Source organism: Euprymna scolopes, chromosome 25 (assembly GCF_053919585.1).
Source record: "Euprymna scolopes isolate OS-2025 chromosome 25, ASM5391958v1, whole genome shotgun sequence".
NCBI classification, from domain to species: Eukaryota; Metazoa; Mollusca; class Cephalopoda; order Sepiida; family Sepiolidae; genus Euprymna; species Euprymna scolopes.
Window position 1 is genome coordinate 47,674,622 of NC_136506.1, and position 144,179 is coordinate 47,818,800.

Sequence of the window (144,179 nt, forward strand, 5' to 3'; positions counted from 1 at the left end):
CCGTATATAAGATACATAGATACTGAAGTAATTCGTTAATATTCTCAAATACTGATGCAGTTAAGAGTTAAGAAATAATCATTTCACTCTTTCCAATTGACCAGTTTACTATGGTTTACTATATATTTCTATATATTTCTACATATGTTTTTGTCTTAGCGGATTCTATAACGAAGGTTGAGTTAGTCTGATGGAAAGACAAGGTTAGTGTTATTGCGCGGGAAAACGTCACATGTAGAAGGTGCACCATTTTTTGTATGAACCAACCTGTGGCTATAGCAAGGGGATGTGAATAATATTATTTTTGGTCAGTGTTTACTTGTAGAAGAATTATTTCCATGGCAGGTAGCTTTAACAAACCTGTTTTTATATAGAGGCCTTTGGACATCCGAAGCTGGTGACTAGTAGACAAACAAAATGTCTACTGTATAGCAGTATGCTGTGTATAACACAGTATTAAGTGTCTCCCCTTATGAACCTGCCGTGGCACATCTATGACAGCTAGTATTTCTTTAATAATTTTTAGTAAAACTTCTTTGCTTCGAAATATAAAGCGAACTCGGTTTCTTTAAATAAAGTTAGAATTTGACATATTAAACAACAATTCAGGAAAACGAAAACATATTCAGCAAACTTTTAAATAAATGAATAATGATAATTTGACAAGCATTCGAATGCTATGAAAAAGATTAGCGTCTCCTAAGCAACCACAAAATTTTATTTTGAATTTGTTTATTGAAGCGAAGATATCTCCGAGTCATAGATGTAAGAATGTAAACCGTATTCATGTACAAGCGCACACAGTAATACAGATTAAGACGAATAAATACACATCCACATTTGTATTGATGCATATGTATTGATGTCAATTGTATGTATGGATCACATAAATATACACATCGGTTTATCTAGTTCTTACACATGTGTATATTTATATATGAGAAATTCTCGCATATATGAAAATAATTTAATATATACAAGAATTTCGAGAACATTGGAGAATTTGTTTTACTTTCTGTTACTCAGAGTTTCATAAAATTATAAAATGCAACGCATTCCTCTTCCTGTGTAGAATTGATGACTCGGACAGTTATAGAACATAAGCCATTAGAACGCAAGGTATTTGTGAAAACAATAGTTTGCATTATGCTGGTTTGTGTCGAGTTTAAAAATCTAAATGCATTTCAGTGGTTCTAAAGATTTACGATATTAACATATACATATACTTAGCCTTATATATATATATATATATATATATATATATTGTATGACAGGTCATATTATATGCTACAAGGTACCATGTAACCCAATACTACCTGCCTCATGGTCGGGTCACCGGTGACTAAACTGATTCCCCCACGAGACTTATTTGGTGATTAGGGTGGCTAGTCTCCCTGAAGGATTAAAAACAAGACCTTACAAAGGACGAATGAACCCTTTTTCGTGGTCAACGGCCAACTAGCACCGTGTGTGTTTTTGTGTATGTATATGTGTGTTGGAGAGGGGGCTCCCGTAAGCCGTGGTGAAGGCAACCTTTCTAGGAGAAGCAAATCTCTGATTTAAAAAACCATAAAGCGGGAGACCAGTACCCATATTAAGCTGGTCTGCAGTTTAACTTGTTGCTAGTTATCTTGCTCTTGCTTGTTGCTGGATCTCAATATTTTATCCGGGACAGAGACTTAGCTGTCGTACAAATCTAAGATTCTGTAACATCATCTGCGTGCATATACTCCCTCAGGCATTTGTCTATTAAAATGGTCCTGTGATGATGGAAGTCATTTTTGGCTCATGGAGTTTAAGTGTCTGAGGAAGTAGCACTCGTCTGACAAGACGTTGCAATCATATATATATATATATATATATATATATATAAACCCTCCCTCCCCTGTTCCAAAGTAATTTAGAAAATCCCTCTCTGCCAATAAATAGTATCTCCCGACAGAGGGAGCAAGAGAGAATAGCGACGAAATATTATGGACTAAAATCAAACCAATTCCCTAAAGCTAATGAACATTTAGAAGAATTTGAAAACGGACTAATTAATCTAATCAAGAAAATGAAATTTAAACAACCTAATAAGCATCCACACCCAATAGTTAATAAAATAAACGGTTTAGCACACAAAGTTAAGAATGGGACATAAGAGCTTAGGAAACCATATAAGGAAGTACCGCAAAACTCAACACATACGATCAACAACCAAGCTAAGAACCTACTCACTAGCATGAACCTGAGTAACCACACAGAAATCTTCACTCCGGCTACCCCAAGGTTCACCCTAAAGGACCATAAACCTAACTTCAACAGAATCCCCTGTATCAGGCTAATCTGCCCCGCTAAATCAGACCTAGGAAGAATAAGAAAAAACATATTAGATAGAATAATAACAAGTATAAAAAAGAAAATTAGCTTCACCCTTTGGCAATCATCGAACAATGTTATAGATTGGTTCATTAACCTCAAAGACAAATCAAGACTAAATTCATAACATTTGACATTGACAACTTCTACCAATCTATATCCCCTAACCTTTTAAACAAAGGGCTGATCTTAGCTAAAAAATAACTCCGACCTCTCCGACTCAGAAATTAGTCTAATCCTACTAGCAAGAAAAACTTTAATACAATTTGATAATAAATTGTGGACTAGAAAAGAAACCCCTGATCAATTCGACATACTGATGGGCGCGGCAGACTCTGCACAAGTAATGGATTTGGTAGGAATCTACCTATTAAATAAACTTAAACACAGATTCAGCAACAGTGACCTACAAGGAGGCTTGTATAGGGACTACGCTCTATTAGTAACTGAGGCCAGGCTCAGAATGTATAATAGGGCCATAATCAAACTAAGAGAATTTTTTAAAAGTTTCGGCCTTAGTATAACAGTAGAAAATGAAACAAACACCTTAAACATCTTAGACGTAACATTAAACCTAAAGGAAGAAACATACTACCCCTACCATAAACCAAATTTGTCGCTACACTATGTCCATAAATTCTCCAATCCCCCCAGATCCGTCATTAAGTCAATCCCTTCCTCGGTGTCCAAAAAAATATCTAACCTCTTTGCAAACCATAAAATTTTCAACGAAAGCGCCACCTTTTATAAAAACGCACTATCAAACTCTGGATACAAAGACGCAATTAAATATGACACGAATAATGCTGAAAAAATATCCAGTCCCTTAGGCATAGTGACCCACAACATGACTAAACGCAAGTCTAGGCAAAAATATAAGGCAAATTCGAATACAAGTATCATATGCCAAATACTCCTTACAATAAAAAGCTCATACAAGCTGAACAAACATCCCCCAAAAACGGATCAGAAGACAGTCCACTTTTTGGTTCAACCCCCCCATATTATAACGTCCAAACTAACATCCCAAAAGAATTCTTTAAATTAGTAGAAGATTCTTTCAAGTATCCTCACATATACAGCACGATCCTAAATAAAAACTCTATAAAACTATCCTACTCAACTATGCCTAATGTAGCACAAACTATTATAAGTACTAACAATAAGAAAATAGAATCAGCGCAGAAAATAATTAATAGCAATCCTAGTCTAGCCCAACCAAACGGTAATTGTAACGACCCAACTAGCTGCTCACTGGAGAATGATTGTGTACACTCAGACGTCATATATTCATGTACAGTAATACAACTCCCACCTAATACGACAACTAATAATCCGACAGCCCAAAACCTATAGTACCAGTTACACGGGACAGAATCAACATAACCCAATAAGCAATAGTACACAATCTGAATAACTGACCACAGAGCAGATAGGTATAAACTCCACAAAACTTGACCATAGAAACTCAGGCCATCCCCAGATAAATGAAGAACCTCTAGACAGACCACGCACAAGCCCTAAAATAGATACCTACATAGGATTATCCTCCTTCCCGATAAAGGCCAGAATTGCAAAATCATCTACAATCATTCTCAAAGGAAAACGCCAAAACAAAAATTACCCTATCTAACCTAGTTAGAAACCTGAAACAAAACAAAATAGGCTTTACATTAAAATGAAAAATACTAAGAAAATCCAAGTGTCATTCAGCCCAGGATCTAAATACTGCATCCTATGAAATGCAGAGGCGACCGAGATTATGACGGCGCCTAAAAAATTAAACATCCTCAATTCAAAACAAGAGATAATTTGCAGTTGCAAGTACAAGAGAAAATTCAAATACGTAAATGCAATTAACCCCACTGAAAAGCACCACCGGACAGGAACTAGATTATTACGCTTCAAATGCTACAATATCAATCACTAACCGTTTCCCATAGTATAGAACTATTGGGCAACATCCAAAACTATTTTTTAAACCACCTATAATCTCCCACAATCTGAAAATATCGGCATAAAAAACTTCAAACTCATATAAAATCTAAGCACATCCTCTGATCACACAAACTTTACATAATTTTAAATAAATTTCCAACCTAGAATAGCCTGCATCTTGGCAATGCCTGATTAACAATATATCAGCCTCAACCATAAACCGATAAACAACTTTATCTAACAAACACTACCTCTGTTTACATGTACGCTTAATACCACCTGCTAAACTGCAATCAAATCACCAATTAGAACTAGATGCAACCAGAATATAACCTAAACAATATAAAAATGCAGGCCCAATGAAAATATAGCTTAGAAACCCCCTCACAGGGCTAAAGACTTAAAATCTAAATTTAGAACTATCTAACCACCACCCCTACACCCCACTGGCGAGCCCCCCACCCCCAATAAGAAATTATTTAAAAATCAGCGTATTAGATTTACACTAAACCCTCCACCCATCCAACGAATTAAGACAGTTTGACCTTTAAATTTTTTCAATTATTATAATGGCTTCCAGAAATTTATTTTCAAATATTTTATTGCTACCCGTGTTTTATAACATATTTAGGTTGATCAAGCTTTCTTAATAATATAAGGGGAGCTCTTTTCTTCAATATCAGCTTATGGTATGCCAATTGAATTTACTGTCTGGTCATATGGTAATTCGTCCAATTAAAGATCTCTATTCAATGTTATTGAAACGAAAAAATAATTTGAGAAGAGTGCTACCGACTGATCAGCAAATAAAAGTGTCATCATAATAATATTCTCAAGACTTAAAACCAAAAATGTGGTTACCACGCAGTATTACGAAGTGCCAGATTTTTAGATTACATTTTAAATGGAAAGAAATAATTAGGGACTGAGTCAACCATTCAGTTCTCGAGTAAAGCAGCCTTTCCTTGGATATATAAACTAATTATTGCAGACTATACGATTTTGTTAAATCTATATTTTTGAACCAGTCTAAGGGAAGCTTATAGTAATTTCATGATTAAATATTAATATTAAAATGACCTGGTGAAAGATGATTTTGGAATATGATGTAAAAAGAAAAGAATCATACTTACAATATTGTAATGGCTTGACAACTGCAGCGTGATACTTCTACCGGCGTGGGGTGAATGAACATTAACTTTATAAAATATATTGTTTTTGAGAAAATAAAAATTTCGTGAATTTAGTTTAAAAATAATGGGCAAGAAAACTTCTGTCTATGTTTGAATGATTGTTTTCGCCTTCATTAGATTCTTATCAGTCTCATAGCGGCTTTTGAATTGTAAATGTCGACTTTCATAGGTTTCCGGGTGTGCTTAAAAGGAATATCACAGTTGAATTTGGGGCTGATGAGTCGTTTACCAGGTATGAAAATATATGGTATTCAACGTAAAATCAAATGTAATACATGGCAGCCATTTTGTCTTCACAATCGAGTAGTTAATAACGCAACTGCGTGGTACTGAAGCAGACAGCGAACGCAAATAATGGCCCCGCACAATAGAAAAAGATCAGGTGTTTATTTCAAAAGCTGCACTTAACATGGGGAATGTGAGTGTGTTTATTTCGAAAGCCGTTTTTAGCATTAAACGATTGAAGGTTAATCACAAAACCGTGATGCATGCGCATTACTAATTCCTCGGTTGTTAAAAAAAATGACAGCTAGTGATTGCATTAGCTTTTATTAAAATACGTTGTATAACAAATGTATTCATACATAGTAAACTACTTATCAGCCCTAAATTTAATTGTAGTATCCGTTGTCAGCATACTCGAACACTTTTAAATTTTAACAGTTAGTTGTAGTTAATGTAAAAATACCGAAAATGTGTATTTTTGTCAGAGAAACTAATTATTTAAAAAAATATCATTGAAATTAATATTTGTTTTCTCCAAATGGTGTGATTATTTTTATTTTATTAGTTACGAAAATTTCTATGTTGTATTTAAATAAGCCTCTATTTTAGTTGTCATAATTTACTGTAAAATATCTGAATTCAGTAAATGTGTAAGAAAACTTTCTGAAATAATACAACACACACATCCGAAAATTTCAGAATATTGGTTGGAAATTATTTTTTTTTTTACCTAATCGATGAGTGAATAAAAATAAAAGATGTAAACAAAATGCAAAGGAAAGATTATTTTAAAAAAGGAAAAGAAACACGTATTTAAAGTAAGGAAAAAGCTATTTAGAGAAAAAAAACATTATAAAAGGAACAGGAGTAATAATTTAATTTTAAGAAAAATAACAATATTATAGTTTGGCTATACTATAAATATTTTCAATTTAAGAATCTCGTGTATTATTTACGTATTACTTGGGAAAAAGGAAGAATGAAGAAAAGAAAAAAAGGAACCAGATATTAGCCCAGGCAAGCTTTTCTATCATAACTGTAATTAGAATTTCTTCCCTATTGTGAAAGATTTACTAAAGAAAAGTATGATTTTTTTCCTTGGATGTTGTCTTCGTTGCGAAGGATTACTGGCAAAAAATGTAATTGCCAAAACATATTCACCGTCTTAAAAGACTGCAAGTAATTAATACACATAGAATTATTTTCTAAGCATGTAAATAAATATGCTACTTCTGCTGGCCGTAAAATACATTTAAATATATATAAAATTATACAAATATTCGCATTTATTTATACAAAGACATGGTAAAAGTTAAAAAATATGATGCCTTAGCGCCATCAGCTAGGATCGAATCCAAAACATTTAGCTTGCAAGCCACGTGCTCTATCGACGTTGGTTTTGTAGAGAAACATAGTAGAAGTCTAAATCTTAAAAGACATGAACAAATGCATTTCATGTGAGTATGCGCAGAAAGAAGTAAACACATGTGAGAATTTAGAAAGAAGTATATATATGAACATTTCGGATACTAAATATGTGGGCACGCGTTATTTATCAGCCCAGGCAAATATTTCACTCATTATGAATCATCATTGGTGTATAATTACTGTTATGAGACCAGTGAAGTTTCATTCACACTGACATTTGTATTAAAAGCCTACTCTTTCAATTCTAAATTATTCAAACGAACTTTAATATATAGTCAGTCATGTACACAGGAGCGACTAGATCAATATTTACTAATTTGCATATTATTTTGTGAAACGAGCGTTAATTGATTACTTATTCATTTTTATGACTTCTCATTGATTGATTGGTTTCATTTCATTATGATTAATTCTACTTATACATAGTTCTACATTCTGCATAATTGCGTAAAATTTTAAAGGGAAACGTTCTAGCACACGAAAATATCTGGTTGACAAGAAAATTATTGTAGTTTTTAACTTAAAGATTAAGCTCAAATATTTATTGATTGAAATAAGCGCTCAAATAACAATGTATTGGCCGTAATTTTTTTACATAGGCATCACCACTTATCAATGCCGAAAGGCCACTCAAGGATAAGGGTTAAAGAGTGTACAGTAGTCAATTGGACAATATAGTAATCGATTGTAATGGAAATTCGGTAAATTTAACTTAACATAACGGCTCATCAAAAACTTGTTTACGTTGGACTTGAAGACAACCATACTGTAGTCAGCTTAAAAGCAGGAGAACGGAAGAGTTCCACAGGCGGGCACTTCTAAGAAAGGAACTTTGTTCATGGAATCTACGTTTAGGTTTAGGCACGGATAAAGAGTGGGGGAAATTATTGATAGTGTTTTCAGCTAGACGAGTGTTTCTTGTGAGCGTATGGCGAGGGGGGACCATAGATTGAAGCGCAGTCGAGCCATTGCCATGGCGATAAAGCAAAAAAAAAATCTCGCAACATATGTGAGAAAGAGGTTGCAGGTAAGAGAAAAGGACATCTCCTCCAGGGCTATGAAGCCTATTTGTAACTCTATCAAGGCAGGGCAAGTCCTTTCCAGCAGCTCCTGCCGAGATGTGACAGCAGTACTCCTTGGGCGTACCTGGCTCTTATATAGATAGAGAATTGCATCAGCAGTAAGATATCTACTGGATCGATGGAACGATCCCACCACTTTTCCTGCGGTCTTGGCAAGGGAATTGATGTATGTGTTCCATTTCAGGTTAGGATTAAGTCCAAGCCCAGAAGCTTGTCAAAACATGGAGCCTCCACAGACGAGAGCTATTCATTTCAATTGAGGCCAGATGCGTATAAGAGTGTTGATGATTTAAAGATAGAAGCTTGGTTTTGGATGCATTGAAACTAACCAGCCAGTCCTTCCCCCATTGTACAACGTGCCCAAGATAAGAGGAAAGAGAATCGGAAAGAACTTGGTTGTTTACAATCTTAGATGTGCTACCATAGGTGGTAGTGTCATCAGCATAAATATCTACGAATGATGTAATAATTTGAGTTGGAACAACATTAATGGAGATCAGGAAGATAGTTGGGCGCAGGATGGCCCCTGAGTGTCTCACGCATAAATATTGTGAACTTCTGATTTCTGTCCATTAACTACTACTCTTATAGACTTATCAGACATAAATGATTTAATAATTGAGAAGACATTTCCAACTATATCATAGCTGGAGATCTTGTGAAGTAAAGCTTTATGCCATACACTATCAAAGGCCATTGATATGTCAAGAGCAATTGCCCTAGAAAGGTTGCCTCCGTCGAAAGATTCACTAATCCTATGAGATATAACTGTAAGCACATTTGCTGTAGATCTGACAGAATGGAATCCATATATTGTGTCACTGGCAATTCTGGTTTCTGATTGGTTGGTAGCAGAACGTGAATTAATTCGATTCGTCAGTTCCTAGCAGAATCGTTTATAAATAGAATTATCCGACTGTGTGGGATCATACCGTATTATATGTCCAAAATATTGCAACAGTTGCCTCCGTCGAAGGATTTACTAATCCTATGAGATATAACTTTAAGCAAATCTGCTGTAGATCTAGCAGAAGGGAACCCACATTTTGTGTCACTAAGAACGTTGTTTTTGCTGAGATGGTTAATTACTTCTCTATTTAACACAGAATCCAGCAACTTACTCATGACTCACAGGAGACTTATTAGCCTATCCTAAGAGGGAGATGATCGATCACCTAAATTCTTAAATACAGGGCATACTAATGAGATTTTCTAGAGTGATGGGAAGCAATTCTCCTTGAGAAAACGTTTAAACAGTTTTGTTAGTATTGGTGCTAGTTCTGGTTGAAGTTTTTTGATTAGTATAATTGGAATACCTTCAGGGCCGGTTGCTTTACTGGAATCAAGGTTTTTGATTAGCTTGGAGACATCAGGTACATATATTTGTATATCACATGTCGTGCTTTCTGATACAGGGGGGAAATATTAGTGGCTGGCGGCCTTGGTCGCATAGGGTAGAATTAGCTGCAAAGTCCTTCGCAAAGAATGTGGCTTTGATGCTGACGAGATTACCTCAGGTCCATTGATGATAGTTCTGATAGAGCACACGCTTCTCTTCAGGATTTTGTTTGCTATTTGCCAAAAGTGGAGGCAACCAAGCAGCTACTCAGCTACTTTGGACTTGACATTATCCATTGTGTTCTTTATTACTTTAAGTAATAATAATAACAAGTGTCATCATAATCAACACTCTTATGCACAAAAAAAAAACAAGTATATGTTTGCCAGTAACGAAAACAGTATTGAGTTCTGGTGAGGGATTAAATAGCTTAAGGCGTTTTTTGATATTGCTTAGATTTTTAAAGCATTTCTTATGCAGAAAGCATTGTCGTGGAGAAGAATGCGGTCTTTTCTCTTGATTAATGCTGGATATTAGTGTAAGTTCCTGAAGGAACAGTACTTCTTCGCCGTATTTTTTTGCGAGCATTCAACAAATTGTAATAGATAAGACCGGTCCCAGACTACGAAACAGTCAGCATGAACTCGTTTTTATGCAACTCTGGTTTGGGAAGTGTCGTGGAGCTTCGTCGGCGTCTACATACTCAGCCGAGCGTCGCCGGCTGTCGTAAAAAAGCCATTGCAAGTACAACCCGGTCGAGAAACGGGCCGTTCTTACTACGTAATCGAACGGGAGTTACAATTAATAACAAAGTTTTCTTGTTTGTCGTTCAGTTAGCGAGGCACACGTTTATCAGTTTGTTGTCTTTCTAATACCCCCATGTGGTTGGAAATCGTAGTATAGTTTACGTCTAATTAAGAGCAATTTCTCAAACAGTTGTGCATAGATTGACTTCGACTAAGACTAAAACTCTTAATTGACAGTTGTCAACATCTGATTGCCGACCACTGGACTCATCATCTTAAAGACCCCCCTCTCTACTATGAAATTTCTTACCTCACGAATGTGTTGTGTGATGAGCGACGGTTCCTGTGCCAAATGCTTCGTTTATATCGCGAGCTGTTTCAGTAGGTTTTTTGGCTAAGCTTGAATTGAAATAATAAAAATTTGCGAATTTGCTTTTTTCCATCATTTATTTAACATTCTGAAAAGAAGAAATAATTGTTTTAAAATTAATGTAATATAAACGATTATACATAGCGATAGACGCCCTTAAACATGATGTATAAAGTAAAGATATTATAACGACAACTCATTGCAAATACATCATTCAAGACCAAAATTTTAAACATTTCTGGAACAATCTTCTTTACCTAGTATACGAGGGAAGATCTAACATTTTCTCCGTTTTTTTGCTGTTTTATTATTTTTGCCTATTTTAAAAACGCAAAACTCGAAAACAATGTATACTTTTTCTAAATATTCTCCACCCATTACGATGCAATTATTCCAGTGATCTACAAGTGTATAAATGCCATGGGATAATTTTTTTTTGTCACACAACTATTTGTGCACCGCATTTTGCGCTGCTTCATCAGAAAAAAATACGATCTCCTAATTAATCTTAGAGTGGAGCAAATTGATGATAGTCAAAACGTTCTTTGACGGTAATCCTCGGTTTGGTTTTAATTACAGGCTTCAGTATTTCCCTTTTACAGCAAACCTTTTGTTACATGTAGGTCAGCACTTATCAAGGGGTCGGGCCACTCGGGGATAAGGGTTAATGGGTATACATTTGTCATTGTAATTTTAGCGTAGTAAATATTAATGGGAATTTTATAACGGATTACTTGGGGGGGGATGGTTCACTAAGAACTTGTTCAGGTTGGACTTGAAGACAATCAGATTGTAGTCAGGTGGAAAGCAGGCAAACGGAATAGAGTTCCACGGGCGAGCAGTTCTAAGAAAGAACCTCTGTTCATGGAATCTACGTTTAGGTGTAGGCACAGATAAAGAGTGTGAGAAATTGTTGATAGTGGTTCTGGCTAGACGAGTGTTTTTCGTGAAAGGATAGGCTGCTTCTAGCAGTTCCTTCCGTGATGTTGCAACAATACTCCATCCTTGGCCGAACCTGGCTTTTATATAGGTAGAGAATTGCATCTGGAGTGAGATATGTACTGGATCAGTAGAAGAATCCAACCATTTTTCCAGCGACTTTTGCAATGGATTTGATATACGTGTTTAATTTCAGATTGGGAGTAAAGGTCAAGCCCAGAAGTTTGTCAAAGCATGAAACCTTCCCAAGACGAGAGCCATTCATTTCGATTAATGGCAACTGGGTAGCAGAACATTGATGATGTAAGCATAGAAGCTTGGTTTTAGACGCATTAAAAGTAACCAGTCACTTCTTCTCAATTGTACCACGATTCCAAGATCAGGGGAGAGAGAGTCAGAGAAAACTTTGTCGTTTACGGTGTTCGAAGTGCTACCGTAGATGGTAGTGTCGTCAGAATAAATGTCTACGAATGATCTAAGGATGTGGTTTGAAAGATCATTGATGTAGATCAGGAAGAGAGTTGGACCCAGGATGGACCCCTGATAGGCTCTAGCATTAATACTGAGAGCGTCTGATTTCCAAAAATAAAGCCCTTTTGGATTTTCACAAGGTTGTTAGCATGACCTTTCTAGTAGAAAGTTGATTTTTAATTTTTTATTTACTGGGGAGGACGAACGTTTCCAATCCAAGATTTGCTTGTTCGCTTCCGGGCTGTAGTGATGAATCCATGATTAATCTCCAGTGAATAATCGATTAATAAATTTTTCACCTTAAGTAAAGTTTGGAAGATCTCAACACGTGTACGCTAGTGCTCTTCTTTAAGCCGTTTTTGGCAGCCACCTTGAAGAAACTGTATTGTACTCAAGGATTTCATTACTGATTTATTAGGCGGAGCGAAAACTGATTTACAAATACTGTGCTATCTCATCAATGGGATTGCACCGGTTTTCCAATAAAATTTGTTGAGCCTGCACAACCTTCTCTTCACTGGTGGGGGTTAATAGGCTACTGCTCCTTCTGTATGTTTAACACTGTTCAGGCCAGTTTTAAACTTCTTAATCCACTCAAGTATCGTTCTTTACAATAGTGTATTGTCTCCATATTGTGTTAATAGTCTCTTATGAATTTCTGCCCTCGGTAAATCTTCTAAGGACAAAGATAGAAGCACAGCACGTTGTTCTCCTCTGCAGTATTGCGCAATTTGAATGTCCTTTTTATCAACTGAAAGTAACACGTGTTAAAACTGAACGAACAATTAAATTAGTTGATCGTGATTACGTAATAGATAAGGCGACTCGTGTTAAAACTTGTAAAAAAGCTAAGCAGGTGCGCGATACAGTGCCATGTGCGGAAAATTTGGGATTTACTCTTGTTTATGTATATATATATATATATATATATATATATATATATATATATATATATATATATGAATGGAAATGCATAAAAAGGAATACAAAAAGTATAAAAACTTATAACTTTTCTTTATTCGTTTTCAGTTGGTGACGTGTAGGAATACAAAATAATATTATGAAAAAACAAGCACATAATTTTCGACCGATCCTTCAGTCTTCATCGGTGTAGTGAAAGTCACACACACACACACACACACACACACACACACACATATATATATATATATATATATATATATATGTGTATATATATATATATAAAGGAAAGTGGTTGCCTGTCGGTGTGTATGTCTGTACATTTCCCTACAGAATAACTGTGTCAATTTTTAGTCTACAGACTCGATACTTGATATACCGAGTACTGAGATTTAAGGAAATCTTCACAATCCATTTTTGGCCAGAAATTTGGCGGTTAAGGAGTCAAAGTTCAACGAGTGGACGTTTAAGAATTCTATCAAAGTCATCCGCCAATTTTGGGTATAAACACTTGAAATTTTAGATATAGGTTCCTTGGACAGTGATAATTTAATAACTTTTTTGTGCCTAAAACAATAAATGTTAATGGGTCATAATAGGGGTCAAATTTAAAAAAAAACATTACCGCTTCGGTCTTTACCAAATTACTCAAACAATTTCAGGTCTAAACTTTTGAAATTTTACATAAAGAGTATTCAGAGATAGAGCAAGCTTTTTAATCGGGTTGGGTCGTAAATTTTCAGTTACCAATATATAAATGTATGTATGTATGCATGTATCCATGTCTGCGTAAAACTTTCGATAGAGGCGACGGATTTTCACAAGATCAGTATCTTTTTGAAGTTCGACCTTTCATACGACAAATACTGAAAAATTGACTAAAAACATTAATACCTTTACCCTTAACTGGGCACTTTTCTACAGGAAGGGGTCGCTTTTTTCTCCGAAATTTTCGGAAGTCATACTCTCCTTTCGATTGTCTAGCCTTAATAAAAAACTACTTCACTTCCGCTTTGGTGGTGGTCGTAACAGGAAAGACGTTATGTTCTTCCCGAACTTTTCCTCCTTCGCCGTATGGGTTCGAGCCTGTCTTCCTACTACCACTTTTTTCACAGCACACACCTCCAACCACCCGGAAAACGCCGGGCAATCATGCTAGTATATATATGTATATATATATATATATATATATATATATATATATATATATATATATATAGTGGTTTAAAGGTTATGAGGGTTTTTTGAAGCAAGGAAAACGATGTTACTTTTTGTATTTAATAGTCCTATTGTTATTTTTTTTATATTTCAAGCGAACCTCCGCTCTTGCTCACAAAAGAGTATCGAAATCATATAATATATATATATGCACACACATATATATATATATATTTAAAGTGATGAGTGTGTAGTTCCAACGAGAGAACAATGTATATTTAAAAGAGTGTAGCCATCAACTATTGTGGGTTTTTCAGCCTCTTTTCATATTTTTAGTTTAAAATATTTTATAATGCGTTTCAAGCTTTGTTTAGCTGTCTTCAGATATTTTCGTAATTTTTTTTTTTTTAATGAGAGTTTGAAATCTTGTTTTTACATCTGCTGATACTAAATGTTTTTTCATTCTGTTAGAGACAGAATGTATAAGACAACATCACTCTGGAAAACACATTTAGTATCAGCAGATGTAAAAATAATATTTCAATAAAATAGATAGACCCCATAATTTATTATACCATACCTGTTTACACTGAAACACTTATCACAATATTCTGTGGATTTATATTAAAAAAAAAACTTGTTAAACTTTGTGATATATTTCCATTCTATGGAGGTCAAGTGCGAACGAACACCCTTTAATTTTATTATACCATATTTCTTCAAACTGGAGCATAATTATCAAAGTATACTCACGCAGATAGATATGAATAGTCTTTATTAAAGTGTGTGCCTATTTCCATTCTATGGAGGCTAGGCGCGAACGCAGACCCAACAATTTTATTATAGCATCCCTATTTAAGTTAAAACACACTTATCAAAGTAGTCTTATGTACATCTATATCAAAAACACTTGTAAACGTTTTTTTTTAATTTTAATTTTTTTTTATTTCCATACTTTGTGGACCAGGCGCGAACGCAGACCCACAATTTTAATGAACCACCGTTCTGCCAGATCAAACATACTCATTCCTGTGTCTCGTTACATCTTCTATCATTATATGTAATCAGTTTTTTTTTAAATAGTCAATCATATAGGAGCCTATTCGTGACCAAAAACACACACACACACTCACACACACACACATTCAGCTATATATATATATGCTAAAATGCTCCCATCTTGGGTTGAGCATATTGGGAAGTGATATGCAAACTAACTGCACTGATGAGTTGTGAAACAGCGAAACAGTACTGAAGAGTACTGTATGTGGATGACTATGTATATATATATATATATATATATATATATATATATATATATATATATATATATATATACGAGTGTTTGTGTGTCTGACCTTATATGTGTGTGTGAATATTCTCTAACATCTCTGAATAAAAAGTTTAAATGTGATATACAATGTATTCGGCTCTGTATCAAACTTTCGATTTGGTTTGCTAGATTGCTGCTAAGGGGGTCAAACTTCAAAACAATTGACCTTAGTAGTCTATGTCGAATTTAACATTACTTATACGTTTACATTTGTGAATCGCATATGTAAACATTCAAATCGCAAAGTCGCTTACATTTAATCTCACGTATCCAACTGTAAGTACTTAAGAAGGCAACGAGTTTGGAGATATAAATAACGACAAAGGCTAAATGTTCTAATTTCCATTCTAGCGATTGTTATATATTGTAATAGCTTTTGAAACAATATCTAAGCGATACAGAATTTTCTCTATAATCTAATATATAAAAGACGCTGTCTTTTTGTCTATTCCTCTATTTACAAACTTTATCTTTACCGAAACGAACAGTAGTATAGCGGGGCTAGGAAACTCATATGATTGATTTTTTATTGACCCCTTGCTCATGCGTCTTTAGCTGGTTAAAATAGTTTTTAAAGTGTCAAAAAGAGGTCAAAATTTTAAAAATTGTGGTTTATTTTGTACAAACTTTGTAATCAGTTCAAATTCGTGTCACTTTGGTACAGTGGTAACGTCACCAGCTTTAATGCTACAATTTTGCTTTTGGTTAAGATTTTAGCTGATGCCACTCAAATACTTTTTTAAATCTTTAATCACGATACTATAATAATATTTACAAAATCTGGACAAATGAAGAGATGATATTTCAGCGTGTTTTACGATCGGGCAAAACCGCCACCCCGCTTATATATATATATATATATATATATATATATATATATATATATATATATATACTGAAAAGATGAGGAAAATATATGCATCAGCGTGTTCAAATCATAAAAGAGGAAAGCTATGAATGGCAGCATTTACCATACCTTCTTTAACTCCTTGTATATATATATATATATATATATATATATATATATATAGAGAGAGAGAGAGAGAGAGAGAGAGATATGTATATACATATTTATAAATATACATATATCTATATATATATATATCTATCTATATATATATATATATATATATATATATATATATATATATGCCTGTATATACTCTTTATTTTTCTTTTACATAAGCAGTAATATGTTTCTAAACATTCATGAACATGTTATGGTCGGCTAGTTACCAGGAACTAGAGACCTCTTCACGCGATACAGCTTGTACGAAAGCACAGTTTACAATGAAAATACCAGGTCTTCCATCGTCACTATAAGTTAATATCAGGAGGTTTTATTAAATGTTATGAAAAATAAATTTGATTGTATTTTTATAAGGCCCAATAAGCGTACGGATTTTAGCTTGTGTTTAGACATAAGAATAGATGGAAAGGTTGGGGTTAAATGTCGAGATCGAGGTAATGGAAGACTATAAAGAAAGGTATCTGGATACGTGTATGATAGCCGCCCTAAATCTTTAACATAATAGTGTGTATAAGTACTCCTAATTGGGCAAAAAATACCACTTTTTTTATAAATAATCATTTGTAATAACTAGATGACAACTTATAAGATAAAGTTTAGTATAATAACAGGCACTAAATGTTTCTCCTAGTTTAATCTTTACTCACAATCAATAATGGCATAGTATTAGTTAAGCACATTAGTTTAATTTAATTTGATTTTAAATTCTAACTTGAATTGGAAGAAAACCGAAGCAAGTGACATAATAAACTAATTCGAAAATAGTTGTCAAAATAATCCAACTCTCCAAAATAATAAAGATCTTTCCTAATGAAAGAAATGTTGAATGTCAAATAAATGCAATTGTATTTGAATCTCAGATTCTGTCTTGCTGGTTTCATACATAGCTATACATTAACTCAAATCACTCATTATTCATTCATGTATATAAACTACATCTCAATAACTTTTCATATACTTTTATTTCAGTCTTTGTCGTTTATTATTATATTAATAAACAGCACACATACAGTCCACGAATTACACATACACACAATTTTGGGAACAATAATATTTAAACCATGTAAAAAATATATTTTAATACAGTCATAAAGAATATGATAAATGTTTAATCGCTAATCGAAGTGTTAAAACACGGAAACTTCTCAACAAAACATTAAAAGTTACGTGTTTAAATCTTGCTTTCCACTCTGCAAATTTGCAAATGGCCATTTCGATCTGATTTTGTTATCATTAATGGGAAAAAGAAGCGACTCAAAACTGCAATAAAATAACTATTATTTTCTTCGCGTATCTTCTCCATAGAAACAGCCTCACTGCAACATATCGCCATCGTTTAATAAATGTCACTTTGACTTATGTCACCACTGAAGCAGCAGCTCTCCTACAGGAAGCGGCATACCGCCTAGACACCCTTACCAACAACGAGGCAGTGGCTCTACAAGAGGGAAGGCCCCACCAGGAGAGAATCCAGGGAAATTAATGACGGGACTTCAAAAACCAAGAGGGGGCACCCCCAAAAGTATCAGAAAAGAGAGATGCTCACAAAAATGAAAGTTCCCCAGAAAGGAGAGCATAACCCAAATATGAAAAGGACATACCGCTCAGATAAAGAGGCAAGAAATCGGAGAGGCTCCCAAAAAGGGTAGCTCTCCCAAAAAACGATCCAAACCTAATAATGAAAAGGTATACTACCCAGACAACTGATGAAAAGAGACGGCTATATCAAAAGACATGGTAAATGGAAACGCTCCCCCAAAAGGTAGCCCCGAGAAAGACTCCTGTTTCGAATGAGCCCACCAAGAAACCTAGCCACGCCTTACTAGCAGAAGGGTCTGCGTGAGGAAACCCTTTCTGGAAAAAACTCCATCGGAGGAGTACAAAACCCTCTACATAAACAGATATAAGCATATAAACGGATGCCGGACCCCTGGAGGCCACAGCTCGTAGTGTGCTGTCCATGATGACTTCAAACATTAGGGAAAAAGCTTCATAGGACTGGACAAAGAGGATGTGGGAGATATTCAATAAAAACTGAACATCCCTCACAAATTCGTCAGTGTAGCTATGCCATTTGAGATATCCTCCTCCTCAACAAGGAAGAAGCCGAACAATACTCAAAAAGGAGATGAAATGCGACAAATTCAAGCTCCTCACGGATGGAGAAGAACAGAGCTGGACGTTGAATACGGGGGCGTCTATCTCGGCTATGTTAGGGGACGTGGAACAGATGGACCTTGTAAGATTACGTAATAGAATTACTATGGCTGACGACGTGGTGGCCATGAAACTAACCTAGGAATCTTTTCAGACAATACCAGCAGTGCTGGTGCACAATGAATGGAACATGACGGTGGTCGTGAAAGGTCGCCTTCCGCACTTTAAGTTTTGTCAGAAACAGGGACACATAGCCATGACTTCCCCACAAACGTTAGTCGACAGCTGATAGCGACTAAAGCTGTCTTACCACAAGCCACTAAAGATGCAGACGCTCCCCACCAAAATCGACACTCACACCAACTCCGCCGACGATCAAACCCGAAGAGGGGGAGTCAAAGAGGGTGGAGCACGGTAGTGGGCAGAAAGCGATAAAATGCAAACTCTACTGCTGTAAGTCGACCTTCAACTGAACAGGAACAGCAGCAGCAACAAAAACGATAACAGCAGCAGCAACAAAAATGACAACAGCAGCAGCAACCACAACAACAGCTGCAACAACAACAACAACAACAACAGTGGTAAAAACCACAGCAGCAGCTGCAACAACAACAACAACAGCTGCAACAACAACAACAGCAGCTGCAACAACAACAGCTGCAACAACATCAGCCAAAACCTCAGCGGCTGCAGACGCAGCAGGAGCCGAAGCAACAACCGCAGCAGAAGGTACGGCAGACAAAGCCACCGTAGTATCATCTGAAGCAGCTGTAGATGTAGCACCAGCAACAACCGCAGCAGCAGCAGATGAAAAAATCAGACGTCCCAACGCTAAATAAAGAGGAGGGAGAAAGCGAGAGGGAGACCAAAACTACGTCCCATCTCTCTGGTCCCCCCAAAACCGAAAAACAAGTGTAAAAAATGAGGTCGTGTATGTTATCACTACAGACTGTGTGCATGTACCCTCCCAAAAACCCAAGATACACCATCAAAACCCACTCCCAAACACCCAAAATACACACATACCACAAGCTCTCGTCTCACCACCAGCACCGGTACCCAAATTCGTCCCCACAATGCACCCAAATCGGACCCCGGCACCAACTACAGACCACGCCTCTCCAAGCGGAAAGAACTAGGGAAGAGGAGACACAAATCATCATCATCCTCTCCTCATACGAAAACAGACAATAAAGACCTTCTCCTTTCTCGTTTGCCGCAAACCCCCGATTTGGCAAATGGTGGAGTCCTCTAGCAACGGAATTAGTTAGAGACAATGACTTTTTTTCCTGGAAGACCTTTCAACCCAATGCAAGGTAAGGATTCTTATCTTGGTACACCCGTAACTATATCGGGCCTTCAAACTAATCTACCCTATGGACATCTCCGGCATAGCGCGCTGCGGTCAAATTACCTGGGAATTGACAACCCTGAGCATAACGCATTGGGTCAGTGTCTTCTCACTAGAAGACTTTGTATCGTGGACAACATTGCGTGAGATAAGTAAGCACCATAGCTCTTAACTTGGCAAGTTGAAAGGCGAGAGGCCCGAGATCTTCAGACCGGGCGGCTCCCGTCCGGAGAGATCTGTTACTGTAAGTTGATATGGCTGCACTGTAGGAGGCGTCTTTGTTTTGTTTGTAGATTCACAAGAGCTAGCGAGAGATCACAATATGTTTTTAGCATATTAAAATCAGTAGGGGAAGAGCGTCTTCCTATTGGCGAAACGCACCCTGTCAGCGATGATAAAGATTGTCGTCAAAAAATGCGTGTTTTGAGATGTTGCGTTTCAAGCATCACTCGAATAAGGGTATCCTTCTTCCGCGATATTGACGCTTTTATCGCGGGGTTGGAGCGTGTAATTCTAACGGGGTATTGAAACACTATAGTTGACCCTAGAATAGATAAGTTAGGAAGTTAAGAGGGACGGAGAGGTACAAAACCTTTTTGGCTGATCTGATGATTAAATGCGATCTGATCGACAGGTTTCACGTCGAGCACCCAGAGTGGGAAATGTAAACGTAGATTAATAGCGTATACTCCTATCCAAACACCTATCTGGATAGAATGCTAGTTTAAAAGGGGGATATAGAGCTCCTAGAGTGTCATATATTCCACTGGCTATGTTCAACTAGTTACGGCTCGCAGGAATCTGTTGAATAGACACAAACTAAGAGAGTAGTAGCAGTTTAATATCTCCCTACTTGAGTTAAAGACTTCCAGGTAAATCTAGCTAGGCTCATTCAAGAGGCTTTAGTGGGGCGGTTACAGGGAGTAGGTTGTGAGTTAAGATAAAAGCTAAGATTAGGAACTTCTCCGTCATGTACACCTAGCGCTCCCAGCAGATTCCAAGATGAAGAAGCAGATAGAGGAAAAGTTAACTAGGACGCTGGCTTTAAGTGATACAATCGGTCAAGAACTAGCTAGTCAGGACCTCTGACGTGAGGTTAACGAGTGTTACAAGGGCCAAGGAGACTTAGGAAAGTAGCGATCGAAACGATGAATCCTGATGCAGACGTACGTAAGGAGGTCTCCATGCGTGACTCAGACAATTATATAACTAGCGTCAAGCACTCGGACGAAGTACACTGATGTCGACTGCATAGATCTGCGAGGGATTCAAGGGCATTTATAAAAGAGTTTCACGCAACAGCCCGATCTCTCCGTCCACGAATTTGGCGACTATATTGCCCTCTCCCCGACTTGGCTATTTCCGAGGGTAGTGTAATTATACTGATTATACTGAAGCAGGTTGGTGAAACAGATTGCGTTGACTCAATGGTTTGCCTTACGAATTGTATTTGAGGTTGTTGTTCATGTCGATACCGATTCTGACGGACGTGTATAACTATGGTTCCATCCCGGGTGAAGTCACCAACAAAGTGGTCACATTACTGAGGAAAACAGATAGGCAGAATAGAGAAAAATTAAACGATTACACGCCCATAATTCTGCTAAACACAGAGCCTAATATTGTGGCTAAGATTCTATCGAATCGGCTGCAGGTCGGTATCGGCGAATTGATCGAACCAGAGCAAAGCTATACCGTAAAGGCGAACTCGATTAAAAACAACTTGCACCTGAACCGTACGATCTTAGAACGAGGGATAGATGACGACACAGAAATCGCAGTGACCAATTTAGATCAGTCCAATGCTGTCAATAAAGTCGACTATCGCTTTCTGGCATCTGTTCTTAAGGCCGCCGGTTCCAATCTGGCTTCCATAAATGGATATCCATAGTGTACCGCGCGCCGACGGCAGTGGTACAGGTAAACGGTAAAGCGTTCGACGTTCCCCGTTATCTCCCGGTCCCTGCGCCAGGGTTGCCCGTTGTTTTACCTGTTTTTATGTCCTTACGTGTGAGCCACTACTTCGCAAATTGAAGCGCCTGGATGCAAGTCCGGTCCTGCGCGGGATCACACTGCATGGCGTATTGAGAGCCAGAGTTTCCGCATTTGCCGATGACATCAGCATTGTGTCGAGCTTACGAGGCATCGAGGCGGTGACACATGCGCCATACAGTACGAAAAGACCACGAGGGCTAAAATCAACCGCATAAGTCGATCAGTCTGCGATAAAGGGACTCGAGAGGCACCGACTAATTTCCCGCTCTTTCTAGTTGAATGGACGGCTCAGTTCGGATCCTCAGAGTGTGGTTCGGATCGGGTCTCCTCCAGCTCGAAGAGAATTGGTTGCAGGTAAACTCAAAGGTCGAAGCCGCGATAGACTCGTTGGTTCTAAAGAAACTATCTTTGAATGGCAGAGCGAAGGCTTGCGCCACATAGTCTTTCCGCTCATCCTTTACCGACTAGCTGTACTTTCCCTGCATGAAGACTATCTAAAATACCTGCAAAAGCAAGCTATTCTCTCTTCTTTGGGACAAAGGAAAACATTGGGTTCGGTGAAAAATCCGTGTTCAACGCTCTTGTAAGAATCCTTGGGAATGCCCGAGTTGACGTGTCATAGAGACTCCGAGCCGAACCTTGACAGAAGAGACTGCGTGAATTACTACGGTCAAGGCCGCCTTTCTCGAAAGCTGTGGAGCGACACGCAGTTCTTAAGAGAGTATAGGGCCGCGCTAAGAACCTTCCAAGATCCAGCGATCCTTTACGGCTCACGATAAAGGAACGTTATAAGGAATTAGTGAAAAACGTAGCCTACGACTCGCTCGTCAAGTGTCTGGGATTGTCGAAGGAGGAGATTTGCTCCCGGTAGAGCTGGACGCTGTGTTCGAGATCCTTGACATGGCAATTGGCCTGAAACACGTTGCCCCTCAACGCCATACTGAAAAGTGCCTGACCAGTAAGGTCGTCCGAGTGTCCCCGTTATAGGAGCCCAGCCAAGGAAACGCGAGGACATGCGGTCTTCGAATGCAACGGACAGCCGGTAATGTTCGTATGTCGAGGGGTGACGGCTTGCATCGAACCTGAGTAAGTTCGCCCGCTTGATCTGCCCATCGTCCTCTATATCGCCGAGCCGCGGTGTGATTGAGAGAGATAAATGGTATTTATTGCGATTCTAGCCGCCGCAAGAATGGTGATATAGACGTCCAGAGTGCAAGAAAAGCGCGGGGTTGAATCTTTTGCTGATCAGGATCTACTCCCCTTCTTCAAGCATCAGTTGAAGGTAAAGATCAGATGTGATAGAAATAGATAATATCCCGCGGACTGTGACCGAGGATGAATCAAGATAGCGAGTCTGTGCATGCGTAGAGGTGTACAGTTTTTGATACTTCCGAACTCCAGACCTCTAAATCAAGTGCTTAGACTATGTTCATAGCTAGACGAGGGAATGCTTGCCTCCATCCCCTATAGGGAACCCCCAAGATTCCCACAAAATAATTTTCTTTCTCGTTCTCGACCACCTCATAAGTGATCTTAGAGAAACTTAATATACAACAACGAACCCCAGTTTCCTTGATCCTGCCTAGAATTCAGCCCCATGTAGAGAGCAATATGCTCGTTTTCGGCCAGAGCCAAGCCGGGAAACAGTGAGCGGTCTACTGCATAGAGAGGGTGGGAAGACTCTTACTTACATTTTGGTTAAATTTTTAAACTTTTTTCCTCATCCCAAAGCTAATTAAAAATAACGACTTTTTTATATAATTCTGTATTTAGAATATGATTTGGAAATCTAATGAAGGACGAACCCGATGTGCTGGAGATATTGTGGTGAATAAACTAGGATGACCACAGATACTCTCTACCCAATTTTTGAGTGACATTGAGCCTATTTTGTTTTTTGATTTTCTGTAAACATTTCCAAAGAAAAAAATTGTATAAATCAATTTGCGATTTCTTGAAGATTCTTGAGATGTACGGAAAAATATAAAATACTAATAGAATTAATCTATCTATATATAAAAGTGAAAGTGTATGTGTGTGTGTCTGTGAGCTGTGCATCTGTGTGTCTGTGTACATTTCCCTACGTAATAACTCTGTCAATTTTTAGTCTACAGACTCGGAATTAGATATACAGGGTACTGAGATTTGGGAAAATCTATGTGATCGGTTTTCGGGTAGGGATGTGGCTGTTAAGGAGGTAAAGTTCAACGATTTGACCTTTGAGAACTCTATCAAACTCCTCCGACAATTTTAGGTCTACGCACTTGACATTTTTGATATAGGTTCCTTGGACATTGATCTAACTAAATAAATTGATTTGAGCCCAAAACAATAAATTTTAAGGGGGCATAGTTTAAAAAAAATGACCTCTGCGGTCTCTTCCAAATGACTCAAACAATTTCTCGTCTAAATATTTCAAATTTGACATAAAGGGTATTCAAAGATAGGGCAAGCTTTTTCATCAGTTTGGGTCGAAAATTTTAAGCTACCAATATATAAATGTATGTATGTATGTATGTATGTTTGCATGTCTGCCTTAAACTTTAAATACAGGCGGCGGATTTTACCAAGATCAGTATCGTTTTAAAGTTCGATCTTTTATACGACAAATATCGAAAAATTGGCTAAAAACATAAATATCTTCCCCTTCAACTAGGCACTTTTCTATAGGGGGGGTCACTTTTTTCGCCGATATTTTGGAAAGTTATCCTATCCTTTAGATTGTCTAGCCTTAATTTTATAAAATGTCGCTTCCGGTTTGGCGGTGGTCATAAGAGCATAAACGTTAGGTTTCATCCCGTTCTTTTCCTCCTTTGCAGTACGGGTTCGAGCCTGCTTTCCTACTACCAATTTTGTTTTTTTTTTTTTGCTCAAAATACATATCCAAACACCCGGGCAACGCCGGGCGCCCATGCTAGTTTATAATAAAATTAAAGAAGGGGTCAAATTATTTTCATAATTCTAATATATGTATTTGTATCAAAATTGCATACACTAATATACATGCATATTTACATCCACACAGTAAACTATATATATATATATATATATATATATATATATATATATATATATATATATATATATATATATATATATATATATATATATGGGGGGTTTATGTATATGTGTATATATATAATATATACCATGGGAACGAATATTGCAAAATAAATATGTGAAACTGAATAAAAATGTTTCGAATTTATAAGAGACATATGTTAAAGTCGTAATAATGTGCATACAAAAATTAAAATAATTTAAAACACTGCTTTTTTTCTCAATAAAAATATTGTTTGAGCGAACATTATTTATATATATGTCTGTGTGTCTTATAAATAATCATATATATATATATATATATATATATATATATATATATAAAATGAAAGTTACAATTGAATTTACCAAAATGATCTAAGATGGTAAAATTAAAGTAAATTATAAATATTAAATAATTAATATTTATAAAATTATCTCAGCCAGATATAAAAGCTCGATAAAACCAAATAGGAAATAGAGCTTATAATATGAGCAAACAGTTAATAAAATATGTTACAAAACACTATGAAATAAGTTAAAAACATATTTAATCTGAAAAGGAAACACTAGATAAATGGATAGTCCTTAATCCGCGTAGTTCCGAAGAAATACTTTCCTTAGCAAAATGCGGGATCGGATTTTGCATGCAGAAGTATTTGATGAAACAACAAGTAAGTCAAAGTTCAACGATTTGACCTTTGAGAACTCTACCAAACTCCTCCGACAATTTTGGATCTAAACACTTGAGATTTTAGATATAGGTTCCTTGACCATGGATCAAACCTAATAAATTAATTTGAGCCTCCCCCCCCCAAACAAATGTTAAGGGGTCATAATAGGGGCCAAAGTTAAAAAAAACATACACCTTAAAAAACCCGGGCAACGCCGGGCACCCATGATAGTATATCTATAAAGGTGACCGTGTCTGTGTGTCCGTCTGTCTGTGTGTCTTGTACATTTTCCTTCGTAATACCACTGTCAATTTTCAGTCTACAGACTCGAAATTTGATATACAGGGTACTGAGATTTGGGAAAATCTATGTGATCGGTTTTCGGTTAGGGATGTGGCTGTTAAGGGGGTAAAGTTCAACGATTTGACCTGTGAGAACTCTACCAAACTCCTCAGACAATTTGGGGCCCAAACTCTTGATATTGTAGATATAGGTTTCTTTGGACATGGATCAAACTTTATGACTCGATTTGAGCCCAAAAGAATAAATGTTAACGGGTAATAATAGGGGTCAAATTAAAAAAAAAATTAACCGTTTTTTTTTTTTTTTGCTCAGCACACACCTCCAAACACCCGGGCAACGCCGGGCCGAAATGCTAGTATATATATATACACTAGAATTTCAGCCCGGCGTAGCCGGGTGTTTGGATGTTGAGCAAAAAAAAATGGTAGTAGGAAGCCAGGCTCGAACTCGTACCGCGAATGAGGAAAAGAACTTGGGAAAAACCTGACGTCTTTGCGGTAACGACAACGTCCAAACCTGAAGTGACTTATGTTTAAATTAAAGCTAGAAAATCGATAGGAGAGGATAACTCTCAAGCCTATCGGAGAAAAAAGCGACCCGTTCGTACAAAGTGTCTAGTTAAAGATGAAGCTATTATTAATGTTTAAAACCAATTTTTCGATACTTTCGGACTTAAAAACGATACTGGTCTTGGTAAAAGCCGCCGCTTCTGTCGAAAGTTTTAAGCAGACATGCAAACAGACATACATACATTTCTATATTCGTAGCTATAAATTTTCGACTCAACCAGATGAAAAAGCTTGCCCTATTTCTGAATACCCTTTATGTAAAATTTCAAATGTTTAGACCAGAAATCGTCTGAGTAATTTGGTAGAGACGCAGAGTTCATTTTTTTAAAATCTGACCCCTATTATTGCTCCTTAAGATTTATTGTTTGGAGCTCAAATCAAGTTATTAAGTTAGATCCATGTACAAGAAACCTTTATCTAAAATCTCAAGTGTTTACACACAAAATTGTCGGAGGAGTTTGGTAGAGTTCTGAAAAGTCAAATCGTTGAACGTTGACCCCGTAGGAATTAGTACGCAGACACACAGACAGACGGACACATTTACTTTTATAGCATGGATGCCGGCGTTGCCCTGGTGTTTGGAGGTGTATGTTAAGCTAAAAAAAAAACACGGTCAATCTTTTAAAATTTGACACCTATTATGACCCCTTAACATTTATTCTTTTGGGCTCACATTAAGGTATTAAGTTAGATCCATGTCCAAGGAACCTATATCTAAAATTTCAATTGTTTAGACCCAAAATTGCGGAGGAGTTTGGTAGCGTTCTGAAAGGTCAAATCGTTGAACTTTAACCCCTTAACAACCAAATTTCTGGCCGAAAACGAATCACAAATCTCAGTACGCTGTATATTAAATCTCGAGTCTCTAGACTTAAAATTGACAGAGTTATAGCGTAGGGAAATGTACATTGACACACAGACACATACACAGACACACAGATACACAGACACGTTCACTTTTATAGATATACTAGCGTTTCAGCCCGGCGTTGCCCTGGTGTTGGAAGGTGTGTTGAGCAAAAAAAAAAAAAAGAAAAGTGGTAGTGGGAAGCCAGGCTAAAACCCGTACCGCGAATTTTTGACACAAACCGATTAAAAAGCTTGGCACATCTCCGAATAATTTTTATGTTAAACGAGCACTTCAGCCCGGCGTTGCCGGGTGTTTGGAGGTGTATGTTGAGCAAAAAAAAAAAAAAAAAAGAAAAAAAGAAGCGGTCAATTTTTAAAATTTTACCCCTATTATGACAACCTTAACATTTATTGTTTATGGCTCCAATCAAGTTATTAAGTAAGATCCATGTACAAAGAACCTATATCTAAAATTTCAAGTGTTTAGACACAAAATTGTTGGAAGAGTTTGTAGAGTTCTCCAAAGTTAAATTGTTGAACTTTATGTAAAATATCAAATGTTTAGACCAGAAATTACCTGAGTAATTTGGTAGAAACCGCATAAAATCTCAAGTGTTTTTACTCAAAATTGGCAGAGGAGTTTGGTAGAGTTCTTAAAGGTCAAATCGCTGAACTTTTACTTTTTAAGAGTAAAATTTCTGGTCGACTACTAATTACAAATACTTTCCTAAAACTCAGTACCTTGTATATCAAATTTCAAGTCTGTAGACTTAAAATTGACATATTGACATAGGGAAATGTAAACAGACTGACACACAGATATACAAAAACTTTCACTTTTATAGATATACTAGCATTTCTGCCAGGTGTTGCCCGGGTGTTTGGATGAGTATGTTAAGCAAAAAAAAAGTGGTAGTAGAAAGGAAGGCTGAAACCCCTACCGCAAAGGAGAAAAAGGACGGGGGAAAAACCTGACGTCTATGCTGTTACGACCACGGCCAAACCGGAAGTGACATTTTTTTTAAATTAGACAATCGAAAAGAGAGGATGATTTTTAAAAGTACCGGCGCAAAAACGCCTCCCTGTAGAAAAGTTCCCAGTGTAAGGTGAAGATATTAATGTTTTTTTATCCAATTTTTCGATATTTGTCGTTTGAAAGGTCTAACTTCAAAACGATACTGATCTTGGTAAAATCCGTTGGCTCTGTGAAAAGTGTTGGGCAGACATACAAGCATATATACATTTATACATTGGTAACTAACACTTTCTTACCCAAACCGATAAAAAGCTTGCCGTATTTCTGAATATCCTTTATGTGAAATAGGTAGAGACCGCAGAGGTCATTTTTTTTCTTACTATGCCCCTTAAAATTTATTGTTTTGGGCTCAAATCAAGTTATTAATAAAGATCCATGTCCATGGAACCTATATCTAAATTTTTAAGTGTTTAGACCCAAAATTGTCGGACGAGTTTGGTAGACTTCTCAAAGGACAATTCGTTGAACTTAGACCCCTTAATCGCCAAATTTTTGGCCGGAAACTGATCACATCGATTTTCCTAAATCTCAATACCTTGTATATCGAATTTCGAGTGTGTAGACTTTGACAGATTTATTGCGTATGGAAATGTACACACACGCAGACACACAGACAGATAACCAAACACGTTCACTTTTATAGATATATAGATAATGAATTTTATTTTTTTATAATTGTGAATTACGTATCGATAGATTATATTTTTTAAAGACTTTAACTTGTTTCAGAGTTCTTGTGTAGCTGGTTACCGTAATATATATAAAATGGTTGAGAATTTTCTTGTTGATATTATTAGTTGTATTCCAGTTGTTGACAGTTGCATTTGTTTACCTATATATGAGCTAACGAGCTTAATCCACACACACACACACACATATATATATATGTGTCTGTGTGTATTAAGAAAATTATTTATAAGACAAAGTTAGATAAATTCATTTGCGTTGATAAATTTATTTGCGTTGATAAATTTATTTTTCAGTTCAGATTAAGGCGGAACATCAATATGACGAGGTTTATAGATGCCATTTATAATAATGCATTTTGAAGTTAAGCCTTTTGTCTTGATAAGTCTCTATGTACAGAACTCTTTGTTATGCCTTTATCACCTTACACACACACACCCGCACACACACATACACACACATATATATATATATATATATATATATATAATGTGTTTTATATGCATTGTGTTCACCTTATTTGTGGCGCAAAATCAATAATAATAGTAATCAAATTATTGTTGTACAAAAGAAATGTTTGTTATAACAATTGGAATCTGACTTAATAATATTTCTTGAGTTGTTAACGTCAACGAATATCGATGAGGTCTTATCAGTAGATCGATAAAGCAATCAGTATAGTCTAGACAACAGAAATTTCATTCATCACCGGTGAAAAAATAAAAATAATCTTTCGCCATCTTATCTTGAACGTTGCTTGCCACCTTTGAGAGTCCGAATGAATCTTGGGTTACTTGGCTCTTCGTGTTAGCTTGCTTCCCTCCGGGTAAAAAAAAAACAAAAAACAAAACGAAACAAACTATAATTTTTTGTTTTCAAACTCTAAAGACAACATTGACCTTTGGCCCACTTAACGTGGTGATAAAAAAAAAAGGCCGGTCGAAATAAAAAATACACCTATTTCCATGTGACTGTAGTTTTATATGCGCAGCGAAAACAACAATTTGTTAGCTGCCTTCAATAAAAATGTTTCTTGGTTGACAGGCACGAATGACCTTTTTTGTCCATTAACAACAACAGACGTTTAAATACTGTGAGGTTACCGGAATATAAAAAGCGTTGATAATTTAAAAACAAATAAAAGTTATTATAAAGCATGGAACAACAAATCTGCAGGTGGCAATGTTAAATTAACACAGTAAACACATTTCATTTATAAATGCTTTACATGTGCAAAAATCAACGTGCTATAGAGAAAACAACTGAATGTTATAGATATACACGCACATACGCACTCACGCAGGCAAACACACACACACACATATATATATATATATATATGTTATTATTATTTACTATAAGAATTATTAAATACCTACAGACAGTAGTGTTTTATCTTTTTGGGAATCATCAGTGCAGGGTGTCACGATTAACACAGGTCGATAAGCCGAACCCTGTAACAGAAGCCATCTCTGGCTCCATTGGAAAGGACCTAATCCATTCGTCAACCGTTAACAAATAGAAATACTGTTGAAATTTAAACATTTATTTTTTAAATATTTTTTAACGTCTCTCAGAGTGATTTACTCATTATATGAGGATCTTCGCCTAGAACTAAATTGACCGACTTTATTACAACTGAGTGCTCAACAGTAAGAAACGAGAGTCTTTAATGAGCTGACATAATTATTCACTATAATAATTATTAAATACCTACAGACATTTCGGGAATCATTCGTGCACTATGTCACGATTAATAGCTGTCGTGTGATCACAACACGGTAACAGAAGCTATCTTTGGTTCCATTAGCAAGGACTCAATCCATTCGGCCGCCGTTGACCGCGAGAAATACTGTTGAAATATATATATATATATATATATATATATATATATATATATATATATATATATATACATATAACTACTTCATTTACTCACATAAATTTAATATGCGAGAGAAAACCCGAATAACAAGAAATATTGCATAGGCATGACTTCCTTAGATTTTAAAACCCGATACTGTGACCACAAAAGTACCTTCAAAAATAAAAAAAACACCGTATAATAACAACACTAGCGAATAAATACTGGGAACTCAAAGAAAGCGGACATTCGCTGGTAGTCGAATGGAAAATAATGAGACAAGCTACCACATGCAGACACTTAGACGACCCATGCCTCCATGAAAAATTTGCTATCCTGTACTTTAAAGAACCTAAAAATCTATTAAACTGTAGACGAGAAATAGCAAACAACTGTGTTCACAAAATAAAACTCACTCTAGGATAGCGATACAAAATAGCTTTAAAACTAACAATAACAATAGAAAACAAACAAATAAATAAATTAAATAAACATGAATATACATAAACGATCACACATATATGTATATATATGCATATGTGTGTGCATGTGTGTGTACACATAGGTATATTCATATATATAAAAAAGAGGGAAAAGATCTACCTTAAACCACTAACCTAGTTCTAAAACAGATCCTTTGTTCGATAAAATGCAAGCCCATTGGCTGATAGGAGGGGGCGCGGTGGATTCTAGAAAGCTGATTGGCTAACTAGTAATCCTCAACATATATAAAAACAAGAAGTAACCACAAAATTCACGCATAAGCCTGACGAATCCTACAGTGGATGAAACGCAGAATATTCAGTGTAGCTTAGTCGCCATATATATTTTATAAATTACTAACTAGCTCTACCTACGTATTGAGCACTTTTGAAGTAAATACTTAAAGTTTACGCATAAATCTATACTTTCGTATATTAAATTTATGTGAGTAAATGAAGTAGTTATACTTAGCTCCTAAAACAGTCGAGCACTCTCAAAAGAATTTATTTCACCACATTAAAAATAGATATGGAAAGAGTTAATTTCGAAACATCGCTAAAAAACATCCCCACACCCAGCAAGCGTAGCTATATTATTAAATTAATCCAAAAAACAGATGAACTAATACGCCGAATGCGATGGCGAGCAAATTTCTTCCTTAAAAATGAAAACGTAAACAAAAAAGAATCTTATGGTTTTAAAACCCTTAAAAATGTGAAAACAGTAGACCTTTTGAAAAACTTTGAAAATGACCTTTTAAACGTAATTAAAAACCTAAAATTCCACAATCAACCTAACAATTTTCAACGGAAACTACACAAAATCGTTAGAAACATAAACAACTCTAATAAAATCTTTGTAAAAGCAGATAAACCAGAAACTTTTATAAAATAGATAAGCAAGAATATAACAAACTAATCACAGAAAACATTACAAAAAAATACAAAAAACTAGACAACAAACGAATGCGACTACATAGATATAATAAATACTGAAAGTAAACAAATTACCGATAAACTAAAAATTAGCGATAAAGTTGGCAAATTGAAACCTAGAGAGTCATACATTTTGCTTAAAGACCACAAATGGGACTTTAATAATAATCCTAGCACCCGCCTGATAAACCCAACTAAACCAGAAATAGGTAGAATTAGCAAAACTATACTTTCTCGAGTAAACAAACAAATCCTAGACCTAGAACTAAACCAGTGGGCAAATACTACCGAAGCAATCACCTGGTTTAAAAATATAGAAAACAAAGATAAATGTACGTTCATACAGTTTGACATCATAGACTTTTATCCCTCGATATCTGAAGAACTTTTTAACATTGCCCTAGAATTTGCCGAGGCATACACTTATATATCCTCAGAAGAAATCAACATCATTAAAAAATGTAGAAAATCAGTTCTAATAAATAACAATAACCAATGGATAAAAACTAAAATGAAAAAATCGTTCGATTTGGCGATGGGTGCCAGAGACTCTGCAGAGGCATCAGATCTTGTGGGATTATTCATTCTATATACCCTCACAAACATATTCGATACTACGGATATCGGCCTATATAGAGATGATGGACTAGCTATAATAAAAAACTCCAACAAAGTCAAGGGAGAAAACTTTAAGAAAATCATACACAAAGAAATGAAAAAATTAGGCCTAAAAGCGGACGTATCAGCTAACATAAGAGTAACAAACTTCCTGGACGTCACGTAAAACTTAGATAAAAACACATATGGGCCATACTTAAAAGATAACGCTACTCCAATTTACGTAAACCCTAAGTCCAACCACCCACCATCAACTATAAAACACATTCCTAACTCGATCGTAAGTAGACTCAGTAATAACTCAAGCGATGAAAATGCATTTAACAGGTCAACCAATATCTACGAAACAGCCCTAAAAAATAGTGGATACAAAAACATCGATATCAAATATAAGCAAAAAAACACCAACAACTATAATAAAAGTAAAAATAGAAGAAAAAGAACTATAATTTGGTATACGGCCCCATACAATCAAATGTTAAAAACAAAACTTGGCAAAAAATTTCTAGATCTTATTCAAAAACACTTTCCCGCAAGCAATCCCTTACACAAAATATTCAATAAAATTACCTTGAAGTTATCTTAGAGTTGTTCCGAAAATTTACAGATGATAATTAAAGCAAAAAATTTGCTATCCTGTACTTTAAAGAACCTCAAAATCTATTAAACAGTAGACGAGAAATAGCAAACAACTATGTTCACAAATAAAACTCACTCTAGGATAGCGATACAAAATAGCTTTAAAACTAACAATAACAATAGAAAACAAACAAATAAATAAATTAAATAAACATGAATATACATAAACGATCACACATATATGTATATATATATATATGCATATGTGTGTGCATGTGTGTGTGTACACATAGGTATATTCATATATATAAAAAAGAGGGAAAATATCTACCTTAAACCACTAACCTAGTTCTAAAACAGATCCTTTGTTCGATAAAATGCATGCCCATTGGCTGATAGGAGGGGGCGCGGTGGATACTAGAAAGCTGATTGGCTAACTAGTAATCCTCAACATATATAAAAACAAGAAGCAACCACAAACTTCGCGCATAAGCCTGACGAATCCTACAGTGGATGAAACGCAGAATATTCAGTGTAGCTTAGTCGCCATATATATTTTATAAATTACTATACATACATGTATATATATATACATACATACATATATATATGTAAAGTTATAAATATATATGGCGTCTAATATGCCGCGTTCAATTCCAGTTGACCCTTTCCTTTGTGTGTGCTATTTAGCCTAGATATCTAGTGTCTTGACGTGTTCTAAATGTAGGTAACTTTTTTATATGTTAATTTATATCATATATATATATATATGTATGTGTGTGTATGCATAATATATATGTGTGATAGTTTATGTATATGCATGTTTATTTATTTATGTATTTATTGTTTATTTTCTATTGTTTATGTTACTTTTAAAATTATTTTGTATCTTTATCATAGAGTAAATTTTATCCTGTGAACACAGTTGTTCGCTATTTCTCTCCTACAGTTTAATAGATGTTGGGGTTCCTTAAAGTATAGGATAGCAATTTTTTCATGAAACCATAATCTACATGGATCGTCTATGTCTCTACATGTGTTTGCTTGTCTTATTATTTTCCATTCGCCTACCGGCAAACGTCCGCTTTCCTTGAGTTCCCAGTATTTATTTGCTAGCGTTGTTTTCATACGATGTTTTTTATTATTGAATGTACTTTTGTGGTCGTAATATCGAGTTTTGAAATCTAAGGAAGTCATACCTACGTAATATTTCTTGTTATTCGGGTGTTCTCTCGCAAATATTGTGGCCTTATAACTACGCTTTTGGTTAGACATTAATTTTGAAGTGGGCAAAATGTGCGGTATCTACAATTGCATTTATCTTGTTCGTAATTAGTATTTTTATTTTTATTTCTAGTATGGTTGTGTATAATAATAATAATAATAATAATAATAATAATAATAATAATAATAATAATAATAATAATAATAAACCAACTCCGGACAACAACTCTTTATTCGTTAATTATTCATCCTTTTTTCCATTGCTTTAAATTGGTTCATTATTAATCCTTTTTCCTATAGGTATAAATTAATAGCTTCCTGAAATATTTATAATACTATTATTTTAACTCTGCAAACACTTCAGGATGTTTCTACTATTGCTAAAGTTTATTATTTTAATAGTTGTTTTTTTTTTAGATTTTATTAGTAATAATTAAGTAATCAAGTAACTGAAAATGTATAAACATTTTAACCCCTCCCTTCACTGACAAACTCACAAACAATTAAAAAGCAATCAATTTTGATGAAATGTTCAGTATTTATTAAATAATGATCACGCCATATAATGAACGAACTATTTTTATTTAAATATTAGGGGAATGTTTTATTTAGTTTAAACAAAAAATACCTTCACTAAAGTTATGGTTTTCAGTAGTAAACAAAAAAAGACACATGAATTTATTTTTACTTCTTTTAAATAAAGCATTGTAATTTGTAGCAATGAAAAAATAATTATTACAGGAACATTAAGAAAAAAGCTTCTAAAATCTATATTAAGTAACTCGGTATAGCTTGAAGAAAAATTAATTTCTCGAACTACCAATATTATCATTGAATTAAACATTGTTTATTAAATATTTTGACACCAAAATATAACTGGAAAAATATGTCTATGTTTTTACGGTTACATTTTCAATGTAATCTTTATATGTAAGATTCTAATATTTTCATTGCACACATGAACGTAAGATTATGTTCATATAATCTTGGAAAATTACGTAAAAAATATTAAATTGAAAAACAGGAACATAGAAAAATAATTTAATTAAAAATGGTAAAAATTATACGGACGTTCCATGTCGGTAAGTACGGATGCCCAGACCTGAAAAGTAAACCAGTCTGTTTTGCCCACCATTCTCCTCTATCCATATTATTTTTAGTGTGTATTTTTTCAATAATTTGAAATTGTTTTGTTAACCAATTGTAATTCTGTATTAATATTAATAAATAATGGTGCTAACCTTTTCCAATGAATAAATTGTCAGTAGTGTAATTAATGAATTTAATTAACTTTTATGCAGGTTGTCTCTCAAGTTTACATTCTTTTTATTTTAAATAATAATAAATATTTTATTGTATCTGTGAATTTAATTGACTTTTCAATACTTACATGCACTTTATAAAAAATATCGACGCAGCAAAATCGGGGTAAACAAAACACAACAAATAAATATTACCAAAAGCAAGCTATCTTTCTGCATAACTAGATATGTTTTTATTTATGTGTTTTAACTTATTTTTAAGTGTTTAGTGGAAGGCCGACAGAGTTAGAATGAAGGATAATGTATCTTTACTACCATAGTGTATCGTCAATAATCACTTAAAAAATCGAATAAAAAACATTGATCGAAACATAACTAATAAATGTTAGCAATCTTGCGAGAATCTAATGTACTACAAGTATATGGTTTCATTTTAGAGTTTAAACCAATTATCGAGGTCCGACTATGGCTCTAATGATTACTGATACATATCAATCCGAGAGGGAGGAAGAATGAAATAATAATGAAATAACGCCCCAAACAACCCTTTTTAGGGCCACCAAAGATTAATGATATTTTTCAATTACACATGCAAAATTAATGTTTGGTGAAAATGTGTAAAATAAAACAATGTTTAAATATAAGATAAAAATGAGAACGAAATTATTTTTGGTCTTCCTAATCGTCAATTTAATAAAGTTCAAAAATAAATTAATTAAGGTAAAATAATGATTCAATTTCTAAAATCTATTACAAATCCATATCTTCGATCTAAAAAAGGAGCATTACATCATATCGGGCGATGTTTTGGAGTTGCATAGCTATTCGACTGCAAAGCAGAGTCGGTCAATATTCTGGAACAACATAATGCGTTCATTATAATCTGTATTAATTAATAAATACTGTCATTTTCATTAAATTTGGTTGATTTCCTGAATTTTTAAGTGAAGAAAGTGGGTCTGCGATTCTAAAAATGTCCCTCGGTATGCCGGAATAAGGCTAAATAAAGAAATAAATTATGCCTGTTTTGTCCTTCCATATATATTTGAATGTTTTGTCCTTCCATATATATTTGAATGTTTTGTCCTTCCATATATATTTGAATGTTGCCGCCATCTTTTTTTAACGATAAACAAATCTCGTTCCTATCATTGTCACATTTTTGGATTTTGCAAAAGGTAAGTACATTTTTTGTAGTAACTCATTAACTTAAGAGTTTAACTTGATACTAAACGTGGAAATAATTCCAGAAAACATATTTTACTTGTCAGAAAAAATGTAAACACAATGAATGGCATGATGAATTCTTACGTGACATGTAGGATTTTTTAGATTTGATATAAAATTATTCCATGTATTGTGGTATTGTTTTAGTTACTTTTTCTTCTTATGGAAATTTACTTTAAACTATAATGGATCAAGCATTATAAAAAAAGTAATTGAAAATTTCAAAAATTATTATGATTAGCCGGCGTTCAAAACACTGTCCCATATCGAATCAGCCATTAAATTGCACGTATTTATATAGATAAAGGATTGTGTTTACTATACGCTTTTTACGCAAATATAATGCAAGTAAAAATCATGTAGAATATCGCACGAATATAATTACACGTAATAATTAATTAAAGATGATCATCTCATAAGAAAACCGAAAAAGTAATAAGCAATTAATTAAAATTAATGTTTAAAAATATAAAAATTAGCAAGAACATTTTCCAGTGAATACAATTCCACCACTCGTATATAACAACGCTCTGTTTTCTTTTTAAATAAATAGAAAATATGGTTTTTAATATGAATATCAATGCATAAAGAAAACAAATGTGTATATATATATATATATATATATATATACATACATATATATATATATATATCTATATATATATATATATAATCTTCAGAATGTGGGAGAATATATAATTATTTACACAACCAGACAACGTCAGAACTAACCAGATCCAAGAAAGCTAACAAACCTATAGTACAAGACTCGAGTTTCGTCCTCATTTGGGCTGACTAGATAGAGACATCTGAACCCGGGATTTGAAACTCGAGCCTCTTTCATGCTAGGTAATCACTTTACTAACTGAGCAAACCCGCTACACACACACAAACACACACACAAGGATTCCTATTAATTTGTACGGATCAAGCAACACGCGGCATAGATTAGACAGTGAAATAAAACTACCTCATACTGAACAAGGAACGTGGTATCAAACCAGTTATAACCCTAGTCGACGTCTCACAAGTAGGAAATTAGAGTCCTGGACTTCTGGTTGGTTGGCTTTCTTGGTTCTTGTGAGCTGCGACGTTGTCTGGCTGGGGAAATTATTATTATTATTATTATTATTATTATTATTATTATTATTATTATATATATATATATATTCCATATGGAGGACCACCAGGCAGTTACACAATCACCAAGGAAGGATTTAACACACGGATCTTGTCCTTCTACAAGCACATCATCTCATGCAATAATAACCATTGAAACATTCATATCAGCATCATTTCTTCAGTTTGAAACATTGGTAACCTACGGATGTTGAAACCACTCCTCATAAACCTTCCATAAACAACGAACTTCAGCTTAACTCTACCCCCTTCATGATATAATCACTTTCATGTAACCTTCCTAGATTGCTATTAATTTTGTTGTCTATCTAGTACATATGCATACATTTGTTGGTGCGTAATTATATATTTATTTATGAATATTTATGGGTATATATATATATATATATATATATATATATGTATGTATGTATATATATATATATATATATATATATATATATATATATATCATTAGCAACTTTTTAGGCTACACTATGCTGCACCTTTTCTGACACTACCCCCATACAATAATGCTACACAATTCCTTTCTTCTCCAAACTAATTTATACCCAATCCCTATATATCCCTATGTATTTCTACCCTCTACTACTCCAAGTATATACATTATAATTAACAAGCAAATTAATAAGAATTCAGTAAGTATCTAAGAAATATATAAGTACATGCATGCGGCAACACCTATGCGTTTAGCAGTCTGCCATAATTTTTCTTGTTGGATAGCATCATAGACGATCCAATATGAGCAGAAAAGCCTAAATATATGACCATAAAAGAAAAAATATATATAAAGCATAAAATACATAAATAAACACATAAATAAGTAGCTATACAAACATTCATATATATCTGTATGTATTATATATGTGATTATGATTGTATATGCGTTTATATATATATATATATATATATAAATATATTAAAGAGAGATACATGAATTTAAAAAATTAACAAATAAATAACTGAAACTAAAAACTTTATATTAAAATCTAAGTGGGGAATAAAATGATATTAACAACTATATTAGAAATAATTGGAACTAGATAAATGAAGTAAGGTCAAATATATTAAAAACAAGAAAGTAAAATCAAAGCACAAGCTAAGACTAATATAATAATAATAGTAATAACTATCGAGACCTGTAAAAGTTCCACAGGGGACTGATTCATATGTAATATATTGATGTTGGCAATCTGTAGATATTCAGCCTAAATGGAGACGCTCTGATATTATTGTCGCTATTTTTTAAGCTGCAAAAGTATTGATCCAAGCTAGTAGGGATACCCGGCGTAGTCAGGTCGTAAATACGCTTAAATATGATATTTTTCGTATATATCATTATAGAGTTAATGTTCTACCGATTTTATATTATTATAAAGGTTAGGATTTCAAAATAATATATTTATATATATATATATATATATATATATATATATATATATATATGTCATGAGTTCATCAGCTTGAATCGAAACCGAATCACAAATACACACACACACACAAAACACACACACAACACACACACATATATATATATATATATATATATATATATATAAATTTAGTTCCTTAAGTTATAATCGAAACCGAAACCAAAATTTATGAAGATAATTGATGAAAGTATTTATAAAATATCAGATTACTAAAGTGCCATCAGCTAAAATCGAATCTGAAACCAAGAATTCTTGATAAAATTATTTATTTAAAAAAATAGATTATTGGTGTGCCATTAGCAATAATCGAAACTGAAACCAAAACTCATGAGGGAATTCTTGTTAAAATTATTTATTTTAAAAAAATAGATGACTTAAGTACCATCAACTATAATCGAAACCGAAACAAAAATTATAAAGAATTCTTAGAAAAATTATTTATGAAAAAATTAAATAACTTAGTGCCATTAGCTATAATCGAACTGAAACCAAAACATCTGAATAATTCTTTGTAAAAGTATTTATTACAATAAATGGAAGTACATAACAATTAAACGACCCGGATGTAAGCGTGACACAGAAAATAACACACACGCTATCGTATTGATTATATATATATATATATATATATATATATATATATATATATATATAGATAGATAGATAGATAGATGATGATGATGATGATGATGACGACGACGACGACGAACGACGACGACGATGATGATAAAATGAAGAAGAAGAAAAATAGGAAGAAAAATAAAAATAATGAGTGTATTTGAGCAAACTAAACAAACCTCATAAAAAAACGCGAATACTGGTCCTTTACAGTGTCGTATCTGTTCTGATGCTACACTTTACTTTTCTGTCCTCGATCAGTGGATGTGAAATCATCCAGTGGGAGAAATCCTTTATGACTGAGACAATTATTATGCTTGTTCCTATACAGATTGTCTCTCTTTTGCATTAAAAATCGACTAGCATTAAATAACTCTGCCGTAAGTTAATGATGATGATTCTAAACGAATGCCACTTCTTCAGAAACTGAAAGTTCGCGAGCCGGAAAAATGACTTATTTAGTCTTGTCGGCGAATTCACACGTTTAGTATACATACATCTATATACATGGACGCATACATACATATATACACATACATACACATACATATAAATACATATACATATACACACATACATACGTATGCATACACATATACACACATATACAAATACAAACACACATATACATACATATACTCATGTGCACATATACATAAACAGGAGAGAAACTGAAATGCCTACTGGAGAGAAACTGAATGCCTACTAGACACTATCTCGAGTGCCTAAGGTCTCTCTGTACAGGGGTTTGTCAGAAATTCTGATATGAGGACACTCATTGGAAGTAAACCCTGACTAAATATTCAAAGAAATGGTGTGCATCTCCTCAAGCCATTCCAGCACGTCCCTCAGTTTGCAGACGGGGGCACCCCCTTTAGCAATAAAGGGCAGCTTTGAATAGAAATAAAAAGCCGTGGGCAATGGGGAAATCAAACAACATATGAAAGAAAATAAAAACGCATACTGGCAGGTCGGCACCCAGGATAAAAAGGGCCCTTCAACCCGTTCATACGCCAGGCCAGGAAGATGCAAACAATAGTGTAAACCTTCCGAACTCTGGAAGTGCTCTCCAACCATGACAGGAGATAACCAGGGTCAGCCATCAGGCCTTGATAACAGAGGTCCTGGCCCCCAAACATCAAATTCAGCAACAAGAAGAAAAAAAACACGAGGCTTAAAAGCTCAGCCGTGGTCTGTTGCAGAAAAGAAGGTGCTAGTGTTTTGCTACCACTACTCGAAGTTCGAAAGTGGAGCAAAACATCCACTGACATTCTTACCGAGAAAATAAAAGATACTAACCTACCTGAAGAGAAAAAATCTACACCCATTGCCCGCCTGCGATCACTTATTTCGCAGATAGGAAACTATGTATCAGAGGAAAGAGCAAAATGAAATTAAGACTGCAGCTCTAAAGGAGGCAGAAAAAGACTACATTCCTATTATGGAAGAGGAGAGCATTCGAAGAATGGAGTCTAGATGGACCTGGGAAGAAAAGTGGATACTGATGTGGGCAATGGAATATGCTCAGGGCAAAATATTCCAAACAAAAACAAAGGACAGAGACTTGGAGGGAAATATTCTTCCATTTCTGTCCAGGCAAACTGAATGTCCCATCTCCAAAGATTAGGTCACAAAGATACAACAGCCTAAAGGTGATGAATGAGGAAGAAATAAGACATCTAAAAACAGAAGTCGCATCCCTCATTAAAACAAACCAGAACCCCACTTCAAAACCCCATAGAAATACCACCCAATAACCTACCCATATCTACGAATGGAAATGAGAGAACCACAAATAGTCCCACACTGGACCTTGATTCTTTGGCACCAATGCTGACAAGTGAAAATACCACAAACACCAGCAACACTCCCTCAGGAAATGCCCGAGGTGGATGATGACCAGTTAGGCTTGGAAGAAGAACTATGTTAAGAACCATTGAGGAGGTCCAACGGATGGGACTTCAAGAAAGACAAATGCTGCCTAAAATAACAACCACGAGAGCAACAAAGGTAGCAATAAAAAGGGTTAATGTTGCTCTCAAGAGACTAGTGCCATATAGCACAACGCTGACTGAGTTAAAGCAGGTGTCTTATGCATCAGACTCTACATTGTAAGGAAAGTAATGCCAACATTCCAAAAACAACGGGAACCAGAGGCAAAAGACAAAATACCACGCTGGAAACAAAAAGATCCAAAACCAGCTAAACCTGTGCCGAAGGGAATTGTCCCAGATTAAACAATTCCTAGCCGCCCCTGCTGTACAGGACGACTGAAGAACATCATGGCAAACTCAGCAGGAAATATGGTAAAAAGCAGGACAGCTACAAAACGTAGCTAGAGAATTAGAAGGAAAATTCCCAGCACTTTCCAAACGCATTAAGAAAAGAGAAAGCAAGATAGGGCAAAGCATGAAAACAAAACTTTAAGCATAATGCTCGGTTATTTTACCGTAACCTAATAAGGGACACTATAACGGTGAATAACCCGCCCAAAATGCAAGAGCTGGAGGATTATTGGAGGCCTCTCTTTGAGAAACGAGATCACCCATAACAAAGAGGCTCAATGGATCCATACCATTGAGAGGAGCCTAGAAAATAAGCCAGAGATGCCGGAGCCAAAAATAACAGCTGGCACTATAAAAACGAAGCTAAATGGCGTCTCGAATTACAAAAAGCCTGGCATAGACAATCTCCCCAATTCTGGCTGAAACAACTAACATCATTACATGGGCATTATAGCAGTTGTTTCAACAGAATATTGAGCGGTGAAGAAACCACACCAGAATGGCTATTAAGAGAGATACAACCCTCATAGCAAAGACAAAAGAAACGCAACGCCCTAATAAATACAGGCCCATTTGCTGTCTCACTACCACCTACAAACTCTTCACTGGCCTTGTTGCGGACAGTATATACCAACACCTCTCCTGCGCCACATATCTTGAAAAAGAACAAGCAGGCTGTAGGAGGGACTGTCTAGGTACCAAAGACCAGCTCTTAACAAATAAAACTATCTTGGAAGACTGTAGGAAGAGACAGCGAAATTTTAGTATGGCTTGGATTGATTATCAGAAGGCTTATGACAGTGTACCACACACGTGGCTTCTACGCTGTCTAGAGCTATATAAGATACACCCGATAATCAAACAGGTCATAGCTACACAAATGAAAATGTGGCAAACAAACATGACATTAAGCCACACAAAAGGAAATATAAGGGTCATGGACGTAAACATCAAGCGAGGAATCTTCCAAGGAGATAGTTTATCCCCTTTACTCTTCTGCTTGGCAATAGATCCGTTAAGCAAACTTTTAAACAAAAACAAATGTGCTTACAATCTAAGCCAGGACCGCCGACAAGACCCAAACAAACGAATTAACCACCTGCTCTTCATGGATGACCTCAAGCTGTATGCCAGTTCTGATGCCGACTTAAATGAACTCTTGCAAGTCGTACATAACTTCTCCAGAGATATTGGCATGAAATTTGGACTGGACAAATGTGCCAAGTGCTCCATCAAATCTGGGAAGAAGATCGAAACTGAAAATATACAGCTTGATGAATATACCACCATCAAGGACCTAGAAGGGCAGGAAGGATACAAATACCTTGGCATAGAAGAGAATGATACCATCCAGCATGCCAAGATGAGAAACAAAATTGGAGGTGAGTACATACGCCGAGTCAAGAAGATATGCAAAACAGAACTCACAGCCAGAAACAAAATAACTGCCATTAACCAACTAGCCATGCCAGTGGTAACATACAGTTTTGGTATTGTCTACTGGCCACAAAAAGACATAAATAGACTAGACACTAAGACACGTAAAATGCTGACAATGTATAAAGTAATATACAGAAACCAGTGTCTGTCTAGAATGTATCTGCCCAGATGGAAAGGAGGTATGGGGCTCTCGGAGATTGACCATCAACATCGTGCAACTATTGTGAGCACCGGACAATATCTGATGAGCTCTAAAAACCCAACTCTCAAGATGGTACACCAACATCAGGAATCAAGAGCCAGTAGAACAACATCCATCACAAAACTGGCCAAACATTTTGGGGAAGACTGTCTTACAAGTGAGACAGAAACAGAAAAGATACCTGCGACTGAAATAGCCAGAAAAAGTCGCCAGAAATACACTAAAGCTTTCCATGACTAGAAAGTTGAAGAATGGGCCAACCAACAACGGACCAAGTATTTTCTGGACGAATATAACCAAGACTATATTGATAAGGAAGGGTCTATAAGCTGGCTAAAGGATGGATCGCTCCACTATGACCAGGAGAAGTTTATAATAGCTGCCCAAGATCAAGGCTTGATGACCAATGCGTTTAAAAAAAATGAGTGGTCTCAGCAAAGACAACAAATGCAGGTTCTGCCACACAGAAGTAGAGAGTGTGAGCCACCTGATTTCTAGCTGTAAGGTTCTGCTAGGGGACGGCTACTATACAATGCGACACAATGAAGTATGCAAATATCTCCACTGGACGATCTGCAATAAGTTAAATATCGAATGCAGTAAGAAGTTATGGGAACATATACCCGAAAGAACAGTCGGTAACAAGTCATATACCATCCACTATGACTATGCAATCCCTACAGCCACATACCTAGAAAACGGAGCTATAAAACCCGACATTGTAATATGGGACAAGAAGGAGAAGGAAGCAACCTTGGTGGAAGTTAGAGTCCCGAATGATGCTGGGTTAAACAGAGCTGAGAGGGAAAAGATTACTAAATACCAGGGTCTTATGTATGACATGAAAAGAAACTGGAACCTTAAGAAGATCTCTATCATTCCAGTAATTATAGGAGCAACCGGACTTATGAAAAAGAATTTTACAAACTATCTTACAAATATACCAGGTAAACCAAGTGCAAAGGAGATTCAAACAATTGCACTTAAAGGGACGGTTAGAATCCTAAAAAGATCTCTCGGTTGGAGTGTCTAAAATAGCAGGTGTATGTTTGGCATCTGGTAGGATGCCCCATCCCTGGCTTAAACAAAATGATAAGAAAAATGAAAAAATAGAGAAAAACACACATACATTGATCTACATATACATACATATACATATATATGCCTCCGTGCACAAACATATATGTATGCATATGTACACATACATAGGCATACATACACACACAAAAGCATACAAACGTACATAAACATATATATACATATATACATACAAACACACATAAACATATATATATATATATATATATATATATATATATATATATATATATATATATATATATACGAATAGGCTCCTATATGGCTGACTATTTAAAAAAAACTGATTACATATAATGACAGATGTATCGAGACACGGGAATTGGTATGTTTGATCTGGCAGAACGGTGGTTCATTAAAATTGTGGAGTCTGCGTTCGCGCCTGGTCCACAGAGTATGGAAATAAACAAATTAAAAATTAAAAAAAACCTTTACAAGTGTTTTAATATAGATGTACAAAAGAATATTTTGATAAGTATGTTTTAACTTAAATAGGGATGGTATAAAAAAATTGTGGGGTCTGCGTTCGCGCCTGGCCTCCATGGAATAGAAATAGGCACCCACTTTAATAAAGACTTTTCATATCTATCTGCATAAGTATACTTTAATAATTATGTTTCAGTTTGAAGAAATATGTTATAAAAAAATGCTGGGGTGTTCGTTCGTACCTTACCTCCATAGAATGAAAATATGCCACAAAGTTTAACAAGGTTTTTTAATATAGATCCACATAATATTGTGATAAGTGGTTCAGTGTGAACAGGTATGGTATCATAAATTATGGGGTTTATCTGTTTTATTTTTTACTTACATCATATTTTGCTTTGGTTTTGATACCCCCAAATTCGAAGCTATATCTTTACAACCCTTCCTTTTCATAATCTATCATAATTTCATAAATAAGAGTCCATTTCCTGTAGGCTGTTTTGAACCCAGTCAACGACGATTACTTTTTTTTCTAGTATATATATATATATATATATATATATATATATATATATATATATATATATATTTGAAACTAAGGTCATTTATGTCGTCTTATTAAGAAGTTGTATTAGAATTGAAAGTTGAGGGGCCAATACCTGCATTAATTTATAATAAACATTTCTTTATTGCATGCGAGTAGAAAACCAAGGTTACGTTTATTTCCAGCAACACCGTATCTCTCGCATTTTTTATTTCATTATTTTTGCTTCAAATTACATGAGCCATGTTTCTCAACAATGGTGATGAATTTCTAGTTTCAGGGTCAAAATCTATCTTCAACTTTTTGGGTTCGGTTTTGAGTGAGAACTTGTAGTTTTATTGTGTGCCTCTTACACTATAGGTGTCATACTTTGCCTGATAAGTCTCCATAAAAACGTCAATACGAAGTTTTGGATATACAAATCAAGAAATTCACTATTAAGTGTATCAATTGAAAACGTGATATATTTAAGTGCATTAAATTTAATTTAAATTTTAATTTTTAAATTGAATTTCTGAAAAATAATTTTAAATTATTATAATGAAAACAAAGTTCATAAACACATCTACTTATATATAAAGTTGTTCTGGTGTTCTGTTTATATTAGAAATGGAGACATATGATATGTAAGAAAAAACAACTAACAGTAAGCAAAATGATGTTTACAATGTCAATTATAACTTCGAATCCTACGCACATGTAAACGTTTTATAAACGTATAGATATGAACATAGCATAATAACATTATAAGAATACATTATTTAATTTGATAATCAGAAAAAAACAATGCGTGAATACTTTATTTATAAATATCCTCTCATAGAAATGCAAAATAGCTTTTCTTTACTGAATTCCACAAATATATTTCTTCGAAACATTTAGTCAGCGGTATACATATGTAAATGGGAACTGCTATACTCCAGTAGTTTACTAACATAGTTCAAGAAGCGTATGTATAAACTTGTATCCTATGATTAAACCAATTATTTGAGTGTGATAGCGTGATGAAATCAAATACATGTAATTTAACAATTATTACAATAGCATTCATTAGTTTGTTTTGATATTACTAGATGCAGATTTACCAGACATCGTGATTGGTTTTACAGAGATTGATCTCGGATCAACTTGTTTTAATAAGAGAAAAATGTCAATATAATATAAAAAGATAAAAAGATAACATCCAAAAATATAGTTTTTTTTATATGTCTCTTTATTCTTTGCTAGTTTTCGTATTGTAAAGTTGTTATATACTTTAATGTTTCATTTCTTTATTATTTTTACTCTTCATAAAAGCAAAAACTATGTGTCATGCGATAGTAAAATACATGTTCAGAATAAGAATAACCTGCAAGGAGAGAGAATGAAAGTGTTATATAGAAGGTTTTGCCTATTTATGGGTTATTTGAAATTAGTTACGAAGAATTAGATCAATTGAAATAAAATATTTATAAAACATAATCTAATCGATAACATGAAGAATTGTTCAAATATCAGTTGTAAGACTGAAATATATAGAAAATAACTTGGGGAAACAAACGTTCATTAGTTCAGTATTAACATTATAAAGAATACATAGACTATTTTTACGCCACATTTAAAACAAAGCGATTCTTTCAAGATTGTCACTAGTTAGTCATAATTGCTTGGCATGTCGTAGTTTTGATTTTAAAAAGTCTTAATAAATTTCCCTTGTTTACATACTTCATTAAATTGCAATATAAAATTGCATCAAGTCAAAACGTAACGACCAATAGGTTTTATAAATCTATTTTTTATCGATCTTGTCGAATGTGTTGACGTGTTACCATGCTAGGATATGTGATTTGTCTTCTTGATAGAGGCTACTAATCTTTTCGAAAGCATATTAATGTATTTAGTAGAAATAATGTGCGTATCTAATTGAATTAGTGCGCCAACTTAACACCGGAAAGTTTCTCACATTATAATTAGACCATTTCCATATTTAATTGTTTAGCTAGGACACATTTTTGCAGTAATATTGTCCGCGGAATATAAGAATGATTGGCTCATAATGATATGCAATTGCATTTGAAATACAGCTGTTGTCAGGATTTCGCATAAAAGTAGACATATTTTCGAGGCCATAACTCTAAAGCTAAAATTATTACTCGTCTGGTCATATAATAATATAATTTATACAAAAAGGTAAAAAATGAAACTTCGGTTAACATTCCGCATTTATCCATTATTATAATCATGAAATTGTCAATTTATCTATCTCATCAAATGATGACTTATTAGCTAATTCTATATTTTTTATCAAATTTAAATTTATTCTTTATAATGATAGTAATTAATCACAGAGGTATTTTTTTATTTAATTGCTGTTTTGCTTCCGATTGATAAAACTTACTCTTATTCAATACATATATATATATATATATATATGGCTTTAGTTCTGTTTGTATTTGTTGTTTTTATGCTAATAAAAATTTACAAACTCAGTACAGATTTTAAAATGATGTCTCTTCCCATTGATCTGTCAACATGTAATAAAGAATAACATCCACCATAACTAATCTTTTATTTTTAGAAATGGTCACAGGTCTCTATCACATGATGTTTATTCTCGTTACAAGACTGTAGATCAGTTGCGTTGTAGTTATTTAAGAAGTAAGTTAAAACAGCATTTTTATGTGTCACACTTTTGGAAAGAGTATTTTAATTTGCCGTATTTAAGTAGGAAATAGTATCTAGATACTAGTATCTATATAAGGGTGTGTAGTTATGGTCATTTATTAATAAGTCTGTCTTTTGATCTTGAATGTTCTTCGCTAACGGCAGATGCGTCCACACAAATTTCAAAGCGGCTCATTACCTTGGTAAAGCGGTGCTGCACTAAGCTCTAGATCTTTCCGTATTAAGCTTAAAAGTTCCTTTTATTGCTAAATATATTAAATAGACGCATGTTAAACATAAACGTTTTAGTATTAATACAGTAGACCAATTCACTAAACCTTGTACGTTTTCAGTATTGAAATAACTTACAGTATCTTGATATATGGTTTTATTAACTTTTAGGATGAAGATCTTTTTTTCTGTGTCATTTTCAATTTTAAGCGTAGGTTTTCGATTTCTATTACATTCTTAAAATTCATAAACACATTAAAAGTCTCACATTCTACTATAGTTTAAATTGCGTATTTAAATAAATATTACATTTTTTTCGGTTTTTTTGCCGAATAGATATGTATGTACTAGCACGAAACTTTTTTTCTGAAAGAAAATCATGATTTTAAAGTACATTATTCATTTTTAATTAACATTTATATTATACAATTTCCTCATCAAGGACAGGTAACATAGATTCTCACATTAGCAACAGCTTTCTCACCTGGCATGGGGAGAAACATGGTCTATCTACTTTTCAACTTTTATACTATTTGGTTGGAATATGTTTATTTTTACTTTTGATACAGTATGTATAAAAAGGATCGTCATTTGATATCGCGTCAACACAATAAATACTCTTGTACACGTTTTGCTCTTAATTCTAAAAATCATTGTGTTGTTTACAATTATTACAGAACACAAACAATCAGGAGTGCCTTAGATGTGATTCATAACTCTATCATTCAATGGCAACATCTGATAGCGGTCGTTGTAATTTTGCTCACTAATATTCCACTTCTTAATTGATTAAGATGCAGAAAATTGCAATATTAAAAAGTACACATTTTTGTCTACATCTGGCCATCAGTTCATCTCGTTTGTTTAGGAGATTATTGTGTTCGTACTTCAGGAGTCTTATTTTTTCCTCGAGGCATAAACTGCATCTCTGCCTAAAGACGTTTGGAACATCCGAATAACATAGGATTGACCATGAAATCACTGGGGATCGGTTCTCATTTTTTAATAACCACCATTGTTTAGCTAACTCGGTATCTCCGCCGGAAACTGGAAACAGCGTTTTTATGACCATAAACATTCTTTCAATAACCCAGAACTTAAAAACAAAACCGAGTTGATGGCCAGATGTAGACATAAATGTAAATTTAAAATAACTAATAACTCCAGATCCGACGAACAGATAATTCTATAACAGTAAAGACACCGAATTTAACACCACTAGATTATTTACGATAAACCCTCCCATCCCACCCCACTGGCAATTATAGTGCTGTCCGGTATATACTCGATAATAACTACTTGATGATTTGTTGTCCGAAATCTAAGTTGGGTGTACTTTTTCCCGAAGTAGCTGTTTATCCAAATTACTTATAAATAAATAAGATAGCTTTAAGAAAATATTTTTTTCTCTGCAGATAACACATTAGTTATTAAACTGAGTTAAGTCAAAAAGATCAAATAATACAACTAGACATTATTAAATTTAATATAAATCAACACAAAACTGTAAAATAATAACTATTTTATTTATTTCTTTATGCGTGCATGAAAGTACTTTTGTGTACGGAGTGAATAAAAGTATATATTAACCGAAACTATATACGTCCTATGGAATTGGGGGCGACTAATATTGCAATTTTCTGACTCTTAATCAATTAAGAAGTGAAATATTAGTGAGCAAAATTACAACGACCGCTATAATCACCAATAAATTAATTACATTAAAATTAAAATTAATTACATAAAAATATATAAAATATCAACTACATGAGACTCAATTTTTTTGTATTCATAGTAATATATTACAAATACAATATTTAAATGTATTATAAAATAATATTTATTTCTAACTAATTTTAACATCATAACATACAGATAGTTTTAAAACTTTGTATATAAATTTTTTTAATTTTTTTATTTATCTTTTAATAGACTTACTTTCCATGACTCAATTAACTATAGGACGCGAGTATAATCTCCATGTTCTTTCCCTTATCTTTCTCAGAGATTCTAGACTAATGAAACCATATGACAGGCAGCGGTTGGTCACTCCCTTCTTTTTTTTTCTTCTTCTTTTTCCATTACGCGCTGTTTATTCTATTTCCTTCTCTCTATATCCGTACATTTCTCCCCCTTCTTCCTAGGTTAGTAAACGCGTGTCAAGGCATTTATGTGTAAGAACGTGCATATTTAGGGGCGTGTGTGTGCGTATGTGTGTGTGGCTGTGTGTATGTATGTTGTGTGTGTGCGTGTGTGTATGTGTGGCTACATCGAGCTGCCGTTTATAAGTGTCATAATATTTTGTTGTTGTTTTTTTTAAATCCCTCCCACCCTCTCTATAAAATGTATTAAGTGGATTGCTACTACCACCCCCTCTGGTTTTTTGACGGTCGAGGCCCGATTTTTCTTTCTATCTTTCAGTATCAAAAATGTAATTGTCTAGTTTAGATGCTTGAAAATACCATAAGGTTGAAATAAATTATTGCATCGTCAATTATGTAATTTCCGTGTTATATTTTTATATATTATATATATATATATATATATATATATAAACTATGAGCAGAAATTGTCACTTCACAAAATTCATATATTTCTAAGCCAATAATTTCAACTATATCAAATATTTACACTGCAGTTTCTAACATAAAAGTTTTATTTTTGTTTAATTATAGGTATTTAGAATATTCAATTTATTTATATTTTTAGAGGCAATCATCAGTACACGTTTTCTACTAGGAATGTTTAATCTCTGAAATCAATAAAATACAAAACATTGTAAAATTTACACTTTACTAATTCGTAACATTTGAGTAGATTTAAACGCGTCTTGAAAGTCCTTATTGGAACATGAGTTATTTTTAATATGTGTTTGTACCCCATATGTAAATTGTATTTTTGAACAGTTATAAAGTATTTTTGTTGCTTTATTTTGAGTTTGCAATGAACATCAAGCATAAATTACAACGGAAAAATCTAAGCGCCAATGGCTAGATATTCTCACTGGTACAAATTAACCGTCAGTATCCTTAATTAGGTTACACATAGGCGATCCACATTCAACTAACCTTGTCAAAATGAGCAGAACAACCCTTGGAGGATGCACTTCAAAAGAACAGAGCCGGGGCATACCCCATTCCTGCAAAGAAGGATCTGTTACTGTCAAGCCAAAGCGTGATTTGTCGTATTGATCGATGAGGTTGGTATAAAATAGCCGTTGATGAACGATTATTCCAACCTGTATATCATATTTAAATATGAAGGCAGTTGGAAAATAACCCATTTAGTGGATCGATCAGTAATGAAGGCGGATTACATAATGCTTATTGTTTGCTGTTTAAGGGAATTAGTATTTTGTATTTTAGTTTGTTTTATTTTCATATAAAAACAATGAAGCATATATATATTTTGAAAATAGTATGCATTGAAATAGCTTGCATTGTATTGGCAAAAACTGCAAAATATACTTGTAAAATTTGGAAAAAATTATAAAACATGACAGAAAAAATGTGTATTTCATGTGACAAATACGAACATCAACAGGATTTGTATGAATGAATAAAACGTTAAAACATTCTAAGATGAATAAACATCAGTAGAAAACAACAAATTGTAAAGTAACGGATGCAATAAATATAGAGTTGTGAGGAAGATAAAATCCAGTAGATGATCGCTATGTTGTTTCGATTAGATTGTATCTTACGATAACATCATGATAATAAACAACATTGACTATTTAAAATATCAATGAATTACTTTCAGTCTGCAACATTCATAGGCCGGTTTGTTCCTTTATAGTTTATTTATTCTTTACAATCTTGCTTCTCTTCTACTGTTTCGCATAAGGAAATTCGACTCTTTCGGCAACTGATTAAAAGTAATCTATTACTTCAATCTATTACTATACTTTAACATCATATGTTCTTGTTACACAGATTAAAGCTTTGTATCACGACGAAGCTATTATTATTTCATGTATAATGAAAAAACAATATTGATACTTTAGAGTCACGAAAATTATTAGAACTAAGCTCATATAATTTACGAACAAAATACCTAGGTTAGTGGAATAAACATTAGTCAACATTTAAATGGCAGTGATAATGATAGTTACTAACTACTACTACTACTACTACTACTATAACAATACAACGCTACTACTGCGACTAGTACTACTAAAGATAATAATAGTGATATACACTTATAATCTTAAATACGAATTGAATGACATTTTGCAAAATTACACATAAAATAGTCGCCTCTGGACGTAATAAAAAGAACAGAAAAGTAAGCAGTAGTTATATAAAAAAGAAATCGTCACTTCGCCGTAAGATATAGAATAAAGTTTCGATAGGAATTTTACAATTATATTAAGGAGAAGACGAAACCTTCATTTCTTACAACTACTTCTATAAATTAAATAAACATACAAGGAATCGATTGAAAAGCAGAAACATATGTAAAATGAAATATTTGGGGAAAAAATGAAAAACTGGGAATACATTATTGAAGTATGCTTTAGAATTTTTCATAGAAGTAGATGGGGAATATTTTTTGTGTAAATAAACGAAAGACATCTTCAAAATACTTACGCTAAAACGCACAGCTCTGAAAATGTGGAGGGTGGGCGTGATAGACAACAAGAAAGTGCACTGGAAGGATGATTTTTTTTTTTTGGTTTATACCTAAACTTTTCTTTCGTCCAAGTCTTTATTTATATTGATAAGCAAAACGGCGAGCGAAAGGTTATATGCAGAAAAACAACAGAAAACATAAAATAAAATAAATTTCTTTAAAAAAAAAAAGCGATGTTTTTGTATTGATATTTATATAAGTTCAACGTAGAAAATGGTTTTCGCCATCATATGAATATATATATATATATATATATATATATATATATATATATATATATATATATATATATATATATATATATATATACTAGCAAAAGTACCCGTCGTTGACTGGATTCAAAAACAGCTTACAGAAAACGGACTCTGATTTATGAAAGTATGTTTTATTTGAAGGTATCAAAACCAAAGCAAAATATGATGAAAGTAAAAATAAAATAGATAAACCCCATAATTTATTATATCATACCTGTTCACACTGAGACACTTATCACAATATTCTGTGGATTTATATTAAAAAACCTTGTTAAACTTTGTAACATATTTCCATTCTATGGAGGTCAGGTACGAACGTACACCCCATAATTTTATTATACCATATTTTTTCAAACTGAAACATAATTATCAAAGTATACTTACGCAGATAGATATGAAAAGTCTTTATTAAAGTGTGTGCTTATTTCCATTCTATGGAGATCAGGCGCGAACGAAGACTCCACAATGTTATTATACCATCCCTATTTAAGTTAAAACATACTTATCAAAGTATTCTTATGTACATCTATATTAAAAACACTTGTAAACGTTTTTTTTAATTTTTTTATTTCCATACTCTGTGGACCAGGCGCGAACGCAGACCCCACAATTTTAATGAACCACCGCTCTGCCAGATCAAACATACCCATTCCTGTGTCTTGATACATATTCTATCATTATATGTAATCAGTTTTTTTTTAAATAGTCAACCATATAGGAGCCTATTCGTGACCAGACACACACACACACACATTCAGCTTTATATTATATATATAGATATATATATATATATATATATAATGTCATCAACATACAGTACTGCTTCGCTGTATCACAGACCATCAGTGCGGTTAGGCAAGAAACTACCTTAAGCATTGATCTAAACTCGACCGCACAAACGAATATCGGAGTCTCTAAACGTTGCGCTATTCGATTGCAACTATGCCGGGGAGTGAATTAACAATGTTTTGACATAGTCCAAACGCCTAAACTCAATTTGTTTACACACATAGCATTGCTTAATGCGCTTATGACAGTTTATACATCATTCCCAATATGCTCAACCCATGATAGGGAGCATTACATGTACACACACACATGCGCACACACACACACGCGCACACACATACACGCGCGCACACACACACACATATATATATATATGTGTGTGTGTGTGTGTGCGCGCGCACGTGTGTGTGTGTGTGTGTGTGTGTGTGTGTGTGTGTTTTGGCAGCATTGCCATTAGTTGTTAATTATGTTTTACAAGTATCTGGTCAAAAGATTTCAGATCATATTATGATGGCATCTCTCTCTCTCTCTTCTTTTGCGCTCATCAATTTTACACTTTCTTCTAAATCTCTTTATTTTTTTAACTTTTTACTTTACACTACTGAATTGCTATCATCAATTTATTTACATTATCCGAATATGCAGCCATTCATATGAAGATTCAAATGATTCTAGAATACGTTTTTCTGTTACAATAGAACAACTATCTTCCTGTATCATTCAACCCTTTTTCTATTCTTGCTTCTCACGCCCTTTACATCTATTTATTATCCTTATCTCCCTATCTCTCTTTTATGATCTTACTGTCTTGTAATTGTTTGCAACATTCTATACCAGGCTTTTTAATAATCATTTACTCTTATATTTTCATTAGTTATTCATTTATAATCATCTGAAATATATAAGACAAACATAATAGATGACCTCGTTTCGTTATTTAACAGTGAAACGTAATCATTTATTTTTAACTGAATAATGATGCGTCGCCTACTGATACAAGCGCCTTGCTATTCTTTATTTGGAACGGTTCTATACTTGAGACGATAGAAACACAAATATGCTGATATATGTTGTGTTACACAAAACTCTTGCTTTTTAAACCAATGAGTTATAATGTCAGGAAACTCAATAACGTAAATCAAAATAAGTGGCATTACTTAGAAAAGGAATGTTAAACATGATTTGATACGGATTTTATTAATAAGTAAATAAAATCTACAAGTCTATTAAGAAACTGAATCAGTTATTTCCTTGATCCTTTAACTAAGAATTAAGTTGAATATCACTTCCGATGATACATTTTATCTTTTCTGTCATGTTTGTCTCAAGTTGATTGAATGATTTTTATTTTGTTCTGATTCAGAGTGCCCTTTTCAGAGAGAGTTTCACCACATTAAAAACATACCTTTTATTTAAATGCTTTTCGTCGTGATGATATTAGCCTGGCAGCTATTTTGATAGTAAGTTGCGACCTGGAAAGTTGTACGAATCATCATATGGTATACAATTATACGAGCGCAGCCCTAAAGGCAAGATAAATTAACGCATATGGTCCTTAGATTTTTTTCAAAATAACTAAAACATTTATTTAGATACTAGCAGGGGTACCCGGCGTTGCCCGAGTGTTTGTTTCCGGGACGGGGGGGAGAGTTTTAAAAAATGTTATGGTAGGTAAGTAGGAAGGATCAAACCCGGAGTCATGAGTAAAAGTAGGAAAATAAAGTGTGAAAAAAAAACAACATCTGCAACGTTAACAGTTCGGCCACCAAGAAAAGTCCATTCCAGTTGTTTAGGAAAAAAAATAAAAAAAAACGACTCCGGTAGGTCGGCGCGAACGTGAAAATATAATGTGAATTGTCCAGCACGCTAACCACTACGCCACAGAGCACTGCAGCTTAGTTTAGTGATTTTAAATAACTTCACATGAAAGAACTACGAAGCCAAACCGGTGTTCTCTTCTCAACTGTTCTTTGTGAACGATCCCCAAACGGTGTTAAGTGGTGGCAAGGGGAGGAGGAATTTATTAGAGAGAAAATATTTTACCACTTCCATTGATCTTAACCGATTTTGGCCGTGACTTCTCAGCAGAAAAAGTATAGAAATCTAAGATTATCGAGGAATTTGAGAAATAAACAGCCTATAACACACCTCAGATATTGTTCTGCCGTTTGTGCATATTATATTTGCATGAAATATCTTGATTTTTAATCCTATTAAGGTCAAAATCCGACGCGAAAAAATTAGTTCATTTTATTTATATAGATAGAAGAAGAAAGAGAAGAAGAGAAGAAGAAGAAGAAGAGAAGATAATTAGTTATTTAAGCATATGATAACAAAATTACAAACAGCATTATATAGATATTCGCACAATATATATGGTGTGTCTATCTCTGTCTGCCTGTGTATTGTGTCTGCCTATCTACCTATCTACCTGTCTATCTATCTATCTACCTGCATTTTAAAATAACCCTATACTACTATCAAACAACTTTTATCTCTATAACATCTTGCTTGATTCTTTCTTAGTGTGTCCATACACTACGCTTTGAAAAAAAAGCCAAATATAATTTTTGAAAGTCAAACCACTTCACAAAATGCCAATTTTGTGTAATTCAAATTAATAAAAAGCCAATCTGACAACACAGCACGAAAATATTCGAGTAATCTTCTTTTGATTGAACGTCGTTTTCGAATATCAATATAATGATACCTGATTAGTGTGGTAATCGTGTGAGAAAGAAGTCGTAGTTATTTTGATGTGCATCGATTTTTCACCCGAAAAAGAAATTAGCAAAATATTATATTAAAAAGAGAACATTTATAAGAACATTAACAAAGAAAACATTGTCTTCCAATGAGAGCTGGGCTGAGGGAGTGAATTAAATATGGTCTTGTACAATGTGATTTTAATATTTTATTCAACCATGTAGCACTATCTAGGTATCCATTAGTTTTCGAGAAATTATCTCATGAGGCTCATTTATATATTTAGTGGCCAGTATTTATCATTGACATGTAAATAAATTCATATTCTATGCGTGATTATTTAAGATTTAATTTATTAATAATTTGAATATTTTTTATCATATAAATTAAGAAAATGAGAATAAAAAGCTAATTGGGCTTCTAGTATTGGAAAAGGAGTTGCATGATAATCGTTGTTTATAACCCAGGAAACTCCGCTACATATAAAAAAGAGAGTTATTAAGAGAGTACAGGTGCGTGTAAATTTCAGAAGACATAGTATCGCAAACAATGGAAAATAATTACTTGCTAAAGATGTTGATTAGTGAAGGCTATGGTTAGAATGATTGTATCTGGCAACATGATACATCTCGGCTCGCATTACCGTTGGCAAATACTAAAATATTACAAATAATGAGTAACGGGAAATTTACTCCTTGCACGCATCTAATTGTTAACAAAATTCGAAATCCTTTCTGTAATCCAACAATTTTGAGGCAAGTAAAAGTTAGCCTATATGAATTTTTCAAATGCTTTTGTTTATTCAATGATACGCTTCATATACGCACCTCTGCAATACAGGACAATTGGTTTGAGCTATGATGATAATAATCAGTTCCTGATTTCGATAATAATTATCTTTTAGATTCGCACATTATAATAGTTTGCAGTTAAACGTCCGGTGAGTGAGAAGCATTCATAGCATTCACACCCTTCTCATTAATTAGATGCCAAATTGTACCAGCATATCAATATATTGCAATAACACAAAGATTGTTAACCTTTTATGACTGATTGGAGGTTAACTTAGGCTAACGATAGGATTATAAATGTGATTCACGATGCTACGTGTGGCATTTTGTTTTACTCTATATAATAGGTTAACAGAATCATTGTAGCAGAAATTATGTACGAAACTGCTAAAAAGCTGCCAAACACATTGCAAATTATTCTAGGCAATTTCAGGATAATTCTTTGCAACTCAATAAGTAATGCAAATCTTGATAAATTACGACATCTTTGATACAATTGATAATGTCTAACTTTTCTTTTAAACAACAACAGGTATCATATCAATTCGAGTCTCCCAACAGGTTCATCTAAATTCGATTACGTATGAGCAATATAGAAAACAGCAATGTTATAAAACAAATAATAATGAGCGCAGTTAGAAAATTAATTTAAATATGTAGTCTCTATCTATTAAAGAATCGAGCAACGTAGTGAATAGTTTGTGTATATCTGTATTATTTTTTTTATTTTAACAATGTTTTAAATATCAATAAAATGGTTCTTTTCTATTGGGTGAGATTTTTTTCCAACTTTCTACTATTTTTGTTTGTCATCGGTTTGACCCAAGCAAAAATATCGCACCAACTAATAAAACACAACTTTGCTTGTTTAATTTGTTTATGAATTAACAATACAGTACAACCATTGGATTTTAAGGTCAAACTTAAAAGAATCATTAATGTGAATGGTTACTGTCACTAAGCAATGAAAATGTCCAATTAAATATATTAATTTGTAATTAAAGTCAAAAACCCAAAATATAAAGTAAAATTGCATATCGCAACAGAATAATAAAATCTATAAAGAAAGAATTATTTCCTCTGGAATTAATGCAAAGAGATAATAAAAACATGACGGAATGAAATCCAAATAGTATAGTTATTAAAATAACGATACTATTTAAAAGTTACGTGTTGTTCATTGATTGAGATTGTCGGACTGACTTCCTCATCTTGGTTGTTATTGTCACAACGTTTCGGCCGTTTTGCCCTCCGGCCTTCGTCAGGTGAACGGTTTGTTAGGAGTCTCGAACCCAACCCTTTATTAGTGACATATGCCCGAGTGGTCCTAGACGTTGTATCAAAGTTTACAGTTACCCAAAGGTGCTGAGTTCAATCCTGAACGAAGGCAGTGAAAAAGTAACATTGAAAAACAGAGAATCAGCAACTATGTCCCAAAGCCTAGCTGGAGTTCGAACACGGTACCCCCGTAATAATAATAAAGGGTTGGGTTCGAGACTCCTAACAAACCGTTCACCTGACGAAGGCCGGAGGGCAAAACGGCCGAAACGTTGTGACAATAACAACCAAGATGAGGAAGTCAGTCCGACAATCTCAATCAATGAAAACAACTCATCTCAAAAATACAGACAATTACTATTACGTGTTGTTGATGAATAGAAATGGTATTTAAAATTATGCGTGAACATCTGAAGAAGATTTTGTTTAAACTTAAGCGTAACAGAAACATAAAAATTATATTTTAAACATACATTTGAAAAGCCGACGAAAACATTATTTTATACTTGTACGGAAACGACGATCTAAAATAGGACGCTATTCAAAAGCTAAATCTGAACAACTTAAAATATTATTCTTAGCATATCTGAACGACAGACCATCACTTATTTCTAATACAAGACCAATCAATGAAAATAATGCGTTTAACTTAATCTTGGCCGATCAACGTAAATGAAATTTCACTGTTATGCCTCACACATAAAAAAATTAATTCCATTTCTAAGTTTATGAGTTAAAAAAAATGGCATATATAACGCGTAGTAAATAAGTTGGCCCCTTTAATTTGCGCGTTTCTCTATGAGCACGCTATTTTGAATGTCTAACCTATGTATAGAAATCCGTGAACATGTCGAATATCAGTTAACGATGTGGACCTGTAGTTAGACTAAGGTTTATATGAATTGGATATTACACCCAGTTTCTGTATTAGTACAGGGATGGAAACTGCTCAAACGGAAGTATAACCTCTCGATGAATAGGCAGGACTAAATACACTAGTTTTAGGAATGGCCAGCTGAAATGTTCATAAGAGATATACTGCAATATGGGTGGAAAATGTGGGATCCACCGAAGCCTAAAATTGTAAGATAGCGCAGATGTGCTGATATAAATGCATACGAAGTGACATTACCGGTAGGGAACATAGGTAATAAAAGCGATAAAGAGAACGATCACTAAAGAGACGTGGATAACGGTTGCGATCATGTGCGATGTTTGACGGACGCTCGCGAAAACGATCACGTGAGTGACGCCACATCAGTAAAAAGAGAATGAGGAAATAAATGTTGTTGTTACAAAGAACAAATAAGTTGGAGGTATTTCGTATTCTTTGTCTTGATATCCTCTGTTACTGAAACTGGACATAACGTGTGACGTGTTCTCAAACAACGTCATAAAATATTGTAATATCGGTTTCTATTATTGCATCTTTAAAACTTCTGTCACTCTCATTTCCGTAATAAAAAAGACGATATTTTAAAAATTAAAAATCAACTGTCCGTCATAGTTTCTTTTTATACTGAAATAAAACTTCGGAAATGTTCGATAACAAATAAAGAAGACATTTTAGACATTTACTCTTACTAAATAGATATTTAACAGCGATTATACAATTTTTTATAGTTTTATGAATTAAAATAATTATTAAAATAAGTAGGAAAAACTTCAGAAACATTAGAGCCAAAAATACAAGTTGTAAGTATTTCGTAAAAGATACGGATGTACATAGAAAGTAGATAAGCAAACATAAAGAGGGAACGTAATGTGAATTTAAAAAAAAATAAAATTATAGAAGGGGAAGGGTGGAAAGGAATTGGGAAGGAGAGACGTTTCTTGTGAGAAGAAATGAAAGCAAACGAACCTCCATCATAAATGATGTTTAAATAGAGCTTACTATTGGAAACATTCTACGAATGCCCAGAAATAAAAAAGAGAGATAAAAGTTGACAAAGGGGAATAGAATCTTGGAACCTGTCATTAAGGGTCATCCATCACCAAGTGAGGAGGGCAATTCGGATTTTATTGCGAGGAAAAAGAAGCTATTTTGCTAAATTCGTTTTTTGTCATTTAGCCTTGATTTAAGAATAGAAAGTTTATATTTTCTCTCTTGCCCACTCTCTTTGGTTTCTTCTTATTACTATTGCGATGCCTCCTAAGTGTCCATTTCTGCAAACGTAGCGGGAATACTATCTAATTATCTGTTATTATATAGAACTAGCGGGTTGGCGCCCGGCGTCGCCTGGTGGTAAAAAAATGGTGACACCAGGGGGCGAAAAAAGTTGTGACAACGCAACCGTGCGTGAGGATAGCGGCATTGCCCGGACGTAATGAAAGAAAATAATTGTGACAGTGTTCATCAGGGGGCATTGCCCCGTCTTAAAATCCGTTTAAATATGATAAATAGTGACAGAGAAGAAGAAGAAGAAGAACATTGTCCAGTCATAAAATTCGCTCAAATATAGCTTAATTTATTCAGAAATAAAAATGCTGACGGCGGGGATGCTAATGTGCTCAGTTGTAAAATCCACTGAAGTATGATATTTTCATAAACATATAAAAAAAAGACGTGCCTGAAACCCAAAATAAAATTTATAAAATAAAGTAAAAATTAAAAATAATGAAACTAAATGTTTGTAAGGGAAGAGTTTCTACATATAACTAAATAAAAAAGGATATAAACTCTTAAAAATATTATTAAATGTAAAATAATTATTAAATGTAAAATAAAACTATGTAAATGTGATATGTGTTCAGAACACACCAGAACATATTAAAGGTAAGTATTTTGTTGGTTCGCTTAAACTTAGTTTAACTAAAATATCGTCGAACATTTCACTCCGCAATTGGTCAGTTTCTTATTGTTATTAATGTTTTTAGCGTTCGTTTTAGCGTCAAAAATTTGTTAAAGAAGTGTTAGACTGTTAAAAACTTCAAAATGAAATAATATGTTTATTCTTGTTTTATGTCAAGAATCGTAATTAGATTGGAATGTTTGTTTCTTGTAAATAAAAATATAATACTCCGTTGATTAAAATCGCTGATAAAATTAATCGAAACAAAAAGACAGTCCCATTAAATAGTAAAATTACATTACACCCCTGTTTAAATGCAAAAAAAGGCAACTGGTAGGCGTGCGCGAACCTCAAAACTAATGGTTATTATACTACCTTCTAATTCATTTGACCAAAACGCTGATTACAAAATCACCTATAAAACTCTTGTATTTAAACTAATTCAGAGAATAATGGTGATGCATGCGCAGATGTTGAAAGCGTTTAAAAAGAGACAAGTTTACGGATCCCCTTGAAATAAAACGCGATCTCCACACTAAATATTTGACCATAATTTTCTATTCTTTTTTCTATTATTTGTCTGAGAGATCGTTCTTTCTAACGATGCCGAGTTGGCGAGTGTATGATGCTCACGAGAAAAATTTTTTAGCGGACATGAACATACAACCACTAATACACAGACAGTTCTCCTTTATATGATAGATGAAATGTATGAATATCGAACTCGTTTTACTGAGTATAATTTAAAATAAACCAGCAGGGCTGCTTTGCTTTCCTCAGGACTGTCTAAAACAATGATAAAAATTTTGATTTTGAACAAAACTATTATTCTTATGATAGTGGAATTTTTTAATGTTTATATATCATTTATTATTTTGAGCCCCAAAAACTTTACCTACCCTAGGACGAGTATTATCCAACATATGTATCAAATAATTGTACCTTCCCTAGAACATGTAATTTACAGCACATATATTTAATAAGTTTTCATTCCCTAGGACGGGTAATGTACAACACACCTTTACAATAATTTTCTTATCCTCGAACGGGTAATCTAAATACATATATGAAAGATTTACATACTCTCGACAGGCACTGTACAACATATATAAAATAATTTCTATTTCCAAAAACGCGACCATAGTTTTTAGAAGAATGAAGTCATTTTAATAAGGTGATAATTTCTCAAGGAAAATTATTATTTCAGCACGGTTCGAATTCTGTTTAAGTCAGTTTTTGTTTATTAAATTGTTAGATGAAAGTACAGAATAGTAAACAAAATATCCTTTCCTCCCCATATTAAAAATGGCTTTCTAAATAAAAACGTAATTTTTACAGCACGATCCGGATTCTGTATAAGTCATTTTTTAATCATTCAATTGGCAGGTAAAAGTAAATAGTTACGCAACACCCGCCTATTCCCATTATAAGCATGACTTTTTAAAAAGTAATAACATTATTTTAGCATTGTCCGTAATCTGTAGAAGTTAGGTTTTTTTTTGGTTTTTTAATTGTTAGATGAAAGCACAAAATAGTTACAAAATACCCTTCTCTCCACATATTAAGAATGGCGTTCTAAATAATAACGTGATTATTTCAGCACGGTCCGTATTGTGTATAAGAATGTTTTTATTTATGTATTAAATTGTCAAGTGAAAATGCATAATAGTTACAAACCACCCTCCTCTACCCATAATTAGAATTGCTTTCTGAATAATAACAGTATTATTTAAGTATAAGTTCGTATTTTGTAGGGCACTTTTTGTTTAATGAATTGTTAGATGAAAGTACAGAATAGTAACAAAACGCCCTCCTCTCCCATATAAAAATGGCATTCTAAATAATAACGGCATTCTTTCAGCACGGTTCGTAATCTATATGTTAGGGTTTTTTTTTTGTATATTAAATTGTTTGATAATATACAGAACAGTGAAAAAATTTTCCCCACATAATATAAAAATTGGCTTTCTAAACAATAATAACGTTATTATTACAGCACTGCCATATTGTGTAAAAGTCAGTGTTTATTTATTATATGTAAAAAATATGTAATTTATGGAACAATCAATAATCTTCCAAAAGGCTATAAAAAGGGAAAGCTGACAGAGACAGATGAGAGGAGACTTTCATTAAATTCAAGGAAACTCTCGTATGGGGGGGAAGAAGCTTCTTGCAAATACAGATTTGTCTATAAATATATTTCTTCCTTCATGTAAAAGAATTTTAAGGAGGCATAATTGCCGGCGGTGGGGCTTGCAAAAAAAAAAAAAAAAAAAAAAAAAAAAAAAAAACACATGATTAAAAATGAGGCAAGTTTCCAACAGGAAAACATTCTGTAAGAACATGTTGAAAAAACATAACAGGAACATGTTAATACTGTATACTCAGATGAATGCAGGATAGACCTCTATCCAAGGGGCCGAATATATGTAAGAACAACCGCATGTCTACGTAAGAAGTACAAATATGTCAGGAAAACCTCCAGAGAAGAAAATCCCTCTATTTGGGGATGTATAAAAGCTATCAGAGAGAGATGCAACAAACTGTATAAAGATATTTGATGAACAATCATTAATATCAAGATATATTTGATGAACAATTATTAATATCAAGATATATTTGATGAACAATTATTAATATCAAGATATATTTGATGAACAATCATTAATATCAAGATATATTTGATGAAACACACCTTCAAACGCACCAAAATGAGCATGCGGGATAGCGCAATGTGCCACACTTCTAAAATTTCTATACTATCTTTAAGAAAATGGTACTACTGGCCAGCACAGAGGGTTTTAAGTGTAAATTAGGAAAATATGCATCAAGGAACTTGGATCAATAATGCGCCAATGTGAAAGAGGAATTCCACAATATCCCGAATTCTAACATAACAAACCTCTATGATTCGGTGTCAAATATGCTAAAAGTTGTCTTTATAACAAAGGCTGACACACAAAAAAATTAATAGCAAAAATGTAAAAAAAAAAGTGAAGAGAATTAAAGAAGTATTATAATTTAAACAAATATGTATAAAATGACTTTGAATTAATAAGTTGATTTTTTTTCTGTTCATATGTCATACTGCGACATTTTCACGGCAGTTGTCTTCCGTGCTTAACATTGAAAAATGTTTTTTACATATCCTGCATAAGTTATAGATTGATTTGTTAATTTATAAGTAATATTAATAATAAAAATTAGGAATCCGAAGAAAACACACACATAAAAATGTAATTATATATATATATATTTTTTTAATTGAAACAAATGTACTGTGTGGACAATTGAAACTGAGTGATGCTTTATATAATTGTAATTTAACGTATTAGGTCGATAATAATGTGGCTTTTTTTTCTTAAGTGGTGTATGGCGTTTAGTGATTCTTATTTAATCCCAGGCAACAGTAGGTTTCTGCTAGTATATATATATATATATATATATATATATATATATATATATATATATATATTGTGTTTTTTTTTTGTTTGTTTTGGTGGGTAATAAAATGACTTCTCTATTTAATAGTGTTGAACATCTGTTTATTTTAAATCAATCCTGGGAAACGAAAGGCTTTATGCTAGTATATATATATATATATATATATATATATATATATATATATATATATATATATATATATATATATATATAATCGGGGTTTTATGTTTTTGGAAGATAATAAATAACTTGTCTTTTAGTAGAGTGAAAATTGTGGTCATTTTTTATCAATCACGGGGAATGGCAGAATATATATATATATATATATATATATATATATATATATATATATATATATATATATATATATATATATATATATATATATATATATATATATAGCTTTAATAAAAAAATTTTAGAAACACTTTAGCAAGAGTTAAAACATATTTAATATTCGGAAAGAGAACACAAATAAAGGTGAAAATCCTTAATCAGCTTAGTTTCGGAGAGATATTTTTCTTCTCGTGCCTGTAACGCATTTTTAAAAAAATTAAGTGTGACAAAGATAATACTATCGTTAAATTTAAGTGTAGAACAATGAAACATATGAAGTGGGGGTAAAAAAAAATGGTTTCACGAAAGAGAACGTTTCTAAAATTTTGTGAATCCAAGAAAGTGGTTAAAGTAAAATATCCATGCTTATGGTAGATTTTTTTTTACATAGCAGTCACCACTTATCAAGGCGCGGATTCAACTCGGGGATAAGCGTTATTGCGTGTACAGTAATCAATAGGATAATATCGTAGTAATCGTTAGTAATGGAGATTTCATAAAGTGTTATACTTAAGGGGGCGATTTATCAGAAATTTGTTTATGTTGGACTTGAATACATCCAAGTTGTAGTAACGTGGGAAACAGGCAAACGGAAGAGAGTTCCACAGGCGTGCACTTCTAAGAAAGAAGCTTTGCTCATGGAATCTACGTTTGAATTGAGGCACAAATAAAGAGTGGGGGGAATTATTGACAGTGGTTTCAGCTAGACGGGTGTTTTTCGCTAAATATTAGCGAGGGGAGACTAGAGATTAGAGCTAAGACAGCCCCTGCCATGGAAATAACTATTAAAAACCATGCTCGCAACGTCTCTTCTGTATTCGAGATGTTGCAGGGAAGAGAAAAGAACACCCCTACTAAGCCACGAAGTCTATTTTGTACTCTGTCAAGGAAGGATAGGCTGTTTTTAGCAGCTGCTGTCCAGATGTTGCAGCAGTACTCCATCCGTGGACGTACTTGGCTTTTAAATATATAGAGAATTGCATCAGCAGTGAGATATCTTCTTGAGCAGTAGAAGGATCATACCATTTTTCCAACGACCTTGGCAACATACTTGATGTACGTGTTTCATTTCAGATCAGGTGTAAAGGTCAATCCCAGAAGCATGTAAAAACATGAAACCTCCCCAAGACGAAAACAATCCATTTCTATTGATGTGGATCAGCGCGTTTATGATATAAAGATATGAGCTTGGTTTTAGATTCATTAAAATAACCAGCCCCCCTTTCCCTCACTGTACCACGCGCTCCAGATCAGAAGAGAGAGAATCAGAGAGAGCTTTGCCATTTACGGTCTTTGATGTGTTGCCATAGATGGTCGTGTCGCTAGCAGAGATGTCAACGAATGATTTAAATATGTGTTTTTGGAGATCATTGATGTAGATCAGGAAGAGAGTTGGGCCCAGGATGATCCCTGGGAGACTCCAGCATTAATACTGTGGGCTTCTGATTTCTGCCCTATCAATCACTACTCTTATGAGCCTATCAGACAGAAACGATTCATAAATTTAGAAAACATTTCCAGTTATACCGTAGCTGGAAATCTTGTGAAGTAAGCCTTTATGGAATACCTTATCGAAAGGAAGCCTTTGTCTAGAGATGTATTAATCCTATGAGATATAACTGTTAGCACACCTGCTGTAAATCTAGCAGAAGGGAAACCATATTGCATGTCACTAAGAAGGATATTTCTGCTGAGGTGGTTGACTACTTATTAATTTAATATCTATTTCAAAAACTTACTCATGACACACAGGAGACTTATTGGTCTGTACTGAGAGGGAGATGACTTATCACCTGAATTCTTAAATACAGGGCGTACTGATGAGGTTTTCCAGGGTGTTGGAAAAAACTTCTCCTTAAGGCAACGCTTAAACAGTTTTGTAAGTATGGGGGCAAGTTCTGGTTGCAGCTTTGTCAACACTATAATTGGAATGCCGTCAGGGCGAGTTGCTTTAATGAAATAAAGGTTCTTGATTAGCTTGGCGACCTCACGCACAGATATGTGTATGTTGTATAACGTGTTGTCTTTTATAGGAGGGTGACCTTCGTCGTATAGGGTAGAATTAGCTGCAAAGTTCTTGGCAAATGGTTTGGCATTGTCTGATGCTGACGAGATGACCTCAGGTCGATTGATGATGGTTAGGATAGAACACATGCTTCTGTTCAGGATCCTGTTTTCCTTTTTACCAAAACTGGTGGGAACCAAGTCGCTGATCGGCTACTTTGGATTTAACGAACTACGCATACAGCTCTCTTTCATTTTTATTACTCTTTTACAGTGACTCCTGGCAGTCCTGAAATAAGCTTTAGTCTCAGTACATCCATTATGTTGGTAACTATAGAAAAAGTGATTTCCGTGCGCGATGGCAGCAGCACATTCTGGGGAGAACCATGGCTGGCTATTAGGGTTTTGTTGGAATATTTTGCATGTTATGAATCGGCCCATGCCTACAATTATCCATTCGGTCAGGTCTGATACTATAGAGGACACATCCTTTTTAAACATGGAATGCAGAAAAAGAGCAGATATAAATGTGCAGAAGCTATCCCAGTCAGCCATAGAGTACCAATATATAGTACGGTGGAGGGGTACGCCTGAAGACTTATTTCATTTCATTTTTATCTTTACTGCTACAACGGAGTGCTCGGAGAATCCCAGAGGAGATAGAACGGAACATGAACATAGCTCAGGGGAAGTTGTGAGAATAAGTTCTAGAAGGCTTGCATACTGACCGGTAGTATAGGGCACAGGGGTTGGTTCTTGAACAATCTGAGTGAGGTCATAGGCAATGGCGAAATCATGAAAGAGCCTCCCCCCATCATCTGTCTTATTTGAGTGGGTCAGCCATTCCACATTGTAAACATTGAAGTCACCATAAATGTGGATATTAGCCGAAGGATGAGCAGACAGGATGTGGTCATTTTTCACAGATATACTATTAAAGATCTTAACTCCGCTAGTGTTAGGGCGATAGAGAGCAAATATAAATGCGGTGGCTTAAGCTAGTGCAACCTGGAACACATATAAGGTAGATTAGGGTATTATTCTCTGCAGATATCCCTACCACACGGAAAGCCATCTTTAATGTAGGCACATATTTTATGCCCACGGTGACCTTGGGGGTCAGATTTCGATGTTAAGTCAGAGTATCCTTTAATTATGAACTCATCTATGCCAGTTTCGCTTAGGAAGAAAATGCCCAGGTTTGTCTCCTGTAATTGGGTTTCACCCTCTGGAAGGTTTGAACGTAGACCCCTAATGTTGGAGAAGGAGACATGGCAGTAGGGTTTACGTTGGAGGATATTTCGTGTTTTTTTTTTTCTGGAGATATTTAATGTTGAGGTTTTGGGATTTCTGGAACAGCTCGACGGACTTGGTTAGAGCAGGACAGAGAGTAAAAGTAAGAGAGAAAAAGACAAGAATGTTTTATAGCACATGAGAGGGTAAATATGTAACAATTACCCACTAGTATGGCATCGAGATGCCTCACCAGAAACTACTGCATATTCGAGAATCCCTTCACCAAATGGCAATAGAGCAGCCTCAGTATTTTTCACCTGCTGATAGGATAGCCTCCTTGTGGTTAATCCATGGTTCGGATCCCTTACTATTAGGCGGATAACGTCAGCCTAGATGAAACTTTACCTCAAGCACCCTTACTAGTGACATGACCACAAGGATAGACATACAATCAGAAAATCTCCGATATCTCAGGCTACTGTTCACAAAGTACTTCCGACCTGGGAAGCAGCTTTTTCTTCGACCTTTGTTTAAAAATTCACTCATTGGAAATGAGGAATGAGGGACAAATAAGGAGAAGTGAAAGTTACTGGAGCTGCCGATAACACACCCACAGTGCTTTCTTTACTCTCCATTTAAAAAAGTCGGAGTGAAACTTATTAGAATTTTTAAATGGTCGGCAAAATTAATATCTATGTGAATAGACAGAGACATAAAAGTCCAGTCCATGAGATTCAGCAAAAGGAAAGCGAATAAGTAGAAAAAGTTTGCACTCACTAGATTGAGTTCATTCAAGTGTGAGAGATGGTATTGGAGTAAGTTACGATGATAGTCTGATTGTCATAAAAACTCCCTTGTAAAATTAGTATTTAGGGGATGATTAGCTTACTTGATACGGTTTGATGGGATTATGTGCAGAGTTAAAGAGGATGAAACAAAAGTATTTTTTAAAGTTTTTTTCAAGAATTTGGTCTAATAATCTTTTTGATAGAAATAAATTTATTTGAAAGATTTGCGGGTTTTGTGAATGTTTTAGTTGATCATGGGGAATTTGAGGAAGAAGTGGTCGGCTGACGCTTACAGACTTACATGGTGCAACCAATAAAAAGAAAAGAAACAAAAAGAATTACGGTCGAAATCCCATACAAATGCATGTATACCTATGCATAATCACACTCAACTGCACACACACGCACACGAAGCACACGCACACACACACATATATACATATATATATATATATATATATATATATATATATATAAATTTTTATGGTCAATAATAAAGTGTGTTGTTTACTCTTTTGTAGTGTGAAACAATTCTTTATCCTTCTTCAATCCTGAGCAACAGCAGATCTTCTACCAGAGCATAATATATATATATATATATAAATATATATATGTACAGCAAAATTATTTAAAATTTTATATGTATATTTAGCAAAATTATTTAGAATTATATATATATATGTATATATATATATATATAAGTATATTTATATATGTATATACATATAAATTATTCAGAATTAGACCAACTATTTGCTAATGTACTTTTCCTCTGAGGATATGAGCATACATCCAAAATTCACGGGTTAATGAAAAACTTTGAGTTGTATTCTTTGTTCAAACTATAAATTTCCATTTTGAAAAAAAATTCTGAATACCTCCGTTCAGCCTCGAAAGACAAATGATATGTAGGTGCAGCTTCGCGTGTCAGTGTGTGGCAAGGGTTGCCCAATCACCAACCACACATCACCTGAATCGGTACTGCTTATTCAGTAGCAAGGGCAAGTCCAGTACAATGGGAAAGAATGCCGAGATAAACAAAGAGCACATATAGTACCTGGAAGTTTCAAATGGTCATCGATATGGAACTGGCCAGGCTCAGTTGTTACTTAACTTCGGTGGTCCGACGGGAACTAGTGTATTAAAAATATTTATGCCGTATAAGTTTTTTTCTGAATGAAATTTAAATAGATTATTCCATAAGGTGGAAGACTCCTCTACGGGGCACAACGACTGAAGGACGGGTTAATGAAAAATTTCCAGAAGTTTTTTCATCGGGTCTCTGAAGATGTACCAAGATTCGAACTGAAGAAAACGCTCTACCTTTTTTTCAAAAAGAAACGAAATACTCGTTAGCAGCAGCTGAACATATCGATTAGAATAGGATCCGCTACAAATGGCCAGAACACTATCGAATGTGCGCATCAGCGATTGGGCAGCCCTTACCATATATATAGCCGAAAAGGCCAATCAGATTCCTGTCTGTGCAGATTTCAACACGGGCCTGAGTGCAGTCTCAAAATTACCACTATCCCTTCCCCACTGCAGAAGAGGTATGTACCAAACTAAACGATGGTAAGATATTTTATAAGGTGGATTAAAGCAACGGGTACTTACAGATCCCCGTCGCGGAGGAGTGTTCTAAACTCCCCTGCATCAATACGCATAGGGGACTCTACAATTTTGAGTGGATATTTTTGAAGTCAAGGTAGCATCTAAGTGTGACTTCCTCATGAATGAGATAAAATACCTAGGTCACATAATTGATAAAGCTGGTAGACACCCTGACTCTGAGAGGGTAAAAGCTATAAAGATAATGCCTACCCACGACAATGTGCAAGCACTCCAAAGTTTTCTGGGACTGGCTAACTACTACCAAGTCTTCACAAAAACATGCATGACTTGCGCTCCCCACTGAACGAATTACTTAAGAATGAAAACTAGAATTGGATGGTTCAATGTTAAACGGCGTTTAACGAAATCCAGGATACTTAAACATTGGATCTTTTCTTACACACTATGATCTATAGCTGTAAATAATAATAATAATAATAATAATAATAATAATAATAATAATAAATCATATTATGTTGGAGCTTGTATACTTCATATAATGCCCGAGATACCAAAATCTATCACCCATGCATACAGAATACTACAATCAACCGAGAGATAATACTCACAGAAGAATAAGGAGGCACTAATCATCATATTCACCATACAGAAATTTCAAAAATTCTAACATGCCAGAAAATTTACGTTGCAAACTGACTGTAAGCTATTTTTTTACGATCTGCAGATCGAAAAAAGTTTTTCCGACATATTGTGCAAATATACTGCTGAGATAGGGTACAATCTTACTGAATTATATTTCTACATTAAAGTACTCGTCATCAAAACAAATTAGCTATGCTGATAGCCTATTTAGACTAATACTTATGGAAAGGTCACCTTTTGAGGATCCCATCATTGCTGCTCTCTGTACTTACTGCTAAAAAACAACGATAAGCAACACAATTATAGAGTTCCGGTATTCGTACCTAAAATTAAAATAGAAGCAGATAAGGATGACTTTATCTGCGACATCAAAAACCAAATCGCCATGAAGCGATCGTTCCTGAATCTTCTCATGTTGCGACAAGGTTTTATTTATGGTGAAAGAATGGTGATTCCAAAAAGTCATCTGAAACGAATTCTTCAAAAATTACACCTTGGAAAAAATCGAATTAAGAGCTTAATGAAAAGCTACGTTTATTGTTCTTGCATGGACAAATGCATCCTTAAGAAAATAGACTCTTGCAAAGCCTGCGCGTTCGCTGCAAAAGTACCACCCATTACATTCAAACTCCGGCCAAAAACCGTGGTCTAGAATTCATATCGAATTCGCACGATCGCTCAACGACCACTATTTTTTTTATATCTTAGTCGATAGATACAATATATGGCCTCAAGTATTAAGGTGTAAAAGACCAACAACTTGGACAACAATTAATTTTCTACATGAACTGTTTGCTCGTTTCGGTGTAGTAGACTGCAACGTGATCGACAATGGAACTCAGAGTTACAAATGCTTTTGCAACACATTCCAAATGGAAGACATGTCCACTCTCTAATATCACCCTATACCGAATGAATAAGCGGAACGCTTTGTGAACACTCTAAATGTAGCACTGTAGAAGGCTCAAGTTACCCCAACAGATTAAGCCTTCCAACAATTCTTACACGTACATAGGATCACCTCTAATCTTAACACCCAACAGCGGCCTCACTGGCAGATACTATGTTTGCATGGGAGGTGAGATCTGTTTTTGATAAAGCCTTACAAAAAACAATCAAGACCAAAAGTGACTACTTGTGTATCCTGTAATCGTTTTATGCCAGATGAGAGTTTTCTGCAAAAGTTATAAAAATAGCATCTCATTCCGGAATGTGAGAGAGTCGGTGATTTGGTATACATCGTGCGAGACACAAAGCATACTCATAAACGTAACCAAAACGATTTAAGATGTCGCGTAGATGCCACCAGAAATACACCACCGTTGGAGGATGAACCGATCGACGTTATTTTCGAGACATTGGATCTCGAACCTCTTGAAACAACCCCTGAAAAACAATGGTCGGTTCGGAAAAGAAAGGTCACTGATCCACTAATGATTGATCCTAAACGAAAGGAGTATAACCATCTTTACAGAGAAAGGCTGGGAGACGGTGTTAGGGGCGCAACTCTACTGCCTTGAATAATTAACTATTCCATGACATATTTTCCGTCGATGACGTCACTTCCGTGTAACGATAACAGTTTTAAAAAGTCAGTCAGGGACGGACACGCAGATAGTATCGTCGTCACACGCAAGTCCAGCAGTTGAGCAGAGATATTGCTCGGTTTACATTTTCATGTATTTTCGTTAATACATATTTATTAAACTGTTACTGTGTTCTTCCTCGTGAATTATTCAAATACTAACACCACACACGAAATAAGTGTACGTCCCTAACACAGATAATTTAGAGTACGTGTATAAAATAAGTTTTCCATTATTAATGTACAACACAAATTTCAAATAATTTTACTTAACCTCGAGCAGACCACTTTCTACATCATGAAATTATCAGATATATGCTCTATCTAGAGTATTTAGTACATATTTGCAACTACTGCATTTTAACTGATTTATCGCACCAGAGTTTATGTTTTCAGATGATTTAGTGAGGCCAGAAACATGAAAAAAATAGTCAAATAGATGCATTGAACTTATTTATCTATCTCTCAATATCCTAAAATATTGAGGTTGTCTAATATTGCAAAGGAAATATATAAGGAATAAAAAACTACATGTCTATCTATATATTTATAAAAGTGAAAGTGTCCGTCTATCTGTCTGTGTGTGTCTGTCTGTGTATATTTCCCTACACAATAACTCTGTCTATTTTCAGTCTACAGACTCAACAATTTAATATAAAAGGTATGGAGATTTGGGAAAATCTGCGTAATTCGTTTTCAGCCAGAAATTTGACTGTTAAGGTGCCAAAGTTCAACGATTTGACCGCTGAGAACTCTACTAAACTCCTCCGCCAATTTTTGGTATAAACAATTAAAATTTTAGATATAGGTTCCTTGGACATGTATCTAACTTAAAAACCTGATTTGAACCCAAAACAATAAATGTTAAGAGGGCATAATAGGGATTAAATTAAAAAAAGATTGACCTCTGCGGTCTCTAGTAAATTACCCAGACAATTTCTGGTCTAAACATTTGAAATTTTACATAAAGCGTATTCAGAGATAGGGCAAGCTTTTCATCGGTTTGGGTTGAAAATTTGAGCCATCAATATATAAATGTATGTTTGCATGTTTGCATGTGTGCCTAAAACTTTCGACAGAGATGACAGATATTTACAAGATCAGTATCGTTTTGAAGCCTGACCATGGAGACGAAAAATACCGAAAAATTCTGTAAAAACATTAATATCTTCACCCTCAACTGGGCAGTTTTCTACAGGGAGGGGTCGCTTTTTTCTCCAATATTTTCGAAAGTAATCCCCTCTTTTCGATTGCTTAGCTTTAATTTAACCCCATGTCACTTCCGGTTTGGCGGTGATCGTAACAGCAAACACGTTGTGCTTTTCATAATGTTACTGGCTTTCATTTAAAACTGAAAAAGTAAATAAGCGCCATTAGAAAGAAAAACTCATGACAAAAAATAACTAATAAATAAATTTAATTTCAAAGCATTTGCTTTTTAAATAGAAAAATTACTTATTGTTAATAATATAATAGAAACAAAAATTATCATTAATTTTTTTTTTATCGTGACCTCAAAAGTCGTGCTGATAAGAATTTTGGTGGACTCTGTGTTTTAAATCTGATAATGTGTCGGGCTTGCGTTTAAAATTAGAAAATTAGAAAAATCATCATTAAGAAGAAAAAAACATGACAAAAAATAACTAAAGATCAATGTAAGTTCAAAGCATAAACTTTTTAAATCGAGAAAAAGACACATTGTTCTCTGTCTTAATAGAAACTAAAATTACAATAAAAAAAATTTTATCGTGGTCTTAAAACGGTGATCCGATAAGAATTACGGCGAACTCTGTTCTGATGGTGATAATGTTACTAGCTTTCATTAAAAACTAGAAAAAGTAATTAAGACTCATTAAAGGAAAAAACTTTAAGAGAAAAATAATTAATAAATAAATGTAAATTCAGAGCATTAACTTTATAAATAGAAAAAATGAAACTTCTCTGAGATAATAAAAAATTAAATGGTCATAAAAATTTCCTATCGTGGCCTAAAAATGCTGAGCTGATGAAAATGCCACTGGACTGTGTGTCATGTTGTTTATAATTGTGATTTTTTGCATTTAAAACAGGAAAAGTAAATTTTCTTAATTAAAAAAGAAAAACAATCTTACAAACAATTAAAAACTAAAACAGAACATAATTATTAAATGAATTCATTTGCAAATGCTGTAATATTATAACCAAAAAATCAAAACATGGAGATAGGTACGAAACACTTCTGGAAATTTTTTCATCATTGTTTTTAAAGGTTGTTTTAATTCAGCCCCTTACCTTATTGAAGAGAAACATATTAGCGTGTAATTATGAAACTTACCATCTACTGTCGTCTTAAACCATTAATAGGAATTTACGTGGATTCAGGGCAATGGTCTTGCTGCCTGTTAATTAAATCAGGTTTATTAGAAACCGAAAGCCATGGAGAAATGAATCAGTGCGAATTGGTAAAAATTTGAAAAAAAGCAAAAACAAATTTAATTTCAAATTATCTAAGTTAATAGAATATTGAAACTCATGTATTGAATTAGTTAATCAAATAAAAATAATCTAAGGACAATAAGGTAGTGAAGGACTTGTTAATCAAAAGTCATCCACTCTTGTAAGTTTAGTAATGTAGTCCAATAGATTTTTAAAAAATCTAAACACAAATGCTGGCATAGTGAATCAAGCAATTGTTAAGTCTTGTAAAATTTGACCGTCTGAAAAGTTTGGTGGAATGAGAATTTTTTAATAAATCTGTGTATCAAGTTAGATTTTGAAATTAATGTCTCAGAGTAGACGATGTCATTGGTTTTCCATCTGGTGCCAGGATGAAGAGACGATCAGGGTTTTCAACTTTATAAAGACCGACATAGAGCTGTCCATGTGAGAAGACTGGGTTAGATAGATTCCGACAACGTTAAGTGGCTGTTCTTGTGATCTGTTAATATTCATATCAAAGCTTTTTTCTGCAGGAAATTGCACGCGTTCAAATTCAAATGGCAAGTCTGTTGTTCTTGGGATGATACAGTTGATTCCTGCATATTTTCCTGATATGATTGTTGCTTTCAAGATATAGAGTATCATACTTTTCATGGTGAGCCTGGTTCCATTGCAGAGTTTGGGTGGATCAAGATTACGGAGCAGCATTTGTGCCCCAAGCTTCAATAACAGAGAATATTGCGGTATCCCTGATGGTTCAAGACTATTAAGGAACTACGTCGAATACTTTACAAGCTCTTCCCGTGAGCAGACAGTATTAACAGAATTATATAATTTGGTTTCTCCAGATATTATATTTAAAAGTCTGATATTGATTGGTTCTATTCAAAGGGTCATATTTTGGTGCTCGATTACAGAATCATTCAATATCAGTACGCCGATTATGCAGATCTGGTAAATACTCTTTCTTTCATTTGGTTCTTCTTATTTAGTTGTTAAAGGATAATTGAATTTAGGTGGAGGAATCGTTTTCCAGGAGTCTAGTCCCCACTTGTAAGAGCTGAGTAGCAAATTCATAAACAGCATAATCAGCATGTAAATGCACTCACACATAAGAAGTGAGATTTATTATCTTAATGTAATGCTATAAACAGGATTTGTTCATACTTACATTCATCTGATTATCTCTAGTTGATCGGAGTATCAATTAGAAGGGTTGTCTGAAGTTACCAGCACAGTCACACCTCCCATTATGTTTGTATTGTCTTTTAAATTCTGTAATGTAAAGTCTAATGCTTCCATGGCTTTTTCTGGGTCAGTGCTGCTCATCCAAAATTTTTAATTTACAGATTTTCGGTTTTAACTTTGCTGAAACTTTTCTGTTACACAAAGATTTTTCGTGTCGCGTTAGGTTAAGTGGCAGAAAAAACATAGTGAGCAGTTCTATTACCATCCAAAAGTTTGGCTGCAATGCCACTTGATGCTAATATTCTTTCTGAGGCTAACTTTTGCTAGCAGGAAGTTTAATATAAAGGAATTTCCAGTTCCACTCGGAGCATAAAGAATAATTTATCATTATTAACGATATCTAAGACGCTATGGTAAATATTTCTCTGGTCACTCACAATGACTTATGATTTATTTTCTTTGATAAGTTGACCGCATGTTTGATAATCATAAGAAGTCTCCTGGAGTATTCTGAAATTTACATTATTTAATTGGGCACAAGCATTTAATAATTAGTAGGTGCATGATTAAGTGCATGAACTCGACATAATGTGTCAGCGAAAAACAGGTTAAAAATTTCAGGTGGAAATGCAATTGTCATATTTTCATTTTGTCGGGTTTGATGAAGAAAATATTCGAACATATAAGTTGTGAATTTCTCCCAGGGCAAGCTTAATTGATCAGTCTCACAGGCTGTGAACATAATCACAAACAGCTGTCTCGTCTGATCAGCTACTTGTGAAACTGATGCTTTTTTACGGTTTCTCTCCAGTTTCAAAAGTCAGCGGAATAGATATGCTTCTTGGTAAGGTCTACACAGTACACCTTGAAAATAACGGAGATCCTCAAATGATGTCGGTCTACGAACTATGTGGAGAAGCAGTCGTAAGTAAAATCACTTCCTATTATTGGGTGTACAATATAAGCACAGCCTTTTTCATTATCAGATGCTTTAGTGCCAAGTCCTGGAACAATTTATCCCTACTTACGACGAACCCAATTACTTACTCCATGCATAATGAGTAGAAATGTCTACATGCATAAGAGGTTTTACACAATCATCTCCATGGCACAGCATGAGAAATGCAGTTAAATTAGTTTCTGGTGGGGCCTGTGCTAAATTATTGTCTGTTTGCTGACTGAAATAAACTCTTTGTCAATTTTCAAGATGTACTGCTAAAATTAGTAATGTAGGAAATCGTTCATATATTTTAAATCTAAAGACCCTTCATATTATTTCATTTTATGGAATGTATCGAGCTGTCTGATAATCTTTAATTTCCTCTCTTTAAACATATTCACCAATAGTAAAAGTTGTTATATTTTGTTATGTATTTGAGGACTTTTATTATTAGATTGTCCACAGATATTACTTGTTCTCGAATAACTAAAGTAGTTGAATGACCTAAATTTTCTGGTGCACGCCTGCGATAAAGAAGATATTCACTATCGTCACTCTGTGTTTTTGTAATCAAAGCTTTTGGATATCTTTTGAAACATTTAGGATCCTGCATACATTGTTAGGCTGGATTGATTACTCCACATGGACAACGAATTACTTTGGTTATGACTGTTTCAAATAGTTTTGAATCCACAGTGCCATTAGGCAGCGACGGTAGAAATTAGTTCATCTTTAACATCTCCTCTACTGTTTACTTTGCACTAAATCAAAAGGTGAGAGTAAGGAAGTCCTCTATTTTGCCATTCAAGTGTTGTCATGCAAGCATAAGTTCACCAAAGATTCTTTTTGTTTTGTAGATGCCAGACTAGTCTTTAACTTTTCATGGAATACGCGAGCAATAAAATTCTGGTGATCTCTGGCAGTTTGATGAAAAAAAAAGTTCATGTTTTTTTACTTTTAGTCCAATTTGGATTAAAGTGAATGTGATGAAATGATCGGCTCGTCCGAATTTTCTTATATGAGGCATTGCATCCTGAGTCCAGTGAGGCATATATTGTGGTCAACTTTTATAGCTTGACGGCAAGATAATCAGCTGTCCAATATTTATATGGTCACCATCGTAAAGCATCTCACAAGTGTATATATTTTTCCATCTTTATTTTTTTTCGTATGATACCTAATCATTCCGTTTCTACTTTTTCATACATGACCACCATGAAATGGTTAGTCACATCTGTTAAAAATAAGAAATGAGTATATTCACCTTGCACCATAAAATGATAATAAACACTTTTAGATGTTATTGATCAACAAGTATCAAGATCTGTTTCTTTGCAATAGCAAAAAATTATAAAAAAAAATATCTATGATCCTATGTTGTTTGTCTGCTCTGATTATGGTTTTATGGTTTTGAATCTGTTGCATGTAGTCTAGTCAATATTTCAAAATCTGATCATATTTAGGATTTTTGCGGCAATGTCAAAAACCAATTCATCTTGAACATTTGTGCATCTTTGATGTACTTCAGTTTGATTGCAACATGGGGGTAAACCTGCACAAATTCATGAGAATGTTCAGGTAGGGAATTCAGATCACCTATCTAATGATAACGTTTGCCTTAAATTTGAAAAGTAGTAAATAATCCAAAGTGTGTAACATCCCTAGCAGCTCCAAAAGATGTAATTTAAAAAAGCTGAATTGTATTTCAGAAAATTTTGTCTGAAGTGTTTAGCTTTTGGTGTTTTATGTGTGAGTAGATTTCTCAAAACCTCTGGAGGATTTCGAATTTTTGATATATAGATTTTGCCTCCTAAGCAATATAGAATAGACGTTTCAACAGGTCCCTTCTTAGCACAACAATGTTCACAATTTTATCCATTTCTCCAATTATTACATGGGGTAACAGCTATAATGTTTTTGTGATCATATGAGAATGCTCCCTGCAGCCAATTAATACGTCTTGAACCTGTTAGATAGGCTTTGCTTGAGCAGTATAGTTGATCAACAATTCTCCTATGTTGTCTTTCGTGTGTCTTGTGATATTACTCTTGCCATCCGACCAGCAAGTAAACGCGTTTATCTTCCATCTTTAATCTGATTTTCTCTCATTGTAGCAATTCGGTCACTGTTGCAAGTAATCGTGTTCGTTCTTCGTCTTTACTTTCAGTATCTCTCATTGTAGCCGGACGAGTCCAATTAGCAACTAAACGATCTGCCTTTCGACTTCACGTTCATTTTGTCTCATTCTAACAAGTCGATTTGTGTTTGAAAATGAACATGTTTCTCTTTCGTCTTCACTCACATGTTGTCTCATTGCAGTCATTCGATTACTGGTAGCACGCAAACGTGATTGTCTATCTGGTGTATATTGAGTTTCTCTTAGGTTAGCATTTCGAATTCTGTTAGCAAGTAAAGGAGCTTGTCGAATTTTATTACTTCCTCCTGATCGCTTTTTATGTGCTTGTGCATGATGATGATGATGATGATGATGATGATGATGATGATGATGATTTTCTATGTATTTTTTATTATTTTTAAAAAGGCTTATTAGAAAATATAAATTTTAATATAAAAACCAGCAAAATCTGTTAAATAATATTCATTCAAATTTAATTAAATTAATCAGATAATATTTAAAATATAAAAAAATTATGATCAAACAATATTATTAAAAAAAACAGCGAAGGTGATTATAGCATAAAATGACTCAACCGAGTCAAAAGGAACAAAACAATAAAGTCAAAAAATAAAAAATAAAAGATTTAAAAGTAAGTGTTCGAGATATAATCCTAATACTTATATCTTTGTGTATTGTTTGCTTCTTGTCACGTCGGCAAGGATTGTTCAAACTGCAATGATACAAACACAAATTATTTTACATAAATGTTCTTTTACAGTAATAATGTTACAGTGCAATATGAATAAGTAAATATCGCATGCAATCGAAAAAAATGTATTGGCATATTTTAAAGTGGTGTTAAAAATATAATTTGAGCATAACTGAGCAACCATTAAAAGAAGCCTTTTGTTAAGAATTGCACTTCTTTTTTTACAAAGTTATTCGACGGAAGTGACGTCAGACAAAATTCTAGGCACAGATGACCAAAACCGTATATAATATATTTTAACTGCAAATTCATAAATAAAAGTTTCATTCAAAAAGCCTTGGCTTGAACTTTTATAAGCAAAATATAATCTTTATCATAAAAATGTTTATAAATCATTTTTATTTAATATTTCTAAACTGTATGTTTTCTGAACTCTCTTTAATAGTTGGTCCATATATATATATATATATATATATATATATATATATATATATATATATATATACATGGAAAGTATCATTTCAGTTTACTATTTGTTTTAGAAGCGTTCACAAAATAAATGAAAATTTAATAAAAATTGTTTAAAAAAATCTTGTTAAGAAGAGAACAGTTCTAACGGTTATAATTGTGTTACAAAAGTTAAAAATAGACTGCTTGAATGAAACTGCTATTTTATATTTGTATGAGAACAGTAGAGTATATACATTTTTGGTCATCCATACCTAAAAATTCATCTGATGTCAATTCCGCCGAATTGCTTTGTAAACAAAGAATTACCAATTTTACCTAAAAAAAACATAGTAATAAATAAATAATTTGGCACGTCTGCCATATATAGATAGCGGCCAACATTTTTTGTGCGTTTCATAAACTGTCGCTAGGTGGCGCTTCTCGGTCAAAGGCAGGGAGGATAACTCGTGCTTTTTGATGACTCATCAATGTTATCTTTATTCGAAAAATGTTTCATTTAAATAATTTACTTGTTCGAAAAAAATTACTTCATAAAAGCCCAATATTGCTTTTATTACAAAATCCTTCTATGTAAGTTACATTTTCTTGCGCACTCGTTTGAATAAATGTTTTTACAAATGTATATTAATATACGTTGATAGAATCAATGTTTGAGTTTTCAAATATTTCTCTGATCGGAAAAAAAACTTCTTTGTTACTTATCTGTCGTGTTATTAGACCAAGAATAAATTAGATTTATTGCTCCCTTAAAATGGCCGCCAATCATTTTCCCCCAAAATTATGACATATACGCCGGCTAATTTTATAAATTGTCTGATCCAGTTTTAAATGGGATATTCATTTTCATCAGGCCAAAAACCTACAGAAATCGTCATATTCCAGCTGAACTCGATTTTTTAATTAAATTGTTAAGCAAAGTACATAATAGTTAGACAACCTTCTCTTCCTATATTAAGGATTGATTATAAATAATAACTAAATAATTAAGCATAGTGATATTTTAGTAAAGAAATCGTAAAAATTGAATAAAATGCATAAATTGTTTTCTTTTCTAATTACATGAATTGGTTTGTTTCATATTGCCCCCAAATGATTAAGATATCAATGCGCGAAAGGTAAAGAGGAGCTTGCCTGAAAGAAAATAGGACAATGCACACGCATGTCCCGTAACCGAAAGCGGTGAAATGGCGGAAAATAGTCCCAGATTAATGTGGTTAATACCATGTAAACGGTAAATTTGCGATGGTTTTAAATATCAGTTTCTTTATTAGCGACCCCGATAACTCACTAAAAATATACAATTTGGAATGGCCAGTATTCTGTTGTAGGGCAAGGTCACATTTCCCCTACACATATGAAGCAAAATTTTGTGTGCAAAAATAAAACAGAAGCATACAGGTGTACAAGGACAGTATAATATTACATTTGTAATTTTCGCGAGAAGTGTTTATGAAATCAAATTAAATATCTTTAGCAATTATTGTATTTTTGGTGATAATATTGAATAAACAATTCTTTTTTTCTTCAAGTTATATTGATTTCATTAACACAAACTTTAGGGACTTTATTAGTAATGTACCTGAAATATATTTTGTAATTCATGTGAAAGAAAACGAAATGAGTTACATCGACCACAAAAACGTTAATTTGTTTAATTGTCTTTGGGTCCATACTAAAAGATAAACTTGATTTTAAGAAAAAAATATGAAAAGATAAAATATTTGGTGTAGATTACATTAATCTTGAAATATTAAAGTTTGTACAAATACTAAGTTTAGATTACATACAATATTTTGACGCAATAAAAATTGGTTTAAAAATTAATATGCGTCGGTAGATATCAGTTGATATTGATCACGAACATCAGGCAGATTTCTATTAGCTCTGTTTGAAAATTTAAATTTAAAAAATGGAACTGTTTCATTTTTTAATCTGTCCGATTTTTAATTAATTTATTTTTAAAATGTATTTTTTTTTAATGTGTTCGTTTCAATTTAATGTCAACAGTCTATTTCAAGAATTAACAATAATATGCCAGGAATAAAAACGTGTTATTATTTTAATTTGGTTCATGTTTTCATATTAATCTAAGCGATATTTATTATCGAATGTTCACATGAATTCTTTGTACGTACATGTCACAGATGTCGCATTCTAAATATTTATTAAATTGTTACAGTAATATTTTAATGGAGGAAAAAATGTAGGGCGGCTGGCTTTCCTACTAGGAACGTCTTGAAAGCAATTAGTTTTGATCAATATGGGGAAACCCCTTCATATAAAACAATTGCGATTCATTTGAAGAGCTCCGCATTTTTCGAGAGAGCTGGTTTTCCCTAACATTATGGGGAAGCAAAATATGGCAGAAACTAGCCCGCAGCCAACCTTCATTTCCGCGCTTGCGTGAACTCATTTCTCCAAGACAACTTTTTAATCGTTAAATTTGCATGCTTTTCACTTCCTCTCATCTCTTAATATAGCGGTAATATCACAGCTTTTCTTCCACTTTTTTTTCCGCCTTCGCATCACGGATTCGAGCCTTCCTGCCTACTAACACTTTTTTGTGCGCAACACACACCTGCAAACAAACGGCCAACGCCGGGTATCCTCGCTAGTAATCGAGACAAGAAAAATAATTTGGTTCACACCCCCCTTCAACTTAATGTTAAACAGGAAACTTGGAAATAAACACAACAGTACACTATATAAAATCTTTAATAAAAATACCCTAACACTTAGCTACAGCTGTACTGAAAAGCAAGAAAGAATTATAAAAAAGCACAATACTAAAATATTAAAGAAGAACAATCCATCGATGGACTCTAATAATAATGATAATAGAAAGACCTGCAACTGTCAAAGATCTACCGCACGACAACTAAGAAATAATTGCCTCAAATACCGGGTTAGAATATGTACCGTCGAAAACCCGGAAAGAGAAAAAGTTTGCATAATTAGCACTTAAATGACCTTTAAAAACAGATTCTATAGCCACAAACAATCAATGAATAATAAAGCATATACTACCGACACCTTCCTGTCGGTATACTACTTGAGCCTAATCGAGGCAAACAAAACACCTTCAATCGAATGGACAATTCTAAGTAAGATAAATACATAACTTAACAATGTTACATATGTTTAGGGGAGAAAAATTAAATACTTAGTTTTAAAGACCGGGTACATTATTAAATGTAAAAGTTCGGCTATAAACTGGTAGCACTTTGGAAGCTACGCTTTAAATAAACTGTAAAACCTATATATACTTTGCCACAATAAGTACACAAACATCATCGTATAGGGAGACATATAACTATTAGTACACCACATTTATTTAATGCTTACTAATAAGGCTGTGACAACGAATTCGTTTCATTCTTTTGACTCTTGGTTATATATCCGATACATTTAGATGCACTTAATCAATCGGGAACCACATCCGTCTATATAAAACATTAGATATAAAGACATATTTACTCAAGAGTCAAAACAATGAAAAGAATATATGATTGTCACAGACCTACTTATTAATAGGCCCATATACCCATTAAAGTTACTACAAACATAACCATAAGGACATATATGTGATTTCTTACTTAATTCATTGATATACAGTATATCACCAAAGTGAGTACACCTCTCACATTTCTTCAAATATTTAAGTATATCTCTTCATGAGACACCACTGTAAAAATCATTTTTGACACAATGAAAAGTAGTCTGTCTGCAGCATATATAAGATAGTTAATTTATTTCCCCCTCAAAATAACTCAAAATATAGTCATCAAAAGCTAAATCCCTGGCAACAAAAGTGAATACACCCCTTACGAAAAGTTATCAATATTAACATACAACAGGTCAACTCTCAATATTTTGTGTGGCCACCATCATTACCAAAACAGCCTTTACTCTCCTGGATATGGAGTTCACCAGAGCTTCATACGAAACCACTGGAAGGCTCTTCCACTCTTTAATTATCATATCGTTGAGCTGGTTGATATTTGAGACATTGCGCACCTCCACCTTCTCTTTTTGGGATGCCTCAAAGATGGTCCATTAGGTTCAAGTCCGATGATGTGTGATTGAACATTGTACACAGTATACACACACACACACGTACACACACGCATACATATATATATATATATATATATATATATATATATATATATATATATATATATGCATATATATAGATACATAGATGTATTTGTTAAATGTTCGCTTCATTATGAGTGTCTGCTAGTGTTCTGGTAGCAAATATTGTTCTATAGAGACATGGCTAGTATGTTGACTTTCAGGAATAGATTGAATGGCTGCTGGGAATAGACCAGAGACACCTGAAAAGACTGGTGACGTTGGGAAAGACCAAATGGATCCGACAAGCTATCAATCAAGAGTTCATAACACATACGCTACGCAAAAAAAAACAAACAAACAAGACAATGCCCTCAATAACAGCCGAAAGGTACGGAGGACGATGGATTAAAATTGAACTATTGAAAAACGACAAAAAAAGGACAACGGATAAGGAGTAAGAAAAACCAATCTAGGAATTTATATGCATGTGTAAGCTGAAATCTGATTCGCGAAAACGAATAAACATTCGCCGGAAGAAAATCGGATGTGCTACTCATCTAAGACTCATACGCAGTACTCTCTTATGATTGATAAGACGTCGGAAAATCAAGATTAGACGCAAATTACAATGCCGAGGATATCCAAGCAATTGGGTCAGTGGGTGACATAAAACCTGTGGTTTTCTCTGGAGGCTGAGTGACAACAAGTCTCCCCAGACGTACAGTTCTCTCCACCTCCTTTGATAGCATTTGCAAATGAATTTGCATAATCGCAACAGCTTCTTACCATTGATGTCTCGCAGGCAGTGGCCACTGGTTTATACTGGAATTTGAGTGGCACTAAGCCTCCCCAAAGTCCCAGTTCTCTTTGCGCTTGTCCAACCGAGGTCTGGCTGGCGCTCTCTTGGCACTTCTCAGCTGTTTGGTGTCACTTTTTTATTGGGAGGAGCGGTGGGCAAACTATGGGGGGGGTAAATTATGTGGGTGTAGAACTTGTAGATATGCAGCTTCGGTGTTCTTCATTCCCTGTAACGCTTATTCGTTATATTCTCTTCTTTTATTATTCTCCGCATTCAAGGGTTTTCCTTAATATTTCAGTCGTTTTCATTATCGTTAGTCTTTGTACTTTTGCAGTTATTCCTCTGATTCCAATTTCTGAAATTCTTTTTTCGAAGTTTTTCGGAATTGTTCCTAGTGCTCCTACTATTATCGGTACTATTTGAATTTTCTTCATCATCCAAATCCCTTTTAACTCTCTGGCTAGCTCTGTGTATTTGCTTCGTTTTTCCTTTTCTTTCATACTCACCCTGTGGTCAGCTGGGACAGTACAGACTACGATGTGACAGGATTTTCTTTCTTGTTAATTATTACGACATCTGGTCTTCTTGTTTGCATGGGTTTTTTCTGTCTGTATGTCCATGTCCCATAGGATTTTGTGGTTCTCGTTTTCGAGTGCTGTTGCGGGTTTCAGCTTGTACCATTTGTATGTACGCTCAAAATGCAGTCGTTTGCACAATTCTAAGTGCACCGCCCTCCCCACTTGGTCATTCCTGTGTTTGCATTCCTTTTGGGCCAGTTTGCTGCATTCACGTACCATATGATTTATCGTTTTTCTCTTTGTCCACATAGTCTGTATTTGCTGTTTTCTTGTGTTTTATCGATTGTTGCTTTGATATTGTTGGTTCTTATCGAATTATCTTGTGCTGCAGTTATTAGATATTTAGTTTATGTTATGTGTTGTCCATCAGCGATCAATTCCACTCTCTATGTTTTCATCGCATTTTCTATTACATTGCTGATCCCGTTTGGTATTTTATACATTTTTAGGCATTCTATTATCCATGCTTGGGGGATCCTGTCGTACGCTTTTTTGTAGTCGATCCATGCAATGGCTAGATTATTTCTCCTCCTTTTTACCTCTTTAGGATCTTTTGATCTATATATAGCAGGTCATGTGTTCCTCTTTTTCCTTTTTGACATCCTTTCTGTTCCTCAGGGATGAGTCAACGGTTATCCAGGGAGTAGTAGATTTGTTCCCTCAGTCGTGCTGTCAGTATCTTCCACATAGTAAGCACGTGATTGGCCTATAGACGCTAAGGACGGTTCCTTTCTCCGTGTCCTTCTATAGCAGTGCAGTTCTACCTTTTGTCATCCAGCCTGGCACGCCTGCTTCCTGTATACATCTTCTCAGGTTTTGGGCTAGTCTTTCGTGTGATGGTTGTGATTTTTTGAACCAGCATGCATGTATCCCGTCGTGTCCTGGTGCTTTCCAGTTTCCAACTTTTCATATCGTTTTCTTTAGGGTTTCCTTGCTGATTTCATTCGCTGCTCTGTCCTCTTTTTGTTGTAACTCTTCTTTTATGTCTTTCAGCCATTCGGCATTTCTATTGTGATCTCCTCGCCCTTCCCATATATTACTCCAGTAGAGTTTTGTATCTGTCGGATTTGGTTGTTCTGTTTTTGTTTTTCCTCTGTTCACATTTTGGTAGAATTGGCGTTCATTAGTTTCAAATGTTCTGTTTTGTTTACATTGTTCAGATTTACATCTATATTGTCTCAATCTTGCTTCTTTTGCTTTTATTTTTGGATCCAGTTCTTCATGTTTCTGGATTTAGCCTCTCCCTGCCAGTTACATTTCCAATATTCCGTTTTCTCCACATTGCTTTCTTCCTGTTGATCATTTTGGTTTCTTTTTTATGTTTGTGTATTTGAGTTTCTAGTCTTATTTCCCATCCAGGTTTTGTCGGTCCGCTTGTCCCCGGTTGTTTTTTCTGGTGTGAGATTCATACTTACCATTTTGGCGCCTGCGTAAATGAGGTCGTTTAAGTCTGTGATTGTATTTGTTGGGATGTGTGGGAGGAGTTTGTTAACCTTCTCGGTTTCTGTTTTTAATTTCTTCTGCTCTTGGTTCCTTAACGATGGGAGCTTTGTTTTTTCCTCATTCATAAGCTGTATTATTTTATTTATTTTATTTGCTTCATTCTCTGTTAGTTCTGTTTCATTGTTCTCGGTGTCCACGTTTGTAGACTTCGTTCTTTGTAGGTCCTCGGCCTTTGCTATTTTTACTTGTGAGGCTTCAACTTGTGGGGTTTCTCTACGTGTGGTTTCGTTGAGGGATGCTTCTTGTTTATTTTCGTCATTTATTTTTTGTTGAATTTCTTTTAGTTCTAGTTTAGAGAGCCAACCTTTCTTGGGTATCAGCCTTGCTTGGTCCGCAATTCTTTGTTCTATCGTATGGTAGTAACTGGATAGGTCCGATCATGACACCCAGATCTTTCTTCTGGGTCCCATGATTTGGATAATTTGTAATTGACATTTTTCATATTTTGGCGTTTATGGCAGGACCGGGCCCAGAATTATTTTACCTGCGGTTCTGACACAGGGATAGTGTAAAGATCCCATGTATACGAGAGGTATCGTACACTATCACACGTACATATGGAGCATGAACAAAAAAAGGTTTTAAATAAAAAAAAATAAAATAGAAAAATAATTATAATAAATAAATAAAATAAAAATTTAAATAAAAAAATTAAATTAATTAAGTATTCTACTTAGTGGAAATCAGAAGTAATGCTCTTAAAGAGTGCGTTTGAAGATAGGTTTATCTTACACCATACTGCTTAGCCGCTGGAAATGTTGGATGGGAAAAGAGGAAGGCAATTTTCCCCGTCACTGTGGTAGTATTTCATTTCTATCGTTCAGAGACGAGGCAAATTTCTACATATATAGACTGGTTTCTGTTATAGTTTCGAACTAACATTTAACTGGATAATTCACCAGTCACCCCTCTGGTTATTTTTACATTAATTTTTAGAGGATTTTCATTAAATTTGCATTGACAAACAGAATTATGCGTTTATATCGAAACAGACTGTTTTCTGAAATAAATTCGAAGTAACATTTAACATTTTTTTAACAAAAAAGGACGTAAACTCACATTTCGTAGGTGTATTTAAAAGAGTTTTCTGTCACGAGCGTGCTAAACGTCCCTATTTGGGCTCCTGTCTTGAATTAAATGCCAGGTCATTGTCAGTAAAGGATGATGGTAAGGAGAGGGTGGGGTGACAATCCTTTCTAGTACACACATGCCCACATACACAAGCATTCTGCCCGTCTTTGCCAAAAGAGAATAAAAAGCAATTCCTCTTTTTTTTCCTCAAGTAATAAATATCGCCAGTTGCCTCGTCTGGTTATTTTTGCATTCATTCTTAAAGGATTTTCATTAAATTGGCATTGACAAACAGAATTATGCGTTTATTATTATTATTATTATTATTATTATTATTATTATTATTATTATTATTATTATTTAATATTATATATCTATTTTTTATTTTAATTATTCATTTGTTTTATATACATAATAATTTATTTAATTTTATTTAGTCAGATTTTTATTGTACATATTTACCTACTTTACACACACGCGCAAACACCAACACACACACACATACATATATATATATATATATATATATATATATATATGTATATATATATATATATACACATATATATATTCATAGTGGTTTAATTTCCTCGTTTCTTTTTTTTTAGACGAGCGCATCTTAACCCGCAAGCGTGTGCGACGCAGCTGTCTTACTTTTGAACGTCATGGAAGACTGGACATCCAGTTATGTGTCTATTGAACAATTAATCAATCGTAATTCAAATTCTGGGATCTCAGCTCAGTAAAAGGGGTTAATACACGAAACTAGCCGTACCGATGTTGACCTCGGAATTATGACGACCCAAATTCATCTGTATACTGGTCTACAGAGAAAGGTAGAATTTGAAATGGTGCGCATCCTCTCCTGACTACCCAACATTATCTGGAGACCGGAATAAAATACTCTACAAGTTAAACCACCTGATAAACATGATTTTATATATATATATATATATATGTCTTCAAGGTAAGCTATCTCTTTCAAACAGCAAAATATTCTGTTGGTCGTTCGTTTCATTGCGAATTCCTGCTGCTTTTCTTGTAGCAAATATTGTTTATGAACATATATACATTTACATATATACACACAATTATACCTATACATACATATACACAAATATATATACGCGTATATTTACACGCACATTCACACACATTGACATATACATATGCACATATACATAAAAGAGGCATACTTATCCATAGATATATGATGATTGCAAAGTGTCATTGTTTCTCCAACCTATTATCAGTTGTTACAAATGAAGCAATATGTATAGTAAATTACGTTGTAATGTTGTCGTAAGATTTTTTGCTTGTCTTGAAGTAGACGAATTCTGTCAACATTTTTTTTACGTTTTATGGCTTCTCGAATGTATTTGCTGGAGTATTGATTATAAATGAATCGTTGTATAAGCCTCGGTAAGTGTGTGTCTTCTAGGGGGTAGCAGAATACGCCTTTTATTCGTATTCATGGATGTAAATAATAGTTTTGTTTTCAGATAGAAATAGTGTTGCTGTTCAATTTGACGAATGTGTGACAATATGTCGGCTAATTATAAAAATATGTAGATATTTTATTATAATAGTATATGGCTGTGATATCACAGAATTTTATTTAATTATATACGTGTTCCATGGTGCATTTTATGGTGTTGTCACAATTGTTGACGTATTCATGTAAGTCTATCAAGTTCATAACTTTTATCAAGATGAATAAATTTTTAGCCATATATCGACAATTATGTGAGGGTTTTGGGATAAATTTTAGAAGCAGTCTAGATACTAGCATATGTGTAAAGATGCTTGCAGTTACGGATATTTTCGTGTCCATGGTAGTGCTTTTCATCTGGGGAGAATTTTGGTTGTTGAATTAAAAATCGTGTGTAAGAATAAAGCAGATAAACTTGCAAAAGTCCTGTATTTTGTCGTTTAGACAATTATTATATAGGAGGAATTACACTGGTCAACAAATTTTTATTTTTTTTTCTTTGGCAGACCATCTAGGAGTGTTTTCTGGGGTTTTGAAGGTCGCTGATTACGAATATAACATTGGTTTTGCCAGATTGGCTCTAGTTTAGAAGATACTGATAGCCCCCAAATAAGCCTAAACTGCTAAAATTCTCCCTTAAATACTTCAATATAGAAGCAGTAAATAATAATTTTCTGATATTATTGAGTCATTATAATGATTATGTATATATTGAAGTATTTCAGGGAGAATTTTTATATAATTATTTATATAGGGAGAATTTTTATATAATTATATACTGTAATTACTTAATAACATGTTCCATAAATATAGTTGCAGTATAAATTAAGCAGTAATTAAGAATTTTCTTTTTAATTCCACAGTTGAAAATGAGTTCCAGAGAGAAAATGAGTTCTTCTTGAAGATGTTGCAGATATGAACCGGATGTCTTTTGTTACATCTGTGGACAGTATATGATGCCACAACAAAAGGGGAATGTTACAGACTTTGTCAAGAGGGCGTACAAAGCATACTTCGATATGATACTTGGTGACCAAGACAAGTCTTGGGCCCCACATATGGTGTGCAAAACCTGTGTAGAAAGTCTCCGCGGTTGGACCAACGGTAAGCTGAAGTTGAAGTTTGCTGTACCAATGGTGTGGAGAGAGCCCAACAATCATTTTGATGACTGCTACTTCTTTCTCAATGACATGACGGGGTTTAACAAGCACAAGAAAGCAAATTGGCAGTATCCGAGCCTGGATTCTGCTATCCGTCCTGTTGCGCACTCTGAGGATCTACCTGTGCCTGTTTTCACCAGTTTGCCTGAAATCGATGAAACCGAAGAGATTCCAGCTGATCTTTCAATATCATGTGATGATAGCTGTAGTGACTATGAAGAACCCTCAAATGGCCCTCAGCTTTTCAATCAATCTGAACTTAATGACCTAGTGCGAGACCTTTGTTTGTCGAAGGAGCAGTCTGAAGTTCTTGCATCATGACTCCAAGAGAAAAACATTCTTGATTCTGGCACAAAAGTAACATACTATAGGACAAGGGAAGGCAGTTTGCTTCGTTTCTTTTCTAAAGAAGACGACCTGGTCTTTTGTAATGACGTTTCTGCACTTCTTAACTGCATGGGGATCTCATCATATGACCCAGCAGATTGGCGTCTCTTCATAGATAGCTCGAAAGCAAGTCTAAAAATTGTACTTTTGCACAATGGCAATAAGTTTGCTCCTGTACCAATTGGCCATTCTACCAAGATGAAAGAAGAGTATGATGCTATCAAATTTGTTCTTGAAAAGCTGAATTACAACACTCATAAATGGCTGATTTGTGTGAACTTGAAAATGGTGAATTTTCTGCTTGGTCAGCAAAGTGGGTACACAAAGTATCTCTGCTTTCTTTGTTTGTGGGATAGCAGAGCAAGAATCCAGCACTGGAGAAGGGAGAACTGGCCAGAACGAGAAAGTCTCGAAGTCGGCACAGCCAACGTCATCAATGAGCCTTTGGTACCGAGGGATAGAATCATCTTCCCTCCATTGCACATAAAACTAGGGCTCATGAAGCAGTTTGTTAAGGCGTTGAACAAGGATGGGGATTGCTTCAAGTGCATATGCAGGCAATTTCCAGGTCTTTCCATCGAAAAAGCTAAAGGTGGCATCTTCGATGGACCTCAGATTCGAACGCTCATGAGGGATTCTGACTTCACTAATCATATGAACACGGTTGAGTTAAATGCTTGGGTGTCCTTCACAGATGTAGTGACAAACTTTTTGGGAAATCACAAAGCTGACAATTACAAGCAATAGGTCCGTAAAATGCTTACTGCATACGGAAAACTAGGGGCAAATATGAGCATTAAAGTTCATTTCTTGTTTAGCCACCTCGACAGATTTCCTGGTAATCTTGGTGATTACAGTGAGGAGCAGGGAGAGAGATTCCATCAAGACATCAAAACAATGGAAGGGAGGTATCAAGGCAAATGGGATGAGCACATGATGGCAGACTACTGCTGGAACCTTTTGAGAGACTGCCCAAAAGTGGCTCACAAGCGAAAATCGTATAAACGTCAATTTTAGTTTTGTGAATAAAATATTGTTTTGTTTGTTCATTGTAACTAAGAATCTATTGTATAATGCTTTGCATTAATTTATGATATATAACTGATTATGTAAATGTTTTTTTTCACTTGGAGAATTAAAATTCAGCAAATTTTTAGCAATTTTTTTGTATATCCTCGAAATCTATGAAAAGTGTTCAGTTATAGGATAAATGAAATGATGTTATATCTAACTTAACTTGTTATATTGAGATTTTACACTGTCTTTGTGGTTTAAGATTATCATAAAAATCAATATCTGACATTTATGCACTATTTAGCCGTTTTTTGTACGTTTAGCTATGGTCGCGAATGGGTGATTTCAGACAAACGACCCCCTGTGATATCTCAAAAACTAGAGCCAATTTGAAAAAACTAATGTCATATTCGGATTCAGCGCCCTTGAAAACCCCAGAAACCAGTCTTACTTTGCCTGCCAAAAATATTGTGTTGACCTGTGTTATTAACTGGCCAATCTAAAAAAATGTTGTAGGATGTTAGTGTATAGAGCTACTACGTCATGGTTGATGGAACTATTTTTCTAATAGAGTTGAGGAAGTGTGCGGTGACTTGGATGTAGCTACGAATGCCGGGTAATAAGGTGCGTAAATTATGATCTATATATCCAGAAATATATTTTGTTAACAACACCTGTATTATACGTATTCTGGAGTTGAAATGTTCGGGAATTTCGATAATTCATAGCTGTTGGCGTTAAGTTAGCTACATCCAAGTAACCGCACACTTCCTCAAGTCTATTAGAAAAATCGATACTTTTGAACGTCATGGGAGACTACAACAGAAAGTAATGTGAAATAATTGTTAATATGAACTTTGTGTCCTCTCAACCGAAAGAACTTTGTTCCCACTAATCGTTATTAATGAACTTTGTGTATAACACATCTAAGTAATGTGTCCCCCTCTCCATCAAAGTAATGACTGCCCCCTCTTCTCCGTGTATAAGAACTGATCACCACCTCTCTCCTCTCTACAATATATGTAATAAGTCCACAGACTGTAAAAAGGTATAAATGTCGTTCTCCTTCTCCTCCTCTCTCTCTCCACTCATCAATATACATGTCCGCCGTCTCTAGTAAATATGAATGTTCCCATCCTATATCTTTAAAAGACCCCAACTATGCAGCAACATTATCATAATATATATTCATATGCCACAATAATTTACACATTATAACTTTCCACCACATCTTTTGGAACATGCCCTCACCATTTTTCACAGTATTTTAACCCTGTTTTCCTGCATATATCCCAATGGACATTCTCGCAGTATTTTCATGCAGTCTATTGTTTTCATTTTGAACCAAATTCTCACAACTATCGACTAAGTAACGTACGTTCCCACATTTCTTCCCAGACAGTCGATATAGAGGGCTTTCTGCGTGTTTAATCAATGTGATACTTCATGTTACTTGTCTTGAGCACTTGCTCCTGTGCGACACATATTAGGCCGCTAGTCCTAACAGTCAAGTAACATTTTGACAACCATGGACAGGTGTTTTTGTCCATTGCCACTAGACGATTTTTACTAAACTAGCCAGGCATTTTCTTCAATATCCACTTATCTTTCATTTTTTGTTCCTCTATTGCCTTAAAATCCGTGTTTCTTAATAGTTCGCTTTCTTGCAATAATTCAGATTTTGACCCACCCTTGTAAAGCGTTTTCTTACAATTGGAAATGTAAACTTTCAGACAATATTCGTTGTCTTTTATACACCGTTCTACACATATTTGTCCTCATTCTCCCTCTTTTCTTTTCACAAATCCGTCATCACTCTTTGTGTGAAGCGCTCTACTCATTGTCATTTCTTATCCGTCTTCTAGTTCATATCTTTCAGCTCATTTTCTTTCCATTGAATCATTCAATAGCGTTCTTTGTTTGATCTTCTCAAGGACAATTTCAATTCCCTTTCTTTTCACTCTATACTTTTCATTTGCTTCCAACTATTTCCTCGAGCCTCTTTGACGCGACTTTACACCCTTTTTTAGTTTTGTCATCTTTTCTTCTTTTCCATCTTGGTCAATTTATGGAGATAGAATTGCTTATTGTTGTAATTGAAAAAAGTTTAAATAGTTATCATTGTGTTTAATTGAATTTTCTATAACGGAACATATCATGACAGAGGCTGCATGCATAGTAGTCTATTTTATATTGCTAAATTGTTAAATAACAAATGTAGCTTAATTTAATATTTTATTCAAAAATGTAAACCTTGGAACGTTCTTTATTCAAATCGAGAAGAGAAAAATAACACTGCATTAAGGAATTGTTAAGCCACATTTATCACACACATATACAAACACACACACACATATGTGTGTGCTCGCATATGTATATGTGTATATATGATTGTAGGTATATGCATATGTGTGAGTGTATGTATATTTAAAAAGTCGAAGGTAAAATGATTTATGATTTATTTAATTGTTTGATATTTTAAAAATTAAAATTTGTCTATAGGTTTTAATAAATGATTACGAACTTCGGACAGCAAAATATAGCGCAGGTCACTAAAACATTCAAATAAATTAAACAGCGTATGTACATCTCTACTAATGATTATTTCGACAGGAATTAGGAAAATAATCAGAAAGACTATAAGTGTAATACAATTTATTTTTGTAATTACCGATTCTATATTTTCAAAACTAAAGCTTTCTAACTGATTTTGGAGAGTGATAAACACTCGAGAAATACTTGTCCTGGAAATTAAAATATAAAACCTATTTGAAATATATAAAATAACAATGAGCGCTTCGCGTCAACAAATAAATATTAGTAATGCAGTCTCTTAAGATATACATTTCCTCGTTGTATGTAAAAAGAGCTACTCTTATATATATATATATATATATAGGTGTGTGTATATATGTATATGTATATATATAAATATGTATATATATGCATATATATAGTAAGTTATGAAAATATATATGGCAAGTAAGCTACACAGAATATATCACATTTCATTCTCGGTAGAATTCCTCAGGAATATTTTGTGTAGTTTAATTGCCATATATATTTTCATAACATACTACCTAGCTCTACTTACGTATTGAGCACTGTTGAAGGAAGATTGAAAATTTACGTATAAAATTATATCTTATATATTTATTTTTATTATTTACTGAAGAAATTCTATATATATATATAAATATATTTTTTTCTTTTATTCAAATTGTAAAATAAAACCTCCGTAAGTCGCTACAATAAATCAACTGTTTCAGTCTGAAAAGAAATTGTCAGATAATAAAATTCTAGCATTACTAGATTCCTTTAATAATATAGGACTAGCTTCTAGTAAGTCCAGATGTTCATTATCGTCTGACGATGCCTTTTTAAGCTGAAACATTAGATTTTTGGTAGCAACTTTTGGTAATTTTGTTTACATAAAGAAGATAAATAATATTCTGCTCTATTATTGAGCACTATAAAAACCTCGTGGTAAGGCAATGTATTTTACTTTAAGATGGATGGATAGATAGATAGATAGATAGATAGAAAAAGTATTAGTAAAAATAGATATAAGACAATGTGAAAAATAAAAAATAAAATCTAAATTAAAATAAGGAAAAATATATATATAAAAGGAGCCTATAAAAAAATGAAAACCTAAATAAATGACAAAGAAAATAATGTTTCATGGTGACTGCATTTCGTGTTGGTAAACAGAGTTACCATAAATATTTTGACACATAACAATATATTGGAAAATAATTTTTTAAACGTCCATCAAAGAAGAAAATACAATTGTCTGTTCTACTTTTCCACATTGTTGGTGAATATGATGAATGATTATGTCACATCACACTGCTTACAAGATAAAACAAATATGACAGCCAAAACACATTGTTATACTTTGCATTTTCACAAATCAACCATGGGAGGGTGTATGTGTGTGTATTTATATAAACATAGGGAGATATTGAAAAAGATATAGTTGATATATGAAGAGATCTCCATATATATATATATATATATATATATATATATATATATATATTACGACAGAGAGAGAGTGAGAAAGTACTGTAAGCTATTTTAGTTTTAAGAGAGAAGTCAAATGTTGTTCCAAACAAAATCGCAGTATCAATGCAGAGAAGTATTGAATTGTTGGTTGGTTGGTTGGTTGTTTTTGTTTTATGGCATATCAACCCTTTTCGGGTTATTTAATGCCGAATCCAAAGATTTTGAAGAAATTTTTTTTAATAGAATATATTTGTTTTTTTCAAATCAGTTTCTATTTAACCCATAGTTGGGACCCAAACAGGTACTACCACTCCGGGTCAGAGTGGACCTGGGAGCAATGTTAATAAAAGGGTGGCTCCACACTCCCCAAAGCCCGCAAGCTGGGGCCTCACAACTGGATATAGTTTAAGGTCATATCCAGGACCGTATTGAATTGTAAAAGCTTGCAAATGACGTAAATTACAGTTTCCGCTTGGTAAACGACCTCAAGATCTTTACAGAGAAATAGCAGAGTTACTTCCACAGTAAAGTTGAAAAGTAAAGAGATTCTGTATATTTATTGAATGACTCCAGTTACTGATTAGTTGGTATTAGAGCTCTGCTTCAGCTGGGTGGTTAGTTTTTATTATGCCTATTCATAAATAGAATCTTTCGACTTGTTTGTAATAATTATAAACCAAATATTGCAATCACTCCTATTAAGTATAATGAGAAAATCAGTAAAGTGTTCATTTTGTTCAAAGGGAAAGGTGTAAATATAAAATAAACAAATTAACACAAACAAAATAGAAAGAAAAACAGTAAAACCATTTTGTTTTGTTTTTCAGAAAAAGGCGTGTGCAATTTAATTTTTATAAATATGTGCAATTTACTTGTTAGAAGTTGTTATTAAATTTTAACATCTGTGATGCACTTATTAAGTTAATAATAAGTGCATTACAGAAAAACAAATGCTGCAGTTATATGACTTACACAGGAATAATTAATCTTTTCTTGTTCATAGTGTGAATTCGGCATCGTGGGGGCTTCTGAAAATAAAGTTAATTAAAATCAAATTCGAACAAGTTTAGGAAAAAAAATTAGTTTTATTTTTGTTGTCAGTTGTGTAAAGATATTTTGCTCTCATTTTACGTAGTATTCAATAATGTATTTCTTTTTTACACGTTATTCATTATGAAGTGATTTTTACTATCTATATGATAAACCTTTAGTGAATTACTGCGTTTTGTGATATGACTTGCTTGGTTACCGAACATAATTACTGCAGGCTCTTTAGTTTATCTGCTTTCAAAATAGTCTTTAGAATTGTTTTTAGAAATAGTGTGTTTGGAACAGAAGACCGGGTTACTACAAATTCAGCAATAAGAGTAGAAAATTCCACAATTTGCCGATTCGTAGATTTCTATAAAATAACAGGTCCATCCTTTTACAGTCTAAAACAGCGTTAAGTTATAATTTTCTATTATCATCGTTTCGACAATCTGAATCTGAAAATTCCTCTAACTTAACATGGATGTGTAAATAAATTAAATAATAAAGATTGTTCCTTGGTTTATTTCATATTACGAGAAACTTTCTTAGCCTTGTTTAAATCCTTGTTTATCGGTCTTGATAAGTTTGTGATGTTTTATTCTGTGTCAAATATTTTTTTTTGTTTTGTAGTCGCCATCTACGACATAAATTTCACCTGCCTGTCGATATAACTTGGAAGTTGTACCGTACTGAAGCCACGCCTACCTGTAAGGCTTCCATTTCTAAATTTGCCGATAAGATCAAATTTATCCAGAAATTCAAGAAATAAAACAGCATTCGCATCTCGGGTAGTACCTCTTAATGGTAACCGCGTTCCAGTCTCCTGTTAAGATAACTTTCGGGCTCTTGGGATTTGTACACCACTGGCCAACTAGTAGATCGTCTGCGATAGGAAACCGTTTTTTATCAAACGGAAATTGAATTATGTCATCTTTTCTAAGGCGATAATTTTATAGTTTCACTCAGTAATAGCATATTTCTGGTTATTTTGTCATACTATCTCTTGGCTATAACTTCTAGTAGGGTATACATATTTTCACACAATCCTTGAGTTTTCAGGAATAGGTCTTAATATAATTAATTGACGATCCTAACAATCCGGGAAGTGGGTCGGGCACGTGACAATATTTGGCAGTATATAATAGAAGATATAAATATAGGAAAACTATGTGAGCCGACATATTGTTTTTGCGTAATTAAAAACTCAATCAATTAGTGTGAGAGGCCTAAAATCCACACCATACATATCTATCCTCTATATAAAGAGAGTTCTGTACTTATTCTATCAAAGACCTGGACGATGAGAGTGCAGTTTTGAGTCGTAAGAGAACAGCAAATAAAAAAATCAGTAACTGACGCTATATCCCAAGATTAGTCTGAAGTACATAAAGACCTGATTATCTGATTCTAGCATGAATTTTCTAGTCAAGGGGAGAGTGTTACAAATATAGACTCTAAATAAGTGCATATATTCGTTTAAATCTTCACATCAACGTGTGATATAACTAGACATGTTAGAGCGGATTGAAGGGATTGAGGAGTGTGGGTTAGTTTCCTTTAGTGCAAATATATCCGAAGAGATTTTGTAAAAGAAAAATGGTCTACATCGTTTATGCTATTCGTAAGCCGACGGATATTTGTGAATGTGAGCTTCAAAGAAAAGGTAAATTTGTTTTGTTTAAATGTAGGTCTGGTTTGGTCATATTTTGTTGTTGTTGTTGTTGTTGTTGTTGTTGTTGTTGCTGCTGCTGCTGCTGTTGCTGCTTTGGATGTCATTTTATTTAATAGTTTCAGTTTGGCCGTGAAATTGGTTGCGCAAATAGACGTGTATGATTCCAGACATGAACGCATGAGTAAACCAGGATTTGTCACATCAGGAAAGCAAACTGGATATGGATGCATGGTGACTTTTTTATTCGCAACATTGCATTGCAACCATCTCGATATAATAAATCTAATGATAGACCAACCATTCTATGAGCTCCTTTAGAGTTTGGGTCCATTTATTGTACGGCGGGCAAACTGTCAAACCGGTACACTCAAACGCCTTAGACAATAGTGGTCCAGACTAGTCGCATGAAAATTAAGCAATCATTCCCAAGATGTCTAATTTTAGATAAAGAAAATAATGCAGAAGTGGAAATCAGCGTTCGTTGCTCTAATCGAGAAACAAAACTAGGCACAAGATGTTTCTGATGAGTTTCTGTGATCGCGCAGTCTGAAGGAGTGTGAAAGCAGAGCTTACTTCTTTTAAAAAAATTTAGGTTGGCAAACTTGAACATTAGTTTAAATTACCAGATTTCAACAAGTTGTCGACCAGAAATAACAGGCGTCCCTCCTCTATACGAGGTCAAAAACAGATGTTTAATATAATATCATCAGCAGCACCGAGAGGGGCAGCGTCGCGCCTAAAACCCGTATTACAGTAACTCCCGAATGTGTAGCATAGATTAATTGGAATAGTGGTTTAATTAATAGGTGGTTGTTTAATAAGATTAAACTTTTTCATATCAATAAAATCAAGTTAAAGATACATTTCCTACTCGTTATAAGTGAAAATTATGTCAGTACATAGCATGGGGTGTAAAAAGTTCGTATCTATTAATTAGATTCAAAGAAATAATAAAATAATTGTTACAGGGTTGTGAACATAAGAGAAATATAAGGATAACGGATTGAAATAACATTAAAAATATGATAAAAATTTTAATCTGTTGTTTTCAAAGGAACTTACATTACGGCTTCACTTGGAATCACCAGGTCTGGTAATGCTATTGACTCGTTGCAGAAATCGGCTGCGCTTCTTAATGAATTTTGTTATGAACTATAAATTTGATCTATTAAACAGTTTGTTAAAAGATATGCTTAAGAACGCAGGAGTTTATTGACAATTTCCAGGCTAAAAGAATTTACAAAAGAAAAATAAATATAACATAAAAATATTTTTAACTTTTTCCTCGAGAAAATGTTTAAATAGTAGAATATAAAACAGATGAAACAGATTTAAACATGATTTAAAATAGTATGAAAAATATGTTTGGTTTTCATACGAATACTATTTATCATGTTGGCAATAAAGTTTTTGCGTTTTTTTAACTTTTTAAATTCAGATGAATACATCTCGGTTCAAACAGAGCTTTAATGATCCAAATATGTACCATCAAAATCAACACACATTTGCCAAGGCAAAACAAGTTTAATTATACCAGTAATTAACAATCGAGCTTTCTGATGAAATCGTTGAAGGCATATTTCATATCGCTTAGGTTTTTAGAGTATTGTCCTGGAGAAAAGAATTGGGCTAATTCTGTTGACTGATACTGGGTGTTGTTGTCGAAGTTTCTGATGCATTTCGTCCATTTGTTGACAGTACTTCTCTGTCGTAAGTGTTCGCCTGCATTAAAAAAGAAACTAATGGATGACACCGGACGCAGACAACCAAATACTCATCATAACCTTCTTTTTGTGCAGCTCTTGCTTCAGGAAGTGTCGTGGAGCTTCGTCGGCGTCTAATCACCACGCCGAGCTTCCCTGTAGTCGTAAAGAACACGCTTTTCATCGTATGTCACAATCCGGTCGATAAACGGGCTGTTCTTGTTGCGTAAAACCTGGTAACATAACATTTCATAAGGGCATTTATTTGGTTTTCGTTAAATTCGTGATGCAAGCATTTATCATTTTCTTTGTCTTTATAATCTCTTTCAAGTGATTGAAATCGTCGTAATCGTTACGTCTAATTCAGAAGATCTCTCTCGAATAAATGTGCATTGATTGTCTTCGACGGAGTTCTTAATTGATCGTTGTCAACATCCGATGACCAACTACTAAGCTAATCATCTCATTGCCACGACGATTTTTTTAAAACCACCATTGCACTGCGCATTCTCTAGTGGTAGTTTTGTTGATATCGCAAGCTTTTTCAGCAGATTTTTTTGCTTAGTTTTTATTAAAATATAAAAATGGAGCGAATTTAATTTTTTACCCGGTCGTAAAATACGCTTTAATATGATCTTTGGATTAATGCAGATTTCGTAATTATTATTATATTATATTGGAGCTAATATATAGTAATGTTTTAAATTTTATTTTTTCAAAAATTACTTGTGCGGCACCACCTAGTACCGAAAGCTTACGTTATGCTTACGATTTTTTTGCCTCTGTCGTTAATGACTGAGCTTTGAAGACATGTTTGCTGCAAGGCTTAAAATAAAACATGAACATACAGCTACTACGTTATGCATGCATATTCGTAATGCCGGCTTCGACTTTTACCTAGCGATTTTTAAAAAAAAAATTTGACACTTCCGTACTGGATTTTCCTAGCTAAAACCCAAATATAATACTTCGCGTGGGTTAAAATACCCTATATATAAAGTATATGTCTGTAGACCCAAAACTCTAGGAGGAGTTGGAAGACAAAATTCTTTAAACAAAGATATATAGGTATACATGAATTTGTATGGAAAGAGTTTTGTGTTTACTATAAACGTTTTAAGCAACTATTACGCAAGTATAAATCATGTGGAATATCTGCATGAATATAATTACTCGTGATACTATACTAAAGATGATCATCTCATGAGACAACAAAAAAATAAAAGAATATGCAAAATAGTTAGAGCTTTTGCTAGTGACTGCAATTCCACGACCCATATATAAGAAAGTTATATTTTCTTTTTGAATAAATAGAAAACACGGTTTTCAATATGAATGTGAAATACACATAAAAGACAATTTTTATGTGTATATATATATATATATATATATATATATATATATGTATGTAGTGAGTGCTATAAGTATCCGATAAAAAGTAAATTTCTATTCATTACACGGAAACAAAAACAATAACAAATTGCGATTCTAATATATTTTCGGATGATAAATACTCGTAAAAGCTCGTATCAAAAATCATATATAATAACGCATTTACTAGATATCTCAGGTTCCAAACGTATCCGCCACAGAGAAAAAATAGTTTACATTATCCAAATATTTGTCATGTGATGGTTCAGAGAGTTACGTAAGTCCAGTTACCTCTTGACGGCGTATTATTTATTTAGGTCAATTTAGTTGCACTGTTTATACAAGGTCTAAAACTGAAGAAATGCTGAAAAAGACAGGGAAATCAATTGTTCAGCTACAAATCGATGGTTCAAGGTATACAAAAAATTCAACAATGTTGAATGTCCTTAATTTCGACCGTAGATTACACGATTCCTAGATGGAAGTTTAACCAGTGCACTCAACTCCAGCAAACATTACAATCCTCTGGGATACGTGCATGCAAAAACACAATTAGTACACTTCCAATCGTGGAAAACAAGGAACACTTTGTTAAAGACAATTCATGTCAGTAATTGTCTGAAATTTGCCAGGGAACATTTAGAGAAACCTTAAAGTTTGGGAGATAAAAAATTATGGTCAGGCAAAACGAAATAGTGTCAGTCATGTCTGCAGATAGAAGAACGCAGCGTTTGACTTTAAAAAATATCATCACTACAGTGAAGTTTGGAGGTGAGAGAATAATGGGTTTTGGCTGTTTCACTTCAGTCGGCTTTGAAAAACTTCACATCATAGAAGGGAAAATTATTTCTTAAGGCTATACTTTACGATAAACTACTCCAAGTCTGAAAAGGATTTAAACTTACCTAATGGTTAAATATTCCAGCAGGACAACGCCCCCACTTTCATTAGATGCATAATGTTTACGATTGGCATATAGTCATTTTCTTACATGAAAAATAAAATATGTTTAATATGTAACCAAAACCGAAAAGGTCATATTTAGTAAGGTGTCACTTATTTTGAAGTTATTAAATTTCTAACTCCCAACCCACCAAAGTATAAGACATACTGAAAAATCATTCACATAAAATTTTAATAGAATCCAAAAAGATTTAGAGGTAGCTGAAAGAGGTCAGTTAGGATTTCAAATCATATTTTGACTTGTGTGATTATGGGGTTAGTCGGGCTTCCAAAAATTTTATTTTTGGAGCTATTGACCGAGCATTACACATTGAGATAAAATTCAGAAAATCATACAACTATTATTTATATTTATACGAAAAAGGCGTGTCAAATTATGCAATATATATTTTTCTGAACATTCTCTTAGAAAATTGTCATTAAAATGTAAGTTTAGGACATTAATGCAACACAAATACAACAGGAACACAATGGACCACAATGAACTAGTTCATATTTATTTATATACATCTTGCAATTTGACAGCCTGCAATCTTATAGGAATTTCTTGAATTAGACTTCAGCAATACTCCTGGGAAATGGCATTCCACTTTTCTTTAATGTTTGTCCAAATTTCTTCCAAATTTGAAATTTTATATTTGCGTAACTGTTGCTTGATGCAGTGTCATACGTTTTCGATAGCATTGAGGTTGGGAGTTTGTGTTGGCCAACCCAAACACGAAATATCATACTCTTCCAGGAACCTCTTGACATTGCCAGCTGTGTGAATGGAAGCATTATCCTCCGTGAAAATGGGATTATCATCCAAATTCCGACCAAAGTAGGGTAGAAAATGCTCAGTCAACATATTAATGTACTTGATCTAATTAATTCGATCTTGCAGCCGAAGTATAGGCCCTGTCCTATTGGTACTAATAATGTCCCACATCAAAACTGAACCTCCATTACCTCGCAGCGTTGAAACTGAGCACCTAGGATTAAATTGTACGTCTTTCCTCCGACTGACGTACTGCCTACCGTCACTGCACAATCTATTGAACTTGCTTTCGTTGCTAAAAAGCACTATTGATCGATATGAAGAGCCATGATCTTCATTGTATCTGACGATGTCCAGACGGCGCTTTCTGTTCGTTACAGAAATCATTGGCTTGCGTCTTGCAACATATCCTCGCAAATTAAATTCATTTAATCTGTTCTTGACAGTAGAAAGAGAGCCCTTTTTAACAAGATTGGATTTGGGGAGCCGTTTAGAATTTGTTTCTTAGGTTGCGGATCTTGATAGCATTGTCTTCCCTGTTAGAAGTATCTCAAGTACGACCAGATTTAGGGGCATCATGAACACTTCCGGTGTTTTGGTGCGTTTGCACAGTATTTCGTACCGTTTTCTCATCACATTTTAATCAGCGGCCAATTTCTCGATTTGGTAAACCAGAAAGATAGAGATTAATTAGCTCCTGACGATCACTAAGAGAAAGTCGTTGCATATGGACTAAATGTTTCGTAGTATAACAACAATTACGATTAAAGATTCTTTGATGCCCATTAGTTGACATTTTAAACTGATTTAGGGGTGATAATTTCAGTTGATTTCAATCGAATTTGTTGTTGCGGACTTTCTTCTTGCCTCGTCAATTTGAAGTTATTTTTTAAATTTACGTGAACACTAGAATATTTCAATTAAAAGTCAAATATGAACAGGTAGAATTATAGACGAATAAAAGGCGAATCAAATGAGGCATAGGTTCTTTAAACAGTTACATTAAATTTTGCTGAAATTTTCAGTTTTTTGAAAAAATTACAAGTGCGGATTTCTTTTTTCCGGCACTATATATATATATATATATATATATATATATAGAGAGAGAGAGAGAGAGAGAGTGAGAGAGAGAGAAGGGACACACACACACTCATATATATATATATATATATATATATATATATATTAATGTTAACAAATTTACAAGGCTGCGACTCTGGGCACAAGTCCTCTTCAAGCGAATTAAAAAGCTTTGTCTTTCACAGAAGAACCAACTCCTTAAATGATGAGTAAGAATGTCTATTTGTTTCTAACAAACATATTAATATTCACAGGGAAAGGAAGAGTGTCATGTGATATAAAACTCTTAACAATAAAAGTGAAAGAAGAAAAAGAAAAAGAAGAGAAAAAACAAAAAGATCAAAGATAAAATAAAGTGTACTCAATGTTCTCAGTGTAAGAAGAGACTTACAAGGAAATCATTAGACAGAGGGGTGAAAAGTGAACATAAGTTAATTATCCATAGAGGAGGAAAGAGGAGGTGTAAAAAAAGAAGGTTTATTCACTGATAATCGAGCAGAGAGGACAGATTTATAAGAGGGGGTATCTCAAGGAAAGACATCTTGAGAGTAAATGTAAAATTAAATGGATTTCCTTGTAAGTCTCCCCCTTACACTGAGAACCTTGAGTACACTTTATGTTCTTCTTTCTTTGTTCTTTTCTTTTTCTCTTTTCCTTTTCTTTTTTGTTCTTTAACTTTTAATGGGTGAAGTTTATATTTCTCATGACTTCTCTTCCTTTAAATATTAATATGTTTTACTTCTAAAACAAATATAGCTGCCTTGTGCATCATTTGTGGAATTGGCTTTCTTCTGTAATTTGTACGCACTCGTCACAGTGCACGCAGTTGACAGCTTCGCAATCGGATGCAGTACCATAGGCATCAGAATGAACCTGTTCTGCATTTCTGAAGACAGGTGGTCATAGTGGTGCTGGTGTCATTTACTTTCCTGACCAACATTCATAATTTCTTTTAAACAGCTCCCTCAAAAGCCAAACAATAAACAACAACACTATAAAACAAAAAAAATGAAATTAATAAAGTTTTTAATAATGGATGTACAACTTTATCTTTATTGATACTTCTGATGATTTAATGCTTTTGAAGCTTAAATAAAATTACCGTACGATAGATTTTCAATATGCATCTTCTCTCAAGCTGAAAGAAATAATTCGCTTTTTAAGTGTCCTGCCAACACTAGGTCATATTGGTTACTTTCCTGACCAACATTCATCATTTCTTTTTAACCAGATCCGGAACGATGCTCTCTCCGCTGCCTCCTGCACGTTTGTCTCAAAGTATTCCGCGTCCTTGTTTGTGCAATAAAAGCATTCTCGCAGTATGCTGATTAGTTTTCTATCGAAATATCCCTGAGTTCCAACAGCCAAATGATTTCTCGGCACTCACTCAGTAGACCACTGTATCGTTCAACTTTTTATCTTCTGCAACTACAAAATTATCATTCAAAGGCACTGTCAACTCTAACATGAGTCCAACCTTCATTATCTCACACCACGAGATCTGTTCTTTGCTGTGGAAAGACTAATTGGGAAGATCAATGTATGCTGGAGGTCTACCTTTTTTAAGTCGCTTAACTCTTCTTTTATTTATAACCTCCTTAGAGTTATGAGTTTTCTCTCTTAAATACGTATAACTTTGTATATATATATATATATATATATATATATATATATATATATATATATATATATATTGTCATTTATTTTAGCCTTTCAACCGTATTCATCTATATATGTTATCATTTTCAATTAACACACAACGCTTCAAGTGCAGGCAAAGAAAACAAAAAGATTTTTTCTTTCGTCATTTAAATTTTGCGCGATTAACGAAACAGGGCTACTGTTTTAATTTTATAATATCGAGTTGTTATAAAGACCCACGAACTTACAATAACACCCTCTTATACAGAATTCCACCATGCGGTCAAGAAAAATAAAAAAAGGCAGGCTCTTCATTGATAATGGTGTGTATCATAGCATCGAAATAACTGATATAAGCAAATAAATTTGTTAATTTAAAAACTGTGTTGGTTGAGCATTCAAAACCTATCATTTTATATACGCAATTATTTTAAATGTTCAATTAACACACAACGCTTCTAGTGCAGGCAAAGAAAAAATGATTTTCTTTCATTACTTCAATTTTGCGCGGCTAATGCGACACTCTTGATGATGACTGCTTTTATTTTTTATGTTTAAATATCGAGCCGTTATCAAGACACGGGGATTAGCAATCCGATACTCCCTGTTATGCAAAACGCTCGATGACTCTTAAATGAAAACTGAAATTATCTCCCTTCAATAGTGGAAACACTAACACAACTTCTATCTATTTGCATCGACTGAAATCTTGCCCAAATATCTATTTACTTAATTATACATACGGAATACGCCATGAATTAAAATGTACCTCCAGTTATACCCTTACTAAACATTTTAACCCTCCTAAATCGAAATATACAGTGACTGGGCAAAATTCTTAGCTCAATTTCTCATACCTACTCACGCTATAGCGTTATCCTGTACTTAAACTAACATAAAGTTTTTAAAAAATGGAAAAATCTTAAGGTAAAATATTAATCCGCACTAATGCTTTTCTAACAAGCTTGCTAACATAACTGCTTACACTGCATGTCCGTAAATCACTTTGAGGGGTGTAACTATTCATTAGATATATAACCTCTTCAAACTAACCCTGTAACATTAACTAACCACGCGGGGTCGCAGAAATACCTGGATTAGGACCCAGCGCGGAGCAAACCCTCTCAGGGCTGATGGACCCAGTAGATCTTCCCAGATCACCCGTCTAGGAGAAGGAAAACTCTGAAACTAAACCAAAGGGGATGGAGGCCTCTCCAGTCTTGGATGACAACCTTCCTAGAGCTGGTGACTCAAACAAATTACCGGTCTGCAAACCTAAATTGCTTAAGGAGTAGATAGGTTCTGTCTATCGCCCGACTTCCATACTCCTTCTTTGCATATTAGTCAGGCGCAGAGACACTATCACAGTGGATCGACAAAACACTTAGTGGTAGATCTTGTTTCTTGTCTAAGGCAATGAATGCCGTTTCCCCACTCTCGACACATCCATCCCCTCAAAACTGGATTGACAGTTCCTGGCTGCTGTTTCCGACGTGTAGTACAGGTGCCCAAACCATTTGGTAGTGCTTAGAGCGGCTGCTCCATCAACAGTTGTATAATATCGTGATGTTCGTAGTGCATGTCGCGCATGGAAAGGGATCCTGCACTCATCCCCGATAGGCTTTCCGGAGACCACAGTCCTAGTTGAAGAAAGGTCAGCTTATGGTCTACTTGTGTTGCATGTCTGGTACCCTGCATAACCTCTTGTTCAGCTCCCCCTTTCCTAACTGAAACTTTTTAAAAACATGATGACAGTACAATAAAAAAATAAGCTTAAACCAGGCCTAAGGACAAACAAATCCAACTTGCCTCCTCCCTTGAGGCTTGTATTCACTAACATCCGTGGGCTTAGAACTAATTTAGCTGACGTTGAAGCATTTCTCCTAACAAATACCCCGAACATCTTAGCACTAAGCGAGACGAACCTACACTCCTCCATCCCCACTAACTACTTAAACATGCTTGGCTATCTCCCACTCTGCCGTAAGTACTCTGACAGACATATGCACGGACTTGGAGTCTACATTCGTAACACCCTCCCCCTGACTAGAGATACAACCCTAGAAACGGACGATCAAGCCGTTATGTGCTTTAGACTAAACATACAAGATAACATTAGTTAATTTTATTTTCTCTAACGCTCTCCCTCGACCAAGAACTGCACAATAATAAACAAAGTCTCTGACAGCATAAACACAGCAATCTCTCTAGACACTAGCGCACAAGTACATTTATTTGTTGACTTTAATGTTCACCACAAAATCTGGCTTGGGTTCTCTACTCACACAGATACAGCGGGCATCACAACACATAGCTTCGCTATATCTCACTCCCTATTACAAATGGTTACGTTTCCAACCCGTTTCCCTGACAAGCAAGAATAACACGCATCACTTCTAGATCTGTTTTTGACCACAGTTCCCTATGATTGTAAAACAAATGCAGTGATAATGGTGGAAATCGCCCTAAACTCTACACCCAAAACTGAAGAGCCGGTGCTCAAAACAACGAGATATTATAAAAAGGATGATTGGGAAGCCATCAGAGATCTTATCAGAGATGCCCAATGGGAAAATATTTGTTCTCTTCCTGCTGAACAGTGCGCCAATGAGACTACTGAATGGTTCAAAACAGCAATTGAAGCACATGTTCCCATGCGGAAATATTATAGCAAGCCCCACTCTCCCCAATGGTTGACTTCTACTTGCGCAACTGCTGACAGGAGAAGGAAAACTCTGAAACTGATCCATCAAATTATCGCCCCATGAGCGTCCTCCAAATTTTCGCCAAAATATTTGAGACCATAGACTCCAAAGCAGCATGCATAACGAAGATGTAACCAACATAAATCTAGTTCAAACAGACAGCAGTATATAGAAGCTAGAAGTAACGTTATGAAAGAAATAGCGACAGCTAAGAGAGAATTTACTGAAACCACTAAAAAACGCATCGATGCACAAAAATTAGGAACTCGTGACTTCTAGAAAATTTACAACAATGTAGTAAATAATGGGCAATCAACAATTACCCCACTAACCAACAATCATGAGGTTGTTTGCTCAGCAACCGACAAGGCTAATATGCTTGCCTTAAACTCCACACTGGACCCTTCCAACCACTCCATGCTTGACTTTCCTTTGCGGACAGACGCCACGCTAGACGATCTAAAAATCACTCCTGCTCAGGTGCATGCTATCATAATAAAAACCTTGACACTTCAAAAGCATGATCTCATCTCAACTGTGCTATTCAAAAGTGCTCAGCCGAAGTAGCTCCAGTTCTCTCCAAACTCTAATGAATCTTATTTTCGGGCTGTTGGAAAACTGCTTCTGTGGTACCAGTATTCAAGAATTATGGCGAAAGAACTGACCCATTAAATTATCGCCCCATTAGCCTCCTCCCAGTTTTTTCCAAAATATTTGAGACCTTAATTAACCATGCTCTAGTTCATCACCTTAGAGATGCTAAACTTCTGACTGGTTAACAATATGGATTTAGACAATCCCGTTCCACAGCAGACATCCTCACTGTAATCTCTGAACTTATATACCACTCACTAGACAAAGCCGGGGAGGGCAAAGCGGTAGCTCTAGATATATCTAAGGCTTTTGAAAGGGTATGTCATGAGGGTCTCCTCAGGAAAATTAGATCATACGGTATCACTCGTAGAATACTAAACATAATTAAATCCTTCTTAGAAAAAAAGAAAAATCCAGGTTGTCCTCGACGGTCGTACATCTAAACAATATGATATAAATCCGGGAGTGCCCCAAGGGTCTATCCTTGGACCTCTATTGTTCCTAATATTCATAAATGACCTCCCCGACAAAATTACCTCTGAGATGGGTATATATACTGATGACACCACACTCTATAACAGGCATGACAGGAAAACAAATGAACACATATCTAAAGAAATGGCAGAAACACTAGAAGATGACCTCCGATCTGTAGTGGAATGGGGACAAAAATGGATTGTCACGTTCAATGCTGTCAAGACTTAACTAGTTTCCTTCAATAATTACAAGAAACCTTTTCTACCACCAATAGCAATGGCCAACGGCACTTTATCTGAGAGTACATCTTTATATAAATATATATATATATATATAATACATATATACACACATACATACGCACATGAGGGTCCCATCAGGAAAAATTAAATCATACAGTATCACTGGTAGTATACTTAACATAATTAAATCCTTCTTAGATAAGAGAAAAATCCAGGTTGTCCTCAACAATCGTACATCTAAACAATATGATATAAATGCGGGAGTGCCTCAGGGGTCTATCCTTGGACCTCTATTATTTATAATATTGATCAATGATCTCCCCGACAAAGCTGCCTCTGAGATGGGTATTTATGCTGATGACACCACACTCTATAACAGGCATGACAGGAAAACAAATGAACACATAACTAAAGAAATGGCAAAAACACTAGAGTATGCCCTCCAATCTGTAGTAGAATGGGGACAAAAATGAATGGTCACATTCAATGCTGCCAAGACTAAACTGGTTTCTTTCAATAATTACAAGAAACCTTCTCTGCCACCAATAGCAATGGCCAGTGACTCCCTATCTGAGATTACATCTTTCAAACTGCTTGGCCTAACGTTCACCGGAACAATTACATTGAAAACATTGCCAGGGCCGCTGTGAAGAAGGTAGGCTCTCTCTCTACCGTGCTAGAAAACTACAGACATCTGATAGTAGCCTATAGCTCTATAAAACCCCCATGCGCCCATGTATGAAGTATTGCTGTCACATTTGGGTTGGTGATTCTGCTGCTAGTCTCTCGCTCCAAGGTTCAAAAGAGAGTCGCCAATCTGATAGTCCCTGAACTGGCATCTAAGCTTCAGCCTCTGTCTCATCGACGAAACGTGCATCCCTCTGCCTGTTCCACAAGTATTTTAACTGACGAACTGCAGACACTTGGCCCCCACGACGTAGACACCCTCGACAAACCCGACAGGCAGATAAGATTCCCACCCCACGCAGTAGAGATCCCTAGATGTAAAATATCTTTCTACTCCAGTAGTTTCCTCCCCAGAACCGCTAGACGCTGGAATTCCATTCCAGGTCCCTGCTTCCTCAACTCTACTGACATGTAGAAATCCAAGTGTAACGTGAACCGACATCTTGCTGCCCAAATCCCAACATAGTGCCCCAGTAGTTGCTGCCCTTGATAGTAGCTCCCTACACCAAAGTAGCAATGTTCCTTGTTTGGGGTGAAAATGTAATAAAAAATAAAAATAAAAAATAACACTTTTCCACGCAGAATTCCACCATGAGGGCAAGAAAAAGAAACAAAAAGACAGACTTAATGTTATTTAATTTTATATTGCAGAAAAATATATGATGAAATTAAGGAAAATGTTTTAAAAAAAAATAATTTCATTTTAAAGGACGTATCACTAGCAAAACCGATGTTTTGACTGTGAAATAACGTGTCGAATAATTAAGCACGTGATGTAATGCAAAAACTTTATTAAAAATAAAATATTTTTGCTAGTGATTATGCAATAAACAATTCAAACTACAAGAGTATTACTTCCACCCCAGGTACTGTAAGGCCAACTTTTTAGAACTGTGCTACCATCGGAGTAACCCTTTTTGTTGGAAAACGTACGTTGTGATATTGTTATCCTTCGAAGATACAGAAAAACGGTCTTCATCAACGATATTCCACAATTACATATTTTCATTTACATGTGTTTTGTTACTTGAATGCTAATATGTGTTTTATATTTAATACTGTTATCTACGTTAAGTGAATGCTCATTTATAATTGTGAATTATCAATGAAAATAATAAAATGCTACAGAGAAACGTGCAAAAATGTTTCACATTCCGAGACTGCAAACTGTTATATTAGGCCACAAATATAAACCTTTTTAATATTGTCTTCTGATATTATCGATATCTACAATTACCGTGTTTGTAAATGTGTCTATGTTTGCTTAACAGGTTTATAAACGGAACAATCTTAGAAGTTCTCGTGTAACAGGTAATGATATTACATGAATCGGTAGAAAGCAAAAGATTTATGATCAAAGATATTTCACGTATGTACCATTTAACAACTACAACTGGACGGATATAATAATTATATTGTTTTTATATGGCAAATGTGGGTAGATGAAAGTAAGTAAATGATATATCATTATAGGCATTGATTTATTCTGGAAGCGATGCTTGAACATTTTTCTTTTTCATCCTCGGCGTGTCCTCTCTTTCATTTATATTTCAATAGAATAAATAGTGTCTATAAAACTGTTTGCCAGATGCGCTAAAGAGAATACAATGAGTTCACGCTTGCTTGTTTCAATAAGATTTCACAATCGATCTGCTTGTCGTATTATATTCAAATAAGTGACATGTTTTTGTTTCATACGTATGCATATATATATATATATATATATATATATATATATATATATATATATATATATATATATATACACATATATATATATATTAGAAAAATGCGAGTATGAAAACTATGGTTATGCTTAAACATGGAAAAGTACATAATGTTATAAACCGAATTAAAAATATCTGAAAGCTGAATATTTTAAGTTATAAATTTATTATATTTTGTATGAGATTATCCTACCAGTTCTTTTCTAGTTTTAATAACTAGTCCTATACTTTTCTATGTTTAAACTGAACCATATTACTTCACATGCTCGCATTTTTCTATTATAATCCATGATTTTTCCAGGCTTCCAATAAATTCACTTTAGTCTTTGTTTTATTTCAGTCTTATTTTGCCCCCCCCAAACACATATGTAATTACATTGTACGGCACTCGTCTGCTTTCAATAAAATACCCCCAATTATCTCTTTTTCATGCTTTTGCTCTCACGTGTTACTTCTCTTTTCGAAATAGTAGCAACAGTAGTCGTTAAAGTGACGGGGTTGCTATGGAAACCAGTCATTAAAAGCATCGTTCATCTCCTTACATATTTTTACGATTTCGAACACCAGAAAATTCATCATAACGTTTGTTTAACTTAACAAAGATTGAATTTTTTCACAATATAACTTAGAAGGTGATCTATACACTGCCATAATTGTTGTAAATTTTGTCGAAAAATAAATGCGCGATGAAGCTTCTAAGCAGTTCTAAATGACTAAAACTGCCACTTAGCCATACACTCAAACATTACAGTGTTTTTAATATGCATATATATATGTATATATATATATATATATATATATATATATATATATATATATATATATATATTCGCATATTTTATCTTCACATATCTTTATTTTCACTCTATAAATTGTCTTCTGGTATTACACCACAAATCTAAAACTTGTTAATATTGTCTTTTGGTATTACTGAACCAATTTCGTTACCAAAAGAGCAACTGATTTGCATTTCGTAAGGACCCGTGACACAGTGGTTTTAGTACTTGGAAATGAAAAATGTTGTCATAAAATTATACTTAATTTATGACGAACAAAAATGAAAATTAAAAAGTTTCGTATTTGGATTTTTTTTTATTAAATAAAAAAACATTGCCCATTATAAGCGAAGTTTATTTTTTAAGTAGGTAACCATTTTTTCATTGGTTAAACGAAAAACAACTTCGTCATTTACTTTTCGAAAGATAAATAAGTTACTTCGCATGTCATATATTTTTTCTCTGTAGTTATTTTTATAAGTTGATTAAGGAGTTTTTCATATTATTTCATTCGCCTTCAGGCAAGTAAACTATTACCTCTCATATAAGTTGTTATTGGGCAGGATATTACGTTATTTTCATAGCTTTTTCCATAATACATGATGTCTAAAGATGCTTCAGTCTCTGCCGATCTGAAATCGCTATATACTTTTTAACATTTTAACATTTTCTAGTTTTTTCTAAGTGATTAAAAAAAAACAAATTTAGATTAACATACGACGGCAGTCGGCTGAGCTTTTATTAGCGAAACGGATCCGTTGTTGTGCATAATGATTATTAGGTTAGTGGAAAAATGAAGGCGTTTTATGTTCAACTTCATATAAAAACGACATTATTTTTGCACAAGCCTTATATTTTTATTTTGTAAAATGTTTAGTAATGTTAATAAAATATTGGTATTTAGAATAGAAGAAAATATTGATTTATAGATTCTCCACCACTATATATTAACATGCGTTGGAGTCCTATTATTATGTTTGATATATAAATAAATGTATATATATATATATATGTATATATATATATATATATATATATATATATATATATATATATATATATATATGGGGGGGGTCTGTGTGGGTGTGTCTGTCTGTGTGTCTGTGTGTTTTTGAGGTGTTATTAGTCTTAGTTGGCTTTTGTAGACGGAAAGAATGTATATTATTTTGGCAACTTCTTATGAAGATTCGAATTATTTGAATTATTTGAATTCATCGGACTACTCTTATCATCCTGAGTATGATTTTCACAACGTTTCAGTCGATGTAATGTCCGACATTTTTCAGGTGTATCTTGTTGAATTCTGTAATGTGTCTATCGAACTCCGGATTTGGACAAAATTTCGAGTGGAACTCTTTATTTACTTCATAGAGGTAACATACTCTTGTTCCGATAGAGGTCCTAAGTACTTCGCAAGTGTATTTTTCGGTCGCCCACCTTGAAGATTGATCTTCAGCCCTCAAGAGAATATCACTTTTACAGTTGTTTTTTCGAAGTACTAAAACCACTGCGCCACAGGTCCTTACGAAATGCCAAGAAGTTGTTCTTTTGGTAACGAAATTGGTCCGGTAATACCAGAAGACAATATTAACAGGTTTTAGGTTTGTGGTGTAATATAACGGTTTGCAGTATGGGAATATAAGACATGTTTGCACGTTTCTCCGAAGCATTTTATTATCTTTCATTCATAATTTACAATTCGAAGTGAGTATTCACTTTACGTATAAAATATCTAATATATGTTAACATTCAATTAATAACAAAAATGTAAGCGAAAATATGTACATGCGGATTATCGTTGATGAAAACCTTTTTTATCGCTTAAGAATATCAATATCACAACGTAATGTTTCAAGGAAACATGAGTTCCTGAAACTGAGCTTTTTTCCATTGGAATGTGATTACGATGGAGGCATAGTTCTAGAAGGTTAGCGTTACAACACCTTAGATGGAAGTTATACGTCTGAAGTGGAGATGTGTCTTTGAATACACACGCTATACATTACGGTGGTTATGTATAAAAATAAAAAAAAATACATTCTAGTGCATCAAGGTCGCTTGTTTTAATTGTACCAGTCTCTTAGTCGTAATTCCTCAATAGTTTCAGTAAAAAAACAAGAAGCTTTTTTTGAACGACATTCGTAATACGAAAAAAAATGTTCCAAAATATATAGATAGATGGCACATGCATAATGTTTATAGTATTGCCTTACCTTTACTTTCAGTGGAAAATATACGTGCATTAAATGCATAAACGACCTTCCTGATAAATATTTCACTTAGATGAGAGTATTTACTTATGACATCACCCTCTATAAATGGGTGAAAGTAATGAACACCTATATTAGGAAATTGCTAAAACTATTGAGAAAGACCTGTCTATTCTAGGGCAATGAGGCTGACACTATTTGGAATATTTCAATGCTTCCAAGACTAAGTTAATTTTCTTTGGTAATTACAAGTAACCTCCCAACTACTGTTTGCCTAGCTAATGATACACTGCCTGAAAGTACATTCCTCTAGCTCCTTGGGTTAACATTTACCGACCCCATGAATTGGAATAAATAATTTGAGGTAACTGCCAAGGTGCCGCAAGGAACGCGGACTCTCTCTACAGTGCTAAAAAACACTATTTACATCTCAGAGCATCCTGCATTGGCTAAGTGGCTCTTTGCTTTTTAGGATTAAAAATAAAGTATTGTATTTCTTAGTGTTGCTAATTTTTTTTTCAGTTTAACATTCAATGCCTAATAATACAGGAAATGTTCTGAAGATGTGAACGTAAATATCATTCAGTATCATCAGTTTTAAAAAGTTTTTTAAAGACCGTGAGTAGAAGACGCAGAGGACGACAGCGAGAAATATTCGGTCTGAACAACTTGGCAACATCAAAAATCGTGAGCAACAATGAAGTAATTAATGCCTAGATTGAGAAAGATTTGATTGTTTGCCATAGCCGTAAATGCCTATACCAGATAAGACATTGGATTGAATTATTATTATTATTATTATTATTATTATTATTATTATTATTATTATTATTATTATTATTATTATTATTTTTATTATTATTATTTCCATTAATTCATTCATTCCTCTCCAGGTAGCTATCACGCAGATCATTTCAAGCGATCATCTACCGGCAATAGTCACTGGTATTTCTTGGCGTCTGACTGACAGCAAGTCAACCCAGATTTCCAGTGATCTCCATCTGTTTCGATAACCAGAACAGGTTACGTTAGCTATCTCAACAGCCGTTTCTCGCTAGAATCGGCCATTTGTATTCTTTGGGGTTTGAGTGGTAAAACACATTCCTAAAGCTTCGATTCTCTTCGCAATCTTCCAGTGAACCTCTGATTAGTGCTATCTCTCCTCTCCAACTCTTTTATGTTTCTCCATCCAATTTAGACGCTTATATTTTTGGGATTTGCGGTTTCGGTTTTCTAGATTCTCTGTGTTCTTTCTACTTTTGTTTCGCACTTTTTCTTCTTCTTCTTCTTCTTCTTCTTCCTATTATTATTATTATTATTATTATTATTATTATTATTATTATTATTTACTGTCTAGGTGTACGAGAGGCATGCAATAATTAATGCCCCTGACCAACTTTCCATAACAATAGAGCAACGAAACTTGGCACAGTTATTAGTCTTTCTCTGCATAGGAACCACTCAGAGTTATGCATTTCCGCCATCGTGTGATGCAGCTCTTTTTTTTTTAAATCCAATTTTCACCCCAAACAAGGCACAGTGCCACTTTGAAGCAGGGGGCTACTATTAGGGACCTAATTAGTGGGGTCATTATGAAGGGAGAAGAGTAGAAAGATGGGAAAGCAGAATCCCGGAAGGGAGTTCCAAAGACCCGCAGTTATGGGGAAGAAACTATTAGAGTAAAAGGCTTTCTTGCACCTAGGGATCTCTATTGTAAAGGGATGAGACTTAGTAGCTTGTCGGGTTTGTCGGGGGTAGTTACGTCGGGGAGGTACAAGTGTTTGCAGTTCGTCAGAGCATTCACCAGCTCTGGAGACCGTTTTTGTAGAACACCACAGGTTGGTCCTCCAACCACGACGTGACTTCAGAAATCAAGAATGCATCATCTGGGAAACGCTTTCCTTTCAAAAAACAACTTGATGGCTGGGAAGAGGTGAAAGTCAGAGGGAGCAAGGTCAGGAGAGAAGGGAAGATGGTGGAGGATTTCATAACCACACGCCCGTGCTTCTGATCTGGCGACATGAGAGTTGTGGACCGCAACGTCGTCCTGCAAGAGGAAAGTACCTTTGCTGATCTTGCCCCGCCTCTTGATATTGATAGCTTTTTTTTTTTTTTTTTTTTTACACAGAGATCACCACTTATCAAGGCCCGGAAGCCACTCAGGGATAAGGGTTATTGCAAGTACATTACGTTAGTGAGGAGATTTGATGAAGTGTTTACTTAAGGGGGCGGTTCATTAGGAATTTGTTAACATTAGACTTGAAGACATCCAAGTTGTAGTCCAGAGGGAAACAGGCAGACGGAACAGAGTTCTACAGGCGTGCAGTTCTAAGAAAGAAGCTTTGTTCATGAACTCCGCGTTTTGATTTAGGCACAGATATAGAGTGGGGGAATTTTTTCACAGTGGATTCAGCTAGACGAGTGTTTTTCGTGAAAGATTGGCGAGGGGGGACCAGGGATTGGAGTTCAGACGAGCACCTGCCATGAAAATAACGATAAAACAAGGATAGGCTCGCAACGTCTCTTCTGTGGGAGAGGGGTTGCAGGGTAGAGAAAAGGGCATCTCTCACTAAACCGCGAAGTCTATTTTGTACTCTGTCAAGGCATGATAGGCTGTTTTTGGCAGCTCCTGCCCAGATATGGCAACAGTATTCCATCCTTGGCCGTACTTGGCTTTTATATAGATAGGGAATTGCATCAGTAGTGAGATATCTTCTGGAGAGGTAGAAGGATCCCACCATCTTTCCAGCGACCTTTGCAACAGACTTGATGTACGTGTTCCATTTCAGATCAGGAGTAAAGGTCAAACCCAGAAGCTTGTCAAAACACGGGGCCTCACCCAGACGAGAGCCATCCATCACAATTGATGCCAGCTGGGGATCAGAGCGTTGATGATGTAAGGATAGGAGTTTGGTTTTGGATGCATTAAAGGTAACTAGCCACATCTTCCCCCACTGAACCACGCGCTCGAGATCAGAGGAGAGAGAATCAGAGAGAACTTCGTCATTTACAGCCTTTGATGTGTTGCCGTAGATGGTCGTGTCATCAGCATAGATGTCAACGAATGATTTAAGTATGTGTTTAGGGAGGTCATTGATGTAGATCAGGAAGAGAGTTGGGCCCAGGATTGACCCCTGAGGGACTCCAGCATTTATATTGCAGGCCTCCGATTTTTGACCATCTACCACTACTCTTATGAGCCTATCGGAGAGAAATGATTTAATGATTGAGAAAACATTTCCAGTTATACCGTAGCTGGAAATCTTGTGAAGTAGACCCTTATGCCATACTTTGTCGAAAGCCTTTGATATGTCAAGAGCAATTGCCCTAGAAAGGAAGCCTTTGTCAAGAGATTCACTAATCCTGTGGAATATAACCGTCAGCACATCTGCGGTAGATCTTGCAGAGCGGAAACCATATTGTGTGTCACTAAGAAGGTTATTCCTGCTGAGGTGGTTGACTATTTCTCTATTTAATATGGATTCCAGCAACTTACTCATAACACAGAGAAGACTTATTGGTCTGTACTGAGAGGGAGATGACTTATCACCTGAATTTTTAAATACAGGGCAAACTGATGAGGTCTTCCAGGGGGTCGGAAAGCACTCTCCTTAAGGCAGCGCTTAAATAGTTTCGTAAGTATGGGAGCAAGTTCTAGTTGAAGCTTTTTTAACACTATAATTGGGATGCCATCAGGGCCAGTTGCTTTACTGGAATCTAGGTTTTTTATTAGCTTGGCGACCTCATGCACGGATATTTGTATGTTACCTAGCTTGTTCTGTGTTATAGGAGGAAATATGGGGAGTTGATGGCCTTCGTCGCATAGGGTAGAATTAGCTGCCCTCCAAAAGCTCAAAAGCTGTCATCACTACTCCGTCTTGGTCCCAGAAGACTGTGAGCATGACCTTGCCATCGGAGGGCTGCACCCTTTCCTTCTTTGGAGGTGGTGAATCCAAGTGTTTCCACTGTATTGACTGGTCCTTAGTCTCTGGATCATAATGATGACCCAGGTTTCATCCTGTGTAATCGGTCTTTTGAAAAAACTTTGACTCATCTTCTTGGCGCATCTCCAAATTCATCCTCGAGCACTCGACGCGTTCTCGCTTCTGGAATTTTGTGCGCAACCTAAGAATCCATCTGGTAGACACCTTATGCATATGCAAATGTTCACGAATGATAGTTTCCAAAGAACCTGTACTAATCTTGACATCTTGGGCTATTTGGCGAATAGTAATGTTCGACATTCAGAATGCTCCATTTGACACCTGACTCAGTTCAAACACCTGTAAAACAGAAACCACAATTAGTTCAGAGCTGTAATTTGCCACATAACTCGTAGAGATAGACATCATTGCACATTCAAAATTTAAGCTAGATCAAACAATGGCAAGTGTGTCAGGGGCATTACTTATTGCACGCCCCTCGTAGTCTCACAGGTAATCATCAAAGATTTCTCTTTGAGAACAACTTGTGGTGTTCCTTGGAGTCTGAACGATAAGTCATCCAAATTTCCAGTGCTGTCTACCGCTTTCGATAACCTTTTGCAGATTAATTTTCCTTGTAGCAACAGCCGCTTACCATTGATTTCAAGTCGTAATAAGTGTGGCAAAAAGCCTCCTAACAGTTCCAGTCCTCTTTGCACTCATCCCTCAGAAGTGTGGTTAGTGTTTTCTCTCGTCGATCTTTTTATGTTCCTTAATCCTCCTCGATTATTTGGTGTAGCGTTAATTTATGTTGACGCCCACATAATGGGAAAAAGAGTAGAAAGGGAACCTGAGGACACAGGGGAGTTAACTTATAATTATTCAGTTTTAGTGATTCCATGTTATATTACTTTATGTTTTACATCTGTAGCAGTTTCTATATGTTTGGTTTGCGCCTCTAGCTCATGCGTGTAAATTTCTGCCTTCAAGAGTTCTCCTTTATATTTAACTATTTTCATTATTGTTATTCGTTGTATCTTCCCAGCCAGCCGTCTGATGTAATCTCTTCTTTTCCAGAGGCTTTCGATATTGTTCCTTGTAATCCTACTATTAGTGGTGTTATCTTGACTTTCTTCATGTTCCAGATTCATTTACGGTCTCTAGGTAGTTTCGTGTATTTGCTTCACTTCTCTGTCTCCTTGCTCTTTGCTCTGTGGTCTACTGGAATGACACAGGACCTGGCAGGACTTTTTTTTATTCTTGTTAATTATTATGACATCTTGTCGTCTTGCTAGAATGGTTTATCCGTTTGTATATCCATGTCCAATAGAATCTTGTGACTTTGATTTTCCAGTATTGCCTTTCCCATTCCACGTTATTATTATTATTATTATTATTATTATTATTATTATTATTGTTATTATTATTATTATTATTATTATTATTATTATTATTATTATTATTTTCATTAATTTGAGAAGACTGCGAGGAGCATATCGGTCCAATTGATAAACACTAATAGCAAAGCAAAACAAAACCAAAAAAAGGAGAAGAGAAAAAAAATATTTTCAAATTTAGTCTTGTCGATTGACCAGAATAATCTCATGTGAGTAAAGGATTTTTTTCATTAATATAATGGTAATTGTAGTAGTGATGATAATAATAATACTTATAATAATTATTATTGTTATTATTATTGTTATTATTATTGTTATTGTTATTATTATTATTATTGCTATTATTATTTTTCAGTAGGAGTAGTCACACAGGCTACCATCAAATATTTCTCCTTGAGGACAATTTATTGCGCTATCCGGAGTCTGAGTGAAAACAAGTCACCCCAGACTTACATTACTTTTCGCCTCTGTCGATAACCATCGCGTTTGCATTTGTATTAACGTAATGGCCGCTTACCATTGATTTCTCGTTGACAGCGACTATTGATCTTCACTGGAATTTAGGGGGCACAAAGCTTCTCTAATTATTATTATTATTATTATTATTATTATTATTTTAGTTACTAAATTTAAATATCTGAGCTACAATTATTACTGTTGTTATTATTATTATCATTATTATAAATAATTATATAATATATTATAATAAATAACAAACGAAACAAGAAAGCGTTTCTAACCGAAATTTTGATTTGATCTTGAAATTTATGGTTAAACAAGGAATTGCATTACACATGTTCGGATGTTTTATGTTTTTGTCTTTGCGTACATTTTTCCGGCCAACAGCGACAACAACGAAGAATTTTAAAAAATAAGAAACGAAACAAGAAAGCGTTTCTAACCGAAATTTTGATTTAAACTTTAAATTTATGGTTAAACAAGGAATTGCATTACACATGTTCGGATGTTTTATGTTTCTGTCTTTGCGTACATTTTTTCCGGCCAACAGCGACAACAGCGACGGATTTTAAAAAAATAACAAACGAAACAAGAAAGTGTTTCTAACCGAAATTTTGATTTAAACTTTAAATTTATGGTTAAACAAGGAATTATCTTACACACGTTCGGATATTTTATGTTTCTGTCTTTGTGTACATTTTTTCCGACCAAAAGCGACAACAGCGACGGAGTTTAAAAAATAACAAACGAAAGAAGAAAGCGCTTATAACCGAAATTTTATTTGAACTTAAAATTTATGGTTAAACAAGGAATTATCTTGCACATGTTTGTATGTTTTATGTTTCTGTACTTGTGTACATTTTCCGGTCATCAGCAAAATCAGCGGCGGAGTTAAAAAAAATAGCAGATGGGGGGAAAACCCTTTCTAACTGATATTAGTATTTAAAAATTGAATGCACGGTTAAACGAGGAACGGCCTTTCACATATTTGGTTGTTTTATGTTTCTATTGTTTTGTGTACATTTTTCTGACAAAAAGCAACATCGGCAGAAGAGTTAAAAAGTAAATAAATAAAAAAAAACGAACAAACTGAAATTATTATTATTATTATTATTATCAGTGTTCTTCTACTTATTATTATTTTTATTTTTGTTATTATCATTATCATTATTATTATGATTAAAAAAATCGAACAAAGTAAGCTGTTCTAACTGAACTTATTATTATTATTATTGTACTTATTATTATCTTTATTTTTGTTATTATCATTATCATTATTAGTATCATCATTATCATTATTATTGATTTTATTATTTTAAGAAATTACTTTATTGGTTATTACTATTACCACTAATACAATTACTAGAAATAGTATTAGGGGGTGTGGTGGTGCTTGTAATGGTTGTATGTTTTTATTATTTTTTATTATTACTGTAGCTGTAATGGTAGATGTTGTTTTTGCTGTCATTGTTATTGTTGTTTTTGCTGTTAATATTATTGCTACCGGTATAAGTTTTGCTATTATCATTGTAGATTTTTGGTGGTAATGGGAATAGTGGTGGTGATGGAGGGAAAAGGTCGGGAAGGGGGTCTTTGACTTTGGTGGGGAACCCTTCTAGAGATAATGTATCGATAAAACTATCGGTGGTGGTGTAACCTTAAATTCACTAACCCCATTTATGGGAGAATGTCAAATCAAAATACTGAAAATAACGACATAAATGAGGCTAGAACATCTTGTGATGGTCTCACGTCAGATAGGTGTCCCACTGGTCAACAGAGTGGGTCCCGTCGTCATCATACAAATGTTCGAAATTCTAAGGATGTGGCTGGATATAGGGGGAGTTAGAATTGCCAGAGAGGTTACCAAGACACGAAGAGAGTTGGAACAGTAAAAAAAACATGGACGGATGAGGAAAAAAGAGTCGTGTGGGAATGCTTTGTAAGAAGTAGAAGTACCAAATCTGGTGGATATATCCGAAAAAAACGAAGGAAGAATGGGAATCGAGAGGAGGGGGACCTAGAAGTGTCGCGAGTATGGTATCCCAGTTAAAACAAATTAAATATTACAACTTACTTTCAGTGATTACAAGAGAAGAGATTGAATCGATGGTTAGGAATGAAATGAATAACGAAAGTAAAATTGATGAAACTAGCTCTGATGAAAGAACTGAGAGAGTGGAAGTGCAGAAGGGAAATATAAACGATTATGGGAGGCGGGCAACTGAGGAGGTATGGAATCCTATGGTTAGGGGAAGTAATGAGAAAGAGTTTGAAGGACCTAAGGCAGATGAGATCATCGACTCTGAGACAATGGAGCCAGTGAAAGGAGCAGGTGTATGTAGAAGCGATGATGAAGTTCGAACTTTGACTTCTGTAGAAAAAGAAGTACTTCAGAAGTTAAGAGAGGTTCTTCTTAGAGACGATATCATAGAGATTCCAAGTATGAAGAGAAGTGATAGGCGGAAGGTGAAAAACGAGGTAAAAATAATTCAAGGATTAATTCACAACATCATAAGAAAGAACATATCGATTACAGAACTTAACAGGCTTCTATATGCAGCGTCATACGTTATTGCGAATGGGAAAAATGAAGGATACAAGACCACACTGCCAGAGGCGGCTTGAAGAAAGTATTAAACGGTGGCGGAAAGACATTGGTAGAATCGAAGAAATAAGAAAAGGAGTTAAACTAGGACAGAAAGCTAAGGACGAGCTTGAAAGGAGGTATAGATTGCTGGAAAAGGGAACGATGAACGTTCTAACAATGTTGAAAGAGAAGGCCTCCCACTGGTGGTATAAAAATCAGAAACTTTGTTAGAAAATGTGTTGCATTTCGGCAGAACAACCTTTTCCGGAACAATCGGTCTCAGCTGTATAAAGAATTAAATGGTAGTAAACAGGCGGGAAATAACAACACTCCAAATGCAAAAGATGCAAGAAAGTTCTGGAGTGGGATATGGTCCGTCGAAGGACGATATAATGAGAAGCCTTGCTGGTTAGGAGAGGTCAGAGAAAGGCCATCAGAAATGAAGCAGATGAAGAACGTTGAGATAACCATCGATGACGTTAAAGCTGGCATACGAAGGATGACAAACTGGAAGGTCCAGATGGAGTGATGGGCTGGTTTAAACAGTTCCCATGTCTTTATCCACCTATAGCTGCTGCTCTGCAAAGGGTTGTAGTGTCGAGAGATGTTCCTGATTGGCTTGTGAAGGGGAGAACAACACTAATTAGGAAAGATCCTGCAAAAGGAACAGATGCCAATAATTATAGACCAATTACATGTCTGCCATTTATGTGGAAACTGTTGACTGAAATATTTGCGGAGAAAATTTATGAACATCTAGAGAGTAATAGTGTTTTTCCTAATGAACAAACGGGGTGCCGGAAAGGCTCGAGAGGTACTAAAGAGTAACTACTAATTGATAAAGCAATAATGCAGGTTGCGAAGAAGAGGAACAGAAATCTGAGCGTAGCATGGATCGATTACAGAAAGGCGTATGACATGGTTCCTCATTCATGGATACGTGAAATACTATTGATGATTAAGGTTTCTGAGAATGTGGTAGGGCTTTTGGAGACAAGTATGGGTCAATGGAAAACGGTGCTGACAGCAAACAGAGGGGAGATAGGACAGGCTGGCATTAAACGTGTGATATTCCAAGAAGATTCGTTATCGCAACTTCTTTTTGTAATGATAATGATGCCACTGAGAATCCTCTTGAAGAGAGAAAAACTGGGGTATAACTTTGGATCTGGTGATAGACACCTCAACCATCTACTGTTTATGTATGATTTGAAAATATTCGGTAGAAATGAAAAGGAAATGGAGAGACTGGTAGAACGTGTGGGGGCATACTCAGGAGACATTGGGATGGATTTGGGATTAGTAAATGTGCGGTGATGAAAAGAGGGGTAAAGGTTCATTCGAATGGAATAGTGCTACCAAATTGAGAAATCATAAAAGAAATAGAAGATACAGGATATAAGTATTTAGGAGTGCTAGAGGGCGTAGGCACCATGAACAGAGACATGAAAGAAAATGTCAGGAAGGAGTATCTTAGAAGATTGAAACTAATTGCAATGTCGAAACTGTATGGAGGAAATCTAATGAAAGCAGTAAATGCATGGGTAGTCAGTGTTTTGAGATACAGTGCGGGAATTCTAGAACGGTCTGACAAGGATTTGCATGTCATGGATATCAAAACAAGAAAAAGTTTTTAGCAATGTTTGGTATATTTCACACTCGAAGTAGCGTAGCAAGGCTGTATCAGAAGAGGAAAGATGGTGGGAGAGGATTGAAAAGTGTAAAAGATTATGTTAGAACCGAGGAGATGTCATTGAAGGAGCATATGGTTAGAAGTGGGGAGTGGATGCTTAAGATTGTGGCCAATGAAGTGGAGGTATGTGAGACCAAGGCTGATTATGTGAAACGTGTGGATAGAAAAAGGGCAGAGGAACTGGCTAGGAAGAAAATGCATGGAAGGTTCTTCCAGGATATAGCAAAAGTTGCTGATGAAAGATCATGGCAATGGCTTAGAACTGGGTATCTGGCTAAGAGTACTGAAGCTTTTGTTTGTGAAGCACAAGAGCAGGCATTAAGAACACGATTGTTAAAAAAGTGGTTCTAGGAGAGGAAACTGCTGCAGAATGCCGGATTTGTAGCAAGACCTCAAAGTCAATTGCGCACATTGCAGCAGGGTGTAGTGGACTGGCCCAGAAAGCGTACCGCAAAAGACACGATCGCATGGGACTCCGCATATATTGGAAGGTGTGTAAGAGGGTTAGGAGTATAGTGTGCTGGAAAATAGTTTGAGGAGGTGACTGATGAAGTGAGAACAAGTGAGGATGGCAAGGTAGAGGTATGGTGGGACAAAAGTGTCATAACGACCAAGCAATTGGAACATAATCGTCCGAATCTGGTCGTGATTGATAAGGTCTCAAAAAACTGTCAGATTGTAGACTTCTCAGTACCTATGGATAGGAATGTGAGAGAGAAGGAGAATGAAAAGTGGAGCAATTATGCTCCATTGGCCTTGGAGATAAAGCGTATACACGGGGTTAAAACACAAATAATCTTGGTCGTAGTTGGTACACTAGGAGTAGTATCAAGTCGTCTGGAAGGACAATTGAAAAAACTACAAATCGCCGATGTTTTAGGCGGCCTTCAAACCTCTGCAATTATAGGTACCACTAACATCCTTAGGAAAACCCTTGATCTTTGAAGCTCCTGGTTCGAAGCCGGGATTACAGGAAATCCTCTGGAAATGAATCCCATTCCTTTCCAGAGAGACGTCTATAAACGAAATCAGAATTGTAATTGTCTGTCTTTTTGAGAATTATTATTATTAATTTTTTTATTCAAAAATTTAACAAAATGCTCCATACTTCTTTGAAGAAATGTTGTAGAAATGAAAAAGTGCTCAACTAGAAAGGTTCTCCGTATTATTTCTATTTATCGGACTACTGTTCTCATATTAGATGTCATTTTTACTATTTTTCGGTCGATGGAACTCTTGTTTCGCCAGTTATGATTGGGTAGAGATCCTAAAGGCGCAGCGGTTTAAGTACTAAGCAAAATCATTTGATAAAATGATATTTCCATGAAGGTTAAATTTTCAATTGTTAGCATGGGCGACCAAAACATAAAATTGCAATTGACTCAGGAACTTTATCCAGTCATGGCTAAGGGAAAATGAGAATGCCACCCACGTGAAGTAAATAAGGGTTCCGTTCAAAATTCAGTTGAAATTTCCGAGTTCAACAGAAACATTTCCGAGTGCGACAAAATAGACCTTAAGAAAGTCGGATATTACATTGACCGAAACGTTTTGAAAATAACACTCTAGATGAGAACAGTAGTCAGATAAATTCAAATAATTCGAATTTCCAATTCTCATCTCAAAAATTCGAAGAAGATCGTAATTTTTGTAATTAGACATCTAATGTGCCGTTATATATGTATATATGTATGCGAGTATGTTTATATTTTTATTTTATTTACATCCATATTATATATATTTGGGCGTGTATATATATATATTTATATATATATATATACATATATATATATATGTGTGTGTGTGTGTGTGTACGTAAATGTACATAAAATCTAATTACTTTTGGTGTTTCTGAATTTTTTTAGATAAGAACTAGTTATACATATATATGATATGTGTGTGTGTGTGTGTGTGTGTGTGTGTGTGTGTGTGTGTGGTAAATTTTTCTATGCACCCTTCCTGCCATTGAACTCAGGTGGGAGAGTACGGGCAAAACGCCGTACTGCGTTTTGCATCCATTATTGGGTTTGTGCCAAATAAGCTTAGCTCATTTTAGTTCCTATTCTGGGACTGATTTCGATGCCAAGAATGCTTATCGTAAAAAGAATTTCTGTCGAACATGCCGGTGTGACAGAACCTGCGTTTTTAGGTTAATGGAGAGCTTAAAGGATGAAATGAGATCCAACTTTTTAAGTTAGAGTGATATATATGGGATTTTTTGTGTGTTTTTTTAATGTTTCTTAGATTTTCTCTATTTTTGCCTGCATGAATGTTCACACTGCATCTGTATGCTGAATGCGTGTAAGTAGATATGCGTGTTGGGTTATATATATATATATATATATATATATATATATATATATATATATTCCACATACAGTACTGTTTCTCATAAGTGCGGCTAGACAGGCAACTACCCAAGCCAGGATTGAAACCCCACCGCCCGTACGACAGTCAACGGTTTGAACCATTTCGCCAATCAACAGCTGCTTCGCGAGCAGTTAATTACCGATGTTTGGACATCGTTCAAATACCTAAGCGCGATTTGTTTTCACAAAGAGCATTGCTTAGTAAGCCAATGGTATATCCTGTATACCTTCCCAATATGCTCAAGTCAAGATAAGATTATTACAGTCATCCACATACAGTACTGTTTCGCTCTACTGTATATATATATATATGTATATATATATATATATATATATATATATATATATAGAATGTGCGTATGTATGTGTGTATATATGTATTATATATATATATATATATATATATATATAAAGATGTACTCTCAGATAAAGTGTCGTTGGCCATTGCTATTGGTGGTAGAAAAGGTTTCTTGTAATCATTGAAGGAAACTAGTTAAGTCTTGGCAGCATTAAACGTGACAATCCATTTTTGTCCCCATTCCACTACAGATCGGAGGTCATCTTCTAGTGTTTCTGCCATTTCTTTAGATATGTGTTCATTTGTTTTCCTGTCATGCCTGTTATAGAGTGTGGTGTCATCAGCATATATACCCATCTCAGAGGTAATTTTGTCGGGGAGGTCATTTATGAATATTAGGAACAATAGAGGTCCAAGGATAGACACTTGGGGCACTCCCGCATTTATATCATATTGTTTAGATGTACGACCGTCGAGGACAACCTGGATTTTTCTTTTTTTCTAAGAAGGATTTAATTATGTTTAGTATTCTACGAGTGATACCGTATGATCTAATTTTCCTGAGGAGACCCTCATGCCATACCCTTTCAAAAGCCTTAGATATATCTAGAGCTACCGCTTTGCCCTCCCCGGCTTTGTCCAGTGAGTGGTATATATGTTCAGAGATTACAGTGAGGATGTCTGCTGTGGAACGGGATTGTCTAAATCCATATTGTTGACCAGTCAGAAGTTTAGCATCTCTAAGGTGATGAACTAGAGCATGGTTAATTAAGGTCTCAAATATTTTGGAAAAAAGTGGGAGGAGGTGAGGCGATAATTTAATGGGTCAGTTCTTTCTCCAGAATTCTTGAATACTGGTACCACAGAAGCAGTTTTCCAACAGCCTGGAAAGCAAGATTCGTTAAGGCATTTGTTGTAGAGTTTGGAAAGAACTGGAGCTACTTCGGCTAAGCACTTTTTGAATAGCACAGCTGGAATGAGATCGGGTTCACATACGTTTGAAGTGTCAAGGTTTTTTTTATGATAGCCTGCACCTGAGCAGGGGTTATTTTTAGATCGTCTAGCGTGGCGTCTGTCCGCATAGGAAAGTCAGGTAGGGGGGTTGTTGAGAGGGTCCAGTGTGGAGTTTGAGGCAAACTGACTGGCCAGCATGTTAGTCTTCTCGGTTGCTGAGCAAACAACTTCGTGATTGTTGGTTAGTGGGGTAATTGTTGATTGCCCATTATTGTTGTAGATTGTCCAGAAGTCACGAGATCCTAATTTTTGTGCTTTGATGCGTTTTTTAGTTGTTTCAGTAAATTCTCTTTTAGCTGCCGCTATTTCTTTCTTAACGTTATTTCTAGCTTCTATGTACTTCTGTCTATTTGAACTGGACTTATGTCGGTTAAGTTTGCGGTATACATGCTGCCTTTGGGCAATGGCAGTTCCGCAAGTCGAAGTAAACCATTGGGGAGAGTGGGGCTTGCTATAAAATTTCCGCATGGGAACATGTGCTTCTATTGCAGTTTTGAACCATTCAGTGGTCTCATTTGCGCACTGTTCAGCAGGAAGAGAAAAAATATTTTCCAATGGGGCATCTCTGATAAGATCTCTGATGGCTTCCCAGTCAGCCTTTTTATAATATCTCGTTGTTTTGAGCACTGGCTCTTCAGTTTTTTGTGGAATGGTCAAAATTTGCCAAACAACATATTCAAGATTATCTTCGTCTAATAAAAAGCAACGTTGGAGATTTTATTCTTTGGTTTAAAAAGAATAAAGATTGATAGAAGAAAATCGAAACGCGAAAAAGTCATAAGAGTTTATGAGGGATTTGTTATATATATTTTTAGAATTCTTTTCTCATGGCATAGGAAAATATCTTTTCTATGTATAAATTTATATGTTGGAATTCAATACCAAGCCTGAGTTTTCGTATTTTAGTTCCAAAAATTTTGGATGTTATAAATTATTCATAAATTAAGTTGTAAAGGAATGTTAATAATTATAAAATTCTTTAAATCTGATCATATAAAATTGACGTTCAAATATATTTTTAACTGAATTAAAACAAAACTAATTTTAATAGAACATTCGCTCAGCTAACAGAGTAAACTATGATAAATAAACATGTTCGATTAATGGGGAACCATTGTTTTCATTTGGAGCTTACGAAGGACTTTTCAAACCCGCAAATATTTCTAAAATATTAATTATTCAAATTAAACTAATAATGAACAAAACCAATATAAATGTTAATTTTAATTTCAATGAACAAAGCGTAGCTTACTCGCGATGATTTCAATGAATTAAATTCTTAACAGCAATTAATTTGGTAATTGGATATTCATTGAATTTCCTCCTTCACATCTGCAATTGTAACTATACTAGTTCTCTTTCTCCTCCCATAATTGTTCTGCACTTTTACATTTATTATAACTCTTTCCTCCCTTTTCCCCCTTTCTGTTTGTCTTAATTTCACTTTTTCACTACTTGTACATGAGAACACTACATACTAATACAAACATATTGCTATGTATCCGTGATTATTTACATTACATAACATTTTCATATTATATTTAAATTATTATATCATATTTATTAATTTATTACTTTGTTTTTATTTATTATATATTTATTTCTTATTATCGCTTACTATTATTATATAAATAAACACACAAAACCATACATACATACATACATACATACATACATACATACATGCATACATACATACATACTATGCATTCTCGTACTGGGACGGTTAACTCGAACCGAGAATTAGAAAAGTCAGAACGTTTTGGGACATCGAGATCGGTATCAGAATCGAATAAAATTCTGGTCTAATTTCCAGTTCCAAAAACAATTCTTGTAATATTTTAAAAACTTTATTTTTCATTGCTAATACTAATAATAGATATTTTTGTACAGTAAAAATATTTTCAAACATAATTAATAATTACATTTTAAGTAAATTATAAAGAGTTTTTTTATAATCTGTTCAATTCAGTTGTTTATACTCTTGGGCTTTTGTCTGATTTCTTATTATGCGTCTGCTTATGGCAGATTTTACCAGGGTTGCCCAAAATATCTAGAAAAACTTGAGACATTTTCGCGAAATTTTCAAGGTATACACATGTGCTCAGCTAAAAAAATTAGAATTTCCATTTTGTAGGCGTTTTAGCTGAGTACATTAATCTATGAATTTGTTCTTAGTTATCGTAGTGGTATTATTATTATTATTATTATTATTATTATTATTATTATTATTATTATTATTATTATTATTGTTATTGTTATTATTATTATTTTTTATTATTGTTATTATTGTTATTATTATTGTTATTATCATTGTTATTATTATTATTATTGTTATTATTATTGTTGTTATTATCATTATTATTATTATTATCGTTATTGTTATTATTATTATTATTATTATTATTATTATTATTATTCTCTACCTGTTTTTACAGCAAAACAAGTCAATCACCTACATAAATCTTATATTGACAGTGCCATAACTAATCAAATAATTATAATTAAAGTACAAATTATGGACACACGCTCAGTTCTTTTCATGATACGAATGGTTTCCTAAATAGCAACTACTTATTTAGAAGCTCGTTCTTAGAAGGGAACGGTGGCTATGTAAGCTATTGTTTTCTTAAATGATTTCTTTTTTGCATATCAATCGTCAATTATTTTCAAATTGCATTGCGTCAATTAAGGACGAACTAATGCAACTTCAACATTTTAATCAAATTTAAAAATACTTGAGAAAAAAATATTTATTAAAATCTACTCGTGCAGTAAAAGTTCCCTGAGTGATTTTATGTTTGCAAAATGAAGACATATGAAGGGTGTAAAGCGATGCTAAAACAAATACGAAATCTATTAAGAAAGTTGAAAAGCATCGCAATCGCAATCGGTAATTGTATAGGAATCAGAACTATAGAAGGGGTTCCATAATTGTATCTAAATTGGGATAATTTTTTCAATAGTAACATCTTTAATGTACACACATACATGCACATACATAAAAACACATGAACGTACATGCACACGCACGCATGAATATGCGCACACGCTTGCACACATACACACATATACACATATGTATATGCAATCAAAAACAGAGTAACTCACACACACATGTGCATAGCATACAGGCATGTAGCACACAGTTTTAATTTGTTAATATACCTATTTTTACTTCATTACCTTTTTTATTTGTATTTATTTTATTTTCCTATTATCTATTTATCTCTCTTTATATCTATCACTCTTTCTCTCGCTCACTCTTATATATACATATATATATATATATATATATATATATATATATATATATATATATATATACATATATAAAGGTATAAAAGAATCTTGAAAACTAAATATATATATTTATATATATATATATATATATATATATATATATATATTTCTTTACTGTATTTGGGGAAAGAGTTCCGACAAAGTGCTCGATTACAAAGAAAAACTTTTTTGATATAAGAGCAAAATATGTGTTTATTAATTATACAGAAGTTCAGAAAACATTGGTACCGTCGGTTTCAAACCCAACACAACGGAAAACCGTTAATGGTAACACGTAAATAATGTTCAACTCTCGTCAGCCATCTATGTATATATATATATGTATATATATATATATATATATATATATATATATATATATATATTATTTCAACTTCGAGGATTTTAACTTAAATCGTTACAAGTTATTTCAAAAGACAGGGCGACAAAATTATTCTGGCGCTCTCGGCGAACGATCTAAGCCAAAATTATTATTTAGTTCTACTAACGTATCCAGTACTTTTCCGCCTGTTTTTTTTATTTTTTATTTTTTTTTTACAAAATATAACTCGTAATATATTCACATGCATATATATATATATATATATATATATATATATATATATATATATATGTATACATTCAAGTACAACTGATTAAACACGACAGAATTATTCTTTTTTGCGATCCTTCTGAATATATTTTCCATTTGCTGAGCAGTCTTTTTAATTTCGAAAAGAATGTTATATAAAATGGCGCTTAAAATTTTGTTCTGCCATATTCTTCTCAAGTGCTTTCTATCGGTGTATCCGATTAGCATCAGGAGCGATTGTTGTTGTTTTCTTTTTTTTCCTTTTCTTTCCTTTGAGGCTTGATGAATATATATATATATATATATATATATATATATATATATATATTAATCAGATATAATGATATTAATTAAGACTCCACAATCATTAATCACATATAATGATAGAAGATGTATCGTAACACAGGAATGGGTATGTTTGATCTGGCATAATGATGATTCATTAAAATTGTGGGGTCTGCGTACGCGCCTGGTCCACACAGTATGGAAATAAAAATTTTAAAGATTAAAAAAAACGTTTATCAGTGTTTTTGATATGGATGTACATAATACTACTTTGATAAGTATGTTTTAACTTAAATAGGGATGGGATAATAACATTGTGGGGTCTGTGTTCGCGCCTGGCCTCCATAGAATGGAAATAGGCCCAACCTTTACTAAAGATTTTCAAATCTATCTGCTTAAGTATACTTTGATAATTATGTTTCAGTTTGAAGAAATATGGTATAAAATTATCGGGTGTTTGTTCGCGCCTGACCTCAATAGAATGGAAATATGTCACAAAGTTTAACAAGGATTTTTAATATAGATCCACAGAATATTGTGATAAATGTTTCAGTCTGAACAAGTATGGTATAATACATTATGGGGTTTATCTATTTTATTTTTACTTTCATCATATTTTGCTTTGGTTTTGCTACCCCCAAATCCCTCCCTTTTCATAACCTATCATACTTTCATAAATCAGAGTCCATTTTCTGTAAGTTGTTTTTGAACCCAGTTGACGGGTACTTTTGATGGTATATATATATATATATTCCCTGGATAAATGCGTATATATTTTTGGAAGCCTTTTAACCTTGAAAACTATATAACATTCATAAAAAAAATGTAATTTCTTGTTCTTTGTTTGAAAGTTATTTGGTAAATAAGCCAATTAATCCCCTGCAATCGCTAAACAAACCTGATTTCTCAAACTAGCCATAGTCTTACGTTTTTAGCGACGTAGAGAATTTAATAACAAAACTGTATATTAGATCGTGGCTCCCCAGCAGTGTTGGTAAAACATAACCTCCTCTCAAATAAAAGAATAAAATATGTTATAAAAAAAATAAATCCCGTACTTTGTGCTCCAGAAAAACTAGGCTTACATATTCATATTATAAAAACATTATTACCTGTTTAATTCGTCCTTTCCCTAGAAAACAATTAATTTTTACAAATCTACTGCATTGATATAATTCGAACCAATGTACCATACATACTTTTCACGCCATTCTTCTTATTAATATTGTATTTATATATATCACGTTCTTTCTTGCTAATAAACACGTTATTTTTCTAATTTCTTTAAAAATATGTAAAAACTTTTAAATATTATTAATATATATATAAGATAATATAATTTACTTAAATATGGTATTTGGGATTTTCTCTATTAATCTACTTTGATTAATTTTATACGATAAAGGCATTAGTATAGCAAACAAATGTTTTATTTAAATGTATAAATCTTTCATTTGGTTTGAGCATTCTTATTATTTAGCTTTTAATTTTAATGAGCCGCTAACTATTCTTAAAAGTCGGACATAATGGTCCCGTCATAAAAATGATATTACAAATTATATAATTAGATTATATCCCTTCCCTCAATTACTAAGAATTTACTTCTATTAAAGTTTTAAAATTATACACCGCGGCGTATCGCTAAGATATACACATATCAGTATACAGAATATACACAAAATTCCATAGACCTAAAAATTAGCTTACGACGCTTATTTATTAATTGAAATAATTAACTGAATATCATTTATTATGTTGCCCCTTTCTAAACTCTTTCAAATACCTTGACATTAATAATTCATAAAAAAATCGATCTACATTGTAAACTACAGTTAAATATAAGCTGAGTTCATTGTTATCTTAAATATCTTTATCCCAGTAATATCTTTCTTAAGATTCTAAATCATCGATACGATATATTCTTTCCACAACCTACATTGACAAATTATGGCTAATGCATTACAATTGCATTTCTCTGCAATTTACATGCGTTTCAATTAGGCTATTATATAGGTAAATTTAGTAATTTAATTTTTTTTTTCGAAATCTCTATTTAAAATATATATTTCAGCGTATATATATGTAGCTTCATGTGCGTGTATGTGTGTGTGTTCATTTGTAAAACACCCTATCATCAAAGAAATATATAAATCCGTTTCAAGCTATGTTTAACAAAAAGGATTACATATTGAATTCCATGCGTGATTTCTATATATAGGATTTTACAAGCGAAAGTTGCACTGCATTCGTTACCTCATTTGGATATTACATTAAAGAAAAAGTGTGGCAATAATTAGCTCAGTCTTGTTTATTATTTCCTGTAATAGAATCGTTTTAATTGTACGATTCCGAAATATTATTTCAGTTTTGTTTATTTAGTTTACTTTTTATTAAATTTTTATTTGATGTAATTTATTTTTACGTATTAATAAGACAGTTGCGTTTACACTATGAGAGTTATTTACTTCTAATCTTATACTTAGAAGGTGAATGTTTCTCACACTTTACTTGTTTGGAATCCAGAAGTATTTTTATTTAACTCTGAAAGTTTCAATAAGATCGACGTTATTAAATATGAGATTATTTTTTGGTTTAAAAATATTCTTTAAAGCTTACTTATATATTTTTTTTAATTTTATTATTGTGCATTTAAAACCGGGGGTAATTTTTTAAAATTTATTTTTAATTATTTTAATTTTTAAGAATTTTTTGTTGATGTTGTTGAGGTCGTTGCTATCAGTTTCTTCTCTGTTTTAATGTATTTAGTAAATTTATTTTATTAAATAAATTATTTAATGTTTTCTTTCTTTAGAACAAAAGGTAAACATACGTTTGAAGCAAAAAATAAACTATTTGAAGTTTAATAGAACGCATACAAAAATGTTATTTATTTTTTCATTTTTTTTTTACATAAATTCTTCATAAACATCCTCATTTACTTGCATCCGAGAAGAGAAAAGAATAAGTGTAGTATCAGCTACTACACTTTTCAAGATATAGGCAGTTTATTATTATATTTTATATGTTTATAAAAAACAGGCATTATATTTTCCGCTTTTAATTCTAGTAATTATAATATAATATCAGTATGATATCATACTCTCGTGGATTATCAAAAAGCTTTTGAAATGAGGAACTTGAAAAGGATCGAACTACATCGTCTCAACGATATTTTCATGAATCATTAATGTACCCTATGGTTAACCATCTTCAACATCTACTTGAAGGCATTTAATAGGCGAAAAGTTACCCAACAGCAGTTTAGTTCCAATAGTTTCGCTTTATTTATATGAAAAAGACAAACAAACACTGGAGACGACAGCACGGAGGGAATGTTTTTAACTCGATCGAAAAAGAGATAGAAACAATGTCCGTTTGCAAATGCGAGATATTAGGACCTATGAAGTATGCGAAAATTTCTCGCGAAATCTCGCCAACGCAAGAAGTTCTAGGCAAAAAGCCTTTGCGGACATACACAAATGTTCGCGCCATTTTGCCCTTTATATAATAAATTAAGTATCTTTCAAGGAGTTCAATAATACAGACCTAATTAATGATCCACTATCTTAAATGAATTTCCTATATTTCCGGGTGGAAGAAAACGTTACTATATGAATTAATTCAAATATTTTAGGGCATACAAAGATATTATGAATAAAATGAATATGTAGCTTAATTATATAGAAAAATATTATTGACAGAATACAAGATTATCTGTTTGTTAATAAAGTATTTTTAATTTCTAATCATAATATTGTAATACTTTCCTACTTTGTATTTTGATTATTATATTTGTTTTCTTTTTTTCTTTATTCACCCCCATTTTCTTAGTTTTTTTTAGATCGTTTTGTTTTGTTTTGTCCTTTTTGTTCCTAATGCCATTCAATATCTCTTCGGTAATAAGCATACATAGTAAATCATTGAAATAGGCGAATTTGCTTTTTTCACACTTTCTGGGAAATATTGTCCTTTTTTTGATGAGGCTTTGCTCATTAAAAGTCCAAGATATATATATATATATATATATATATATATATATATATCTTGGATTTGTAATGAGCAATATATATATATATATATATAGATATATATATATATATATATATATATATATATATATATATACGCGCATATATATACATACATATATATATACATATATATATATATATGTATATATATATGTATGTATGTATATATATGCGCGTATATATATATATATATTGCTCATTATAAGTCCAAGATATATATATATATATATATATATATATATATATATATATATATATATATAGTATACCTCCTTTTATTAGAACTTCCTCTAAAGTTGGACTTCTTCTAAACTTGGACTTTCTCTAAACTTGAACTGCTTCGTCATTGAAATTGTATTAGCATATTTGATGCGGATTTGCAGTAAAACTGTTTACATGGTTTTTGTCATGGTATTGCACAGAAATGTCAATATTGGTACTATGTAATAAATGTAGATTAGCTATTGATAATTAATTTACACTAACTGTACTTTTTTCAGATTGCTATATTTAAAAATCAGTATGACTTGCAACTCTAAAAGAAAACAAATGACACTGACTGTACTCGAAAAACGTCCAATTATAGAAAAATTAGATGCTGGAGTTTAAAATAGCCTTATATTGAGAGATTATAAGATTGGATGAAGTACACTGTTTTACACCAAAAAGGAAAAAGAGGAAATATTGAAGGCTGCTCCTTTCTCTTCAAATAAATGGCATGCCAAAAGAAGGACTCTTCGCAAACCAAAGCAAGTTGAATTCGATCGAATATTGCACGAGTTGTTTGTAGCAAAACGGAATGAAGGTGTAGCAATATCTGGGTCCATGTTAATTGCTAAAGCAAAATCTCTTAAGGAAGAGTTGAATATCGCAGAAGATATGAAATTCAGTGAAGGTTGGCTTAGGAGCTTTAAGAGTAGACAAGGTATACGACAATTAACAATGTCAGGCGAACAACAGTCTGCTGATACACACGCAGCATCAAATTAATTTGACAAATTCAAGACGATATTGCCGCTTATAGTTTAACACCAGAGGCTGTTTACAATGTTGATGAAAGTGGCGTAAATTGGAAGTGCTTACCTATAAAAATATTAGTCGTATCCGAGAAGCAGAAAATAAAAGGATTCAAATTAAATAAAGAAAGACTAATAGTGATGGTATGCGCTAATGCTTCTGGAACTCATAAATTTAAGCTTCTTGTCATCGGCAAATCAAAGTGTCCCCGAGCATTGAAAGGATGTTCGCCTTTGCCAGTATGCTATTATTTTTATTTATTTTATTTTTTTTTTTTTGCAAGAATTTGTGCCACTCGTCCAGGGGCGTTTTCTTGAGTTAGGTAAATCTGATTGAAAGTGCTTGCTTCTGTTGGACAATTGTAGAGCACATCCTCCTGAGTCCGAACTAGTGTCATCTTGCGGGAATATTTTTTGTGTGCTACTTACCACCTAATGTGACTTCTCTCATCCAGCCTATGGGTCAAGGGATTATTTGGAACTTAAAATGTTTCTACAGAAATGATTTCATGATGAATATGATAAATAGTACCGTGAGTATAAGCGATTTTCAGCGCCATTTTACTATCAAAGATGCCATATTTTTTCTCACAAGTGCATGGAATCAAGTTCGAGCAAGCACATTAACAAAAGCATGGGTTAAATTATGCCCAGCACCAAAGGCATCTGAACTGAAAGAATCAGAGAATACATCTGGTCTAGAAAAAATTCTTGAAACCAAACGGTTACCGACCAACCACGCTGTTCTTAAATCACTTAATGCAAATGATGTTGAAATGTGCGTGCAACTATATCAGGAGACTACTGATCAATATCCTGAAGGCATTAATGGTGATTAAAATAGCGACGGCTCCCATTCTCTTGGCCCTAATGTAAATAATCAAGAACACTCTGATGAAGCAATATCATGGGATGATGCAGAAAAGTCTATGGAGACGGTTATAAAATTTTTCGAAAAAAGTCCTTACTTTAGTGACAACTATGTTTTGCAAGCAATGTCACTCCGAAGAGATATAATCATAAAGAAACTACAAAACCAAGAAATTGTAGATTTTCGTGATCGCTTACGGAATACAATGGGAGCACCCGAGAACTCAATCGATGAAAATAGAAACTGCAATAAGACTCATTCAATGAATAGATAAAAAGAAACTGTATTTTACATAAATGTGTGATTTCTGTAGATGATAACTTAGGTAATAAATACCTAACAAGTAAGAGTAGATTTAATTTATTTTCAATGTTTTTGTTCCTGGTAATAATGTTTAACAATTCTTACTGGCATTATATCGTAAACTCAACTTAATATATGCTTGAAGTATCATATAGCAATGAATTTCATTTACTATTTCTTAATTCTTAGAAAATTAAAGTTGACTGCAGCACATTTTTTTATCATGAAACGGGAACAGCATCCTCTAATTTGAACGAAGCGGATGTTCAAATTATGGGATTTATATATATATATATATATATATATATATATATATATATATATATATATATATATATATATATATATATGAATGTAACTCTTGGTTCGTTTGTAATTAATAGTCTAAATAACTAAATAAATGATTGCTTCGACATTTTGGTATAATATGTTTACTGTACTCATGCGTGTTTCTATATATCTCTTTTTAATTATAACATTATACTTAATTTTTCTATAATAAATAGGTGGTTTTCTTTGTACCGATAGGCCATTTTTTTATTTATGGACACTTATTTATTTCCACTTTCCCTCACGTGACCAGTGTTTTCAATTTAGCGGTTTTCCCGCTAGATCTGGAGATTTCGTTTGCAATCTAGCGGGGAATTCTGGAAAATCTGGAGATATTTCGCACCCACACACCCGCAATTTTAGATTAAAAAAATAAAGAAAAGCGCTTGAAAATACTTTAAAACATAAAATAAACTCATTCATGTAAGTAAAAAAAGTAGCATTTATTGTCTTTGGTAACAATTATGTATTGATTTTTTTTTTCACCTTTTTTTCGGCTAACCATTCTTAAATCTCGCTATAAAATCGATTTTTCCAAGTACATTTTAGGGGTGGAGCATTCCAACCTCCGTAGTTTAGTTTAAAATACGATCTAAGCAACCCCCGTAGTCAAAAATTCTAAAAAGCAAGAAACAACAGCAAAAAAACTTATACCAAACACAGTAGAATTTAATTATCGACCAACCTAAATACTTTTAACATGCTAAAACAAAGTTTTTTGTTTTTTATTTTTCTAAAATCCAAATATATTATTCAAAGTTGATTTTACACACTGAATAAAAAAATAATAAACAAATGTCCGTTTATCGCTTAAGGAGTAAGGAGGCTTCATTTATCAAAAGTTGTAAACAAATGACTAGGTGTATCAGAATTTTTGTATGAATATTTGATATCCCTAACACGAAACTGCGAATAAAATATAAAAAAAACTCGTAATTTCTCTTTTAAAAGTGGGTTGTTTATTTTCTTTATGGATTATACTTCTAAAATAAACTATTAAAGTTGTATAAAAAATAATAGAAATATTATGTTTTTATTTTTTTTTAAATAGTAATGAAATTAATTGAATTTCACGAGCTCAGTATTTTCAATTTTTAAACTTTAAAAAATCTATCAAAATTTTTCTATTGATTCAATTCTTACGATATTTTCAGGGTCAATATGCTCTTTCGAAAAAACCGAATATAATATTTTAGATACACTTTTTTTTTATTCAAGCCGCCCCCATTTTAAAAAGTAAATAATTAATATATTACAAATTGAAGATAAAAAATCAATAAATAATATATTCAAATTTAAAACAAAAAGTAGTTGTTTTTTTAGAATTTACCTGTAAAGTCCGAAGTGTAAAACCTTTTTTAAAAAAACACACGTTGTCTGTTTGTTTTTTGGGTTTTTTAATGAAACGTTGGTCCTTGTTCTTTTAATTGAAAAAAAATAGGGCTTGAATTACATTTTTCGAGGAGTTATACGATTGGAAAACGGGGTTGAATTATTCAATATTTTTCACGAAATTTCTGACACACCTAACAAATGATTATCTACCACTAACCCTAAGTTCGAGTTGCACTCCCAAATTTAGAGTTAGTGATAGTCATAGATTTTTTTATACAATTTTCCAAGAGTAAAATCTCTAATGGTTAAAGGACATGCAACCAGTTAATTGTCGGAAAGACAACTTTTAATAAAAGAAATGAAATAAAAATAATTTAAACACAGTTTCAGTACGTATAAAAGATACTTGAATGTTACTGCATTTGGTATCAGGTATTTTTGTTATTGTTTACAATTTCTCGAAGATTAATTATTTTACACAAATGATTGTGTTGTTCCTACTTACTTGCCCCC

General features: G+C 34.0%; 1 protein-coding gene across 1 annotated transcript; it reads right to left on the minus strand.

Moving 5' to 3' along the window:
• Positions 1-77,082: 77,082 nt before the first annotated feature.
• LOC145247173 (uncharacterized) lies at positions 77,083-77,427 on the minus strand. Its single transcript, XM_080108812.1, has one exon. It carries the CDS (start codon positions 77,425-77,427, stop codon positions 77,083-77,085), a length of 345 nt encoding a protein of 114 aa, XP_079964938.1.
• Positions 77,428-144,179: the final 66,752 nt, after the last annotated feature.

Bases quoted from the DNA above. Each gene is read 5' to 3' on its own strand.
- LOC145247173 (XM_080108812.1), bottom strand. From the start codon at position 77,427: ATGCTGCTCCGTAATCTTGATCCACCCAAACTCTGCAATGGAACCAGG.